Below are 144,179 nucleotides of genomic sequence, written 5' to 3'. Positions count from 1 at the left end.
GATTGCTTAACTAATAAAAATGAATGGAGAAAATTCCTGGCAATCTTAAAATCTCGATTCGTAAAGACTGGTGAGATTTAGCTTTGCACAAACGAATGCACTCTGTAAGCTACGAAGTCAAAATTTAAAAATACTGTCATTTGAATGTGCACGATACTTTTTGCCGATGGCAGTTAGCACAAACACACCTAGGACTTTCCAATTCAAATTCCGGTTCGTTAAAATCATACCGGTATGTTTTGTGCTCGCTTGTTAGTTAACTTTTTGCTAGTTCCAGCTAACTAAAGCCCGCCGACGTCCGGCATTAGAGATGACGCACGGTTATATCGGTATATTTATTTAGATGCAAACGGGAGAATCTCACATCAGAAGACCGCTTTTCCGCTGCAACATACCCGTTTTAAAATTAATCCAGCTTCGTACCTGTAACAAAAACAACGTCAAAGGTTAGAAACAAACCTCGATGAGAGTTAAAATTTAATGACGCAGCTTATACTTTTGTTGGTTGATCATTAACATAATTCGAGCTTGTAGGTATGATGTGACCCGGGCATATGTGAGAGATAATGGTATTTGGAGTGTTGCGAAATGAGCAGGGGCATCGCCGCCCACCAGAGGGCGCTTTGTGCGGCCCAGGAAGAGAACGAGATAACAGGTGAGGACACCGGCGCGGAATTGATGCCGTTATTTGAAAAACGCCCTGATAAGTCCCCCCAGGACCCAAATAAAGGTCGAATTTTCAGCGGCGGATAAAGGTTTCAAAAATGTTCACCTTCATTTAAAGTTACGGTAAACGGGAGCGTTGATTAGAATTCTTTTTGGGGTTCCGTATCTGGGTGGAGGATTTGATTGAGCCTGAGATATTGTAGCCTAGCGACTACGGCGTAGCTTTATCGGTCGCCTAGTTACCATCTACTCAAGACTCTACCTCTCAGACTACTCTACCTACAGGTATAAGCAGTCAAGAAGGTACTAGGTAAATGTTTTATTAAAGCATTCAAAGGCCTTGTCTCAAATTATTGAAATAATAAAATTTAAAGTTAAAGGCCAATTGGAAATTGAACTTCAGAATTTATGGATATAATTATGACTTGAAGTGACCTCCGATGCTATTTCACGAGTAATTTAAATTGTGTCTAACTTACAAAACGTGTTCAAGATAGGTATTTGTACCTATTTACGATTATTTTAAAGGTACTAATGGCAATCACGCATAATACTCTATCAGCCAAAAATAAGCATCCATAAAACACCCAGTCAAGTCTTTCCCTTAATTATACGGAACCCCTGTCCTTGAAGAAAAGTCATCATTCAAAGATTCGCTTAATGCTTATCGGAGATGGAAATAATTCTGGTGTCCTTTTCTTACTTATTCAAAAAAGATCAATGTTAGCAATTCGGATTCAATGTTTGTTGAAATTGTATTTAAACTTTATAGGATAGTGAACCTCGGTTACTAGATATTTATAGAAGTTTAAATGCGTTTGTTGCTTGAATCCAAGTCGAAAATAGCAAAGGGCAAAGTGTTTGCTTAATTTAAATATTTACTTGTGTCGCCGATTTTAATTTTATTCATTAGTTTATTTAAATCGACAAAGTTACCATAAATACTACCTTCAAAACCTACTTAACGTCTAGTTATTTAACTTTCGATATATTCAAGAACTGTCCCCGTAATAGGTAGTTTAAAGCAATATTGGTATCTTTCAAAGTTTGACCTTTTCGGAATTACAATAGTTTATTTTATTAACACAGCAGCGTAAAGTTAACTTAAGCTTTAATACCGAGGGAATAAGAGCGCTAGATGTAGAATATATTGTAATAACAATTTTACTGCTTCGATTTTATGATTGTATTAAAGTTAAGTGCATTTAAGTCCACACTGTGCGGACAGTAAAGACGATGATAAATACTGGCTAGTTAAGTGAATAGTGGATACGTAAACCGTGAATGCAGTGAGGAGCAATGGCGGGCAATTTGGTATCATTGTGCAGGTATTGTGGAGGTTCATTTAGCTGGTTGCAGCGGATATTATTATACAAATATGGTCAACGTCCCGACTATAACTCTAAATGTTCTGTGAGCAGGTAATTTCAAAGTAAAATGACCAATAACGGCACGTAAGGGTCACAACATTGAATTTATTGGACGTTAGGGAATGTTGATTAAAATACGGACATTCGAAAGAGTTTAACATTACTGTGTTATGATACTAGGAAATAACTAGAAATTTTTTGAAACAAGTAAAAGTGGTCATTATCATTACGTACCTACTTATTCGTATTTTGTTTCTCGTTGAACATGACGATGGCAGTGCCTAAAGTTATGAACACTCAAAGAGCTTCTTAAGAACATTAAAAAAATTGATGTTATTGTTGGCAAAGATTTAGTACCAATTAAATTAATAATAAAATTATGGTAGGTTTTTCTACTTATTAACACTTTGATGGGTTTCAAAAGTTAAAGCTCTTAAAAAGTGACATTCCAAAACTAATAATTTGCTTTTTACCATATAAGATTAACAGCAACATAACGGTGCATTTACCAAAAAAGTTTTGTTAGCCGACGCTAAATTCGAAAATGGAATATCCAAAAGAAGCTGCGCGTACCTAATTGGGTATGTGGTGTATGTTACGAAAATGCACCGCGCTCAATGCAAGCGCCGACGCAGTGTCCCGCCGTGCGTGGGCCGGGGTCGAGTGCAGTCATACTGTGGCAATTAACTACTGGATGTGGCTATAATTATGGAAATCTCATCATTGTACATAACTGATAAAAGTTGCCGAAAACTCGAATTAAACCCAATTTGTCGCCCTAGAAGCCTGCGATTAGTTTAATTTTAATATTTTGGACTATGAGTATTAGACTTGTTTTTCTTTCAGTCTTCTTTATTATGGAGCTTAGATATAAAAGCACATATTTCGTAATTATTCATGTGCACTGAAAAGACGTGATTGTTATGAAAACTTTACAGCTTTTACAAAAGACTTGAAAACTGTAACTTTGAACTTACTGCAAACATTTTTGTCAATCAATTTTTGTTATTTAAACAATATCAAAATTTACCAAAAATCGGGAAATTTTTCAAATACGAGTACGTGTTCTATTGCCACCTCCAGTAATCCGGAGGCTTCTAAGGCCGCTATCGTCGCCCACGCAGTCACGACACGCAGTTGTCGCGGCGCAGACGACAAATGACGCGCCCTTCCCAGAACAAACTACCGGACTTATCTGATACAGGCACTTCGTGACGAGCGCACAGCCATTCAAGCACTAAGCTTGAAATTGTTGAGGATGCATGCGCAAGGTTAGATTCGCAATTTAAAATTCGAATGTTTTTGTTTTTCGAAGCTTAATCGTTTGTTTTTTATTTTTCGAATCTTCTTTTGTTTTATTGATTCTACACAGGGCATTGTTTTGTTTAAATTCTGTCAGTTTAGACAATGCAATTATGTATGCGCATAATGAATATCGTTTGAACGCCTACATGGTTAAAATAGTTCGACTTTCTTGACCCAGAACTTGACTCTTGCAGGACGTCTGGTTTGATGCCAGGATAAATACTTAAGAAAGGAAATACCAACATTATGTGCTTCAGTTTATTCAGATTTTTCCAGTAGTTTTAAGACACTTATATTTTCTTAATCTGTTTTTTCAGTATTTTCACCACCCACAAGAGAAAAAGGTCGTCTGAGGGCGTAGTGTGAGTTTGCATCAAACGCGCTCACTAGTGAGCGCGTCAAAAAATGACATTAAATGTAAGTATGACGGATTGTACAGCGCCCCAAGCGGGAAACGTTCAAAAACTAAAAATTTCATACATTTTTTTATGTAAACTCACACTCATCAGCCCACTGTACTTTTAAATTGAGTGATTACCTATCTAACATTGTAATTTAAATCTTATATTGAAATCCTCACTCAATACAAAGTAAGGAAACACGCGGTTGTCCATGTTTCCATTGTAAATGTATCAGTATTTATGCACGAATCTGAATCAATGCAGAAACACGATTCAAACTACACACTGCACAGCTCAATTGCAGATGAGAGTTATCGTCGTGATGATGTGCAAGCAGATAGTTTCATATCCTGTGGGCGGGCGGGTGCCAAAAACTGCAGGTGCACCGGCAGCCGGCTAATCGACTCGGCACGCGCGGCTTCGAACTCGAGCTTGTTCGATATTGGATCGACAACATTCTTCTTTTGCTGCGCTATGAATCGTTTTGGGTCGGTAGTAGGTTTTTTTACTCTCAAAACAGTGAGNAACAGTGATGATTCTCAAACCAATTTGCGTTTGGAATACATTTGGCATGATTATCTGCTGATTGTTGATGTCTGAGAATCGACCAAGAAGCATATTAGAATACTTAAACAGAGACAATTAGTAGATAAGTTATTAGTTGAGTAGGTCCAAAATAACGAATTACTTATGCTAATCTTTCGAACTTGTGATCGCAGTCTGATACCGACGCTGTTTGGCTATTGTCGCCATTTATAAACAACATGTTGTTGAGGTCAATCTCCTAGAACTTAAACACTGTCGTTAAATGGCGTCTCTATCAGTTTCTTGCATACAACGCTTCGGGTAACGAATTTTAAGATCTAATTCCGCTGTGTATGACTACATATAAATAGCCATCTAATAAAGTTCCACGTAATTAGAAAAGTTTCTTTAACAGTTTGAACAGCGATCTTTAAAATTTCAATGATGGATGTAACAATCGTAAAATAGATTAATTTCTACCGCAGGTAGGTATTTATATTTAGAATTTCAAGTTACCCTTACAAAGCACCTCTTGCAGCTGTATTTAATTACGCCGTTAATGTATCGTGCTTATCTTTAGCCGCACATGGCCACATTACACTCGGCACTTAAAAGTGCCGATTCACCCTTTATGCCGGTAGAACCTTATTGTTGTGGTGGAGAGTACGCAATAGATTCCCTCCGTATTTCATTTATCAAAGCATGGTGCAAGTATTCTTACACGCTTCAGATTATTAGCGTTATTTATTATCTAAGTGATTTGAGAAAATACGAATTTAAAATCCAGCGTTTAAGCGAACAAAGTTGATGGTTTGTGATTTAAATTGATCAAGATGTTTGGTAATTGAATTTCTAAACTCTCACGATGAAGACATGCTTGTTTATAACAAGTCAACGACCGGGACGGCGATAATCATATTCCATCATAGAAAACTTTGGTGAAAATATAAAAGCGAAAATAAACAAAATGACCAAACGAAGCGGGGTTCCATGGTGGCATAAACAGGATTGGAAGGGCGCAATTTGGCCGGCATTCAGAGCCGCGGCTCTGTAAAAGCGCGCCGTATCTAATTATCGTGGCGTGACGCGGCCGTACCATCGGCTCGCAAATATTGTACATTCGCCTTTATTAGTGCTATTCAAACGTGCACTTTTTTGCTATTTTATGAGTCGTGCACCTGTGCATGTGATATCGCAAAGGTTTATTTTTCAGAACATTGAATTTTATCTTGAATTTTCGTGCAGAGCGCCGTGTTAGGTGTAAGTAAACTCTCACCAAACGTTCTCAAACGTTATTTGAAAATAACTTAGTCAATTTAGATTTAAATGAATAAAGAACTTAACAAGCCTTGTTATTAAAGTAATTCCATTTGAATGGCTTTTAGTTTACTAACTTCATTAAAATCTGATCAGTTACTGCTAGGGCGGGTGAAGTGTACTTACCAAATTCGCTCAATGTATAACAACCCATAGCGGGTACGCGGCTCTATTTAGGAATTTTATTAGATTAGTATCCGAATTTGGAATCAAACTCGATCGCCCTTGTAGTTGGGCACTCGGCGCGGGAGTAACTGAATTACGGGCGACGTTTTTAAAGCTTTTTGCAGTGCTCGCTCGCTGCTAATCAAGGTAACGCTGCGTGTCAGCCGCCACCTCGGCCTCCGCTGACCACACTGGGCCGCGATTAGATTAAAACTGATAAAAGAGCCGATGCAAAGTGCAAAGGCATTCTGTGAAACGTAAAATCGACACTTTTGTGCTGGAATGAGCAATTTAGAGCAGCCAAATCAGAGAGAATAGCGAGAACGAATGAGAACCGAAAAGAGTCAATCCTGCTGTTAGTCTGTCTGAATTATTGACGAAACGTTGGATAAGTTACAACTTTGATAAAAACTGTGTACAAACTAATGAAAGCTGAAAGTAGTTGTAGTTAATAATCATATCATTATTATGACGTAGAAAATAATTTTAGTATGCTCGTAGTTCGGTAGAGTTTTTATAAAATTTATGAAATTAGCTCCAGTGTTTAAAGCTTTATTTATCTTAATGTTCAAATACTTCATAATATTAGCCTCGCACCTTATTAACAAGGTATTCAAACTTACTCATGCAAATTTTAATTCACCACGTCAAAAATATTAGCTATAAAGACATCGAAGATCAAAGGCTCAACCCTTCCACACAGAACGCCCCAAATTATTCAGATCAATTATATCCATGGAAATACTTTAGCCGCCGAGCGTTTCAATCAATCACTCTTCACCAATTTAGTGTGAGCGTCATTTGGCAAATTCGATTGGAGCCACATCGCGCGGTGCCGTATAAAACAAACGACGGCTGCCATTGACGGTTGTGACAGAGCCGTCATGGTCCATCCGGCCAGCCCCGCTTAATTAATTTCCTAAACTAAATTTAAATAGTTAGGTGCTCTATTACTAGCACAGCGTCGACACTCGTCCAGCTAAATTAAATAGAGCATTATTCATATTCAAGAATATAACGCAAAGGGCCCTCGCCGTGACGTGTGTCATAAGTTCTGCACCCATTTATATCTCGCTTTTTGGAGTCGCTCCGCTCCTTTGATTTAATCAGAAAGTGAGTAATCAGGATGGTACACGTGGGCGAGGGGTGCTTATTATTTGTTGGATGCATTGAAAGTTTTAATATGTTTTTACTTCACTACCCACATGATTGAGCAGCTATGTAATTAGGGATTTTCTCATCATTAAACTTTTGTAAAGTTCAAATCCAGCAGCTTTCATTTGGTTTTGATCTTGCATACCTACTATTGCTTCTAAAATTCAGATAATTAATTTGAGTCTAATTAAGTCTGTGGTCTTGTCGATGGAACATTCGGTGGCAATTCAAGTGTAACAGTTAACTGCAAAATGAGCTTTTACACCGCTAGATATAAAGGCGGTCCGACGGTCAACATGTATCGGCCGATGTGCACTCGAGGTTGAGCTTCGAGTCAAAGTAGTTTTGTCTCAAAACACTGTGTGCCAAGGTAATTTTGTCACTGGGGAAAGTGCAAGCTTGTTGTGTAAATAGGGCGTTTTATGCGAGAGCACGGTAAGCGCATTTTCCAATACATGCTCAAGTAATTTAATGTAACCAAGTCAGTTATTGGAAACTATTACAACTACTTCCCTTTTCTCAGTACCAAATTATTTGATATTTAAAATATTTTCTCACAATATCACCTCAATTATTTTTTTAATATGTCCGAGAGATATAAAACTGTAAAACATTACTTTTTTCTGCACGTACGATACATCTGACACAGTATATTATTTATTTATTGATAGATTTATTGATCTTAAACTTATGCACAGAAGACCGAAATGTACTAATAACCCTTCAACACATATCAAAACAAGAGCATATTCCCAGGTGAAATGCTATCGCGAATGCAGCAGCCCTAACCAAGTACGTCGCGTTTGAAACACGCGCCAACGCCTTGCCTTTATACGGTATCGATACCTACATCACTAGGCATCAGACGGGGTTAATGAAATGTACAGACGAAGGCATATTAAGCTATAAGAGCGATTTTTCAACAAATATGTAAGGACTCCTAGCTCTTTCCATCCCGTTTTTTTTGCAGAAACTGATTTTTGCTGTTCAGTATTGTTTTAATACTGACGCCCCTATTCACAAACATTACTATGAGGTCTCGCAGTGCGCGTGGACGCACAGGGTGACACATCAACCAACCACAGCTCTGTTCAACGCTGTGCGTTCGATTTCCTGCTATACTTAAGCAAGCATCGTTTGTGTCACATCCCATCCAATAAACCGATCCGTTTGAATTTCAAAAACACACTTGTGTGTTCACCTCTTGCTGCATTACTGGATCCCGCAAAACTGAATTGCCGTGGAAAAGGGCCCAGTCTATCAAGCTGCCGGCTATGTACGTATGTACCTTACTCGTATATTCTACTATGGATCTTTAGATGTCTGGATGTTAATATGTTTGTAACTCTTTCACGCAAAGTACAGTATTATTGATTATAACCCAGAATAACATATAGGCTATAATGTACGACGATCTGTGACAAACTAAATTTCTTGCGGGTGAAGCCGCGGGCAAAAGCTTAATACATTTATAATACATAGTATTATGTATCTTTCGTAAACACAAACTTATTAACCCTTAAACAGCGTGATGCCGGATGATTTGCCTAGCGAGCAAAAACTTTAGGAATCGCTCTTCAGGAGAATTAATTTGGAAAGTTTTCTAATTTAATTAGCTTGGCTATAGAGGGTAGATTAGTTTGATACAATAATGGCAATAATATTGAGGTTGTTTCAGCTGCTTACAATACCGCTGTTTTGTAGGTATTTTAATTAAAAATCGAGACGAAAAGACTCTGGGGCTGATTAGAAATTATTTCAAAAGGTACAATAAATTACATAAACGATACGCTCTTCTACGTTATCTATTGATGAGTACAATTTGTTAAGAATTTACCTGAATAATTTTACAAAATAAAATATTATTAAGTAAGCTAATTTTAATTACATTTATTCACAAACCTTATTATCATTTTTTTTTTCAACTGAAAAAAGGTAAAATATTATGAATTTCATTCACACTTGAAGCGTTAATTTTTTCATGATAAATATTCATCGTTAAGTATCTGTATAACATTTGGTAGTATTTCGTAACAATAATCTCAACTTTATTTTTTTTATATTGAGTCGTTTAGAGCAGTTACCAACTTACGTATACTTAGGTAAGTAGTTAGGTAGGTAGGTACCTAATAACAAAATTTACTTTCCACATTATAAATGAGTAAAAATGTGAAAATACTCACCCTTTGCTTTCATTGTTCTGTGAATTAGATATAGTCTCACTTTTAAATAATAAATGTCACCCGACATTGAACTCGGCAGCGCAGTCGCTCGAGTAAAAACGTAGTAAGTAATTTCATTTGGCTGGTTCGAATGAAAGAAACCTTTGAATTTTACAGACATCAATCGCTCCCTACCCGCGGGCCCGAAACCTTATTTCCAAATAAATTAAAAGAATACTTACTTGTCCTGATTTACCTTTACTGTTTATCCTATTCAGACTTTCCAAGAAAATAATAAGTTTTTCAGGTTAGCTTATTTTAGTTCACGTAAATTGTTAACTTTCCAAGTTTTAGGAATCGTCTATCTTCTTCTTAAACAGTTTATATCGGTAATTCTTAGTATAATAATCGCGAATTTGGGTTTCGCTAAGTTGGAAAGATGGAACTCTTATAAAAATCACTTAACGATGCAATCGGTTGCACAAGTAAAATTGAGTAGGTACCTACTCGTACATATTTAATGAATCTTAAATTAGGTGGAAACAAGACGCCGTTCTTGTGTCACTTTGATATTTATTAAGGTAAATAATATAATGTTATGTTTACAGACTCTAGAGGTACGATTAGGTATAACGAAATACTAAACATATCTATCTTATTCAATATTCAGGAATTCAATATTATAGAGAAATCATGAGATATCTATACAGTGTGTCCGGGCNTTTAGAGCCAGGAGAAGGACATAGGATACTTTTTATCCCGTTCGAAATAAAAAAAAGTCTGCTTATTTATTGCCATTAAGGCGGAACAAAGTTCGCCGGGTCAGCTAGTGATAAATAAGTGCGGAACCCTAGTAACCCGTTTTGCTAGTTTTTAGTTCAACAATATCTTTATGAAATCGAAACTTAGTAAACAAGTAACAAACTTTACAGTCGGAATTCTTGGAAGCTCCTATTCAATAAATTTCGGGAAACCCTCAAGATTGAGCCACTAGCAGACTTCAGGCATAACATATTGTATAAATATTGACTTTAATATGCTAAAGCAAATTATTTTAGTTGGTAGGTTCTACAATTACTAATTTATTATCAAGTTGATATCTAGCGACAATATTTAAATAATTTAGGCCCATATTCAACGAAATCGAGTAAGGATAGTAGATCTATAAAACAACGTGTATGGGAAATACAACATTTCAAAAATTTGAACGCCTAGCTTTCTTAAAGCTCAAGACTTTCGAAGCTTATTTGTTGCTCACTGCAGCATACTAGGCGTTGAAACGTTCATATGGAATCATAATGTAGGTACGTTTCTGGTGTAATTTAATTGTTTATGGTATTATATTTGTAACTTTATTAATACAAAAAAGTAATTAAGTAGGCAAGACTTTGGTACGTCATAATTTAAACTTAACATTTCAGTGTTATATGCCGTTATATACTTTACACATCAAAATTTTTGAAAGTAGAAAAAGATTTTTACAGTTTTCTTTACGAACATTAGCCAAAAGCTGGCACGTGTAGAACCTATTACAAGTACATAAACAATTTGCTTGTCTTTATTTTGGTATGGCAGAAAAAATATCATTTTGAAATTCTGTAGCCTTTTAAAAACCGTCTAAGATGTTTTAAATCAGGTCAAGTTAAGTTATGACACAAATAAATAAACGTTACGGCGGAGTTTAGAACCTCGGACGTAGGCAATCGGCGATTGGTTCAATAGGCCGGGAACTGGGTCGCAAGCAATTTAAAGTTTTTCCCGAATAAATACGCCAAGTCAAAAATGCTCGCTCGCATGCCTTCGACTCTACATGACTGTACAAATTGAAATAAAGTAGGGCGATTGTTTTCAGGCTAGAATAAATTATGGCCAACTAGCCGCGGTCCGAATCTTACAATTCATGTTACGGACGCCAATGTAAGTAGGTACTGTTTCTACGTAGCATTTAACTATTTATAAAAACTTATGTAAAACGAGTACGACTAAATATTTTTTGTTTGAAATCCATCATAATTAATTTGATTTTCTGTAAGTTCGAGTAGGTAACCTATTTTGTACCCTGTCCCCGCAGGGTAGTAAGCAATTTCATGCATTTTTCCCCCATAAAAAAAGATAGTTGAACCGTTGAACTTAACTAACAACTCAATGACTGAGATGTTTTGTTTAAGCTAGACACTAGACTGAGTGAAGGACCAATATTCTTGGTATTTGAAGATTTCAAAATGCTGGTGCGTAGCAGGAATTTCTGAATGTTTGATAATCTATGGCAAACAAAATAAAGCTGTAGCGCTCGGCGGAGTCCTCGAAGTAAACAAATTGGATCTCTTGACTCGGGCTTATCTAAAGTCGATCGCTCTAATATTATAGATTAAATAACTTCCAATAACGACTCCATCCGAAATCGGCTAACTATTTATCGATTTAAAAATTTCATGCTCTAAATAATATGATACTCATATTTCATCTCGTTTTAAAATTGCCTTTTTGCCTTTGCCTTTGTCAGCAGTTATTCATTTGGAAGAAATTAGTCTCGAAACAACACCGTAGAATTATCTAAATCCTATAGGTACATAAACACGTTTCACTAAACAATATCAGGGATTTTCAACATACTTTCGGGATTTTGCGTCAACTCTATCAACAAAATTCTTATAGCGCCAACGAAAAAGTATGACTTCAAAAATTCGTTACCTACCTAAAATAATATAAAAAACATGAGTAATAAACTTAAAAGGTTTTTGAAACATAACAATATTATTTTAAGTACGCCACTAGTGTAAATTATTTCTGTTTTAAATATATTTTTTTAAAGTCAACAGCGAGGGTGAGAGGGCGTTGTTAAAATGCCCTTTGAAGTCAGCGAATTTTCTGACGGCCACCTAACGAAATTGTTCTTTTAGCCTTCATAAATGTGAGCGTACTTTTGCACAGTTTTTTATAGCGTGAAAGTGAGTCAAAGCGTGACAAAAAGCGTTTTTACGATAGATGACGTAATTGAAAATGGCCTGCGTATTCCAAAATTCAATTTGGGGAGCTCACTAGGTATATTGATATGTCAAAAACACTTAATAGATGCGACATTTTAGTTTCATTTGAATGTAAAATGTGAAAATGTCCTTTTTAAATCGTCTCTTACAAATCAAATAACTTGTGTTTCTGATAATAGGTTACTAAAGTTTGCCTTTGAAGTTCATTTTCGCTTAAAATACACGTTAAGGGCCTCATTAAACTACAACAAGTAATTCTAGAACATCGAAAAATATACCTATTAAAAGCCGCGAAAGTTTAATGAAGTATAATTAATATAATTATACACCAACTGAACATTTAATTTTGCCTTCATTTTAAAGTTTACCTACATACATGAATATTCTGAGCTCAAGTTACATCTATCATGAATCAAACAATATTATTATTCAGTCTTTGATCACAACTTAATTTACGAAGGAATTACAAATTTTTATCTACAAGTAATTTCAAAGCATCCCCCAATTTTCCAGCGAGGTAATCTTGAAAACATAAAGATTATGTATAAAACTAATTACCCTATCTCATAATTGCCTTGTTTTGACGTCACCCTTTGAGGGCCCGACGCTTATTTCCCGAGTCTTCTAAAGATATTAATAACCATCTAAGTCGTTGTCTGTCGTCTCCTATACCGCAAGCAGTGATGTTAATGACTTGCCGTTTTGAATCGAGATGGTTATGACGTGCCGGTACTCAAAATCGAAGTCTTCAACTTGATAGCAAAATAATCGAAGGCGATAGGTACCTACTCGAGGTATTCGACTCGACATTAGTCAGGATGACGTTGGATTTGGGACTGAATTAGCGCTGAAATTGAAGCCTTACTAATACTAANAATTGAAGTACCTACTCGTAAAATACTTTTCTTTTGCGCTGCAAAGTTTTAAGTAACTTTAATATTGTGAAAGGTCTATCATCTGACAGGCTAATATTATTTTCCTTGATAAAATACTCATGTCAGATTTTTCAGGCATTTCAGACTTGTTCGTTCATATGAAGCTCTAGAAAATGCAAACTACTTATAGGAGATCATCGTAAGTATCGATTTAGTACTCGATTTACAGTATAACTGGGCGGCTCATCGCCAACCACAAACCGCGGCGGCTTCCCCCCGCCACCCTCTACGTTTTTCGCTAATACCCCTTCGAAGATGATAAGATGATGGCTTTACAAGCAAGCAGTAACCACCCCGTCCAATTACCAGAAACAAAACAGTCATTGCAGATTGCTAAGATGTCTTAAGAATACCGATGTAGATTACGTTATTTGAGATTATTACCCCTCAGAGTAAATTTCATTTAAGTGCTTTTACCTGTTAGTCCAGTCAATAAAGCATTATAGATGGAAAACTGTAGAACACAATTTCTGACTTCAGGACTTTATTTAGACTAGTTAGGAGGTGAACAAAGCAAAAGTCCCCGCCCTTAGCCCTTGAGCCGGCGGGGAGAGGGGGGTTTAAAGGTGCCACTTTTCGGTTTTTCGCTTAATCCTCGGAAACTATGCGTCCTAGTGACATGACTACTTTGAACCAAAAAAAGCATATTCAATTTGCTACAGGTGAGATTGACAAGTTTTTCTATAAATTGTATAGTTTTCGCGGCATCTGCTCTAGAAGGTCTGTAATATTGGAAATTTTATTTTTGTCTTACATGTGCCCATCAGGAGAAAATCGACTAAATCAACATTGAGCAATCATTCTAGACATGCGGGAGCATGTTAAGCCTAGTTCCTGCGAGGGGACTACACCGTGCGTATATTTAGACGAATCACTTTGAGCCACTTTTGACTCCTCATCACTCAAAAACTACTGTGCATTAACACTTCAAATTTGGCTCATGTGTTGAGACTTGCAAGATATACATCAGTTTCAAATTTCATAAATATGCCTCAAACGGTTCTTTGGATATTGACGTCCAAAAATCTACATGTCTGACCTATAGACCAAATTCTAACCACTTCCAGATGACCTCGAAGGTTCAAATTTGGCATCCAGAAAGGTCGTTATGTAAATACAAAGGAACAAATAAAAAACCAGTAAATTTTAACATNCTACTTATAAAGTGAATAAAACGTAAAACAATAAATTAAAATACATAATCCTCTATTATTTTTTGCAATCTAATTATGAAACTTTCATCTGTAGAAAGACTCATAAAATACATTAAATAAATAAATAAATTAATTAATAAATTAAATATATAAACTTATTTTGAAATACAAACTACAAAAATATAATAACTAAACAACTATTTGTAAATATGAATTTTGGTACACTGTCTCCTACACTACACAACTCCAATGCTCACTGTTAACTTGCCAACTTGGGCGAACCAAACACTATCCCGCACAGTTTTCTACGAGTACCCGAACAGTAAAAATAAAAAAAAATCTCGTATTCTTTTACAATCTTATTTATTTAGTAGGTGGATACTTACTCACTACACCTAGTCACACCTACCTAGTCCTGACTGAGTAAATGATAGTTAGTTTGAGGGCCATTATTTCTGTGTCAACGGAGTTGCAGATCTGATGTTTACTTATTCGAAATAATGTTAATAATTATTTATGTACCTACATTATTTTTTGTTTGTGGGCTTTGCGCATGCTTCGTCACAAGACAATTGTTGTAAATTATTATAATCTCATGTAAGTGAACTACCCTGTTCTTATGAGAATAAAGATTCTTTAAACCGAAGTATTTGCTTAAAATGTGGTTATTAGCTACTGAAAGAGAAAATAATAAATTCAAATCATAAAATATGTATTCCCAACCTTTACGACAACAGTATCCAAATGCTCCTTAATTACCGACATAAAACGTTTCGCGTGCGAATTTCTAAAGTAAATTTTATAGCGGGAAATTAGCAATGTTTCTCTAATCTTTAGAGCTCTAGAATCTAGGGGTGTGTTAAAGGAAACCATAATTAGAGTCGACAAGTAAGCGGGACGCGGCGGCGCTCGAGGCGGGCGCGGGAGCGGAGCGGAGTGGAGGAGCGGAGCGGAGCGAGCGAGCGAAAGCTTCTCAATTGTCAGTCGCCCTGTAATTTCAGCGACGCCGTGCACCGGGCGTTTGCCAACTAATTTGTCATCCGAATATCAAATTACGCATGAAATGGCCCGTAACAGTAGACTTGCGCTCCAATATCGGTGTTTTAAAACAAAATTTAATTCACCGTCTGGTTGCAATAGCGTACGTAATTGCAGCTGCCGGCCGCTGACAACTAATTGGTAAGTAAATCTAGCGGAATCGAGCTATCGTTAATTTATTTGGATAATTTTAATAGCGCTGCTCTGATGTCAGATTAAAATTATTCAGATAAACTATTTTGCTAGAATTTATAAACTAAACCCATGTTTATGAACGAAGCGTACCATTTGGGTAGCAAATACAGTAACATACTCTGTTCTTAATTCATACTGTAGCCGTAGGCCATTGTATTATTAAGGGCTTTCAAGGAAACTTCCGTAACTTTAAACATACCTACTACACGCATGTAACTCACCGGACGGAAAATTACTGTGACGTTTATTTAGGTGAAGGAAAATAGTGAATTAAGTCATATGCCGGCATAATTTTCCGGCCCCCACTATTATTGTGCCAGTATTTGGACAAGCGTAGATCCATTACAGAGGGGCTGAGACGCAGGGTACAGATTTTACGGCGAGCTAAGTGAGCGCCATTTTGTGCGGAGCGCACGTGTCTACGCGTCGCTAGGGGTGGCGCAAGGATGCGGCCACACTGTTGCAGTTTCAGGCGCCCTTAGAACGCAATTTACGATGAGTTTTTCATACATTTAAATTGCATATTTAAAGTGCTCAATTTTTATCTCCACCTTAACCATGATCACGAAGGATTAGAGAAAAGAGGTACTCTATTTTGAAAACAGCTTTTTTAAATAGTTACTTAAAGTCCCATCTTTCGTTTGTTTAATAAGTAGGTATTTAAATTATAGTCCTATTTCACGTTATAGCATTAATTNCGGAGGCGAAAGCAGGATAATTATAGTTACATAATAATCATACGTATATTTTATGAAGGATTAAAGTTTTAATTCGCTCTCTTTAAAGAAAACACTTCAAAAGTATATTAAGGAAATAATACATTCCATTTAAATATTCACTATCATATTCTTGGAATTGGACTCGTACCTACTCGTAACGCAAACGAAAATATATTCATCTTTTCGTCGAAAGCATCAAATTACCACTTCAACGTTACGTAGCTCAGCACACATCATATGTAGGTAAATATGATTAATGTTACGTAAATAACATCGAAACTGTATCGCGAATGGAATCATTCGCATGGATATCGCTACATCCACGCGGGCGAAATCTTGTGTTCGTTAATGTTTTATCAACTTTCGTCAATACGTTCGACTTCGGCCGATTCGCAGATAAAAATAGGATCGGCACGAATAAACTCCGCCTTATAAGGCCGTATTCGGTTGCCGGGGGGACTCCTAGGGCTATGGGTTTTTCCGTCACACAATGAAAAGGCATAAGACGTAACGACATCTAATTAATAACCTCTATCATATCTCTATTGCTGGGCTATACGTGTACTGTGGGGAGAGCGGGGCTTAGCGTAAGAGGATTGGTTATGGACGCATGATTTGTTCCAGAGATCGTTAACGAGCGATTTTTGCCATAACTCCCCGTAATTAGACCCGCCGTAATAATGTCAATTAAACTTGACGGAGTGTAGCGATGGACCGATTTTTGATTGCAATTAAATTTTGTTTAGTACGGACGTCTGGAATTTGAAATTTAGCCGATTATAGCTTTCATTATTTGGAAATGAACTGTCAGAATAGGAGAGATTTGGCGTCTGTAGTTTTTTTTTTAATTTTTGATTTAGAGAAGAAAGAAAAACGATTGGTACTTATCCGATTTTCATATTCTAAATATAAAAAATAAAAATTGTAAAAAAGCTGCTCCAGGTTTTCCTTTACTTCATAATTTATTAGGTAAAAACTAAACACGCACCATTGTTCAGTGTAGGCACACTGAAAAAAGTTATCAGCCTCAAGTAAGTATTCTTTAGATTTCAAATCTCAGATACCCTAAATAAACAGGACAGTTTTTCATAATTTTTCTGGCAGAAAGATTATAGATGGATATAAATGGAACTGGTGACACTTGATTTATTATACCTAAAAGGCTTAGTAGGTTTAGGCTCATTACTTATTCAATCTTGCGTGAAAATAGGTCGACTAGAAGTTACGTCCGATAGAGATATCGAGCTATTATTAGGTATTACGGTTATTTTCGTATTTGGTTTATGAATATGTTTTCAATAAGGTTCCTTTAGTAATATGGTTTAGATTGAAAGGGGTGTAAGTTTTTATGAGAGCTTCAGCATTTACCGTTTATGAAGTGCTCTATGTAGGTGCGGTTTTCTACTCTACATGTTCTGCTCATAACTTCTTCATGTAATTAATCTACTGGTTTATTCATCAACGTCTTTTATTCTGTTTCTGAAAATTAAGGAGGTCTTAGCATTTCTTTATTGATCGAATTTGTTGTTTTACTGTTTTAATTAGACTATATGAAATCAAGTCAGTCGTCTAATTATTTATACCAAACACATTCCGGTAAACATATACAAACACCTCGCAGACCATAACACAGCACGTAGGGTACAAATGGCTGATAATTAGTGACAGAGGGAAACATCACCGTTCATCAATATGCTTGACGTGTCGCATGTTAATTGGATAGTGCGGACAATGGCCGCCGATGCCGAACGCCGCGTTATTACGACATATTGTTCCGATTCAAACAATTCATACACTTTCTCCACAATAGAAGCTGGACGTTTTCATACCTATAGACATCTATAGGTACCTACCATGAGCCAATACACACCTATAACGCAACTATTGTGGCAATCAAAGCCACTGTTTCCAAACCATTTAGTAGTTTGCCAAGAGAGAACTGTCCGCAGCCCAACGCATATCATTTACTACCAAATTCATTGCTCGTTAAAAGATTCACGATAACTTCACGCACGCATTCTCAAACTCAAAGCGAGCCCGCGATAAAAGCAATTAATACTTTAACAACATCCACTCCCCCGCTATCTGATTTAGCAACGCAATAAAACTCGCTTTTGCGTTCCATTTGCACAATAACAGATTAATAATCACATTATTGCTTACTCCGGTGATGCGCGACTTGGCGAGAGCAATTTTTTGCGGAGTTCTACAAAACAATCCGAGTTATTTATAAAGTTTTCCATCTCGGTACAAATTTGTTTTTAGCTTTTATGACAGACAATTTGTCAGGGGTAGCTGTGCGCGAGTCAAAGATAATTTATCTGACTCAACCGCTTTATTTATTACAACGCGTTCGCGTCTCCGTTGAGCCCTTAAAGTTGTTGGTTAATGGAGGCTCTTAAGGCAGGCCGTCAGTCAGATCGACGGAGGGAGGGTTGACCACGCTAGCCGCGCCGCCCATCTTGTCTCAGCTTTTTTTCGCCATCCTTTAGCAAGCGACGGGCACCTAATGGGAAACGAATGGTCAACACGCCTGACGTATTATTATCTCACTAGGTAAATAAAGTACCCCCGAGGAACTCTTTGGAGGAGGTAGTGGAGGAGGTAGAGCATAGATGCAGCTTTCAGGTTTTGTTCTAGCTTCAGTTCTTAGAAAGGTATGTAATCTTCTACTTTTTCCACCGTTTTGGTTGTAACAGCTAAAGTCACTAATGAGGTGTCTTTATGTGTGTAACATGACATAAAGTAAATAAAAATTAATAAAGTAAAGCGGTGCAGCTATATTTTATATGAAATTTCCAGCTTTCAGCATATTGCCGACTCGATTCACTGTTCCGTACACGGGCACACGTTAGCATTCCGATTGAACCAAATCTGATACCTATGATAAAAAAATCATTCACCGTATAGTGGCGTATTAGGTAGGACGCTTTACAAAAGCTCTGCTCTGCTGCTTTACAAAAGAAAACATCTTTTAACAATAGTACACAAGTTTACAAGTGGTAGGGTTTAATCTAACTTCAATGAATTTCGTAATTATGTCTTGGAGTTAGCAGGCAAAATGTTCGCCACAGATCAAAGCTTACGAACCTAAAACCGTGAAAATGTAAGGTTTAATTCTAACATTTCTGTTCCTTTAACGAAACTTATTTTCTGTACGTAATGCTCCTGGGGGCCATTAGTATTAAATCCAGCAGACGCTACCCACGTTATATGAGTCAGACATGTAATATTACATTCCTTATTTTTTATTTACCATCAGATGAACCTGCTTAAGAAGGGTTTCTAATGTCACCCACAACTTTGAGTGGTAATTATGAAGCCTTGCTCTAATGTATTTTACGTGGAATATTAAAAATAACACAAAGGCTTTTGACTGAGGAGACATTTTGGGATTTTAATTTCAGAGAATTTGAGGTCTGATTTATAGTCTTGAGTTAATGATATATATTATTTTACCATAAATTAAAATTCCAGCTAGAGCGAAAATACTTTCTTGTACAATATAATATAGGTACCTAAAGATTTTAGGCAAGAAAACTGTTAAAAATATTATATACCTTTACGTATTGCTTACCACTATTGTGACCTAACATCAAATCAGTAATAAACCTATTCAAAGCGATACATCTACCATGACTGTGTTTGAATGATCGACTCATTACACTAAATGTCCCCAGTGTGATTCAAACATACCTTTACCTACAACCACAGCTGGCACAACCACCAGGCGGTTGTCATTTTGATTCCCCGCTCATATAAATCGAATAGCTCGACTCCAGGAATTTTAGCAAATCTAATTAGTATAAATGAACGCACATACTACGTGTTTATTTACATTACGAGCCGTATCGTAATGTTTGCTTACGCCTACAATTCCGAGCAAGCGTAAAGGTTATCCTGTCGAGTTTGAGGTGTTTATAGGTTAAAAAACAAAGTAAATTAAATTAGTAACAGTGGGAATCCATTCTACGAAGGTGGGGGGCGAATTATGATTGATGATAGGATACGATTCGTTTCCACATAACACATCGTGGAAGGGGTTATTTTATTGCCTCTCGTTGTTAGGTCAATGACTAATGAACGCCGTGACTGGTCTGTTTTAAAGTAGTTGTTTTATTAGAGGGTTTTAATGATAAGCAAACTAATTTGACCGGTTGCTGCATGATATTGCAATGACTGTAGTCGAGTTAATTGGAAAAGCATGTTGATTTTCTATTATGTGGATATTTTTAATGCAAATTACAAGTAGTATCATAATGTATGAATACCTAAGTCAATACATAATTATGCTTTGTTCTATTGTGTGAATTATAACAGCTGGGGTACCTAGTAAAGTTTATTTCAGACGTAAGTAACTAAAGGTTGAAATAATTTTCAACATTTTATCTCAAGGTTGGGTTTTCATAAGGTAGAAATCGATCCCATACCGACTTCATTGGTGACGGCTTTAGCCAGACATTTTGATGATATCAGTTCAAAAACAACAAGCAACAAGGAATTCAGTCTTTAATTGAACTGACCACTTCAAAATCACTGAAGCAAATTGTACCTGAAATATAATTTTATATTCCTATTGCCACTTCTTATCTCCAATAAATACCGTCCATTTTCCTCTTGGATTTTCCTTCATTTAAAATCAGAACTAATTGTACCATTTATCACGGAGAAAAAGGAAAAAGTCGGAATGTCTGCTAACTACACTTTACAAATCGAGTGTTCACACTCGGCGATACATAATTTAGGTTCAATTTAAAAGCTAACGCGTTCGGAAATGGCGGTCTTGTATCGTGAATAAGCAAAATTGTGCTCGGCTCGTAGGGCCGAACCCCTATAATGTATTAATGACCCACTCTGTTGCATGTTCCACCCGTGAGGCCATAAGACACGGTATGAAATGCTCGTTAATATTTTGCTTATATCATCCTAGAGGTGTAGCCAATATTTGTTTATAGTTATTTAATTTCGTAGCCTCATCATTTTGCGTAATTAATTTTTATATTAATTTATTACACTGCATCTAACTACAGAAATCAATCGATCAATGTATTCAATGTATCAGAAAACCATACCACTTTTTACAGAGGCATAACACGCGCCATTGTTGTGTACTGTAATTATAAAGGGTTAATACAAAAACAGTTTAATTATAAACCTTACAAAACGAATAATTTAACCCACTACAAGTAATTTGAAGTAAATTAATTACCGCAAACTTAATTATTGTTACAAAATCACGTGCAATAAGCATGGAGGCTCTACACTTTGAAACTGTTTCAGCGACTCGGCGACTATAAATGAGCGCAGCTAATTTGACGCCAGAGAAATAATAGTGTCAACTTTTTTCCCACAAAAACTGCGGAGTGGTTTTGGCGGTAAATAGATCCAGCAAAAACATTTTTCATGTCCCAGAGGAGCGCAGTGGGCGGCTTATAACGCGCACGCGAATATAGAGCAGAAATAATTATTTATGCATGTTTAAAGCTGCTTTAGCTGTAGTTCTATAACTTGACGGCTGAGACCTGGATACTAACCACAGTGTTGATTATTCGTCTAAAATAGATAATTTTAGCAGATGCTCCAGTTTTTGGGCAGCAGGTTAAGTGTTTGTTTAGTTTCTAAAAACGATCTCGGGTTATAAAAATGATGATTTGATTGTTTAAATTGGCTATTGAGGACATAATTTTGGTATATGACGTTATCATAACGTAAGAATCATCTTATAATTTTAGCGTTTCCAAAATTACTTTGACTAATTTTAATTCCAATTCATGACAACCTAAACACTGTAGACTATAGTTTTTTTTCAGTAATTTTAATTTCCCCAAATAGGCTTTTGTAGACCCAATTTGTTAACCTGTTGGAGGCGTTAGGCCGGTTTGGCTGCAGACTGGGGAGATAGCCGCAGTTCGGTCAGTCACAGCACGTGCTGGCACCTAATGTATTCGAATAACGTCGGAGGCTTGTGGACGCTGTGTCCTGACAGCAATGTAGGAATGGACAGTGGTCAAAACTTGCACTAGAAATAGCACTTTCTATGTTGAAATCAAATTGTTTGTGGCATTTCTAACTGAAAAATTTAATGCACAATAACAATGCGCCTTCGGCCGTATTTATGTTGGCTAATGTTTTTTAACCTAAACTATCAGGCCTAGTATTTCTACCCATACAGGTAAAGTTATAATCCCTGAGATTACGAGAAGACATGTGGTGTATATTCCTTTTCATTTCATATCTGCGAAATAAAGGTGCTATTGCTGACTTTATCTTCCACATTATTATTATCCGAGATTTGTGAAACCAAAAGTTGTATAAATGTGTCAGATAAGTTTTCAATAGACAATCAGGGAGTTTATCAGCAACAGATGAAACAAAATTTTAAAGATAAATGAGTTAAACTAACTTGGTTCTTCTGCCCTCTTCTGTGTTGTGTACGGTACTGCCGTCTAACTACGTAGTGCGACGTACGTTAATTACGTAAAATGTGACGTCACATGGGAGGCGGCTCGCCTTGCACAGGTGCAGTTAAGCGTGTGCAGTCTGAATCACGGCTGTTTAGCAATAATCATCTTTCACTTTTATGAAATAAATGTTATTTTGACATATCTTCTGTTTTACGTCATTAAATAAATTAACGTAGTTATGAATTACTGGAAGACAGTTGAACAGATGAAATGAATTACGTTTTTGTCAGAATATGACAATAATATTAATATTGTTTGATATTTAGCTATTTAATCCTAAACTGTATGTTTCTCATTTTAATTGGTATTAATATAACTTACCTAAAACTGAAATGGTCATAAAATTTTAATGTAGGTTCTAGGTACTTACTTTTATCTACATTAAGTGTGGGAGGGAGTAGCACATTATGGGACAAGAAAAAAGAATTTAGAGTTTCAGCTCCATTGAACGTAGACCAGGTGATGGGTGAAACGAAGTGACAAGTTTATAAAGTCAAGGAAAATCCGCTATTAATATGTTAGATGTATCAATATTTAATTTATATTAACTGAAAACAGGACAGCATTTGTTTTAGTGGGTTTTGTTAGTAAATTAACTTTCATCCCAGCGTTATCTCTCTGTGGTACATACACGGAATAAGGTATAAGAAATATTACACATCTCATGGCTAGTGGCATATATATTTTTTCCGATTTTATGTGATTTTTAAGCAATCACTTTATAAATTATACGATTTTTAAGAAAATTTTAAAAGCCAGACTTAGTTTCTCTGACCTCCTGGTCTAACAGAGTACAGTTTTCAAGCCGCACTGAACACCGCCTAATGCATTTACAATGTCCCCTAAGCCTTAGTAATGAGCTTGTTAATTAGAAGTTTTTGGCTTGTGTTTTTCATTAATGTTACTTAGCCCAAGATTGGGGCAGATTGGAGTGAATGTTTAAGTTGTTTTGTTTTAGTTCAATTTTCTAATGAACGACTGAAATACTGAATTGAAAAACAACTGTAAGAAACTAGTTTCTTGTTCATGAAAACTCGTAACATGAAGTTACGCTTCATCNAAGCGTAAATAAGTAGTATTTAGCTGATTAATACTCGTAGTACATAAATTCATTAACATAGTGTCAGGAATGAAAGTGCGCACTTTGAACAAATATCGGGTTCAATCTTGTGATCATATTGATTTAGCTGAATGCAAGCATCATGTAATATTATTATATTCAACATCTAAAATTAACCTTGTAAGGTTTGCGTTGCAGAGTATGTGTCAAATTATAATTAGTTTACTGTGGTCATTTGGACTTAGTAGTAAAATTCTTCCAGTTCATTGATATGAAACTTAAAGCATTGATAAAGTAGACGCTAGTATCTGTCGAGTGATGATAAAGTAAACCGTGATTAATTACCTCCGCAGCTCCTTAAACTAGTGCACAGGCGGGGGAATAATTAAAAAGTTTCTAATGAAGATTACAAAAAGTAAGCCACTAATTCCCCTCGTCTGTGGCTAAATAAAACCAAGTAAGCGGAACTAGGATTAAAAATGTAAATTAGTGTACATTCTCAATTCTAAAGTTTAAAGTATTTTCCTGCGGATAAGTTTAAATTAATGTGGACCGTCACAGGCACTTTTGCTAAAGCACGCGGTCGAGGGTTCGTAAATTTTTTATTAGCTGCGAGATTCTGTTTTCAAAGAATTCAAGGGTTGGGCCTATTATGTTAAATTACACATTAGTGGACTTTATTGAATTTGACACGTCAGAATTTGTCTGCGGGCCCCGCCGCCATTCAATACGCCATCATCGGAATGCGCGGCATCCGCGATCCTTCTGATGAGAGCTAAGATTAATTTCGGGGGGCTTGAAAGCTCAAAGGAAATTTTAGAATATAAGTGCATTAATAAAGGTTTCAGCCTCTCGGCAGGGCACTCTTTTATCGCAAAAATTTCTTTATTAAATTTGTGGGCTTTTATGTGCATATTCGGGGACTTTATTACGTGAAAGCTTCCGCACACAGTGTTGCGTTCCGGTTGGCGTTTCATAACCTTGTTAATAAAAGTCACAAAATTAGTTTAGTCGTACACAACTGGCACTGTTTGTAGATTGAATCGTTGCTTTTAGCCATCATTGGGATGCGTAGATTTTAAAAATGTATTATTAGCATGCAAAAAAGTTTGCAAAAATAAAATTTCTGATGCATAGCTTTTGAAATGTACTAGTTCGTTCCGCTATAGTTTTGTATATTTTTGTGGAATTCAGTTATTTTAATTGATATTCGTTTTTGTTGCTGTGTTTTGATTTAGTGGATAATATTATTATACACTAGCTTTCCACCCGCGGCTTCGCCCGCGTGGAATTTTTCGGTTTTTTTTATACCTATGACATTCAGCAATAATGTAGCTTTCTATTGGTGAAATTTTTTTTCAAATCGGTTCAGTAGATCCCGAGATTACCCCTTACAATTTAACAAATATACAAACACACAAACTTCACCTCTAATATAAAAAAAATATAGCCTATATGTTATTCTGGGTTATAAACAATAATACTGTAAAGTTTCATCAAAATCTGTTCAGTAGTTTTTGCGTGAAAGAGTAACAAACATGTTAACATCCAGGCATCCATACAAACTTTCGCATTTATAATATTAGTAAGAAGTAAGATTTATATAGTCCCGGTATTCGATAATATAAATGTATAATATACTAACCCTATGCAAAATAGTAGAGTAAAATCCTCGTCAAAGTTTTCTTGCGTCTTAGGCAAGTGGGAGCAACGACCATGGTACAGGGTACTAACTATCACTAAGGGAAAGAAAATTAAACCATTTTCTCGAGAGCTGAATTCATGAATTGGCAAAATCGATCGAAATTAAATACTGCTTTGTGAACATAGTTTTTGTGACGTAGTGTTAACTTACCTGTGATGACTTGAGCTGGAGTGGCCGGTGGTGGAGCTGGACATGGGCGAGCGCGCTGGGTAGGTGCCTGCGCCGCCTTCTGACATCACGAATTCTGCAACAACCAACAAAATTATGTTTAATTGGCGATTATCACCTGGATGTCATTTAAAATATGACAGTCGTCATCGACTGCGTCGGAGCTTTTCGCTCACTTTCGAATTAACTTGGAAATATGTGAATCACGTAGAAAATATAAGAAGCAAGTGCTGAAACATTACCTATATATTTTTGTATTGCTTTAAGAACTAATTAATAGGTGATTGTAATGCAGTATGGTATTAATTATTATTTCAAGAATAGACAGTCACAAATTCAGGTAGGTACTTGCTATGAACGCTTCAAGCCTATTTTAAAAATTGATGCAACACGTATAATCTTCACAAAGTATTAGTAGTTTCTATCCCAAACCATAACAAACAACGTGAGTTTAAAAACAGGGCCTGGCGCCCAATGTCCAGCGGGCGACCAACTATCAATCCTTCTGTCAGCCATCGACAGCGTTTGTTTGCGCTCACATTTTGTCTCAGCGTTCCTCTTCGCTATATTTGCGCCAGCCCGCCGCCGATCAATCTGCCCACTGTGCTGTGAGTATGATGGATAGTGGGCCAAAACCTAGAGGATTGTGCTCTTCTGTGAAAATTTTTGGATGGTCTAATACGAAAGTTACATTTAGTAGTTCATGTCCAATTAGTTTTGCCTTGAGTTATAATAATACTTAAAGGAATAATATATTTTATTTTAAATTGGAAAACTATTTCAGAGAACAAAACATAATTGAATGTTACTTCTAGTAGTGTTGATTTTCTTAGCTAATATATAACTATCACTCAGTCAGTATTTAGAAATTCCAATAATAAATTAATAGATGAACTTAGGAAATAATTGAATAGCTAAACATTTTGCAAAAAATGTTATCGTGTTTAAAATGTTGTTACTATAAGACTCAAATTGTTATTATAAGTTTTGAAGTAAATAGAAATAAAATATTTTAAGCTTGATTTACCTCAAATTAATTTTAAAAACGACTGGCTAGTAGTTCTCAGCATAAATCAGTAGACAATGTAGCGTAAAACGATCCTGCTTGCTATCGACCCATGTCCACTGCGCCCATAAGTTGGTGGAGCTGACCACGTCCTCACCGTGACAAGACACCATATATTTTATTGACCGCCATTCTTTACGCGAAGAGAGCCTTTTTATTTCCGATGTCGTCATTGCTCCTAATGAATTATTTATTTCAGTTGCTGTTGCCCTAGACTGATGTTTATTTGAAGCGCTGAAATGCCGTGTCGAGATTTGTTGCTGTAAAAATGCCGTTATGTGACAACACTTCGGTGATTGTTATGCAGCTTTAATACGTTTTGTAATGTGAAAATAAGGGGTGCATATAAAATAGTGTGTCACAGAGGCTTTCCAATAATGCTGAGTGGCACAGTACACTATTATCTACTATTTACACTGGTAAAAAAATCACCAGAGTCCAATTGAATTTGATCCTTATAAAATAATGTAGAGTCAAAAGCAAATCGCTTAAAATACCGTAGGAATATTCCGGAATGTGATACCTACCTATCTGTTCCGTTGAAGCAAAGTTAGATAATCATATTCCGTGATCCAAAAGTTGAGAGTGATTGTAATGTTGCGCGATGGTTTAATTTGTGACAAATGTTCCCGAGCGGGGTGTGCCACCACGGCAAAGACTATCACGTAAAGCGATTTCGATGTATTCGACCCTATTTGTCTCTTTTCTTCACCCAGTGACTTTAGTNACTTTAACACGAGTGAGAGAGACAGGTAGAGACGGAGTTATGCAAATCCAGAGTAGTTCGAGAATAGACCTCCAGGACCCAGCCCTTGCTACTCGACCGTCCAAATTCCGTAAATTATAACTTCCCGTATTCCGTTTTGTTTATCATCTTGCAAATGTATCGCAGGTCTTCCGCTTGTGTAATATGTAAATACGCAACTGAGGAGGAAGGAACGAAAACAAATCTGGAGGTTCCTCTTTATTTATTAAGAAATGTTTTGTTATTAGCTTTTACTTCTCTGAATTGTAATTGGGAAAGCGTTTGAACAGGCTTAGATTAATTAAACGGGTATGTGATATGGCATGATTTCTTTTGTACAGAAATATCCGATATAATTACTTCAGAGGATTACAAATGTGCCTAGTAACACGTTGGTTACATTACCTACCTGCGTACCTGTATCATATTTTCATATAAACGAGCTCTTTTGATGAGTGTAATGGTTGTTCATATAAAAGAAGAATTATGTTTAATCAGAAACACGAGCTCATGTTGAGAATACCCTTAACCTAGTACCACGTTAATTATGGTAATGAAAATTATTTTCGTACAAGTACTTACTCAAAGATTTATTTTCATACATTTCTAGTAAATAATGATTATAAGAAAAAGATCTCAAATCCCCGAGATTTTGGGTAATATACCCGACATCTCAACCGTGCGGCCTATTATTTCATTTGAGACTGGTAGCCTATTTTACCCGTAATCCTGGGAGAATTTGTGCCGGGGCATTTAAAATGGGAAAACTTACGTTACACTATCTCATCTCGGAAATTTTATAATCGACGGTAAATGAAAATTGATCGTCGCTAACTAAGATAAGTTTCCAAAGTTCTGACGGAATGAAAGTGGAGCCGGCGACGGCGACGCGCGACGCTGCTAACAAAATTGTTTCTCGCTGATTTAGTTCGCGCTAAGTAATTATGGTGCTGATGAGGAAAATAGCGTGTACTACGCTGAAATATTATTGGCTTTAGATGACCTTTTATACGGTAAAACAAAAGGAACTATTGTTAAAGCAAATAGATCTTCTAGAACTTCTTCAAAAAATATTTTCAACATTACTGATTTTTTATTAAAGTAAAAGGGCCCTGAGCTACTTTGTTGTGAGAAAAAGTGTTATCTAAGTAATAAATAAAAATATTCAGTTACACGAATAATAAAATTAATGCATTTTGATTTATCTTGTAAAATAAGTCGTGTCTAATATTAAAAGCAGTTCAGAAATGTTTTCCACAATTAACCTACGCAACATAAACACGAGAAAGTGACGCTAAATAATAAATTAGACACAAAGTTTGCGAAAACTTGGCACAATCTTCAAAGGCCCGTAAACGAGATCAAGTAATTTAAGCCGAAATAAGCAAAATTACTCTGGCATTGTCGGCTTCTCAACAGCGTTACGGAAAACTGTTCCCGCAAGTACTTCCTCAAAATTAAATTTAATATTGTAACATGATTAACCGTTGTTACGATAAAAACTGAGATGTTAGAATGAAGTTTTTGTATAATTTGTATGGAAATCCCGTAGTGCTTTGGGGCAAAGCTGATGTCCGTCCTTTCTTTGGTATTCAGGGCGTGGGGCAAGAGGAAAATTAAGGTAGGCCGCAACGGACATGTGGACTTTGATTCCATGCCGATTTTGTGCGTAAAAAAGCGGCCTCCTCATATGGTATTCATAAAGGCCCTTCGCGCAAGACACTTTACGGAGAAGCATTTTGTGGGGCATTTGTACATGTACATTTGTGTACGTTTTGTTTCTTAATGGATTTGAAAGGACAGTTAATTATTTATTTATATGAGTTTCTAGAATAAATGAAAAACATCTTTTCTTACCCTATGAGGACACAGTTCCGGGAAGGACATTAAACTTTATTATTCACATGATTATGATAATAGATCTACAAAAGGCATGTTTGACTTACGATACAGGAAAGTTGTTAAAAAATATATAAAAGAGGAAATTTTGGTACAACGTAATCGTTGAAGCACGACCGCGTCTTGTGTGAGCACAATTTGTGCACCATAAATATTAAGCCATTAAATTACTTGCAATAAAAGTCAAAACACGAGATTGATGATGCTGAATTATTGCGTATAACACTAAGAATTTAATCTTAACTTAAATGAAGGTGATTCTCTTATAACTTTCCAACACAGTTGCTAATAACGAAACTTGCGGTAATAGCGAGGAGACGAAGGGAGGGCGGCTTAGGGCTTGGGAAATTTCGAGACAATTCACTGGGAAATCTACCTTTGTGGAACTTCCAACGTATTATGTTCGAGCCTCGTGGAAGTCAGAATAAAAAATAATAGTTCAGCATTGAGAGGCTTAAGACTAATTTAACTTCAAAGGCTGTTTTGATATTTTAGAAAATAAAGGTAGCGATACCATTTACTAAAATTCTAACTAGGTACCTAGGTACCTAATATTCGATGAGGGCTACTACCTACCTACCTAACTACTGTATCTAGGGACAGGTTCCAAACCCTATACAACAGATCAGTATTCATACCCGAAGGCTGTTCAAGTAAACTTCAATTTCAAAAGGATTCGGTTTTAAATAAATCTAATAACAAACAGTTCAGATGTAGTCAACACATACAGCTTCGAACATGTTCAAATAAAGCTAGAAAGTTCTACCTAGAGAATTACAGTGCGCACTTCACCGACCTACGTCCTCGCGACCGTCCCCACATCCAATGATTATAAAGTCTGATATCGTTATAAATATTTAACTCGACAGTAATGCCGGTATCGATAGAGCCGTAATAAATGGAACACTCCCAGATTTATAGATACACATAACGCACACTTAGAGTAAGAGCAGGCTTTCAGCGCACCGCCGTGAACATATCGAATGTTTATGAGATCATTAAACATATTTTTATGACGACACCGCGGTGTCCTATATTATTACGAAGGGTGAGTTAGCGGAGACGTTTCATTGGTCAGTAATTCACGGAAGTGAACCTTGGACGGAATTGACAACGTTGGGTAAGGCCGTGGGCATCAACGCGCGGAGCTTAAAGCGGAGCGAGTAGCGGGCTGCTCGGACATTTTGCTAGTTTTCAAATAGGTACGTTTTTGTGTGCGTAACAGCTAAAAAACTTGCAGCGCGAGATGCACTCTACGCTTTATACTATTCTAAAAATAAATCTTCAATCACGACCTTTTTAATAATAAATCTAGACTTGGACCTTTTTGCAGACATTATCTGTATCAATTTTATACTCATACTTTGATTCTTAGCATGGGCACTGATATTAACTTTTGTGAATTTTGGCTGTTATTTAGACATCAATAAGCACCAAAACCAGCCCATAAGCATGAAAACAAATTGTTAGTACCTACATAATATAACGTTTTCATTAATTTTCTGACATATTCATTAACTTTTCATTACCCGCTTGCGCTCCGCTCCACGCTCTCCGCTAAGCTCCGCTTCCTCACAAACGCTGTGTAATAAACCATTTATGGTGCGTTACTGCAACGCAACAGAGTGAACGCGGTTCGGTGTAATAAACGAAATTTTATACGCTATTATTTTTTTCCATTATTGACGGAAAGCGAGGTTGAATGACTGAGCAGTAACTTCAATGCGCTGCTCGGAATTGATTCACTTTCGTGCAATTTACATCGTAAATTTTCGTGAATTTAAATTGTTTGGAGATTCGAATGTGAGACTACATACAAAAGAAAATTTGGACAGAAAGGCAATAAGGAAATTCTATTATTTGAGCTATACTTATTAGTAGGTTGTAGTGTTGACAAGTGCGCTGTTATTTAAAAAAAAATGTTATACTTAAATAGAATCGCTATTATATTTCTCCAATCAAGTGTCTCACAGAAATAACCAATGGGACTAAAACGCCATTACTACATGTCTTGACCTACGTAGGCATATTATAACGAAGCATAGGTGCATAGTAAATTATTTACACGTAACTCATACTATAAGTTCCAGGTCCTCGCAAACAGTAACACAGTTTGATGAAGTCGACTACTTACTTGTACTTACCTAACTTTCTTACACTTTAATAAGCCGTAAAGAAAATCATAGCATGTACGAATATACTCATACACATCCATAAGTAAGTAACTTTGAACACTTATCTGCCCATTTCGTAGAAAAACATTTACCTTAAGTAATCTAAAATAACGCTACCTAAAACATCTAGTGCTAACCTACTTTTTGATGTTCCTTCTTGTGAAAAAACAATTTTATCCCGAGAACTTGGAAGTGTCTGTAGAAACAAGCCAAATTAAGTTAGCTTACTTTGCAAACAGCTAGAAAAGGTTTATTGGAAAGTTCTGTGCAACGTTGAAAAATTAATAACTTATTAACATAATAACCCGGTTTCGTTGCGATAAGACTTCTTAGTGCTCTCCTGTTGAAAATGCAAACGGTTGTTTTTGTTACTTAATTTTTAGATACCCCCTGTTGAGTTATCAATTTATATACGAACGATAAATCATATAAAATATGTACCTTTAACGAGTACGTTGACACCGTATCGTTCAACAGAATCTAAATAGCATCACGTTAAAACTGTTCACAGAAAAACACAATTGAAACACATTTTACTCGTGTTCAAGCTTTAAAGGTAAACGAATTTGCTAAAGGATAATTACAGTAAACAAATCACACGCAGTAGCTGACAAAATGCCGAGTCAATTCGCTAAATTACAGTGGGTTTAACTTCAAAGGAATGGTTTTATTTATCCCATCTTTACGTTTTGTGCCAATATAACATCTAAGGCTGAGTTGCACCACCTAACTTTGACCGTAACTATAACGATAACCGGTGTTTTTTGTATGGAGTTTGACAGATTTTTGATGTTCGTCAAAGTTAAAGTAAGATGGTGCAACCCAGCCTAAGTATTTTCATCAGCGTTAGCTGAAAATACTAGTTAGTGTTCAGTTAAGGCTATTTTATTAAGCTAAAAATAATTCGACGCTTCTTAAATTGAAATGGTCCACATCCAGCGCGACCGTATACGTTACTACTGTATGATAAACCTTAATAAAAGTACTATGTCATCAACATAATAAACTACATGTTATGTAATAGGTTACACGTTATATTTGACTGCAGAAACCACATATCAAAAATCCCAGCATAATGACGACAGAATCTGATAAGAAGCTGTTTCAATTCGCCAAATTACAGTGTAATTGAACCGAATTTCGGTTGGGGAGAGCTCGTAGGGAGCAATGCGGGGCTTATTCAATTCGTTCGCGAGTTCATTCTGACAGTCAGTTAAGTAGATAGTTGAGATTTAGCCAGGGAGCATCCAGCGCCGTTAATGTGTGCTCACAAAGTAGTCCGACTCAAGAATTGGCCGCTTAAGTACCTACGTGGAAACTTACTACCCATTAGTTACTTGCGAACACATTAGAGTTTAACTTTTGTTTCTCTTCGAGTAACTAATAGCGAACGACCCGGCATAAGTAGGTATGAGGCTGTGTTTGCCCTGAAATATATTAGTGTTAAGCGGGTATACGGATTGTTTTTGATAATTTTAGTGTTTAGTCTGGAAGTGTTATTTCTGTAGTCTAGAAATTTAGCAGTTTGTCTCCTTCGACCCGGAGATGTTAAACTGATTTCATTTCAAATTGGTGATTCACAAAGTGAAAAATTACTTTGCGTTTCTTCATAATTACCCACTTACTTACTTTACATTGAAGGCTTGGGAAAAGGAAGAACATCGTGGCATGTCAATGATGGCTTATAAATTCTGGCACTAGACTGATTACAGCCCAATCTAAAAGAAAAAACAAACCTATTTTACGGGGTCTATCTAACTCTAACTTCATCATCTCATTCATTATTTGTTTAGTTAAAACACCACCATCATTCATTTCAGCTTTTACTGAGAGAACTTTCCTCGACTTTTCTTTTAATTCAAGATATAGTGTCACGATTCCTGAGGGGATCGAGCTACTCAATATGGCGGTGACCGATACAGGTGCTCTGACAACAACCAAAACGTTTCAGCTAAACAACTCTGAAGACTTCGATCCCGCACTTTACTCGATTGGATCGAGACTGCGACCGCGGCCGCAGCCACCGAACGACAGTAAACATTCAACTGTTTTGATTTATTGTATTTATACTGGGTATTTTTTTAAATCGATGCCCTCTCATAATGTAATATAGAAGACCTCCTTCTCTTTTGAGTTTTTCCTTTTTTGTTTTATGTGGTTTGCAATAAGTGTTTTCTCTATCTATTTTACCTAAGTCTTAAAAATGCGATAGCAATATGTAGATTCCTTTACAGAGGATTTATTACTTATGTAAAAGAAATTACGTAATCGCTAATATTGGGGTAATCATAGCAACGCCATTCGTGAGCAGCAATACTAATATCAATAAGACGTTAAGCTCTTCAGCACAGGCTGGAACTAATTAGGTAGGGCTGTTAAAGCTATCATATTTAACGTCCTTTATCCTAATATGTGTATATTCAGGAATCTTTTTTATTGTACAAACACTGTTTTCTATCAGGAAGCCTTCAGCAAAAAAGCGGCTATTCACCAAAACATGGCACCCTTAAGTATATTTATGGAATGTACGCTGCCATATTTTCCTAAGAATAAGATACTGATCCTATGCATATCTGATTCGATCTTCATTCGTATGTTTGCGTAAAATCTCCTCTGTAAAGGAATCTACATAATCAGAGCGCGACGCTGCCGAAATATGAGACCAACTGTTGTGTATTTGGGTTCACGTCCTTTGTACAATATTTTCAAATAATTTTGCGTAATAGTCGTGTTGTTTGCCAAACATTCGCTTCAGACAAATCTTTGACGTGTCAGCGTTGGAGAGCATTTGATCCTTTAGGAAGTCGTGTTAGGTAGAAAATATTTCAGTTTTATGAATTCACTTTCGAGATTGGGTTATTTGAAACAAGGACAATGGTGCTGTTATAAATAGTAACGTCTTCTATTTGTTTAATTTTTTTCTCAGTACACCTAGACTAAAACGAGTTTGCTATCTACGGTATCCCCGAAACCAATTCAGAAATTAAACCAAGGTCTTTATAGGCCAAAGCCACTTCAGTCATCGAACAGTGTTCTGATTGGAAACTGATATTGATAACCTAACTTTTGTAATACTGCGTAGATTCAAAAGCTCGCAAAGTTCTAATAATTTCGCTACAGACGATTACAGCCACTCGAAATACGGCACTGAAAGGGATTCCTCTTGAAAATATATTAATTTTGGAATCGTTCGAATCGTATCGCTAGAGACCAATACTCTGACGCAATAAAACGTATGAAACAAGTATTATTCGCATGATCACATCGCCTAATAAGTTGGATCCCGCAGCGTGCTCAATGTGGCGAAAACTAATAGGAACGTTTCGCTTCGCCCCGTCACTACGCTTCTCCGAGCATTCTGAACGTCTGCTCTATTATATTACGTCTACTATCATATAATATTCGCACCTTGTTATTGTATTAAACGAACAAAATTCAACTTTACAGTAACAGTTTGTAAATTCTATTTTCAGGTCAACACTGATACTGTAAACGATTTACAGCTCAAAAACTTTTTAAAATAATATTGAAACTTTTTAAAGTACATTGCAGTCCAAACCCGCCAACCCTCCGTTAAGAGACTTTTGGACTTTTGACATGTCAATGAGTCGTCGTTGTGATTGTTTTTAAATAAAGCAGCCACCAAAGGACCAAGTTGTGTTAAGGACTCTACCTTAACACAACTTGGTCCACAAGATAGTGTAAGAGAAGATTAATTTACAATTAAATGGATGTTACTAAAACCTATGTAGTCTAGTTAGAGGTGGTATTTAATAATAAATAAAGCCGGGAAATGACGTGCCGTTACCGCGGCTTTCGGCGGGTGCGCGTGACGTGACGTGACGAGCGCGGTCACTCCATGATTACTGTTGCGGCCGCGACGGGGGGATAATCTAATTGTTTACTGTCACTTATGTACAATAAAGTTATTATTATTATTATTATGTACAACCTGAACTTATTAATCCATATTCTATTCATAATTTCATTTAACTGATAATCTTTAACAGCACCGACACTAGATTTAAAGGTGTATTTTTTTAACGTAAACTAATAAAGAATGGATTTTTTTAATGTCTCCCCTCAGTAGGATAAAAAAGAGGGTGCGATACGAATCCACTGTTTTAAAGTTAAGACATTTCAAAAAAATTGGTAGAAATTGAAAATCTGGATAATTCTCTCAAGAAACTACTTTCTTTCCTACCTAATAGTCTTTATTACCTACGTAAGTAAGATCTTTAAATTCTTGTCATATTTTGCTTTCAGTATGCAAATTCACGAATTTCAGATGTCAATCTGAAAGGGAACAATACTGCTAAATGCTTTCAAATCCTGCAATCTCTTTGGGCTCACAAATTGTTTATTGATATGGCAGTCTACTCTCCAGGGTTTGAATAATTTACCGTTTCTTTTATTAATGATAGGACACTTAAAACGTCTCCTTGTTCCTGGCTTGAATACAAAATGTCCATTTCCGTCCACGCGATGTTCGCATTAAGGGTGCTCGTCAAACGTTCGCTGCAGCCCACTTATTGACAGTTCCGAATGGTACCCCACGCTATGTTTATCGACTGGCTAGTTTCTGGTGTTTCCATAATTGCTCCCCCAGGTACAACAAACGTTTATTAATTTTTATGTTACCTTAATAAAAAAATAGATTACATAGGTACCTATATATTTTAATTTCATATAAAGTGTGATACACAATATTCATATTAAAGAGTTTTTCTTCTGATCTTATAAATAATTTACTTTGATATTTTCCAGACACTCTGTTAATAATCGAATAGAGTAGTACATTTAAAACAAGTCTACACATCTGTACATTCTCATGAAAAGTAATAGTATTCAATTAAAGCTTTTATTGATTCACCAGTTTTTTGTGAAAAAGTTCCCCATTATCGTATACATGTCCCAGTTTGTTACCAAGAAACATTTTTAGTTTTTCTTTGACACCAAAGACAGGGTGTGGCTCCACCACAATTCAGGCTAATAACAGTTTTTGTGACACTAAACACGAAAAAAGCTTTCCCCATTTAACGGAGCGTAAATGTGTACTCCATGTTACCACCGCCCTTAAGCAGACATTATTAGAGGGGTGTCACAAGACGAACGTAAAATTTTGTAGCGATTTTTTCCTTAATACCTTTAAGCTATATGCTCTGCAGGTCACGTTGACATCGTAACCGGTAATAACGCCGGCAGTGTTAGTAGACTACGGAGCATTTTGTCTCGGCACTATTGATTTATACTTCTTGCCTACAGGAAAACATTTTGGGGTGAGTATGTGGGTTTAGTCTTGTATATTTTTTAAACGGTAAAGGTACAAACTGGCAAGCATTCGAGTTTTAGCTTTCTTATTTTAAAAGAAATAAATCTATTGGTCGATTGATCTTCGTGTTCTTAAAGTATAGTTTCAGCGCGTTTTACATACAATTTGAGGTGTGCGCTATTTTCTCGCAGTAAAATCAAAAGTGCGTATGTCAGCGTCTTAATTCGCGTTATATTAGGAACAAACTTATTAGCACGTCTATATTCCAACAAAACACGCGTCTAGGTCAAAACTTTTAAGTGCGTACACGCTTACGAAAACGACCTTGTACGTCTCAAAGAAACGCTAATCTGAAAGAACCCTATTTTTCTGATTTGAAATAATCTGAGAACTGTTTTCAAAGCGAAACGCAATGAAATACGACAGCGACTATTAAACTTACGCCATCAACACTGTCAAAAAAAATTGTAAATTAATGCTAAAACGCCAATCGTCGGAACGACAGACCTTCCTCAAAAGTAGCCTTTAGAATCGTTGCACGTTTAATAGGCGGCTGGACCCGGGTGGCAGAAGGTTCTTTTTAATCGTAATTAGCAATATTTTGCGCACGGCACAAAGGGTGTCGCGGGTCGGCGCCGACAAAGCCGCCGGCGCCCGTACGCACTACAAAGGGCTTACGGTTTAGATGTCGCCGTCCTGAAAATTTGTTTCATTAAGCGGACCAGCCTAAAATTTCTTTTCCTCGCACACCAAAGCGGAATTCCGGTAACCAAATTTTAATGTCAAATATTCCGCAGCTATCCGTTTACCGAATTTCTTTTCTATAACAACAACAAAGTGTAAAATTTTTGGGTATCGCATGACCACGGTTTTATTTTTCTCAAAGGGTTTTGTTTTACGGTTACTGCCGACTGAGAAGCGAACGGATTAAAATAGGGACAAATATTCCTATGGATTCCGCTCCGATTTCCCTACTCACATACGATTGTAGAGCGCGAAGTTTCGCCGCAAACTCAACAATCATTGTTTGAAAACTTCCCGTGTTCAATCTTGTGCATACACGGTAACGACTTCAGGCAACCGGAGCATACATACATGCCCTTTGATCTCGTTGGTATTAATTTTCTATTCTGATAGGAGAAGAACTACGTAAATAGGTAACAAAGGCCTTGGACAATAACCACCTGTGCGTAGGATAAAGGATGCGGATTAGCGCCATCAAAAGCATATGAAGTGTTGTTCTTGGTATAACAGCGTAAATAAAAAGCTGTTCTCTGCGAACAAAGAGGTACGTGAGGCAAATTATTTATGTATTGCCGCGGTCGGTCTAATTACGTGAGGCTTTTGTTCTTGTAACCCCTTGGTCACTCCGCCATACGTTCTGGCGGAGCGGGCTGAAAACAATAATGATCTCGCAAGAATCTTACCGCTTCGTTAACTTTGCTGGCATTATTATCATTTATTAGGGTGGAATAATTTGGTAACTCTAATTTTGACGATGAAGTCATTGACACAATTTTAATATTTTTCTCCTGAGTTTTTATTTATTAGCTACACCATAATTTCTAATGCGACAGCCCTTATTGATCCGTACTTGTCAAACGACATCCCTTTCATGAAATTGAAAGGAGTCCAGTACATTTTTGTATACTGTAAGTAGAATGATGACCGGAGTTTCGGAAACAAAATTAATGGAACGTATTTGATTGCTAACTAGGTACTATTTTTATGTTGTCCTTATTAGGTACTCTAGGCTTCTGACTTTTACCTACCTACTTATATTTTTAAAATATTTACAAAGCATAAATCTTAAGTAATAAGTAACTGGCATAAGGAATCATCCTTACACCTGGAGTAATATGCGTGCACATAATAATGTGTGTAACGTACCTATGCAAAGTTGAGCGGCATTATTCGAACTAATGTAAGTAAGTAGATAAGTTGGGAGCTCTTTTTAATGTGTTTGAAAACATCGATCGTTTTATGTATAAAGCGAAACATAATGCGAGTGATTTGTCTGTTTATAATTGATTTTTACACTTTGAGCGAAAGTAATTCCTTCAATTTATGTAACACACACTACACAATATTATTAAGGTTCGAGTCCCACCCAGGGCACTTGAATGTTTTTATACATTTACTTTAATGCATAAAAATAAAAACACCATTAAGTTTTATTTTCGAACTCAACATAATTTTTAGCAGCAGATTCTGAGCTATAAGTAAACAAACTGCTTTTTCCTTTTCTTCACCAAATTAAATCCGTGCAACACGATCCATTTTTCCGTCTCAAGTTACCTACGTGTACCAGCTCTATGCAGAAATACATAACTGAAATAACAACAGTAGGTTTAACTCGTTTATGCTATGTTGTTCCTTTTAAGTGAACATCGATAGCAAATAGAATGATAGAATAACGGAAAAGAAACTGAAAAACTAACTCTAGGTTAAGTAGGCATAGTCACTTCATAAAAAGTTTCGTTTTCTTGAAATAATCGAAAGAGTTGATATTAGAAACGCAGTCAACTAGTTCACAGATGTTTAGATCATCTATTTAGTGTTATTTAAATAAAATAAGATTTGGATTTATAAATTTATTCATGATGCTCATAAGACAAGCCAAATCTTTGATTTGTCTTTGATATAATGTCTTTTAAAAAAAGGTCGAACTTCTGCAGTGAAAACTAAATGGCCTGGTGATGACGATATCCTAGCTATCACCTAGCTATGGGCTCACTAGTGATGTAGAAGTAATTTTTATAATAGTTTATGTCTGGCAATTAGAGCTTAATTGATGCAGACACAGGTGAAGAAATAACAATGGAGAACTAGTAACCCTACTAAACTTCAGGTATACTGTGGAAATACCATCACCCTCTTACGATAAGAGCAGGGGAGGAACTGCGCAATCAGAGCCGAGAAGAAGTGCCATATGATATTCACGCGTAATAAATATTAGAAGAGGTCCAGTGATTGCGAGGTATACAGGTGCGAGCGAGGATGCTGTAAACCTCCCTTATTTTTGACGATAACATTGCTTTTGTGAATCTGTTATTAGATATTGAATACGTTAGTCCGTTGCCATACAAGTTTGGCCGGGTTATTCATAAAGAATTAAACCTGTTAGAGCTAATAAAATGCTACGTCAATTTTGATTTCACTGAAATGTAACAATGTATTAGTTTTTATTAGTAAGCCCTGAATTTAGTTGCCAGTTAAGGAGCTCTAGCTTTATGTAAAAACAAAATAACTAAGTTAATTTATCATTATGTAACACGAACATAAAATCATATTGTGAATACATTTAAGGTAGTGTTTGCAAACGTTCGTAATACATTGTAGAGATTAAATAAGTTACAGAGAATATGTATAGTCCGTCATTTAACAAAATGCCAGATGTAAAGATTTCCCTGCACGTACTTTCAGCTGAAAAATAAAGCTAGGTACGCATTCTAGCAGTTGTAACCGGTGCACATGTTAGCATACAAAAAGACCATAAATCTTTGAACGAAAATGGTTTAACCATGCCACTGTTAGTTTGGTAAAATGTTGTGATTGAAACATGCCTGAGTGAAAAAGATGACCTACTAGTAGTCTTAACTTTAAACAGGTAGGTACCTAACCTAATTAATAATTTAAAATTCGGTATCGGTTGATGGATGAGGACGAATAAAAAAACTAAAAGTTCCCGCTTCTATGTCGCGTACCAAGAAAATAATTTGATTATGTTATTTGTATCTAAAAACGAATTTTACTTTGATGATTTTATTAATACTTGTGTTTATGTTATTGAAACACATTAAAGAATACTCGAACAACAACAAGAGCTTTAAGTGCTTATAAAACTTTAAATATTATGAACGTTACGCTCTATCACATGCTCAAGGTGCAAGCGCAAGTCGCTAGAGCGAACGTTAAGCGAAAGAGTGAATGTCGAGCGACGGACAAGCGTAGCGTGAGCGATTGTCGCCGAGTGATGTGCGTAGATCCACGCGCCAGGATGCGCGGTGGCGCTCCCCCCACCGCGTATCGATTGCCCCAGTTGAGAGCGGAGCGGAAGTAATGATAGAGCGGGATGCAACCACTGCCCGATCCGATGCCCAACCTAACAGTAGTGCACTACACAAATATTGTTTCAGATAATGTTTAATCTCCTCCTTACTTTCGCTTTTCCGCGTTCTTTCAGACGCGCTGAAATTTTACTATTTTCGCTTTCAATTCACATTCGGTGGAACTCCGCATCCGTAATAACTGCTATTGTTATATTAATGAAAGGCCATTCAAAAGTTGAACCAGCTAGCAATACTCTAGCCTCTCCAGATAAATTAGGCGAAAGTTTGAACCATCAAAGTAAACAACTTCACAAAGTCGAGCGTGGAAGTGACATCCTGCTTATATCTATCTGAACGGATCCCGTAATAGCTTCCTCAATCTCGGCGTCAAAGTTCTCATAAGGCGCTTCTTAACTAAGGCGTTAAGGAAGATAGTTAGTGAGAGGCCTTCGCTAGGGTCTTAAAACTTGCCCGAACTTGCGTAACTCGATCTCCACGATCCGACGTCGGGCGTCAATTCGGCGATAACTCACAATACGTTATTAGCATAATAATTATAACTGGTCGTGAACTAGGACTCGAGGTCCCGCCGACCGAGGTAGAGGGCCAGCCGATCAGCTGTTGTTTAGACGCGTAGCTCGAGACGGATCCGAAAGGAAGAGCATGTAAACAAATAAAATTACTTTCACTAACATTTGTTTAGAAGGAGTAGAGTTTTATTTTATTCACCGCTAAATATGGTTTTGTTTTTCTGTACTAACCATATTTTTCAATCAGGCCAATTTTGTCACGTTAAAAAATGTCACTGTACTTTTTCGTTAAGTGTCATTCATGGAACTAGCTTTACCTATGCATCTAGCAGCTATCTTGCAAGAGTAAAGACAGTATTTACGTTTTCCAACAGTAGATTGATGTGTTGATGTCCCCATAAAACAAAATAAATCACTAACCATATACGGTTTATAGGTAAGCACATAAAGCTTTGGGACACAAAAAAGTAATTCACCAAAAGGTAATTTCCGTCAAACATTAAAAAGTGTAAGCGGCTTTCACGCAGTAACGTATGAGCGAACGCGCCGCGATGTCCATCATAAAGCCGAGTTCATAAGGCTTGACGTTTCGGAGTCCGTCATCGTTTTATTGATTTTGCGATAAAACGCCGACAAGCGCGTCTTCCCGCGCGGTAAACGCGGCTGAATCTGAGCCACGCTCACATCCAATGATAATAAACTGTAAAAAGAGTCGCCATTTTAACGTCCAGTTTATGGGCACTTCCTGGGTCCGTATAAGTTCAGGATGCGCGCAGATATATTGCGCTGTAAAGCCGCGCTGCCAATCGCTCTCCCTCTTTGTAGTCAACTCAATGCCAGCGTGAAAGCGATTCACCTCTGCTACAATCGCATTCAGCACTTTAATCTTTATTCCAACACAAACAAAATCTAAAACGCAGTAACAAATACTCAAGCAATATAATCTAAGATTCCGTTTAAGGAATCGTTCTTCTCAGATAGGTACGTGTTATCAAAACGTTAACTCGATTAATTAACGATCTGCCTGAGTAAATTGTTACAGTTTTAAACATTAAACAGATCTAATGTCGTAAAACGAAGTCTCCTATTCAAAGAGATCACTCTATAAATAAACTTGAGAATCCAATTAAGAAATGAGCGGGGAACGGATTTATTCAAGTCTCATTTTATTATCGTGCATGACTATAAAACGGGACAATTCAACTGTATTGCGTGTTAGTGACGACTTCAAAAAGTTGCTGAAGCCAAGTTCTTTGACACCCGGTTTATGCCGCGAATACTCGTACTTTTGTTTGCTTATACTCCGAAATGCTGGTGCCATATTTATTATGAAACATTTGCAAACATGCATTTAATTTATTTATTTATTTAAAATCTTTATTGCACACATAAAAATACAGTGGTACAACAGGCGAGCTTAATGCCATGTGGCATTCTCTTCCAGCTAACCAGAAAATTAAACAAAACAGAGAATTTAATATAAAAGTTTTGCGCTAACTACCTAGCACAATCTTGAAAAAATTCAACTCTTACAAATATTAATTCGCAAAATTCACAATTAACGATAATCTCAATACAGTCTACGGCAAGAGTATATCATTGCTTCTACTATTGATTCGAGAAAATATTTCGTTATCTTTCACAATTTTCATCACGTACTTTTAATTTTCATTAGCTGATATGAACACCGTTACGGCAGACGTTCACTTTTACTGGCCGTAAAACATCTATAGAATTAGATAAAGTATTTACTGTGAAATATGCTTCGTCCTATGCCTTTATCCAAGGTGATCCGCAAGAAAACCCTTCGTTTCATTCTTATAAGGTCGACATTTCCTCTTGCCATTAAAATTTTACGAGTGAACTGGCGAAATGAATGCCGGAATTAGGTTAAGGAGTACCCTGGGCCCGGATCGCGTGACGAGCGCCCTCTATTCATTGCTAATTTAATACTAAAACAATTACAAATCATTTTTCTTCCCGCTGCAAATTGAACGTGTTTGGTTAACGCACCCAGACGGAAAAAGCTCTTTGGAATAGATTTCAATTGTTCCGATAAGGTTTCGTCTATTCGATACGAAAGCGGTTGTATTTGTAAAAGGAAAATGAAATCTTACAACTTAAAACGTGTAAAATGAAAGTGGATTTACAGTGGAGTGGAAGCACGACAAAAGGGTGCAGTGGTAAAATTATGTGATTATTAAATAAATATGGTATGGTATGATATGGTATGGTATATGGTAGCAAGGCAAAGCAAGGAATTTAAAGATTCTTAAATCAGTACCTCTAGTACGAAAAACTTTCGAGTTCGTTTCGTTGCGTATTCAAAGTGTCATCGAAAAATTTTGTATGAAAAATTAAACAGCGCCCCCTAGGGCGGCTATAATATAGAGGGCGCTGTTTAATTTTTCATACAAAATTTTTCGATGACACTTTGAATACGCAACGAAACGAACTCGAAAGTTTTTCGTACTAGAGGTACAGGTTACTGTACATTCTATTTATTTAAAAACTACCGGACCCGGCGAACTTCATACTGTCCAGTCAATTTATGTGTGACACAAGGTCTCAATTACATGAAATGTCGGAGTACATACCTATTTTATTTAAACATTACATTATTGTAGTTTTCATACCTAATCAATTAGAAAATATTCTATAGATATTCCTCATTAACGATAATGTCGGATTATAATGGTGGCCTATTCAATGCAAAGTACAAACAATCAGATCTTTCCCCTATACATAGATTAGTGTAGATAGTACCTAACACTTAAGAATTTAGTAATCCTTGTGTTTGAAGTTTAATAGAAGGACGAATCGAAGTTCTAGGTGTACCTAGTTATGGATCGAGTAAATTAAGTTCTTGAGCAGAAGTTTGAAATTAGGTTTGCGTCTTCGATGAGCACTGATTGCTTCTCTTGTTGCTTTGGTCATTTCATCGAAGCGAGCTGCGAATAATACCGAAATTGCCCGAACTTTGATTGATGAAGGGTTTATGCAGTTCAACTGAATCTATTGATTAAGGTATTCCATTTGATCTTCGGAATCTGGTAATTAAAACAGGTGTAAGGTCGAATAAAAGTTATCAAAGTAGCTTTTCAAAATTTTCACAATGCCATTGTCACACTTGGCAAGCTATTTAGCTATAAAGCCATTTTGTAACAAACATGAATAGTCTGGTGAGCTGTCGATTGGGCATATTAGCAAAATGTATGGAAACTACTTTCGATGTTTGTTCTATTAAAATCAGATGAAAAGTAGCGAACACGCATCAACGTTCGCGTTATGAAAATAAACGTATTGTTTCCCGCGAAAAGACAACACTGCGGTGTAGTAACAGCCAATACATTATTATTCAGCGTATATCTCGTCTTAATAAGAAAACGTGTATCTAACGGTGTTTGATATTCGCATCATCTGTGTATGTGGGTGCGTAATGGCGTCGAATCACAATATCTCGTTATAAGCGGATGAAACAAAGAAACGGTACGTGCGTGGAATGCTAGCGGCGGCTGAAAAACGACGCAGGTCGAAGGTGTGTCGTGGAGTAATGCTCGGACCTCATTCTTTTGGTTTGGGGAAATACATTAGTTCCCACTAAACTTTTGTTTGAACTTCAGAATCGTATTAGTTGTGAGCCGAATATGAAATTTTAAGTTGTTCCTGTACAATTCCAAACATAACTTTTATAATTTACTAGTGGCCACCCGCGACTACGCACGCGACCATCCTGTTTTACCACCTTAGGGGATGAATTTTGCAAAATCCCGTCTTAGTGAGCACCCAAGTTCTAAAAGGAGGAACCCCCATGCAAAATTTGAGATTTCTAGTACTTGCATTTTCTGAGATTTAGTGATGAGTGAGCGAGTCAGTCAATTAGTGACATATTCAAGATNAGTGGCCACCCGCGACTACGCACGCGACCATCCTGTTTTACCACCTTAGGGGATGAATTTTGCAAAATCCCGTCTTAGTGAGCACCCAAGTTCTAAAAGGAGGAACCCCCATGCAAAATTTGAGATTTCTAGTACTTGCATTTTCTGAGATTTAGTGATGAGTGAGCGAGTCAGTCAATTAGTGACATATTCAAGATCAATCAAGATATATTTCAGGAGGAAATTATGAGATGACAGCATCATCATGCATTGGTAAGGTTTCTCATCTCATATTAGCCATATAACTCCTGGGTTTACTGCTTTAGAATCAATAAGCTTCTTAGCTTTTTAAAATTGACAATGGTAATATATTTTCTGGGCCGAATTGTGGTTAGCCCGAAATATTTGGTATTGATTTTAGCTGAAACTAAAGAGAAGCTATTAGTTTAAGTTTAAAATACTACTTAATCACTTATACCAAAAAATACTTTACATCTAATTGCTATAATAGTAACCTACTTAGTATGTATATTTAACCATTATCTTCTTGACTTTCAAAAACAGACGTGATGAAGTTACTTTCAGACAAAAAAAAATAAGTGTCTAGACTAGACTGAGCTAAGTCTTCAAACAAGACATCTATCAGCTGAAAACTTTATACTTCGACATTGTGTAATGTTTCTTCAGTTAGTGTTTCAAGACATTTTTTGATAAATGTTCCAATTTCACGAGGAACTGATAGTTTTTAAGAATTGTAAGTTCGCTGGCACGTCTATAAAAAAAAATAAAGGTATAAACCAATTAAACTGAAACCCTGATAATTTATAGGTTCTCTGAATGTCTTATGTCTTCTGTTGTTGCTGTACTTACTTTTTCTAATAAATAAATAAATAATTACAGCGACACCCAAAATTATGACTAAATCTTAAATCAGTAATGTATGTTACCTAAGTACTTATACAATCTACGGTTAAGTTTACCTAACAATAATAACTTTGTAATACATTTACTCGACCTTACACCTTGTTTTAATACCAGATTCCGAAGATCAAAGTTCTAGATAAATCATTTATATACTGTGGTATAGCGGAAAACCTTTCATGGTATGCCGCTATATTAATGTCACTAAAGTCATGAAACACACATTTCTGTATAAAGTGTGTACCTATAAGTATTGTATGTCATAATGTTTTTTTTTTCTTTTTTATTTCTGTCTTACCATAACATGTCATATTGTCCTGAGGGTACTATTTTATCCTACTTTTGGTACTTTCTGTTTGTAATGTGTGTTTCTGTTATGCAAATAAACGTTTTATCTATCTATCTATCTATCTAAAAACGATTCGGGATAAAAAATCGAAATTTTTAAGTCGTGTTTGTTTAGGTAATATAAATTATGTAGCGTCATTCTAACAAAGTAAGTTAGTATTACCTTTAATCCACAGTCGATTTTTCAAGTGAAAAATCGTGTTCTAGATATACTTAGGATAATAAAATAAAATTCAATAACACTGAAGTATTTTGAATATTCGAGACGAGCCTCTAAGTCGGCTTCAACCGCAAGCGCGCTCGCGCTCTTTTAAGGTTTGGTATACACGGATCAAAAAAAAATCAAAATCTAAATCAAAATTATCTTTATTTGTTTATACTAATTAAATTAGTTCTTGCAAATCGTCAAATGCTCTTAAGGAGCCTATACATGTCTCATTCTTTTTTTGCCCTACCAGCGCTTCGAGACAAACATTTGGCAAGTGCTGAGAAGAAGCGCCGCAACAAACTCAGTCACCACTGTCTGCCGGTTTAAAAATAAAAAAGTAGGAAGTTACATACATTCAGAAGCAAGTTACTTACCACGCGCTCCCGTTGATAGAAGGTGGCCTTTAAGACGCCCATCTAGCACGAGACCGCGTGGCAGTTTTGAATAAATTTCTTTAGTGCCGTGCTAATTTCTAGGTTAATTGTTGCGTTTTGATACATATATTTTATGTCAGGTATATCTTTCCTTGACCAGTCCCCGAAGGCAGCGCCTGTTCACAGACATGACGTGTGAACCAGCCATCGCTTCACTCGACCATATTATAGGGAATGTAACGACCCGCCTCACACGCCACTACCCCAGAGACATTTTAGTGAGCATGACAAGTCTAAGATATCCTTCTGGCTAAGTGCCAGATATAAAACTATTTAGGAGACAAGGCAAGAAAACTCTAGAGAGAAAAGTCTTACTTAGAAATAAATTTGTTGTAATATTAGTTCAAAGTTGTGCCTTCGCGAGTTACCTGGAAATCGGGCTTTCGAAATTCGCTGTTTTCGTAGGCAAAAATCCAATTTGAACGAGATTTTGTCAATAGACATTCCGTAAAAACGTATGATAATTACGATGATATAAGTCAAAAGAAGCTATAACAATAAATTATATGACTAAAATCATTTCGAAATCTGCCAAATTCTCGATTTCTGCATGAAAAATGTGACAACGCTCTTAAGGTTTGGTATACACGGATCAATTTTAATAACGTGTGGTAGGTATAACTACTTAGTGATAAAGATAGAGTGCTTACATATTTTTTATGTTATAATATGTTACTTTTAGTCACATACACAATATGATGTATAATATGGAGAAAAAAAAGAACAGCTTGTCATGTAAGATAATTTAATTTTTGATAGATGACCTGATAGGTAGATACTGAAAAGTTCACTAGAAAGTACCTATATTTTCCGTTAGACAAGTTCTTTCTTAGAATTGAATAGAAATGTGAAACAAAATATTATGGGTTAAAATAATGAAATAGTTTAGGTTAGGCAAGCTCGTGTAGATCAAGCCCTAAGATTCACCGCGAGCGAAGCACTGCAAGTGCTACTTACGCTGCTCACATTCTTAATACTCGCGTAAGACGATCGTACGATTGTAACATATAAGCTACCTTAACTATGCCTAATGGGGCTTGTTTTATTAAGGCTAATAATACGACGATGTAAAGTTAAGTCACTGCTAAACACTGCATGATATACCTACATATGTTGGTATATGCTATAGGTGTATTTAATTTGATACCATTATACATAAATTATTAAGATAATATTATTAAATGCGGTAAGCGGTGATTCAAGGCAAAACGCTGCACGTGTCCTACGCTGCGTAACAATCCTAGCTTAATTAATGACATCACGACTTAAGCTTAAAAATGGAAGAATTTGAGAATTATCCTTCAATTGGTGACGTGACGTCAAATTGACGTCGCACAGGAGAAAACGTTACATATTATTCAAACGGCTTGTTCCCTGCCTCCGCACCCCTCAGTAGCTGCTTCTTTCTTAGTTTGGCGTCCGCCGTGACTGAAATCGGATGTTGCACGCGCTTAATTAGTGAGATAGAGGGTATCAAACGTCAATTTGACGTCACGTCACCATTAGTGTCAGTGATTTATTTCATAATTTGTTTCATTTAGTGGTTAAAAATGAATCCAAATGACGAGGATTTCAAACGTGTTGTATCGGGATTATTAGAAGAAAATGTGAGTGACATCAGCGATACGGAAAATCGATTTTTACACGACACTCACTGATTAGAATCGGATCACAATACTGCGAGTGAACTATGCGACATAGAAAATCAAGATCCAGCACTATATGTCCAACTAAGAAGATAAAAAGAACATCATACCTCTGCAAAAAGTGCAAGAAACCCGCATGTTTTGATACGCTTAGAAAAAATTTTGTGCTGTTTGTTACCATAATTAATCCTATTTTTTTTTCTATGGGACAAAATACTGAAAATGATTGATTCTTATTTGTTACTTATTGTTTTTTAAGAAGAAAGTAATTTTTGTTAAATTCCTTTGTTTTTTTTTTAATTCTATTATATATGAAAATGACTGCCATGTTTCTAAGCGTTATTTAATTAAAATTTTCAATATTTATTGCGACCAGTGTGTTTTATTTACGAAAACAAACTCATATTCTTATAAATAATGTAATTTATTACATTGCTTATGCTGTAAGTCTCCTGAATTTCGGCTTTTTAGTATTACGTCAAAATGACGTCACCTCACCAATACTGTGACCCATATTCACGTCACCAGTTGAAGGTTAATGAAATACTTATGTTATTAATTGACTGTTATTGTTACGAAAAAATATAATTTACTAAATTTTTAATCAAGTATTTTGATTATATTTGGAAAGCATTTTTATAATAACAAGAAGCTAAGTTCCATCTTTTCGGTATGCAAGACTTGCGTAATTAAAAAAGCAAGATTAAAACTGCTCATTTTCAAGAGTAACAAAAATGTCTTTAAAAATATTACCCAAGAAAAGTAATTAAGTTGTTACATGAGGTTGCCGGTACGGATCCGGTGTGTACGGGAGTTACGCAACGCTCGTTACACAACCCAGATAAGCAAGGGTGAAATCCTATCTTATTTGCGCCCTCGGATTAAAATTAAATTTTATAATGCCTCAGCAAATCGCGCCACACCGCCGAGTGTTCCCCGCTCATTGTCTAAAACCTTAATTTAATTTCATGTGACTCCGTAAATATTAACTTCGTTAAATATGTATAGGTACACATTAATAAACACTCGTGATTCGTTTTGATCTCCGCGCTTGAACGTAAAACGGTAAGAGTATTCAAATCCATTTAGGTGTTCCCTTGCATTTTCCAATTTCGCCACAATGTTTAATTCACATTTTCAATTTTCGCGGAGGAAACTCGGTGGAGTGCTGTTTTGTAACGGAAAGATAGCCTAGATAAATCAAAGGTAGATAATGAAGTTACGTTAAACGTATTATTATTGAAAGCAAAGTTAGTGCCGCTCTCACATTAGTTGCAAAGTTCAGCCGGCTGCTACTTTGAGCGGACTATAAAATAGGCACTGAGCTCTTGTACTTACGTGTACGGCTTTTTATGTTATCAAAAGGAAGCTTTTCATGGCCATTTGATATTTATCCCTAATTATTTTTTGTACTCACATCAATCGACACATCAATAACACTTAACATCAATCGTAAATTAAATTCGGAAAAATCTTTTAAACATAGCAACTGATAAATTCTCAATAAGGCACGTTTAAACATCAAACAATATTTTTTTCATGTGAATATTCTATATGCAATGACATGGAATGTGGCGCCAGATTCCTTCGATATCGGATTTTCTTATATTGTTGGCTGATTCATGAAATATTTTCAAAGGAAAATTATCTGAGGCACATCCCGGATCGGATGTGATACAATGTGATTGCCTTATTTCCCTCTTCTTTCGGTCTTTACATATTATTATCGCATCGACATCCGACTTGGAAGGATTTTCCCTACATGTTTCCCTCTGGCGGTGTGTGACGTCGTCGAGAAATTACGCATAATGATGTTTTGATTGTTGTTTTTAAACATGTCGTTCGTTCGTAATTCTTGCTTTTAGGCGGTAGGTATATTATTACATGATATTTTTATGGAGCATTTTTCAGGCAAAATTATTTTAATAGCCTTTTAATGTTTCAAGAGGTTGCAGTATAAGCGTATTTCTAATTACCAAACTTTTTCCTAAGTTTTTATTTCTAAAACAAACGTGAGCTGAGATTAATCTATCTGTTAATTCGGCCGTTTTATTCTCATAAGGAACCTTATATTTTTTAAATATCCAGGAAAAGAAAACTAAATACTTACTCCTAATCCGCTACTTTGTCACCGAGTTTGAAGGAGTAAAATAGAATTCCCACTTACATTCCTGGGAAAACACTGAAAGGCTGTTTCCGCATTGAACGGTACACGGAAATGTACTACCGCCGGTAATAAAATGCGAGAGCCCGAACCAAACCGGTTTACCCACGTAATGTGCCGGGATGCACCTCCGCAGACTCTTGAGGTCCGTACAAAACAACACTCAAAACTAGACTTAGTATCAAGCAAAGACGAGGCGTTTGATTGGTTGAATTTCCACATCTAAACCGATCACAGGTCAGTCTCTTTCAATCTTTGAATGAGATTGAATCAAGTTTTTTGTTATTCTCGAGATATGAGCCTAAGAGCTGTCGCACTCTAACGCCCGTATTCACAAACGATGCTTGCTTAAGTTAAGCAGCAAATCGAACGCACAGCGTTGAATAGAGCTCTGTGATTGGCTCGTGTGTCACCCAGTGCGTCCACAAGCACTGTAAGACCTCTTAGTAATGTTTGTGAATACGGGCGTAAGTTCAGTCATACAGAACCAAAAGAAACGATAGGTAAGGCTCGGCCGAAAATTTTCGTATCGGCCAGCTGAGCTTTCAAGGTAAGTAATTAACTCTAGAAAATATTTATTGTGAAATACATATTTTAACCACTCTTTCTTGTGGAGACGACTCTAGTAGCCTAATGTGCGGTGAACCTAAGAGAACATAGTTTCTAACTTCTATGTCTCAATGTCATAAAAGTTGTTTCCGCAACGCTTTTTGTTCCAGGAAAAAATAAATCAATATTTCAATTACTTCTAGTTACGTTTAGCGCTTTCATTTTTATTGTGGTTTTGAATCCAGTGACAGTATTATTACGTAAAAAAATAAAACAATGGACTAGATTCACACAGTAATTGACAATAACTGAAAATTGATTTTTGAAAATAAACTGGGTGAACTAATAACTGCCTTCTGAAATAAACTTTTACAGACAGCACATCAAGCTAAGCACTATGAAGTTTTGATATAATGATGATGATACTAAGGCTGAGTTGCACCACCTAACTTTGACCGTAACTACAACGATAACCGGTGTTTTTGTATGGAGTTTGACAGATTTTTAACGTTTGTCAAAGTTAAAGTAAGATGGTGTAACCCAGCCTAAGTATTATTTAAATAATAGTTTGTAGTCTGTGCTACCGACTGTACAATCATTTATCTGCTGTTGTTTACATTTACTTTGCTTCAGACTCGTAACAAAACCACTACTTGAATTTTAATATTCCCGAGTGAAAAGTTAATAACTTTTGTTATTTTCAAGCGTTTTGAAACATTTTCCAGACTCCGTTATCCTTCTTTAAAATAACAAAAAAATTATAGACGCTTTGTGGAAATTATACCGCGCCCGCGTGGCTATCAAAGGGAATTTACAACAAAGAAATTGAAGTTGTCGGAATGTTTTTACGTCTATTATATTCCCGGTGGGTAGTTATTACTGGTAGTTACAGGAATAGAAGATAAAAGCGGAGATCACGCGATTCATTTCTCTAATTGCGCGACGCTGTATTTCCCCGGTTTCATCTCAAATTATGAAATGAAACACCATGAGTTAATTGGCAAAGGATTTGAAGATGACTAGAGAAACTAAGAAGTGTCTGAATAGTTTTCATATTCATATTTTCAACTATCGAATTCCTTGCAAATGTTTTGCTATAATAAGGCTGAGTTGCGCCATTTTACTTTGACTTTAACAAACGTCAAAAATCTTTCAATCTTCATTCAAAATACATCGGTTATCGTTACAGTCACGGTTAAACTTTGGTGGTGCAACTCAGCCTAATTTTTTTGCTGCCACATTAACAAAACTGACTCATTTTTTGACGCTGACGTTATAATGCAATATAATGTTTATTTGCTTAATACCTCTTTCAGAAACCTCCCTTAATTAAATGATAAAGAACATTATGTCAACCACATAAATGTCATCGTGTTTACTTTCTTGTTAAGGCCCTATTCTTTCAGGGCAAACACACTAGGGCGAGCCCTATAAGTGTCCATTAGCGGGGCGAGTAACTCACGTAACCCTATACGTTTGACTTTCGGTAGCTGGAGATAATGGGTGATAGAGGTTCTATTTTAGTAAGCATAATCTTCACTGCGGAGATAATAATTCTGAATGTTGAATAGATTATTACGAGAGCAATTTAGGATTTACCTATCTGTGTAGGTATCTTCTTACTTAGGCTAAATATGTATATCTACAATACGATTTTCAAACAAACAATAGTACCAATTTATCAACTGTCTGGGCTAGAATTAAACCAACCACTAAACTTCCTTTTTGTTCGATAATATAATTGTTACATAAACACTAAAACCTTGCCGAGTGAAATTTTAATCAAACAATTTTACTCGTAGAATTCAAAGTTTACTATTACTGAGTAACCTTTAATACCTAAGTCTGACACTGACGACTGAAGAAAAAGTGAGTGACTAATCAAACAATCAGAAAATATAGTCTTCAATTCGATCTAATCATAAAATTTGCTCTCTGATAAATATTTCGCTATTTGAAATTATTAGTAACATGAGCATCATTTTTCTCGACAGCTAATGAAGGCATTTCAGGGCGAAATCTATCAAACACGCTACAATAAGTTTTGCTGAAGGCTGAAAGGATACTTCAGAATATTCGCTGCTTTATTCACTAAGCTGTGCTTTTCAGTTGGTTTCCAAACCCCAAAACGATGGCTTAACTCGTAATGGAAATGTCTAACGAATTTTAGTTATAGCCACTGGTGTGTAATAATTTGAGGACATATTATTATTTTTTTTAATAATAATATTTAGTTTATAGTGCGCTGGTAATTAATTAGAGGCATTTTAAAGACATTAATAAATATCTGCAGTCTTTATTGAAAAGGTTTAGATAGCTTCCACGAATTTCTTCATTGGTAAAAACATTAATTTATTTGTAAAACCAATTTAGTGCTTAATTTTAAGTAATGACTTTGGGAATCCTCTTTACGGCATTTTCAAAATTACCTAAAGCATTTTCGAGGAATCCTGAAATTATAATTGTAATAAACAGAATAAAATTGAAATGTTATTAACTTATTTTTTCTCGTAGCTTTGTGATAGGACGCTTTACTACTTAGTTTTGCGTCTAGACATTAATTTTGAAACATAATTCGATGTACCTACAACCTACATACCTATTTAGATTTTTTATACCAAAGGTATTTCGAATTCGGTATTTAATATTAATGAAACATGCTAGTATTTGAAAGAACACTAGCTATAAATAACTTGATAAAAATATATAACTATATAAAGCAAAATAGAACTAAATGTTGTTCTAGTTTAAGTAAGCAGTAACTTTTATGATTTTATAGATAAGTTACTAGTCAAAATACCAAAGTGTTTTGGTAACATTTTGTACCTCAATGATAAGACTCGTATTTAAGAGCGTTTACGCCGTTTGACGCAAAAACAGTANGAAAGGAATGACGCACGCCAGCCCACACAGCAGGAACGCGAGGAAAATGGTCCACTTGCGGCCGAAGCGCTCGAGCGCCATCATGAGCAGCAGCGACGCCACGACCTCCATGCCCATGTTCAGCGCGAAGTTGACGTGCTTGTCGCCCGCCAGCGCCACCGAGTTGATGGTGAGCCCGTAGTACACGAAGGCCACCGCCACCCAGCACCACGCGCACGCCGCGAAGCGCAGCATCAGAACGCGCGAGCGTAAAAGCCGGAGCCAAGCGTTCGTCTTCACGGACTCTTTTTGTTTTTCAGTCTCTGTCTCTAGTAGAGCTTTCATCACATCTTCGGATACTGTGACCTTTGGATGATATAATAAATGATTTTAATTTAATGTAAGGCCACAGAATAAGTAATAGTACAGGTACAGAAGGATTACTCCGCAAGACGATTTAAATAAATGCGAGTTTTGCTACGACGCGTTACAGTGGAATTCAGCTCGCACAGCACTACGTACCTACAATTTTATTCACCTACAAGTTTTGTCTCTTTCTATCGCGTGCCTCTGAACTCTTCTTACGCTGTTAGGGTTGCTACGGATTAGCAAGCTGAAGTGGCAATGGGCAGGGCACATAGTACGCAGAACTGATGGCCGATGGGACAGAATGGTTCTGGAATGGAGGCCGCGTACCGGAAAACGTAGCGTGGGACTTCCACCTACAAGGTGGACCGACGACATCGTAAAGGTAGCAGGGAAGCGCTGGACGCAGGCCGCTTCCAATCGATCAACATGGAAAGCATTGGGGGAGGCCTATGTTCAGCAGTGGACGTCCTATGGCTGAAATGGTGGTGGTGGTGGTGGTACATATACTGAAAATGTATCATTAGAAATCAACCACGGGGGCTAAGGAGATAAAAGGTGGGTTGGAAGTTTATATTATGAAAGTCCTATGTGTTTAAAGTAAGAGAGTTGAAATTTAAAATGTATGCGCTATAGATGCTAAGAGCGGATTTTACGAAACTCCACCCCTAATGGAGTAAAATGAAGTCCACGCGTACGAAGTCGCGGGCGGCCGCTAGTTGTTACATAAACACTAAAACCTTGCCGAGTGAAATTTTAATCAAACAATTTTACTCGTAGAATTCAAAGTTTACTATTACTGAGTAACCTTTAATACCTAAGTCTGACATTGACGACTGAAGAAAAAGTGAGTGACTAATCAGAGAATCAGAAAATATAGTCTTCAATTCGATCTAATCATAAAATTTGCTCTCTGATAAATATTTCGCTATTTGAAATTATTAGTAACATGAGCATCATTTTTCTCGACAGCTAATGAAGGCATTTCAGGGCGAAATCTATCAAACACGCTACAATAAGTTTTGCTGAAGGCTGAAAGGATACTTCAGAATATTCGCTGCTTTATTCACTAAGCTGTGCTTTTCAGTTGGTTTCCAAACCCCAAAACGATGGCTTAACTCGTAATGGAAATGTCTAACGAATTTTAGTTATAGCCACTGGTGTGCAAATTATTAAATTTGAGGACATATTATTATTTGAATAATAATATTTAGTTTATAGTGCGCTGGTAATTAATTAGAGGCATTTTAAAGACATTAATAAATATCTGCAGTCTTTATTGAAAAGGTTTAGATAGCTTCCACGAATTTCTTCATTGGTAAAAACATTAATTTATTTGTAAAACCAATTTAGTGCTTAATTTTAAGTAATGACTTTGGGAATCCTCTTTACGGCATTTTCAAAATTACCTAAATCATTTTCGAGGAATCCTGAAATTATAATTGTAATAAACAGAATAAAATTGAAATGTTATTAACTTATTTTCTCTCGTAGCTTTGTGATTGGACGCTTTACTACTTAGTTTTGCGTCTAGACATTAATTTTGAAACATAATTCGATGTACCTACAACCTACATACCTATTTAGATTTTTTATACCAAAGGTATTTCGAATTCGGTATTTAATATTAATGAAACATGCTAGTATTTGAAAGAACACTAGCTATAAATAACTTGATAAAAATATATAACTATATAAAGCAAAATAGAACTAAATGTTATTCTAGTTTAAGTAAGCAGTAACTTTTATGATTTTATAGATAAGTTACTAGTCAAAATACCAAAGTGTTTTGGTAACATTTTGTACCTCAATATGATAAGACTCGTATTTAATGTGGTTCTACTCTGTAAGTAACGAAAGTTATCAATATTAAAACACATTTGTGTGAATTTCTCCTAATTAACTAATATCAATTAACTAAGACCCCTTTATGGATGATGAGCAAAAAGCTTAACCGTTGATTACCGTGTAGACACAATACCTACATGACAACTGCCTATCGAGAAGCGAGTGATGTGACTAAGCTTATAGTGATTTCAGGACCGCGAGTGTCCGAATACTGATAGGTATACGATTATAGCGCCTTAAAATATTATTTTAAACAGTAGTTATAGAGGTTTTGAGACCCCCCAAAGGAATATAGAATTTTAAATACTACCTACAATCCTTTGAAAACTATTTTTAATTTCTATATTGCGTTATTTTAGATTAGGCAGTATTCTGAAACTGAAAAAATATATTACCTATCACATGTTTCCGACAAGTTTAAACAGATTAAATAAACTATACACAACCACCCTTAGTTGTAACGTATCGATTTCTTAAATAATCGTATCAGCACATCACTACCTACAGCGCGGTAGAGAAGCGTGCCAATTACGAGGCGACACCGGAGCGGCGACGACGCCCGCGGGACTGGACGCGGTTTTTTTATCAACACTTAATTAGGAACACAGAAAAACGAGGATGTTGATGTATCACATGTAATAGGATAGCTCTTGTTCTTGTTGCCAATTAAATTATGGGCCGCTTGACCATCGTTCGACTTTTGTTTCTTTACAGTGGGCGAAAATTCGGGCGGTTTTTCAGTAGGTAGTATTTTTTATTAGTTAGTAGCTTGAACACGTATTGGTGGCCCATTTCTAAACTGTGAGACAATGAAATTTTTGTAAAAACATGTTTACTTGCCCTACATACCTAACCATCACCGTCATGCGCGGCAGATGGTCACGGCACTCGTTACAGCATTACCAAACTATACTACCGCAGTATCTATGTAAAAAATAATCGCATCAATTTGCCTGCACGTGAAACTTTTTAATAGAGCTGTTCACAAAACAGTTAACAGGCGTCAAACTTCATTCGTGGGCTCCGCTATCGGATATGCATTATAAAGGGTGCGATCAATTTGCTTTTCCAGACGGTTTGCAACAAATTACCGCTGCCGTGTACGATGGATTATGTAAAACGAGTCCCATTTGTATGTAAACTAATGGTGGGTGTCGGAGGGGCAGGACACGCCGGCGGCCATCGTCGTTTTATTTCAGCTCACCTATCTTTAGTGCTAGGTGCTCCCCGTGACTATTCGCTACATTGTATACGAGATAAACCTCCCAGCGTTTTATTGTGACTGCTATTCTGTTTTACTATCACATTCGTCACATTAGCGAAATTCTAAGGTTCGTTTTATGTTCCAGTTTACCTACGTTCCAAAACAGTATTTCTTAGCTTTTTTGCAGACCTACTTTCCGGTTAATATGCAGTTTCAGCCAAACTCACATCATACCTAATTTATTTTCTCTGACTGTGCAAGCAGCGTCTCTGGGCGACTTTGGCCGTATTCGAGCTACTTTACAAAATATTTTGAATAAGTAGCAAGCGTGTTTTTTTTATTAAAAACTTATTAGTTACTAAACCTTGACCGGAGAGGCAAATGTTGTTTTTCAAATTGCTTAAATGTACAATGTACAGTCGCGGAATGAAAAGGTTCGTCACCTTAGTGTCGGTTTTCGCTTGCACTAGGTACTGTAAGAGTCAAACCTGCCAACATAACCGTGCAAGAAACAGTGCTGCTAACATTTAAATAAATATGACGTTTGTTAACGAATAAGCCCCCCTAGACAAAACGCACTTTTTGATCGAATCGAAAATCGAATCCGTCAAAACTCCATACAAAAAAGGGGCTTTTCGACCACTTTTCGACTGGTTTGCGATTATAATTTGCACTTTGTCTAGACCCCAAGGTTTTGCTTGTTTATTTTTCGATCCCATCAATGAAATGTTACAAAATGTAGTTTTTTTTATTTAATAGATAATGGCAGGTTGAACCAACAAGAAGGTTTTAGTTTTTCAATCATAATAATCTTCTTGACAAGTTAAATCGTCAAACAACTTTGATCTGAATAATTTTGAACTTTACTGACGAACAGTTAAAGATTATTTTCTCTAACTCGAGATTATTCTGTAAAATAGTTTCAAAAGGTAATATGTGCTCGCGATTCGTTGAGGGAATCAATTTGAAAACTGACGAACCTTTTCATTCCGCGACTGTACACACAGCACAATCTGTAGTTCTAAAAAATGAACAATCAAATAGCGTCAGATGAAACTAAAACTTGCAAATAAAACCTGCCTTTATAAATTCAAATAATGTTTTTTATTTTATTTCAGACAACACACAGCCAATGTAACAACGATAGAAACGTTAAATTCATTTGTTTTTGTATGCTTTTACTAAAACAATTTAAAAATGGATTTCATGCTAAAGCTCTATCATGGCTTCGGAATGCGTATAAACGACAAAGCGAAAGTAAAGAGAGGAATAAAACGTTTTAGCAGAACAGAGAGAGCTAGCGAAAGAAGAATTACCAGAAAACATCGCATATAGAATATTGAAGCATTAATATTCGGGTATGGCAAAGGCATTGAAATGCAAATGCCTAAAACGGAACGCAGGAACAAGCGACTAACGAACATGAAGCGCGAGAGACGACGCGATTTGTCTGCTCAGCCGATGCACGGAGCTACGAAGTGTTGGTTGACTGCGCGCCAGACGAACGCTGTCTGCAAAATTCTAATATCTTCGTAATATCGTAATTTTTTGTGCAACGGGTGAAGCTTTTAATCATTAAAAATAGTTTACTTCTGTTTGCCAAAATACTTCACATTTATATTTTTGTCTTAAATTAATAGCAAAAGACGGTAATAATCAAGACTACAAAAACAGTTTCCTGGAAAATTTGTTCATGGCGAATTTTCCTTTTCTACGAACCATGCGACATTGATACCTATTAGGTGCAGCCGTAACAAAGAAATTTCGTAGCTAAAATATACCTACCATTTTCCGATGGCACAATATTGAGTAANTATTAGTGTAGATTATTACTAGTAAGTACGTACTTGCAAATAATTGGGCGATTTCACGGAAAACGGGTGAATTGTGTTGTGTTACCCGATAGCCCGAAAATGTACTCAAAAAATCAAAATCAAAATTATCTTTATTTGTTTAGACTAATTAAATTAGTTCTTGCAAATCGTCAAATGCTCTTAAGGAGCCTATACATGTCTCATTCTTTTTTTGTTTTTTTACTGCTGGTGATATAGTATTGTGTACTTCACAAAATATGACTATATTGTTATGGTTCCCTTTTAATCACGTTTCACGTGAATTGTTCAATGTTGCTGTTTATTCTCCACAACTCATTTAATAGATTGAAAGCGAACGAGAGATTATAGTCGACTTAACGGTTTATCAATAGTTTAATGAGAACAATTAATTAAATAAAGTTGACATTATTTTCGTGTGAATTTTATTTAAATGAATGGCACCCCCACTGTCATACAATTTTAATTCTAAACGGCTAGTCTAGTAGTTAACATAGACTCGAGTGAAAATAAGTAGTTGGTTTATTCCAAACTATTTACGTAGGTACTGCCAACTCGCAATGCTAATGCCGCCACTGAGCACACCGTAAAATTACACAGCAGTTCTGCTGTGTGTAATGTGACTGAATGTTAACTCTGCCATCAAATCAGCTATTCAATTCTAGAAACCTTTTGTGGTGCACTCGCGCGAAAATGCGAGTTGTGATTTGTAGTTGAACGTTTTCGTAGCCGGCGCCCGCGACGCCTGCAAGTGGCGATATTTCAGCCGGGCGTTGTTTGCGAAAACTTTATTCACGTCAACATGCCCTTGTCTGTCAACTACAACGCTATTGCACATTCCACACCTATGATATTTCAAAGATGCAACGTTTTGCTTGAGGTCTCGTCTCGTAAATTGAATATACGAAATGCGGAGCTGCCTTATCTTGTCTAACTAATGGTCGAGTATGTTGCTTCTGAAGGGCGAATATTAAGCAATTTGTGGTTCGTTCTTTAGAAAATATTCTACACAAGAATCTAATAATTCAACCGAAATAATTTCAGACGTAGTTCCAAAATAGTCATGCTAGAATTTGCCTAAATAAAAGCTCGCGAGAAAATTCATTGCATTCAGCACACTCCGCACTCAAAAAGTTCTGCCGTATGAATATGATGTGTTGAAATCTACTTATTATTATTAGTATAAGATCCCGCTATACAAGGACCTTTACCGAGATGCTTATTTGATGAAACATATTTTATATTCAATTTAACATGTCAATAATTATATTGCTTAAGGGTTGCCTAATAAATTTCAATCCAGGATATGATTAATTAATCATTAAAAAAAGTTTTTTTTTAAATATTTCATCGGTTTGATTATTAAACAAACTCCATACCAATCGAAAGTATGAAGCCCATAGAATATGCAAACGTTAGGTTGCNAAAACTTTTTTCAATGATTAATTAATCATATCCTGGACTGAAATTTATTAGGCAACCCTTAAGCAATATAATTATTGACATGTTAAATTGAATATAAAATATGTGTCATCAAATAAGCATCTCGGTGAAGGTCCTTGTATAGCGGGATCTTAGACTATATGTTGTCAAACGTTCTCCTCTCGCAAAGTTGCCATGCAAATATTGATTCGTCTCAGTTGAAAATTTATAGACACGATATTATCGGCGCGCCGTGCGCCACGCGTCGCCTGGCTCGCTCTACAGCGCCTCACTATTTTACATATAAATGGACGTCGCTCCATAATCCGTCTAACACAATGGCTTTAATTTGTTCCGTGGCTGTGTGCGTACGCAAATGAAACCTGAAATTGGTGCGAAGGTTCGCCGCCTGCACCGTTCGGGGACCACCACTTACAACGTGAGAATGGGCGTCGCATGGGGTGAATACATTCAATCTTAATTTTGCGTTTCAAAAGAATCTCTCGAGCAGAAGCGCTCATTGCGATCGGCGTAGTTATTAAAAAGCTCGTGCGTGAGAAAAGTTTAATAAAAGTCGTAGGTAGATAATACGTGCAAACAACTAGCTCCGCTTCAGTAAAAAATATAGGTAAGTACGATATGTACTCCACGGCTGTACGCAATAAGAAATTTTATATTAAATTTTCAATTGCTTATAAATTGAGTGCGCCTCTGAAAATTCTAATCAGATTTTTGTAGTCGTAAGTAGCTAAGAAATAAATAAAATTGAAGAGTCTTTTTGCTCAATGTCTATGAAAGTAAAGAAAATCTTCTTTCTTTATCCACAACGAGGAAGCTCTTGGCCTGTATCTCACCTGATGGTAAGTGACGATCAGGCCGAAGGTGGAAGCGAGCTTCACCCGGAATCCTCAACCACGGAGGAACTGGCTATCTTACCTCTAACTGCCGGAACACAACAATGCTGTTAACATTGTTGTTATGGCGACAGACTTAGGTAAGATGGTGGTAGCTAGCCAGGCGGACTTAGTATAAGCCCTACCACCAACCAAACCGAACAGAAAAATCTGCCCCCACTGGGAATCGAACCCGGGACCTCTGCGTCTGAAGCAGGTGGTGAAATATTTTGTACGGTACCTAAAGAAAAGACGTTTCCAATGATAACCTGAAACTGAACAAAATCCGTTCTAGTCCAAAGTCCACGTAGATAAAGCCTCATGCAGAACCTAGTTACTAATATACACTGCTATAACAAGTCCGAGCACAAACAACAAATCCAGTGCCAAAACTAGAGCCCGTATCAAACGCCGATATCGAAATGTGGACGCCGCAAGCCCTGCATTGTTATGTTTGATTTGAACAGAGAAGTTAAATTAGTACCCGCGAAGCGCGTCGGGGGCACCACCTGCGCTGACAGCCGCGTAATAGTCCGGAACCGGCGAATTAATTTACAAAACTCTGACCTGTCTCCGGCAAACTAGTTTTTGATGCCGGTAGTTCGCTCTCAACTCTCGCTAACCCAAATACGCTAGTTTGGGAATAAATTTTCATGAAAATTGCTCCTGAATGCTCATTTACATACGCGTAATGTAACTCGGAAACACCGATTCGAATAATTACGTACTGTTCACTCTACTTTGCCAGAATGAGATAATACAATTTTCTTTTATTTGTACGGTTGGGAATTCAGCTGGTTTGAAATTGGACTTTAAACTTATTACTTCTAATATTGCAGCATATGTTTATATTACCTCTTTAATAAAATTTGCTTTCTAGACGACTCAGTAACATTTGGTAGAGATTTGCTTATCGGACTAAATTATTTTTTTTCTTCTTCTTCTTTCTTTGCCTCACCAAATTGGTCCTCACAAAATATCGCATTTATAATATTAGTATAGATTGAATTCATATTCAATTTTGCGCACTGAAAACGCACTGCAACATCAATCATTTTGTTTTGAAACGCACTGCAACATTCCATCAGCCTGCCTTTAACCAAAAGTCAAACCAAAAAGGTCGGTTGACAGGTCGTAGTTAGAAAAACTCATTCCAAGTCCCGCGCACCGCTTTTGAGCGGTTTTTGACGACGAGTGCCGCTGACGGCCGCGGCGTCACCACGCGTGTATCATTTAACTCGGCATTGCCAAACTTTTCCAGTTAAGTGAACAACGTTTTTGTAATATCAAGCAGATCTACATCTTTAGTAGTAAAAAGTATTTTAATTTAATATTTTACAGTGAAAGTGGTTGCTTTCTACTTTTGTAACCATAGGTTACCAAACAAAAAAATTTCATAAATGCTTTTTCCATCTCAAATTTCGCTATGAAAATATGATGCGAAGTTTAAACAAAACCAACTAAGTTATTTAAGAATACAAAAATATTTCACAAAAGCAAAAACCCTTCTGGAAAAGAGCAAACATTTTCTTCAAAACGTTAACATTCAAGTCGTGTGTGTGAAGCAAACACTAGCCGCACGACCCCGAGTAACCTCTGGCACCACGAAGCAAAATCCATTTTCTATCCAATTAAAACTCATAAATCTCATCCCAAGCAGGTATGGCGGATAAACATCAGCATATTCCTAATAGGAGCGACCTCGCCGACAACTTTGACTAGCCGCCACCCAGTGGGGATGACATCTCTTTGAAGATAAAGACGAAAGATAATTTTGCAATTTTCGTGCCAAGAGGTTAGCGATATGTACCTGCCTGTCATGTCCCACAAATTAACTTTGCGACTAAACAAATCAACTTTCCTGTTTGTGGTGACGAAATTTTGTAGGCATCTCGTTGACAGGAGACAATTTCCAATTAGCAACTTTAATGGGCGTTCGATTAAGCGGGCAGAGGAGGCTTTTGTTTTTGTTGTTTAATTTTTCAGACCATTAAATAATTTGGAAGTACATATTAAAGCTTTTTCATTCTTATTTATTTTGTGTTCCCGTTTATCAAAAGAAGTTTATGATTAGAGTAATAGGTATATTTTTTTACTTATATGCAAATTGTCTCTTGAAGTTTTCGTTTGTGTACATTCATTTTTAACCGACTTCAAAAAATGTAGGAGGTTCTCAATTCAAGTGTATGTTTTTTACGTAACTATAACCGAAGAATCTTCTAGTAGTTAAATTAAACGATTTTGCGCAAAAATGTGTACCTAGTCAACTGTATGTACTCGTACTTTTTGCTCGTAGCTACAATGGTTACTTAATAAATGCTTAATCTCAAAAGTCTTATATTCTTGTTACAGACTTCTACAAAACATAATCACAACAAAACTCATTAGCCGACGTAATCACAGAACTCGTACAAATACACAATTCTAAACACTGGTTGTGATGTGACGTGTGCCATAGTTCGTCAACCGAACGTCACAAGCGATGAAAGCGCCCGGCTTAGCTATAATCCCCGACCCTAAATGAGGGGTGCACCCACGCTGCTCAATGAGCTAAGTACGTACGTTTAACCCACTTGAGATATATTTTTTGGCAATATTTTCACGTGTGCCGCTGACCGTTGTGTTAAAAAAATCAATGGGAACACAGGGGTGCGTTCGGAGTGCTCCCTTTGACCGGTTTTTACCATATTTGATAGCAAATTATACTTCTTAAAGCTGTGCCGTTCAAAAGCTCCTTTATTTACAACAGAAAGTACGATAGATGTTTATAAAATATGTAAATGGCTACTATTAAAATATAAATAATCAAAATTATTTTCAAAAAAGTACTACGTAATGATGACACGTATCACATCATTTGCATATTACATTTTACACAATAATAAAATGGGGTTGACTTTCACAATTTTTTTCGGCAGCGCTATTATTAATGTGTGTATCGAAAACGAACCCTATCCATTATACACTTATATACCTACCTACATATGTTCTTCCTTCGCGCACGAAAATAAGCACCTCGCGAGATGGTGCGTCAAACGTGACGACCCTAAAGATAAATTTGTCACTATGATTATGTCAAACACAAAAATAATCCCGTCATCTATTTGGCATGTGCCGCACCCCTGCTCGCGACTTGCAAATTCGGGGGAACGCGACATGGCAGCGAGTAACTACAAACGGCAGGAGCAGATTACAGGACCTCTATAGGTGATCAGATGTCGTCAACCGAGCGATGTTTTGAAAAACTTTTGCAAAGAGGGACGATGGTTGCCATGGTTAATAATACCCCCGCGGTATAATACCGCCAACATGTCGGCGTCTGGGAATTTTCCCAAAGTCGCACAACGCGTTAGCAACAGGTCTCCTGTTCATAGGAAAGCTCTTTATATGATTTCTTATGCTTACAGCGTCTTGAGCATGAAAAGTCAAAAGCAATACTTTAAAAGGTAAAAACGTTTTGAATTAAGTTGGCACGCGACCGCGAGAGAAGCACAGGGCTCTTAAAATTAAGCTCGATTATCGTACGAAAACATGTATGTTAATGTAAAGACGGAGGTTATAAATATTCATTCCGGGAGTTTCATGACTAGAAGGACTAGAAGGAATAATATTGGTTCTGAATAGACTCGATCAACACGAACGATATCTTTGATAATTCTGTTTGTGCCTGTATATACAGGCACAAGGAAATATCTACATGCACATTGGGTATTCTATAATTTCCATTATGATCTTTTGACTTTTGACATATCACAGAACGGGATTTGTCTTAGACGATATTATTAACCTTTAACCGACGAGGTGCGGTCTCACAGACCGCTCCGGTTTTTGAAATTTCTGGATTGCAATGTTCTACTTACTCCCGTGTCCCGAGCGTCTCAGTACCTTCGAGTTTAGTTGCCCAAACGCCATTACAGGTAGTGGTTACATCGACGAGGGCAGTTTTAATAAGATAATTCGATTTAAAGTTCAACAGCGGTCTGTGGGACCGCACGTCGCAGACTACGTGACATTTTTGTGCCATACTGAAATTGGCGTTTTTGTTTTAGACGACTAATTTTTCGTATAAATGATGGATCCTGGGCCACCACAACCTAGGAAAAGACATTTCCTAATGATATATTGATATTTGAACATAATATTATGTAAAAGATGGTAGTCTGTAAAAAAATACCGCGAAACGGGTGGTAAAGCAAACAGTGATCTAGGCTCTGACATGCCAAAAAGACGTGCATTTTAGTCCACCTAAATTGAAAACGAAATTATCTCACAGGTGTTACCTATGCATTCCGAAAATGCTTGTCATGCGGTAAAAAAAATGTCCTGATTTTGCCTGATGTTTACCCTACGTCAATTTTTTTTGTGCATGTAATTTACGTGTCATTTATTTTTATTTTATTCATTATGTTCACTTTATTTAGGAAGGAGTATAGTTTTTCTTGCTTTGATTAAAATTTACAAGTTATATAGGTATTATTGAGCTCTAGTGTAATTTCAATGAAATTAAGGGTCAAAAAAGTTTAAGCCATATTTAAATAAAAAATATACATTGATTCCTCGCAAATTATACGTATGTTTATTTGTAATACTATAATGTTCTCAAAAAATATAAAACCAATATACTTTTATACAAAAAAAGATAACTTTTTGAGTATAGTATATATAATAAACAGTATAGCGGTCCCACAGACCGCACGTCGCAGACGGCGTGACAAAAAAATCACGTCGTCGGTTAAAGGTTAAGAAACCTAGTTTAATATAGTAACTACAACTAGGCAAATAAGAGTCTATTATTATCTATCTACCAAGTTGTTATGAGCGCCTTTTAATCAAGATATTAAGCGTTTGCCTCGTTATTTTATCTCGTAATTGTACCCCAATGAAATTCATTGCAAACTTACTACGTCGAAACATGGGCTGATAAATATAAATAATATTGGTTAAGAAATTTAATTTCATATCGTCTGAAATGTTTTCTTTTCTTCCAATATATGTCGAGTATGCAGGTACGACTAAATATTTTATTCAGTACATATGCCCTTTCCAGGGCACTTTACTATTAAAACTATCATGGAAATCATTAGGCGCAGCCTATGTTTCAACTTCAGCTGGTAACGTATTATGGCAGAAATGATGATTATGACGTACGACTCTCACTTGAATTTCAGTTTCATAAAAAATCTCGGTTGACACTGCCAACTACAATGTAGCTTAAATGATGTTTGATGCTCGTTTGTGTCGCTCGAACGTTATCAGTTAATCTTTAATGAAAAAATCTGCATCCGACAATCCTTTATGAGCCTCCCGCAGAGGCATTTAATAAGGCAGCACATGCAAAAGTAATTAAAAGCGACGTTGGCGTCTCTTCTCGCAAACAGTATAAAACGTGCCTGCAAAGAGGGCTGGCGATTCGAAGTTACGTTTTAATCAAACAGTGACCACGCCCGGTGTCATGCCGGCTATTTATGAGTTGTAAAGGGGATCCTTGTAGGCGAAGGGCTAGAGACTATCAACGCCCGAAGCCCAAAAATCTGTCAATGTCTCCATACAAAAAGCACCAGTTATCGTCATAAACCCCGTCGTCATCAAAACATTTTATTACACAACACAGCTTTTCATTGTTTTTAGAAAGATATAAGTGCGAATAGTTATTGTTAATGTGAAAAATATCAGAAAGCCCTTTAAATTTTTTTCTTTGGAATTTGTCCAGAAAAAACCATAAAATTCCCAATTAGACCAAGAATCTAACCCTCCCTGGCTCTAGGACTACAGGGCTCACTTTGTGTGACTATGGTAATGGTGTGGATGTGGCGTGACGCACCTGACATGTGTCGGCTCGAAAATGAACTCGGTCCATGTAGGGCTGCTTGTCGGCACGTACCTACCAATATAGGTAACCGATAATATAGACGACAGTGCCGATACGGTCAACCTTAGAAAACTAGATTTTCGTTACACATTTATCATGGTAACTAATAGTTACCTGCTAATAAAAACGTAAGTGGATACAATAATATTAGTCTGTAAAATGAAATACTGTACTAGAGGCGTTAAGAATTGGCAATAGTTATTCTATCATTAACCGAAACCCTTATTTTTAAAAGTTCTTGAATTTCATCAATCATGGAAACAATAATCATCTCTTGTTAGGGAACGAGTCGATCTAAGCAGCAAATAAACCTAGATGACACTAAAGACGAAAAGTACTAAAAACAAAAGGAGATAGGCGCGATCGAGCAATTTTTGAAATCCGTGAAATAATAGCACGTGAGCCGTGAACACGCTTCAAGCACGTGCCATAAAAGGGAAGTGCGGCATTTGCATCTATCGCTCTCATACGTCCCAGCGAGCCATTTCATTTGCAATAGAGGCAATTTTGTGATGGTGGCACGTCATTACAGTCCGAATATGACATAATAGGGCGCTGCTACGTGTCAGAGGGGATAGAATTAAGCCAAAAGACAAGGAAAACTACGCATTTGTCGGTAAATAAATTGTCCCTTTATTAAGCTTCTTTTGGCCTGCTTGATCGAATAATTGTGCCATAATATTTCTAATTGCTATTGTGGGGCCAAATTCTTATGAAAGTAATACGCTGGCCTTGTTCCCATTGTTATATTAGCTTACTACAAATATTGTTATTGCTACCAAGTATATGTTTTGTATCCGTTATTTATAGCACATAGTACCTAGCAGCCTTGCCGTATCGAGCTAGTTAGGAACGTGTAATGTTCAAGGATATTTATTTCAATAGGTAGGTCTCTCTGTTCGTAGAAATAATCCACAAATAAAACTTGACTAACTTGTGGAGGGCAGTTGTGAACAAGTTAAAATAAACATCTTAAATTGTTTAGCGTTAAGTTAATTAACTTGGAAATACTCAACTTCTTAGTTTTTAGGTAAGTCTAATAAACTAAGAAGTTGAGTATAACTTAATCAACATAAAGACCTGCCATTCCACCGTGGCAATTCCACCAAACCATAGCAAATCTATCGAAGAATTTATGCGTGAAGAAGGTAATAGCGCGTCTCATTGCTTTTTCACTTGGTTACTCAAATGTAGATGGATGAGTCCGGCGCCTCCGCAGCGTAGACAATCGGCAGCCATCGCTCAGTGTCGACGCTAATTGAAAATTCCCGTCAGCCTCATTTAAATCTCCATCGACAAAAGGAGGCGCCACTCAAAATCGCCTCCAACTATAATTCGATTGTCTCCACCTTCATCACAAATCGGACAACTATAAACTTTACGAGTTTCGTGACTAATTTAGCAAACGCCCCGACCTCTATAAAGGTACCCCCCTAAATCAAGTCATTTTATATCTTAGGGATAAATTCTAGAAAACTCGTAGTAAAATAAATTCGTAGCACCAATTAAGGGGCCTTTATGCCTAAATACCCTTTAGAGTGGGTTCGCGGAAAGAAGAGGGCGCGAGCGGACGAAATCCTCGATAACAGGGCGCAAAGAGTGGAAAATTATAAAACGTTAGAGCCCAGACACCATCTTAAGTGGGTATAAATGATAATCTTTCAATTCCGAAACAATGCATTCAGCATTCTTTTCGAATCGTTTGTTAAAATATTGTGTGTAGGGTTCGAAAACAATACGTAATTGGGAGATTTAAAGTGTGCCAAGATTTAATTGAGACTGTGTCTAATTAACCATTATGACGTGATTCCGTATGAAATAATACCTTGGCTTGGCTTGAATGAACGCGTACCTACTGACATGAATATAATTTGACATTGCAATGATGCATCTGGTGCACTGAAACGCAACAAGTAACGGTCAACATATTTTCAACATGCAACGTCCTATACAATATGACCCTTATGCGTTGTTGAACAGCGTTGTCAAACAGTTGCAGCATCAGCAGCTAAGTAAATACATCGATTTACAAGTTGCGTACAATGTGATATCATAACATTATTGGCATCGTAACAGCGTAAGTAAACTCTATATGCAAATTTTACAAAATAATCGTTTCTCAATAACGTACACGTAAGAACACTTTTACGATATGGCATTTTCTAACAAAATCTAGAATTAAAGCAACGATTCGAGTTTCAGTAACGTTGCGGTATCACCATAAAGGCAGTTATGGCAAAGCAAACATGCAGTGGCACTTTCTGATCTGAATTAGCGTAAAAAGCATTTTGGAATCTTTTCGGGCTCCATTAAACGCAAAAAAAAATTGTGAGCGTATCCTAATTTTTATTCATTCCATAGCGAAATCAACATTAGTAGAAAACGTAGGTGTGGGTGACGACGACCCGTATTAAAATATTTTAAGCAGGCTATGAATATGCAAAGACACGGCGCGCGCGGCGGGGACCGATTTGCACGTTTTTGGACCACGCGCTAATTGCGAATGTGAACGAACACTTATGGCAAATGTAATTGCTTTCACTGATACGAGATACGTCGTGTTTGCAGTTTGATTTTACTTTGTAATAGGTTTTACGAGCCGCCACAACGGAAATTAATTCAATTTTGTCATACGAAAAGCGCTACCTTAGCTGTGTCGTGTGTAGGTACTTTATTTGAAGTGTATATAGGATTTCGGTGATTCAGCGTGAAACATGCTTTATCTACCTAGATATACATATATTATGTTGACAAAACACGCGTATTATGAACATTATGTTAGGTTCTTTTGTAAATCAGATCCTGTACCCGACTGAACCTACACTGATCTCCTTTGGTGTACAATCTTAGTCCTGCTACATTAAACCGTATTGATTTTTCATGGCGTGAATTATGACTTTAAGTATCCTCAAACAATACTTAAATCATCGTAGCCTACGAATTTTAATAAGTGATCCAATTTGGAAATTCCAAATCTCAAAACCAATTATTACGAGCTGAATAATTAGAAACGTCTAATTATTCAGCTCGTAATAATTGTTTCTAATCGCAAAACTAGTTTTCAATAGACAGCCATTGTGCCTGACACACCACAGTGTGGTTGCCCGATTATTATGAGCCTGTTCATGTCATTATTAATGACAGGTTTGTTATTTCAGAAATTATCGGCACGTTAATAATTACTGCGCTGTAAAGGCTAATCCTTAATCATTAGCATAGTTTGATTATCACCTCAAGTCACGAGTTTTCCATTTTCATGACTCACTTTTTTGTTTACTTTCAATGGAAAGTCTGTTTTCAGGTTTCAGTGGAGTTACGTTTTCATTCATTGTTGCTTAATGAAAATTAATAAATATTAATCACATCTACGAGAAACTACTACTACTTAACATTTAAGCCAAATTGAATTCATTCAGAGCGCTTAAGTAAATTACTTATCACTTAGACATGTTAATAGAAACTAGATTTAAGCGAAATACTACTTCTGTATTTACTAATCAGAGACTAATAAAACCTTTTCCATGTAAGATCTTAATTAGGCTATGAGACTGAATTGAAAGGGATATATTTAAATGGAAGAGCTGAGGAAAACTCGAGTTCGAACACGCTTACCTTCCTCAAACAAAAAAGTTTGAGGAAATCAATAAATCATGCTGATCTTTGTACTTTCCGATAAAAATTCTATTCCAAGCATTCCAAGTCTATCAATTAAGCTCGCTTATAAAGATGGGGGCTTATCCGTTGAACTTGCAGAATTAATAAGATCCAGCCGAAGTGCGATACGCTGTAACTTCGCCGGTATCGGCCGTTTCGAGTGTGATTAAGGGTGGATTGAGACGAGCAGCGGACGTATCTATTCAATTAATGCCGGTCTGCAGCCAGGTTAGTGAGGCCTTTAATTTATATTGCATCTCAGCAAATTGCCTCTATTTACACGTACTTCCAACGAATTGTTTGCGATTGTAGCCTGCAATTTCAAACAACCACTAATATCGTAAAATTTACACTTAATATCGGTTTAACACATCCAAATAAGCGGCTATAAAATAGGACATTTTGGAGCGTGTATAAACACGATCTTTGGCCGCCCATCTCATTACCTCATTCGAATATAATGTAAAATCAGCCTTTGTACAATTTCTCTCTACATTTAAATTTGCATGTGGGATCGTTAAAGCCTTCTATGTAAATGCTCTCATAAAAAGTCAAAAGAACCAAGAATTATAATTTAAAAGAGTAATAGATAATACACAGGTACAGTATACGTAAATTACAGTAAGCAATTACTTGTACTCGTCTTGACTTGTTGCGTATGAAAATTGAAAGGTTGGAAAATCTTCCTCGTCACCATTTCGCCCCACCCATAACAATTTCCCCGGCATAAATACCGGAACCATTGAACGCTTTTAAAAAATAATATTAAATACCTAAAATATAGCACGAAATTTGAGTAGGAGAAGCAATCTCGGCAAATGGGTAGCGCTTAGCAGGCCATTTCGCCATTTGGATGCATTTCCGCGTGGAAATTACTATCATTTGTTGGGAGAGGGACGAATACCGCTAAACCGGTCACCGGGCTATTCATTAATAAAATATAAAGAACATTTGAATAAATTATTTTTATTTAAAGAAAAAAACGTCGGCATTTCTGCTTGCTTTCAGATTCATGACTCTTATAGACAAATAAATTAAAACTTTTTTGTTATCAGATCTTGAACAGATCTCTTTGTTCAAAACCTTTGCTCATCTCGGAATCGATCAAATAGATAAAGCAGATTTTGTAACAAAACCTGTTTTATTCATATCGTTTAAGAGACGTCTGCGATTGTATAAAATTTTGCCGAGCAGCGAATCTCGCCGGGAATGTCTATAAATCTGACCATAAAAATAAATCCCGACAATCAAATCGCGAACAGCGAAAAAAGTACGGTTGTTTGTTGCTATCTCAGGGAGCATACATGAAAATGGCTGAGAACTATTCCGGATAAAAAGGTTCTCAGACCATGAATATAAATATGTACGGGTGTGGCCCGATGTCGCTTAACTGTCTCCCAGGGTTGCCAACTAACCGATCTGCGAGCTGTTTATTTGAACCGCCGTTATTGCCCCATTCCGGGGGATTTACCAATCCTTACATTCTAATACTTATTGAATGTGTCACGCATTCACTGACATACTTTCGGTTCGCGTTACGCATTTCGGATACGGTCCCCGTGATCCATCTCAGATTACGCAGCGTTTTATCGAATTAGAAATTGCGTTACTTCAGGGTACGCAAATCCGATTTTAATAATATAATTTAGACATCAAAATAGCTATATTTAAATACATGTACATATAGGTATTTGATATTTGTATTTAAACAACAAAATATATGAGTAATGAATTTATATGATTACACGCCTTACGGCTATTTGTCGTATGGTCTAGAGCGGAAAATATTAGTACGCTTAGTGTGCAAATAAAATTAATATTGAGCTTATTAAAGCTTATTATTTGAACAAAACTCTAATTTTAAGTAGACTAATCATTTGAATTAACTAGTAAATTTGTTCTTACAGCCCTATCCAAAAAGGTACAGCAAGAGTAGGTACGATACAAAGGTTATAAAAATTCAAGAAGCCGGAAATGAACCCGCCTTGCGTTCCACGTCTATCTGCTGTAGTGGGAGATACGGACGCGGACATACTGAAACCTAGCTAAGCACCACTATTGATGCTGAAGGTAGATGTAGAAATGAAACTCATAGATATGATGTAAGTAATGTTGCATTAAAATGTGACTGAGTAATATGTGTGATTGATTGAGATATGATTGTGAGACTATTAAGCTCGTGCACCTCACTCTACAAGCTGAAAATATTATAAGAATAAGAAGAGGTGTATTAAAAGGAAATGCCATATTAAAAGATATAAATTAGGATTTTAGCATCACTTATCATCATCTCAAACTTATTTTTTAAAACTTGAATGCTAGTTGGACTTATTTAAAAATAACAATTCAGAATATCACTGCTAGTTGCACCTTGTATAGTCTGAAACAGTTGTTACAACACTAACAACTCACACGATTGAAGAAAAACAGTTACGAAGTAAATAGTAAACAGAATTATGACCACAACGAGCCTACCTAAGTATACGAGATTAGATATACGAGTAGATGTCGCCAGAGACCAACCGCCCAAAGTTTCAATAACCCGCCATCAGAACTGCCGTAGTTTTGATTAATCAAGTGTTACTTTTTGATACAACAATCCCAATGCTCGGTGACGCAGAAAGAGGTGTTTGCTAGATTTATTACCTCCCATTTCGATTTGTTTACTCAGTTGTTCAGATCCAATTACTTGGCACTGTTTCTGTACTTAATTAAAGGGACGCTTGATTACTCGCCCGCTGTGGGGCTTTGTATAATTGCTATTGTTTAGCAAATGAAGACAAATGAAACTTTAATTTAATGACAGTGTCTCATTCAGACGCACGGGAGAAGAAGTCCTGCTGAATAAGCTCAATTTAAGTTTAAATTAGGTGGAGCCTTCGTGCCGCCGAGCTCGCCGCGGACAGCGAGGTGTAATGATTTGTGACAGATGTCGTGTAGGGAAGCTACCCTAGTGTGGGTCCAACTAGTTATTAAACAATACGCATACCTAATATAACAATATCAAAGTTTAAACTCAAACAAACAGAACGAAATTGAAATCCTGACACTGTTAATTTAAGCTGGCATAACACGTCTGATTGTATTCCTTGAAAATAAATCAATTCATGCTAACACGTACGCACTGTATTATTCTTGGGAGCCTCGAATTCTTAATTAACAATTATTTTAACACGCAAAATTCTATTCAAATGCTGTTAAAATAGTTCTCTAACTCTGTTCTTGTGCCTAACATTAATTGACGACCGAAAATAGTTTGAGAAGACGTTTTAATTATGCAGCATCCCTTATTTGTTTGGGCTTGTCTCAAGGTTTGCTCCCCTAGGTACGTAATTCGATCGCGGCGCGCCGATGAGAGTGGTATACTTTTAATTGGCTCTAACTGCGTTTTCCTGCAAGCATTATTGAATTACCGTAGAACAGCGCTCCCGGTGGCAGAGAAACAAAAAGTAGGCTCTATCAAGTAAAGTCTATTAAAACAGCCGACCTTTATAGGTATACTACTGTAAATGTGTTTTGGGACAGTTTTATAGCCGACCGAGTAAATCGTAGTAGTAGGGTAACGTATCGTATTCTCAAACTATATTTATTTTGATACATGCATTTTAAAAAGTTAGTTCTTAAAAATTCCCAATTCATTGCTTAACCTAAAAACGTCAGAGAAGTTCAAAGTTAAGTTACTTAGACACGCTCCTTACGCTCGCGACATACTCGACTACATTACGTAGTGCGCGCTCGACGTTATTTTTTGAGTCGAGATAAACTTGTTAGGCTAACTAGATGCTGACATGTACGTAGTTTATAGCTGTCGGACTGGGGCTCAGCTTAGCGCAAGCGGGAGCGGACGCTGGGTTATTAGGCTCGGTGTAAACGATGCAAATCATAACTTTACACGATCACAATCTACACAACAGAATAGAATTTAAGTAATTTGGTATTAATATAAAGGTGTTGAGTTTGTTAAAACATCATGAAGGTCGATACCTGTCTTAATCGTCAATATAGCGTTGCTATAAGTGTATGTAAACAAAAAAGTAAGCTACGTAACATAACTCGCAAAATGCAGACTGTCTTTTATAGCAAGATCTTTTAACTTCTTTTTCCTAAAGAAATGAAGATTAGCATTTTTCATGTACACCTTTAATAATTTGATAGTGTGAAAGGAACTAAAATATTCGTCTATTAACAACCTACCACAACTTCACAAGTCACAGCAAAGCCTAAAAAATAGTGTATCCGTTAGGTTACTAAAGAGTCTTGTTACGATTTGCAAAAAAGCAAACGTCCACATTGAAGGTTTCCGTTCGATTTCCTGTTTCAAAATTCACCCCGAAACACTCCTTGTAAATTCCGTGTGTTCTCCACCTTACCGGTTCGAGCGAGAGCGGAAACGCGTTTATCGGCAACGGTCATTGTGTTAGTGGATCCGCTCAGGCGGGCTCCCAGTAATTACATCAGGGAATACGGCTGCACGGCCACTGGTAGGTGTTTTTACCCTCCCACGCTACGAAATATTTGTGAGAGGGTAATAAAACTCGCTAACATTGTAAAGGTGTGAACTTATTATCCTTCCACACTTGTTTTTGTGATCCTGAATTTATGTGTAGTATAAACTAAGAGGCGAATAATAAAAAATGAAATTAGTGGGGCGCGGACAGGCAGTTTTCCGGGATCCGGGCAACACATAATTCAGCGCAAGATTAAATGGGTCTTGAACTCCGGCGGAAGGCCAGTGCTTCATTAGACAGGCGAAGGCCTGTTTAGTTGGACCGCTCTTTTATAAACATCATTAACACGACTCTACTATCTATGTAGATATTTTTATAGTCAAAGGGCTCAACTCTACTATGTAAATATTTTTATAGCCAAAGGACTGAAATATTATGAACATCTATACTAATATTATAAAGCTGAAGAGTTTGTTTGTTTGTTTGTTTACTTGAACGCGCTAATCTCAGGAACTACCGGTCCGATTTGAAAAATTATTTCAGTGTTAGATAGTCCATTTATCGAGGAGGGCTATAGACTATATACCATCACGCTACGAGTAATAGGTGCAGAGCAAAAATGATTTTCACCCGTACGAAGTCGCGGGCACTACTAATAATAAAATAAAAACTTAACTGTCTAACCTATGATATGTTTTTAAGTAGACGATTTATTATTTATTATCATACTAGAACAGTTTTAATTCGCAAATAAGTTTATATCCGTGCGACAAAATTAGAATATTTATAGTATGGATCATTTAAATTACTTTTATGAATTTAGTGATGCTCAACTAATAAAAGGTGGTTTAGATTATTAAGTTAACCAACTTAGGTGTCGCAAGAACCTACCTAACCAAATTGCTATCCGTTGATAAACTCGTACATCTTTTTAAGTCATATTGGTGTTTCGTGTTATAAAATTGAGCTTTCAATCCTCTTCAAAATGAGCCTGCTACGTTCTTTCCAATCACTGCCCACATTAGCACAATTGACACGTATTACGGCCGATGAAATTGAAAAGGAAATCGTCCGTCAATATAGCAAGTTGCGACAAACAGACAGGTCTATATTCAGCGCGGCTCGCCATGGCGGCCATGGTTGATGGGCCCGCCGTCTCCGGTCCGGCTCACATAATCAATGCCGGGGTTTGCAATGCCGGACCACTGTGCAACTAAATTACCCCCACTTTATATATAAACGCACGGACTGATGCTGTATACTAGGGCCCATAAAGTTAAAGACTGTGGTAAAGGATAGGTGCAAGTCTGCAAAAAATCATTGGCTTTATCAACGCACCTATTTTGTCTCTTTTTTCTTCTATTTTATTATTTTTCTAATGGTATTTCGTAATGGTTTCAGAATGAAAACTTTATTTAATCTCAAACGTAGAGTCGTGACATTGATTTTTGAATTTCACTGTTCAGGTACCTATCGATCACAGGACAAGAATGTCTATGCTGAAATGCAGTCAAACGTTGCATTTTGATTTTTAATACGCACCATAGACGCTTTTATTATAGTATAAGTAACTTTTTTGTTGAATTGGGCTAAAGCTACGATTTATTTTGCGAAACAGTGCCATTATGGAGCAATAAGCACATACAATTTTCCTAACACAGCATTTTCAAATGTCAAGTGTTTGGCACTTACACTAATTTTGATCATAGTGTAGTCACAATTTAAAGAATACACTTTCCGCTGGAGCTTATGCGATTGTACGTTCTTATTACAGGTAAATAGAGGTGCGTATTGTGTGTACGTTTTAATTAACGTTTGTAAGGGTAATTGGATCAGTATTGATGGCGAATCAAAAATAAATTATGAGGCAGTGTAAATTACTTCATTGTATCTTCAGTGTCGAAATTTTATGATAGAATTTGTAGTAGACTGATATGTTTGAACGAAAGGTGAGTGACGTAAATAGAAAATATTTTGATAGTTGCATAAATCTACTAAATCTAGTTATTTTGTAGAGTACTCATTACGTACTTGTTAAATTGCGGTATGATTCAGATCGCAAGCATGTAACTTTTTTTTAAACTTCACCTGACCAACCTACCTGAAGAAGGTAAAACTTGTTAGTAAAAAAACCTAGATATTTTAAAACAGACATTTTAACAATCTTTTAGATTTTAGTGCCATTATTTCTCAAGTCAAAATGAAATCCTCTTTGAAGTCTCTGATATTCATTGCATTGCATTGATGATCAATGCAGTTAAACTTACACCTTTTCAGGTTCATCAACTGATCTGTAACTTCTTGGGATGATAAAACTTAAAGGTATTCGAATGCAATCGAGACAAAACTTGAATAAAATTTTCCCTACGAACTGGCACATCAGTGTCACCGAGCTATGCCTCTACACGAAAGATATTCAGACTGTATAATGGACAAGGACGAACTTTGCTCATCGAAGTTTCCGACCGTCGACTAATAGCACTTGAAAATGATCCCGACATTATATGTGACGTCAGCCACATAAATTCGTTGTACGTAACTTGTGCGGGTCTTCGTGTGCGCTACGTATTCAAAATTTTCCTTCATGATGCCGTTCTATAAATACTTAGTTGCATAAATAAGAAAATTGTAGTGAGCGAGGTAAAAGACAAGGCACAGAAAGAGAAAACTACAAAAATAAATCAACAAAAGACGCATTCAATCTTTTAATTGTAAATTATCTATAAAATAAAATTTTAAAAAACTTATGAACATTAATAAACTTATTTCCGAGTCCTAAAAAGCTTTACGAAATCGTACAATTTCATACACGGTGTGATTAAAATGGAATGAGAATTGGGACTTTAGGACTCGTACAAGTCTAAAATAAGTTTCATATAGTAAATTAACTTATGAAAATAATGTACAATAAACACAGACGTTCTTAAACTTTGCATAATTACCTTAATAAACTCGTGGCTGAGTAAGTACGATATAAATTGTAAGCAATTTGTTTCACAAACTATCGAAGTCGCACCAAAATACGATAATAACTGAGTGCAAATTCACAAAAGCCTGAGTCACCACTATTGCCAGTGTTTGAAGCTATCCTGTGCGAAGCCCATTGATTTATTTAGTTAATTAATATTCGAGGCACATCGTTTAATATTTTAGGGTTGAGATATAATTGGATGCGCGGCGGCTGCGTCTGAATGCAGCCTAGAGTCTTGGCGTCCTGCCACGACTTGCATAATTTAATGTTCAACTAATAGATATGTATGTGTCAAAGACCTTTTTGCAGTAAATCTGCTATTGAATACAAAGTAGCTTACTCACTGAACTCGAGCGCACGTCACTATTACGTACCTGAAAAAAGAAAATTATGAATATTAGTATAATAACATGATTTATACTACTTTTCCATAAAGGTATACTTTTATGATCTCGTATTTGTGCATCAAATATTATTGCTACTTGGTCCATGTCGGAAAACATAAACCTACTTTGCGTCCGTAGGGGAAGCATTTTTAAAATTCATTCCCCTTGTCAATATTTACTTGTATGGGTTTTATTGTTCCTCGAATTTTGAAATGAAGTTCTACAAAGTACACATAAATAAACATAGTTATGCCCAAATAGCCAATTTATTACATATAAACATCTATCTGGGAGGTATAAACGAGTTTGACAGCTTAATTTTAAACTTTATTTTAATACCGACAAGGATGCTTGTGCAGCAATGCTCGTGACATCCGAGTTAATCGCTAAGTATTGCGATATTAATTGGCTGTCGATTGGACCGAACGTGGATTGTACTCGTCCGAAGATTGTTTCAATGACTTCCAGATAGCAAAATGTGTGCCAGTGAATTCAACACAAATGAAAATTTAATTAACACTGGATGTGGCGTGAGTTTTCCACTTCTATGGTTGGAGCTTCAATTTAATTCGCCGGCCCATCGAAACGATATCTGAGTAATGGATATTTTAATTGTTTATGCAAATATCAGAGCCTACATCGTCACCTTTCGCCGCTTTTGTACCTGCATTTTTCGCGATCCCCAGTCGATTCAATAAAATTCTTATTCCATCTACTACAGGTAATAATTCTATTTCAAAAAGATGACTTCTTATGACTGCAGAGTAACAGGCAAACTGAATTGATTTCAATATTCTCTCTACACTTCGCCTTAGATATTTTTCGTCCCTGTTCTACATTTTACATAAACTAATTTCCTTGGCAATATTGGTCTTGCGACAGTTCTGTAGGCACGGCCGCCTCCCTCAAAAAGAAACTCCTCGACTGGGGCCTTCGACGACCAAATCAAATCACTCGACCTTATCGATCTCTTCGAGAAAAGTTACAACTAAATTTGTTTGCGTACTACTATTTAGGTGTACGTAGGTAGGTAGGTAGTTTGCTGTCGCGGCCCTCGCGGATATTTTTAGTGTGCAAACTATGTGTACGGCCATGATACCGGTTTAATCCAATAGCGCTGCTGATTTAACGCAATCGCTGAGGTTGCATCCCCTCTAGGGCCGCAGGGCTCGCCCTCCGATGAAGGGGAAACGCTAATATGAGGATATGAGAATTTACTGTTTAATCCAGCTGCAGGCCAATTTGTTAATATTGCCATTCAATCCACTTAAAACCTTGCTGGTATGTAAATGTTCATACGCAGTACAATTTTAAACGGCTGCATTTGTATGTAGATCTATATTGAATACTCTAAATAAATTGAAAACGCTTCCCGCAGGGTTGCGATAGACGTGCGGGTCGCCGGCATATAAATAATTTAAAACGGTAAACGCAATGCGATGGGATTGCAACGACACACAAAATCATACGTATTGTTTGATTGTCATTCTCACTGAGCAAAACAAATGAATGTGGTTAATTAATTATATCGAATACGGGACGCGGGAAATAATCACTCTACAGATTTTATAACCTTTGCACGGCTTCATTTGAAATGGTTTTATGTTAAATGGGAAACCAAAAGGATAATGTTTCATTTAATACCCTTTGGCTGAATTTTGTGATGACAAACAAATCTCTGACTCAGCAATATAACATTAATGAGTTGGGAACCATTTAAATTTACAAAATATTAATGCAGGTATTAATTAAACTATATTATTATTATGTTTTTCCTATTGATGGAGTACGTGATTTTGTGTTTCACTACAAATACCTTGACACAGAAGTGAAAATAACTACAGCTATAAATTATTATGTAACTTCATTTAATAAATCATAATAATCCTGCCTCTGTTCACATCTTTTTGTGCATTTCAAAGGTAAAAACTGTAATGGCAAGGAAGGGGACAACGGTTGCAGGCCGTTTGATGTGGCTACGCAGCCCTACGGTGGGCCCTTTATCAATTACCGCTAAACAAGAAAAATGACTAGCCGTAAGCCTACACGAGCTAATTAAAGCAAGTAGGTAAATTTCGGAAAAAGCCACCGGTGTCCCTCCCCCCTCTTATTCATCCCACCGAAACAGGTGGTTAAACTTTTAGGTAATTTCATTAAGAGCGGCGTATATTTTGATCAACACGAGGAATTTCCTCTTGTTAAAACCAGAGTCCAGAGGCTTCCACTGTGATTAATTTTATGATTCATCCCAATTTCACTAATTTTTCCGCGATGGGATGTTTCTATTTTTTCCTTTGTCGGCTTATAAGCAATCCGTAGCCGAATTTTACAAAATATTGCCACAGCAGTATTGCTGTATTATTTCTCAGAGTTTCTTAACCCGGATTTGGACTCCTTTCGCTTTTGGGGTCGGGGTTGGCATGACAGTGGAAGTAACAGAAACTGTCTGTTGATAATAAATAAAACTACTGATGTTTGAAGGGGGGTCTAACAAATCACATCAAAAATATTTATCTCTATAGGGAGACATTGTTGAAGTTTCCTTGCAGGCATAACTCTGACTAACAAATTGTTTTTAATAGATATTTTAAAAGTACCCTGAAAACAATTTGCTGTAATAGCGTTTCCAATAAACTTGTAATACGATCACTAATGCAATTAAAAAATGTGACGACCACCAAAACGTCCATTACATCGCTCACAGTGTAATCTTTTAACCTTCAGTATTTGAAAACATCAATAAATCATTCACGCTAGATTAAATAGTAGTTGACCTCACCCTCCAAGGAGTAAACACCATTACTAGTCCAGGGGTGTTCATAGAAGCCGTTCGCACTTGTCGACTTCCATCCGCTTTAAGGCGCATAGTCAAGATTTATTCAGGGGTGCATTTTTTATTATACTGACAGGATATTTAAATCGTGAGACTGTTGATGAGGAAAATCCACGAGGTTTCGTATTACTGAGGGTTGGGACACCAAAATAACTTTGCCATAGATTATTCAAAACGTGAACGATACCTCCCTGGAACAAAATCAACCTGATTTTGATGCTATGTAGATATTCATCTATTTACAATTAATGAATGTAACTCGATCTTCGAATGATACAATTATTAGGTTGAGTTATATCTTACTTTAACTTTGACAAACGTCAAAAATCTGTCAAACTCCACACTAAAAGCACCGGTTATTGCTATTGTTACGCTTAAAATAAGGTGGTGTAACTCAGCCTTAGTAAAATTATCGAGTACTTTGCTCATGTTTTATTTAGCCAGGCAGGATAGGTTAGTTAATTGGCAAAAGTATCTTATATCACCTTGTTTGAATTTATGTTAGTTTAATACGATCCACAAAACTACACCTACTTATTTGTATTTTCCTCACGAATTAATATGTCTTGCATGGCATATTTTGCGTAACCTAGCCGTCAGCGTCAGCAGGTAATACCAACGCTACGGGATGTTACGTGATAATATGTTTGGAGCAAAAAAGGCGCGTCCTGACAAAGATGGAAGAGAGATGCGGCGCCTACACGTGAACCGCGCATTCGCCTACTTTGCATCATAATAGAGTTTCCCACAAAGTAAAACAAAATCTCCTCGTCACATTAATATTCAGCGATAGGGCTCAACGCATCGGCGACGGATTGACGTTTAACATGCAAATTGCAATATGAAAATCTAGCAAAACTGTATNCAGACAGACAGACAGACAGACAGACAGACAGACAGACAGACAGACAGACAGACAGAGTTACTTTCGCATTTATAATATTAGTTGGGATTTGTCTAATGCCCGGTTTCACCATCAATCCCTAATTTTTAAGTGACTCCTTTGAAAACAAAATTCCTGTCATGTGTTACCATAGGGGTCGCTTAAAAATTAAGAATTGATGGTGAAAACGGGCATAAGTGTCATCGAGTGACCGCTGGTGGATTTGCCATTTACCTGACGTACCCCTTTATTACTAAACGTTTAATATCAGATGAATAGTTACGCACCAATTTCTTTCATTCAGTCATCAGTAATTGAACTTTCGGAAAAACATACGATCGTGCGACTTAATTTTGTGGTAGTAATAATTATTAATTTATGCAATGAAATAACAATAAAAGTATTCCATTCGGATAATCACTGTTTTCATAATAAAATAAAACTATAACACTTATCCGAAAACAACAATAACCACATAAAATCAATATTTACATAGGCCGCCTCTCGTGCCAAAAAATGCAGTCAACTTTAAGTCCGAGTAAACGAGCACTGACAGGTCCCAACACTAAATGAGCGGCACTGTGTGCGAGTAAATATCTCTCACGAGCGATCGCTGCCGATTGCGGCCGCAAAAACAAGTTTACAAGGGCATGAGATTTTTTCAAAGTTACTCTCACGTACGTGTATCGTCGTGTGTAAAGGGGTATGCCACTAAATATTTTGGTCATTATTAATTCAGGACACAGTTGTTTGAATTGGTGGCTAGAATATAATTTAAATGTTAAACGAATTTGTGCCACTAACGCTAAATTAGACGGGGGTGCTCGCCGCTGGGAATTTAATCGGCCAGGTGGACCTGCTGGCCGCATGCATTTATTCATTTCACTGTCCGTTTATTTATTTGCGTGTTTACGTGTTACTTAATTATGTAAAATTTTGGATTGTTTTTTACAGATAGCAAAGCCTACTCGTAGTGATTATCATGATAACTTTATTTTTGTGTTTCGTTGTCATTCTAAGTTAAATACATCTATTAGATATTTTTCTTTAACTTGGTGCGTTTGAAAAAACTGGTTTTAAAATAATGTTAAGTGTAGGTAGATACTCCCGACACACACATAGTAGGTCAATCCACTTAAAGCAATTTGCAATCGCAATCTCATTTAAAAGTTTTGACTCAGCTGCATGACTGCAGTACGGGACTATTCCCACCTCTCGTTCCCACTACTGCAACTCCTGTGTAGCCAGGATCTACAGCTTGACCGCCACAAAAGCCCAACCATTGAAGGTCAAGTTTGTCCCGGGGGAAAGTTAAACTGCCATCGGACCCGCAACGAAATTAATCAGAAGAACATAGGAGGAGTTCGAAATTAAGGTTCGACTTCCCTCCATTGCAAAGCAGATGACATGTGACAAACAAAGGTTTAAAACTGCATGACTGCAGTAGGTATTAATTCAGATAATTTTGTAGGTACATTTTCCAGGAACAGACCGTTACTTGGCTAATCCGCAGGTCCAAGTGCTTTTCATTCCCACGTCAGCTTGTAGCCGAGGCCGAGTCCGTCGGTCTCAGCCTCGGCTTATTTTTCCTCAGTTAAGCTAAGCCACAAGGCGACAGATTTCAGGAGTAGTATTTTCAGGATTCCACACCCAAAGCTTCTCAGTACAGAATATTTTATATTTTACGTAAACTTCTAGATAGATATACTAATAATAATATGAAACAAGTTAGAAGATTATTTTGGAAGACTTATTGGGAGTTAGTACATTATTTCAAAAGACAATCTATTTACTTAAATGTACTTTTTCGGTTAAGTATTTCATTATTTATCAGTATTGTTGTTTATCTTAAGCACGAGTCCTCCTTGCGTAGACATACTTGTAGAGTTAAAAATTCAGTCAAAAGCTACCAGTAAAAGTACATTTTAGATATTCACAACAAACTTCCTTTAAACGGCAAATAAACCTTACAAAATTACTACATAATCAGATAGACTCTATATCTATCTATCTGATAGAGAAATAAAAATTTATCTCAGTCGAATTACTAATGTCTCAATACCCACCAGATGCGGCTCCAAACAAAAAATCGGTTGTTCAAAAAGGGGTATACCATGACAGGATGCTTAATTGTCTGCAGCAAAAGTGCAGACCGATGGGGCGAGAGACAAGACGTCTCAGCTGAGAGCGAACAGTGATGGATGCCGCGGATAAATCAGCGCGCTGGATGACCAGATGTACCCCACATAACGAATTACAGGTCATTCCGCTCTTTCAACTAACACAACCTGCAGTATGCGATAAGGTAGGGTGCAGAGCGACCCCCAGGCATGTTTGGGGTTTGTATAAAATATTGTCAGGTGCAGGTAAATACTTTTTATATTTATATTCAGGACTAGTTGTATAAGTGTAGAAGTTTCCCGGAAGAAAGCCCTGAAAGGGACCTGTATATGTTAATAAAATCGTATTTTAAATGCCGTCTGATTATTAACAATTATTCGTATACAGAAAGAACAACGTACGAGTAAATGTTACTTTCAATTACTCGTATTTTAAAAGAGATTGTCAGCATATATATTATTCGCATGTAACCATCAAAATAAAAAAAATAATTGCTGTCTAACTTTATCCCACCAAAAACATTCTGTAAAAAACTAGCCAAGTCTCGATGGAGCTGCTTGTTTATCTCTAAAAAGTAATGAAATCTAGACAAAGTCGTGCCAAGTCTATGGTTCTTTACTGCGATTTCTTTATTATTATCGTTAATGTTGTGTGACTTGGCCGTTGAAGGGTACAAAACCAGGTGCTCCATGACACCATTGCACCAATCTGTTGCCAGAACCGCTACCCATTGACGATGGAAAATTGCCATTGGAAAACGTTGATTTAATAAGCAGTCAATCGTGGGCTTAATAAAGCTGCGTATTTTAATAATACTTATGCATGATTATTGATTATCTTAATAAAGATTGTTCAACGGCCAAGTCACACAACATTAACGAAAATAATAAAGAAATCGCAGTAAAGAACCATAGACTTGGCACGACTTTGTCTAGATTTCATTACTTTTTAGAGATAAACAAGCAGCTCCATCGAGACTTGGCTAGTTTTTTACAGAATGTTTTTGGTGGGATTTAAATGCGAAACTTTGCTTTCGCTTAACTTCGGAACTAAATTACCTACAGACTTGAAATTTTGGATTTTAGGTATGTGATTATAGCTGACTAGATGACGAAAATTTCTGCGTTCTGGTCTTATCCAGAGGTTCTCAAATAGGGACCTGAAAATGCGGCGAAATGGTTCCAGTAAAGGATGGTACGGCAGTGTTTGCTTCGCGCTCGACTTGGCGGGGGCACTGCCGTGCCCCCAGATGACAGACGAGTGAGCTACCAAATCTATCACAATAAATTACATTAGTTTATGGCCCCTTTGTATGAAGGAGCATAACGCTGATCATAGCTTAAGGGTTTTTTAATTAGAGTGCTTGAGTTATTTTGTTACGATTGAACTTAAAATTCATTTTTTTAATAAGTACTATGCCTATTTTCGCTCTACAAATTACTATAACGAAAACTAAAAATACTTTAATAAAAAGAATGAACAAAAATCAACATACCTACATAATATTGTTGATAGCGCCACAACAAATAATCCACGTTAATCTGCTAAAACCACATGTGTTAACCACCTAAATTCACGCGCCAAATAATGGAATTTTGCAAAAACATTTCCAAATGTAAACAACATGCACTAATAGAATACTAACTGTGATAACTGTCGGCAATTAACAAATGTGTTTTATTAATACCATTAATCTGCATGTCGCCGGTAACCGGGGTAAGGAAATACCCCTCGGGGTGTACCCCAAAGTTAATTTAGTAAACCAAAACAGAGACGTTCCCACTCAGTGAATAATAAGACACATCCCCAGTGACGAAATCACGCAGCGGGTAGAGCTCTCCGAATATTATATCGATATGACAGATATTATACTGACTCCCATAGTCTGGCTTGGGAGATCTTGATAACCGAACAAAGACACCGTTCTGTTGTAACAATAGGGATTTGGGCTGGAGAACTATCAAATTATATTATTTTATCCTTCAATGCGATACAGAAACAAAAGGTTCAGTCTATTTGTGGCGTGTAGTGATCGAGGCAGTGTGCTCTTATATGACTTATTATTAAAATTATACCACTGTTTTATTAAACAGTAATTCATAAACCGTAGTACTTATATGTCAAGTCAAAGAGATATGATTTAAGAAGAAGTACTTATATCGTCTAAACCGAACTCATTATGAGAAAACTCAGTCAACTAAAGTTTTTTTCTTGAACAAGACGTAGGTACTAGGTAACAATCTACAACAATCTGTTTTAATCCTATTTCAACATCTAATTTTCATGCTTCAGTTAACTTTTCACCTATTCGTATTTTGATTACTATTTGATTACACTATTTTTCATTTGAAAAATTAGTTTTCAGCATCACAGTTGAAACGCACAAAAAATAAAATTCACAGACGTACAAAAACCGCATGGAATGATACGTTCAATTCCGCTATAATTACAATTTCAACTAAAAAACCGTCAAAATATTTCGATGAGTGAAATATTTTACAAAATAGAAAGCGAATTCAACGACTCCGTGCAAATATACGAGTAAAACGGGAAATGATTCATTCCGAATTTCGACATATGCTCGAATAGAACGATCGGCTGCGAGTGACGTTTTTTAATTACCTCCAACCGCGTCGTCGGTCCGACTCCATATTGAATTTATATAGTGAGGCATAAATAAGTTGAGGCTACATCGGCCCTCGTCCTATAACTATACATAACACAAACAGTAATTTAATATTCACCCAAGCGTCCAAGAACTAACTCAATTTCAGTTTTGTACCAGTAGGCACTGAAACAAACAAATAAGGGAAATTAAGTTTAAAGTATCAAGGATATAAACAACCGAAATAGAATTCATGGAAAACTGTCATTGCCTAGTTTGAAACTGCAAAATGAAGAGCTAAATGGCTTCCAATCGTACCTATGATCTATACCATCGAGAAGCGAACTAGAAAATAACTAGATTTGAAAAAAAGACGGGTATTTTAATTACCCCAATCTTGATCGAATCTCTGCGCGGGCTTGATTGAATTTCCGGACGAGGCTATCTCTCCCGTATTTGCGGAGTGTTGCGACGCCTCCCTTCCCGGCTCACTGGCCTGTGACGTCACACCGTCGATTACATTTTTTTTTATTATCAGCCACGGTAAACAGCCGCTATAAAATTCTCGCCAGTCGCCTTTTTGTTGCACACCCATGTTGTAAAAACATAATAGAGCCACTGGCAAAATAAACTTTTATTTAAGGCTCCATTCTACGTTATATCAAACCGATGTCTATCATTTTTATGGTTCAGACAATTTGTTATTATTTTCAAGTATATTGAAGTTTGCTCTTTTTTTTTTCTTTTATCTGAAAATGCTTAATTTTAAACTACATTTCAGTTAACATTTACATAATAATTTAGTTCACCAGTACGTAACATTATTTGCACTAGAAGTGATATTTTCATTTAACTTATCATAAAATAAATGCGGCAATCCTTCAACGTAACTGCGAAATAATATGAATTTGTTGATTGATCCAATTGTCACCGGCCTGCCGAAATTGCCTCCAATCAAATTGCGATGTATCAGCTGAAATAAATCACGGCATACGTGAAATATATACGTCTACGATTGAGACGCTTCAAGCAGTGGGTAATCGCACTAGAACCCCAAAGGTTATATGATTGATGTGACGGGTAATAAGGCCCACAAGTATTGCAATTTGTTTACCCTCATCGCTTTAATATACCTACGGACGCACAAAGACAGGTTTTCGTATCGTATTTTATACCGATCAACAATACGAACCCCGACGTTCGACGATAATTGGAGAAAAAGTCCCTGAGGAGCCAATTTTGCTGGCGATGTAGAGCGCGGGTCCGCTGTATACGTATAATATACATAATATAAGTTGATAAATAAATTATAACGATCCATCACTCTCCGCTTTCCACGTTTATAATATTACATGTTTTGGATAAGGGACTGTTAGCTTAGCGCTTAGTTAAAGCGCTCATAAACATTTTACCCGGTTCCTTTTTGGCTTAAATTGTTATTGCTGGAGCTGGTCAAAATCAGTCATCGCGAAGTTGGGGATTATTCAAAAGTTTCTAATTTCATAATCCTAATTAAATTATGAACCTACTACGAGGCGATATAAATAGGTAGGAATCTGTCTTTGTCATTCGTATTTCACAGTTAATTTAGTTATTGTTTTTAAGCGTTGATTGACCGCAGCCTAATCAAATTATTGTCATTTGGTGTACAGATGCACAGTGTAATCTCCATCAATATTACAAATCTTGCTTCTCGGTAGCGACATTTTTGTCAACATCTTACGCTACTTGGAATCATATTAGGATCAATACAAATTCATATCAAACTCTGTTGGTACAAATAAATAATAATATTATCATGTAAACGACTCCGTGTACAATTGAAGAACCTGTAGTGAATAAAACGCCTTAACCCGCCAATATACAGGGTATCTGCCCCCACAACTGTCGGAGCACTCAATGAAGTGTGCAAAAGTGTCAATTAGGTTCTCTCTGCTACTATAAAAATACAAGAACAGGCAATAGTGCTCCCTCCCTCGCAACGAGCAGGTATTTGAGGCGGAGCAATAACATTAAGCTGCGGCCTCACCGGAAGAGATCTTGAGAATTTTGACAAACGTCTTTGTATTTTTGGTGTACCTATATCACTGCGGTTTTGCTCGCTAGTGACATTTTTATTAACGTCTCTGTTTCAAAATGAATTATAATACGACCTTATTTTAAAATAACTAGAGGTTGTGTACTCGTAGAAGTTGAAACAGTTTAGATAGTCATGTAGGTAATCATGGGATGAAAACATTGTTTTTGGGACGACTTTTATAACTAAACGAATAAAGTCTAAATTCTTCTGACTCATGCATGACACATAACAAACTACAACGAAATTAATAAGGAAGAACATCAAGCATAGAGCGATATTAAATTATGCACTTGAACTAGTATTTATCCCTGCTGTCGCTACATGTAAAACCCCGACCTTACAATCTGTTTATAGCATCAAAATGGCAAAGTTTCTATTTCAAGCAGTAGTATGTAGGTGTAATTCGCTTCAGGATAAATTTTCAAAGTTTTGTCAAAGGGACGAAATAAATATCTTGCGTGAATTTCTGTAAAGTTATTTCCCATTTTAAGTAAAAAAATAAAATGGCAGAGGGCCATCCAAATATGAATACAGTATTAACCAAATATTAATTCGATACACGCTTCTGTAACCTAGTTGTGGAAATTTAAACTCTCTCGACCCAGGAGCCTTTGGTTTGAATCCTTGTTCACTCCACTTTGTATTCCAGTTTTCCAGGAATTTGTACCAGGTTGTACGAAAATAGAGGATTCTGTGCTTCCAAGGAAGAAATATAATTTGTATTGAAACTAAGAGACAACCTAAAAGCGATATCGAACAGAGCAGCTTGACAACATTACGGCCAAGTAATAAGAACATGTTCACATAAAAAGTACATCATTCTTAGATGTTTTTTCAACACCCTACGAAGAAATGATTCATGTGCTCCATCTGCTCGTTTGCCTCCTGTCACATAAAAAAAACATGTACACATAAAAGTACATCATTCTTAGTTGTATTTTCAAATTAAAACCAATAGACAACCTAAAAGCGATATCGAACAGAGCAGCTTGACAACATTACGGCCAAGTAATAAGGACATGTACACATAAAAAGTACATAATTCTTAGTTGTATTTTCAAATTGATCAATACCCTAAGTTGGGCGATCCGCACGGCACGTGTCGGCCGTAAACCCACTTCGGGCGCGACGACAGAGGAATGGCGCAGTAAAAAGTGGTCAGCTGTTAAGAGTCCTGGCAGACTGCAGATTTATTAGCGAATTATAATATGGTCGGTTGGGCTCTTCGTAGACTTCGTAGTCACACGCAGCACATTCGAGTCAGTGGTGTGGTAAGTGTGAAGACCATATCAATAGTTGGGCGATTGCTTTCGTACCATTCATTGAACGGCCGTCGAATAATTAACTTGAATCATCACAAAAAGTATCAGAAGTGTAAGGATCACTGGTAGAATATTTTCCAACATTGGGAAATAAGAATATGCTGAATTTATTTTTTAGTTTTTGAATCAGATTAAATTGATTTATGATTAAGATGCCTCGAGATATGATGCGCACTACCATATTAAACCACACACAAAAGTATTTCATACATCAAGAATAACTCGATCAATCTTTGACGATAAACAATAATTTACTGTCTGCAGGGAACCTAACTCCTCCCGTTTTTATCAACCTAATACAGGTGCCCAAAATAAACAGCCTTTATCACCTTCCGGACTCGACCACACCAACGGCTCAGGGCTATCACATCCGACACCCAATTCACGATCCATTAACCATAACAAACTTAAAACATGAATCCTTAAGATCAACTTTGCAAACAAATCTTGTTAAGGCGATTCCGATTCGAAACCACCTAAGACGAATTTGTGAGCCACAACTACTAAAGCCACCGCATAATATGAGACTTGTGATAACATAATATTAAACGTAAACCGCCCTCGTAAGATAACATTGAGATATCAAGAATTTTCATCGCCGTCGTCTTGCAGCCGCTCCTGCAATATAACCGTGACATCCTTGAGAAAGAGACAACGTTTTACTCTTATACCCCGTGACCTTGGTTAGAAAGAAACGACTGAAACTTTCGCTGCGCGTCTATAATTTCTAAAGGTTTTATTGCATTCCCCGCAAGCTCAGACGCTTAAACTTTATTGCTCTGGGATTAAAGTAATATTTGCAGGAGCTAAATGATGTCGAGGCAATTTCGTGATATTAAAAGCTGTCTATGTGGAGTCGCAGGCTCAGGTCAATAGTTCGGTGTTCCCGGCAGTTTGCGTGGTATAATCGTACGGCGAACTTTCTATCGTTCACATTCTTGGTCGCAGACGTGCGATAACAGCGCGTTCCTTTTAAACTATTCGCCGTAACTGCATAGTTTGGCGCCTCGCTAGTGGCTTAGGGTATTTAGAAAAGTGGCCTGATATTGTTAGTAAATAAGCCTAATGCAAGTTCTAGGTACTTATAGCGTAATGAATAGACATTAAAACACAATTCAGCATTACAAGCCGTGACTTCGTTACCTACATTACAGACGTCCGTTTAAGTTAAATATCAGAACTAGTATGATCGACTTCGAGCAAATGTTATCTTTCAAACTAAAACATCATATCAGAAAATACATGCATGAAATCACCGAAACGCGGCATATTGTGATAGGCGACGTCCCCCGTCTATTTACGTATGCATATGACGTGACAGGGTATCAATGCATTGAAGGAGTTCACAGTCGAGCAACTGGCGACATCGCATCGAGATAGACGCGAGGAGCGCAGCTGAAAGCGATCCCTGAAATGCACTCGCCTTTGGTGGCTACGAATGTGCACGGTTTTGCTACGACGCAAGAACTACGTGTATTTTATTCAAAAGCATTTTCAATGTGTACATGAGAGTTCGATAAACACACACATGCATGCCTCGTGAGAACTTCGCAGCCCTACGATAAAAAGAAGACAGTTTTTCAATGCATGTTCGAAGTTTCAGCGCGACAATTGTTTCATTTCGCAAAATGCTTTTTCATTCCACTGCAGTTGTTATAATATATTAAAATTTATAAAACAAACTCAACTTTTCAGCATAAATGATTACTTGTACAGTCAAAGACGTACGGAAGGGTAACTATCGATCCGCTCACACCCTCCAGATATGATTAGGAGCTAATTGAATCCGGGGCGAGATCCTCACAGTTTAGTTTTCTAATTTACGACTTTCCTTTGCTCGGGAGAGTAAAGGGTTGAATTTAATTATCTCCACGTAGACGGCCCCCAACTAAAACTTGTAAAAAATGAAATCGCATCTCACTCCATTCGAGAGCTTCGTTAACCTTTCGGCACTCATGATTCTCACCCTATAATATGATAAAGTTGCAGTTCTTGTGTAGACAGAACCCGACCGTAATTACAAGTTCATAGAACTTTCTATTCATTATTACAAATTGTTACTTGATACAGCAAAAATACGCAGCGTTCATCAACATCACGATGTTTATTTCTTCTTAACTAAATATTGCCTTAGGGATCCTAAAAGTCTCGACTCTCTACTAATGAAAATCTATTTAGTGGCAGCGAAAGTACTGCTACTGGTCTTTTTCTTTTATTTCTGAGCTGTTTCTTTCATCACATTGTCATACTAGATCGTTTATAAGGTGTAAGAATTTCTTTATTTACAGTCGGTTATTCGAAATGCTTATTTCAGGGCAAAAAATTTACGGTCTTTTATTTTAAATTTTTCTCCGTGTTTACATGATAGTAACAAAAATGAAAATTCTCACATTGTTGACATAATAACTTTAAACCCAAGCCTATGACTACTACGAGTAGTCGATAGTCGAAATGATAAAATAAAATTTTAACAACCTACTCCACAGTCGTCTGTAGTCAGTGTCCGCACCCGCCCTTAGTTTTATTGCTCTGTTAATCGGGTGATATTTTTTGCATGGAATTTGCTGATAATCACTTTCAACTTCAACTTTGTATTCCGGCGGCGCCCCACTCTTCCCCTGTTGCGAATTTGATAATGAAAGGGCCCCACTTGTGTGCTGCAGAGATAATGTAAATAAGTATGCAAATTATACACCAAGTTCCATTCAAATGAACCTTTGCGGCTCTTTAAAGTTTTGCTCAAAGCCAACGCGATGTGTGATATGCCGCAAAGATTTCCGCCCTACACGTACGCTATAGAACGAAATTTGAATATTTTGAAATAAGTAAATGATGCACAAACAAACGCGGATTCATGTCGGAAAAGTTTGCGTCGAACCTTGTTTATGACGTTACGAGTTCGAAGTAAGAGAAACAGGGGCTAACAACATTTGGCGAACTTCGTTAAGTACCTGAAAAATGCAATGGGAGCGCCGAGAATGTATTCGCTACTTTGGAGGGTATTATTGGGTCATTCTGCTCGGGGTTGGTGGGGAATGTGTAAAATATTTTCGTTGTAAGTGAAAGTCGCGCGTGATAGCGCTGTGACGTCGCGCCCCCATCAATCATTTATCCGCGAGTCGCTCGCGACGATACCGAGAAAAGCTCTAAAGCAACGCCACTTTGATAATGTATCACGTTTAAAACCAACTTTAAAAGGCTTCTGCTTTTATTGTTAAGTGAATATAAGCGTACGAAAATAGATTGATACCTACCCGGTTCCGGTGAATTGCGTTTTTTTCTCACAGAACCGTTAAACAACTAACGGAGTATACGAATTATAATCGACGATATTTTATGAAGACATTTCAGCGACACGTTATTATTTTTGGGGAATCGATTTCATCAAACCACTTGGGTGGCAGTTTAACGCGTTGCCGTTACCTTCGTCGTTATTTCCCACAACCGGCGGGTATTATTTTCCAATAAGCGCCATCCAATTTGCGCAGGTTCCAAACGACACCCAGCAGTACAGCGTATGAGACCGCCGTTTGGAGGTCATAGGGGGACGAGGTTCGAGCCTTTCGCATGCCACCGTTCTAAATTGGGTTATCAATCAGTGTTACGTTACTATCTCCAATATGTTTGTGTTCTTCTTACAGTACACTGATATAATAAATTCATGTTGTTATTAAAAGCTTGCGGGTTCAAATCACTCATGAGGCGGAATTTAGTGTGATGAGTACTAGGTAGCACCTACCTAACTGGATTCTTAGAACGTTTTATGTGTCTTATGTGTTTAGTCACGATAGTAAAAGTTCCAATTAGAACAAGGATTTACAATTTTTTTAAATTATCTTACTCCATTCGAAAGCAAGTCAAGCAAACTAAGCCGTATACAAACTTTACGACTAGAGCCGTCACTAATAGTTGCAATTCGAAACAATAAGGGAAAAAGAAATGCTAAAGGAGGTCCGTGTCTAAAAAAACCTAAAACGATAAGAAAGTAGGTACTTGTTGTAGTAATCTAAAGTAACTCAAGTGTAAAAGTAACATGCATTTCCTATTTTCGCTAACAAACGAGTGTCTATATGTAGGACTAGATACACCTCCCATGGCGCGGTGTTTTCTTGCAACATAGGGATGTGCTGATCTTAGTACAATCTTTCCGAGAGTCGGATCGAGAACATGAACGTTTTTGTATTAATACCAGACAAAATCTAAACTGTACAATATCTTACTTAATCGGTAATATTATTTATGGTAGAGTCACCTAATCAATTGACATCGTCTCAATTTAAAAGCCTTAAACAATTTTTTACGGTAAATTATAAAATATTTGCATTATATTAAATATTTTCTCTTATGTTGTACCTAAATATTCCTCTTATTTCAATAAAATCGAAGTGAGGCCATAGAAACTGGATCTGGATGAAATGCAAACATCTCACATCCCTATAACAACCTCGGCGAGCGGGACAGCGCTCCTAATGGACCAATATATCAAACAGGATTAAGTATAAATGAGAACCGCAACCGCCTGATACTTTGTTGTACGACATGACTCGAATAGATACCGCGGAATTGATTTTTATCACTTTAAAATCGATTACAGAGATCAAAGTTATTGGTTTTAAATGTTAAGTTATGTAATAAATTAAATAGGTAGGTACTTATACTTACTCTAAAATTTTGTGTTGTAGTAGTCCCATAATCAGACAAGAAACTTTAACATTTTCATTATTTTTGGTAAGGTCCAAAAACAATGACAATTTTAAAGTTAAACAACAAGGTAATAAAGTTTAAAATAATGTGGTAACTTTATTACCTGGGTTGTTCCTTTCAAAAAATGGTTTGTATCAGATATTTGTATCAGGCCTGTTTTATGAATCGAAGCCCGAGACTTGATTCAAAGTTAAGTATCTATAACATTATTTATCTTTCTATGTTTTCAACTGCCGTTTATTTTGTACACGCAAAATCTTATGCAAATACCCCAGAACCGCGAATAATTTCAGCGGATAGAGGAAACAAAACTGCATAAATAATAAATAGAGCTCGGAAGCCCACTGCTATTTGGGGCGAGAGTGGGAGACTACGCTCACACAAGTTTTACCGCAAACATGCGTGAGTCTGTGCTTAAAACCTCTTGCACGCTGTTTATACTTGAAATAGATTAATTATTAACATATACAACAACATTATATCAAGTATGTATCATTCTATCTATACAATAGAAAAAGTCCATAAAAGCTTTAATTTGTAGATTTTAAATAAAACTAAACTTGAAAACTTAAATTGCTGTCCTAGAACAATGTTAGAGTTCGTAGATATTTAAAAAAAGTTTCATTGGAACATTGATACAAACACTGTTGGTGAGACTACCCCTTCTAAAAGCTCTGCATATTTTAATAGATGTTCAAAAATGGCTTCTATTTATTCTTCATTAATTTAGAATATGCATTTATGTAAAAAAAAAACCTATTGTAATGAAGTGTCTATCGTGTCTAATTATATCCAATTCAAAGAGCAAAAACAAAATGGAGTTGCGAAAGTCTACGAAATCACATATTGGGGTGAGAGGAGTCGGCCCGTGCGCAAACTGAGCGTTATTCCAGGCGAGAGCGCGCGTTTGCGAAACGATTTGTACACAGCGCCATGTTTGTGGACAAAAACTTGCCGATACACATTGTCTATGGAGCTGTAACTAAATGTTACACGAGTGTTGAGTGGAATAACACTGATAAATTTTAGCAAGGTATTTAATACTGTGTTTCAATAGATAGTAAAATAAGAAATGCACTCACTGGTCAAAAGAGCACCTCCACATACATTTAATTGCTGCGTTATATCTTATATTTAACAAATCTTTCGATTAGCGATGCATTCTGCAAGTTTTTGAAACCAAATTCCTGTTTATAACATATACCTCAACTTATTATCTTCAACGACTAAAAACGCGAGTAAACTCAGAAAGTAAATTGGCTGAGTCATAATGAGCTGTTCGGAGTTATAAGTATTATAATGCACGATTAAAGCAGCCAGCGGATCCCGCNCATTAACACATCGTCGAAGATAAACTTAAGTTTAGCCGGCTAATCTTAAGTTTATGTTCACACCTGTCTTAAGCCGTAACAGATACATTATTAACAAAACATGGCCCTGACTCATCAAGAATTGAAAAATTTCAAAGCGATAAAAGTTTCACCTTGTGGATTTGAAATCGCTAAGCTCCCATAATTAAATAATCTGAAAACAAATTGAAAGAAGCATAAGGGTAGTGGAATAGGCTTGCATAAATAATAATGCGCTGTATGATGACAAAAGTAGTGCTAGGGATTATAAAAAGTTACTATATTGGGGGGAGAAAAAGCAAACAACGGCCCGTACCTACTTTCGTGACTGCGTCTTTCAAAATCGCTAGGTCTTTTCAAAATTTATCGTCTTGGAATATTTCATCTCATTTCATTGACTTGAGTTGAATTCGCCTAAGTGTGCGTCTATTATTACTATCTAATTCAAACAGCGAAAACAAAATGGAGTCGCGAAATTCTACGAAGTCACATATTGGGGTGAGAGGAGTCGGCCCGTGCGCAAACTGAGCGTTATTCCAGGCGAGAGCGCGCGTTTGCGAAACGATTTGTACACAGCGCCATGTTTGTGGACAAAAACTTGCCGATACACATTGTCTATGGAGCTGTGACTAAATGTAACACGAGTATTGAGTAGGAATAACATAACACTGCTAAATTTTAGCAAGGTATACTTAATACTGTGTTTCAATAGATAGTAAAATAAGAAATGCACTCACTGGTCAAAAAAGCACCTCCATATACATTTAATTGCTGCGTTATCTTATATTTAACAAATCTTTCGATTAGCGATGCATTCTGCAAGTTTTTGAAACCAAATTCCTGTTTATAACATATACCTCAACTTAATTATCTTCAACGACTAAAAACGCGAGTAAACTCAGAAAGTAAATTGGCTGAGTCATAATGAGCTGTTCGGAGTTATAAGTATTATAATGCACGATTAAAGCAGCCAGCGGATCCCGGTGGCGACAGTGGACATTTTCCAGGCGCCCGTCCTCCCAGTTCTTCCTTGATTAAAACTCGGAATAATAAACGGCGAAACAATTTCGCCCGCCCCTCTCGGGGCAGGCAAATATTGAAGTGCGAATGACGCGGCCGTCCGTCTGATTATAGACGTCTGGTCCCTAGACAATGGCTATAGTTGCACTGTGGAGCATTATGTTGCATTTATTAAAAGTTATTGAATACGAGTAAAAGAGCCTTGCTAGGTGATAACTTGCAAACTTGAAAACGAATCTTTTTAAACATTTTTGCTTGTGTTTTCTCTCAGTAAATAATGTAAATATTTAAGTGCAAATGACGCGGCCGTCCGTCTGATTATAGACGTCAGTACGGCTAGCACGAAAAACTTTCGAGTTCAAATCGTTTGCGTACTCGAATCGCCATCAAAAGATTTAGTAAGAAAACTACAACAGCGCCCTTGTGAACGTGTCGTAAAGTGAACTTAGTATGAGATGTGGTTGCACGAAACTTATTTTGAGAATCAAAATTGTCACGGTATCGTTTAATTCGAAGATTGATTATCAAATTTTATCGAGTACGCAAACGATTCGAAGACGAAAGTTGTTCATGCTAGAGGTACTGGTCCCTAGAAAATGGCTATAGTTGCACTGAAGCATGTTGCATTAAAAGTTATTGAATAGGAGCGCTTTTGCCATAGCTAGGTGATAACTTGCAAACTGTTTTTTTTTTAAGATTCTTGGTCGTTGTCACTCGCTCGGTGGTATGTAAATATTTCTGTGCGAATGATGACGGGCGCGTCTATCTGATTATATACATTTGCTTCAGTCAATGGATTTTGCAATGTGAATTTCAGCATGAAGCTGATTTTATAAAAGTTTTACAGCATTTCTTTGTTTGAAATTTACTACTTATTTTGCCTGAGCAATTTAATACCAAGAGCCTGAGATACTATGTGTGATGAATTTAAAATTGGCAAATTATTTTTACTGTTGACCTTTTCTTTTATTAATAAATCTTTTTGAAAATGTGAATGAATGACATTAAGTTCTACAAAGACTAAGCTACTATTGTATTTGTTTTCAAAGAGATTGTCTCGTGGTATTTTACCAATTTAGATTATGCTAATACTAAATAGCCTAGATTCAAGCACCACTAAATATTATTTAAATGTGTCGCATGTAAAACAGTTTTGGCAGATATTTTAATATGTTTGACTATATTAGACAAGGGTCGACGTATTTATAATAGAGCCGCCAGCATTACAAATGTTTAAAATCAACACACCCGTCGCATTTTTGAGAAAGTTGCCATCATTGATATTCAACTCAAATATGATTGTCGCGAGTCGATTTTTTTCACCGAGGGAGAAAGTTTCGAATAATCCTGATCCATCGTTACATAAAACTTGTAAGTTGTTCGCGTCTCAACGGATAATCGAGTTTATACTTGGAGGTCCGCCATCAATCATTTATGCTCGCGCCGTGCTACGCGGGGAAACTTTTAACTGTTCAGTCTCGGCCGAACAAGCGAGGACGGACTTGAAACTACGATATGTTCAAGGGTATTGCTGTGTGCATGATTATTATATTGTTTTTAAAGTACCTACTGCTTACATAATACACAATTTGTTTTTATAGATCAATACCGCCGTTAATAAATAGTACGTACGGTTTTAAAAAATGTAAAAGAGATAAGTAAATTTTTATCGTGTATGCTCTTGCCTCTACCTTTTTACATACTTACTAGTTTATGCAGTTGCTAGTGTTGCTACCATTAAATAAAATGTAATATTTATTTGCATATTATGAATAACATCGATTAAACTGTGTTAGTTACATTTTACACCTCTCCTTTCAACATTGATTTATTATAGAAGCATAAGCTTTCATTTCAAAAGACATATACACACCACCACTTTTTGTAAGGAAACGTAATATTATACCTAAACATTCAATAAAATCTGTACCTATTAATGAAATACGACGAAGGAAGGAAAACTTTTTTAGTCCGACAACAAATCTATTGTCAACCGAATAAACCAGTCACCGCACATCGCAAATAACACAAAAGGAGCCGCCCGATCTGGATGGAGGAGACTTGTATGAGTGTTTTATGAGCACTCCAGTAGTTCCGGGATGTTTAAAACTCCGAGTATCACGATCGAGTCCCACTTCAAACATGACAATGTACGATTTGCAAATAATACTCGCACGGTCGTACCCTAGCGTACGGAGTTATTTGCGTCTATTTTTCTTGAGTGGGGTAGTTTAGTGGCTTTGCTATTTTTAGTACTGAACTTATTGTAAGGTCAAGATCCTTTACGAGTAAGTAGACTCTTAAACTTAATTTATTTCAATATGAGCCACATTTGCTGCTGAGTACGGCTCGAGAAATAATGAGGCATGACGTCATGGAAGAGCCCTTCTGGGGATTATTTATTTTTACAACTTATTTGAGTTATCTTCTAGGAAACTGCCATAACGTGGGTTGCGTACTTCATAAAATGATAAATGATCAGTACCTGCAAAAAAGATGGTCTCATTATTAAATCTAAACACTCAATATTACCTGATAAACAAGGGTTTTCAGCAATTAATATTATAATTGTGAAATTAGCACTTACGTATACTCGCACTTGGTGGAGAAATTGTAGATAAATTACCAGTTAGTTACTTTTTCATGTCTACACAACAATTTTGATGGATATGTTTAAAGATACATTTTATACAATTTAGGAATCGTTTCAAATAAGAAATTTCGTCTCTTCGACTACATCCAATCATAACTAAACACAGCGATATTAAATTTAATTCTTCTAAATTACGTTCAGTCTGTTCATAAAAAATGTTTACTGTTGGCGATATCGTTCTAAAAGTCCTTTAAATGAAACAGAGGAGCGCCGAAAGAGAATGCCTGAAGTTATATTAATTTTACCGCGATGTTAAAAGAAGTAATAACGTTTTTATTTCCCCATCAGACGAGGAAGTCGGCGTTCTATAGCTAGGCAAGTTAGTACGGAGGAACCCCTTACAATGAAATGGTGAATTGAATAATTTTAAAAACGTTCACTTTCGTTAAAGATTCGTAATGCTATCGAATAAAGTTGGATGGAATAACAAGCTTGTATAAAGTAGTTACAATTGTAAGGTTTTGAATAGAATACGTACGTATACGTAACACACGCCCGTATTCACAAACATTACTATGAGGTCTCACAGTGCGCGTGGACGCAGAGGGTGACACACGAACAAATCACAGAGCTCTATTCTCTAGATTTGCTGCTTTACTTAAGCAAGCATCGTTTGTGAATACGGGCGTGAGTCTATACCTTAGGCTTACTAAATAATAAATATAAATAATTATATAAATACCTGATATCAAACTTGATAAGAGTCTAAAACTACGTAGGTACCTTTAACCTACATTAAAATATATCTATGTAAAAATGACCGTCATTAATTAACTATCCAATCACAAAATCTCTTCTTAAGAGCTGTAAATAACAATGTAAAAACAATACGGCGTCGTAAAAATTAAATTAAGGCTGCTGTTGAGGTTCCATCTGAGGCAAGAGGCTGCGGCTTGAGACGCAAGTTCGTAGCGAATATTGCAACCGCGCTGTTGTGGCTACTTACAAGTATTATTACATTGCCGCGTAATTGTTATGAAGCTAAGAAAGAAAGAGTTTCGTTGTATCAATTATCTAAAAAAACCTACACTAAAAAGTAGAAAAATAATTACTAATTTCCTACTTATTTATTAGGACGAATTAATATTTATGTAGGTATACCATGATTGATACTTTTGGAGTCGGTGCCAAGATTATGAAACATGTAAAGTTTGCCTGCACCGACTCCAAAAAGTATCAATCATGGTATACCTACATTTCTACATAAATATTAATTCGTCCTAATAAATAAGTAGGAAATTAGTAATTATTTTTCTACTTTTTAGTGTAGGTTTTTTGGAGTCGGTTTTATTTTTTTTAATAAAATTTTACTTATTTCTTGCTTTTTAGTTAACTAATTATTACCTTGATGTTACCACTGAAGGTAGGCAGTACATTGACACCATAATTCTTCATGTCTAGTGTAAATAATATTCCATACAAAATACAAGTTACCATATAGGAAACCTANTTTTTTTGGTCCCATACTGAAAGTTAATCTCTATTTAATGGACTATAAGCCAATATAGGTCTCATTAGTGGTGGACATTTGGACCACTTTTGGTCATTGTCCTTTTAAAAGTTTCCTTTAAGTCTGAGAGACGGGCTTGAGACGTAACTTGCGTTGCAAATATTGCAACCAAGACCGCGCTGCGGCTACCTATTTAGGTATATTCCATTGCCGCGTAATTGTTATACTTGAAGAACTGAGAAAGATCAAGTTATATGCCAGAACAGTGCAGTATACATCGAAGTGTAATACCACCACTTAATGATATCCATTTCTAGAGGGATCTCATTTAATGCGTGAGATGAAAGTTTTCTTTACAAAGACATATTTTCAATGTAGTTATTTAAATAATTATCTATTAATGAAAAGTCGCCCAATTTTAACTGAAAATAATATACTGAAATATTTAAATACAAGCTCTACACGTGTAGCGGGAATTATTAGTGACAACCTTAACAAAAAGCTGATGAATTTTCTCTAAATAAACGTTAAATCACATCATTTTCTAATTAAACCATAACTGTAAGAATATAAATACCGAACCCGAGCTCTACACAACGCTGTTACGTCTTCCCACGTAATTGGTTTGTACCTAATTAGCAAGACCAACAACGGTCGCTGCATCGTAACAACTTTTTAGCGCGCATCTAAAACTACGGCAAAATAAACAGATGTTAATTTGATACGGCAAAAAGTCCGCTATATAGGACCTACCAGCAGGACAAATTAGAGGGAATGGAATATAGTTTACTTTAAGTTAAACTTATTACGGTCCCCAGGAAACAAGCTCTCGGAGGCTCGCTGAGCGCGGGTCAAGTGCCCAATTTGTCACCCGCGCAAACTTCCTACTACCCCGGTCGGCCTGTTCGATTCCATTAAACTTTCAAGACCTTTTGAAGCTATTTTCTTGTTTGAATCAAGATTTGCCTAATTTGTTCCCATGCCTCCACTCGGACTGACGGAGACTTATCATCTATTAACTTGGCTGACAGTTTGTTATTACTGGTATTTTCAGACGACCTAGATTTAAGGAAGATCTTAGTTATTTATTCTGTAATCAGTTCAATTTTCAGAATTTTCTTCGCTGCTTAAGAACACAAAATGTATTACTTTCGTCGTTGGACACAAATGAAGGACAAATCCAAATAGTACTCTCCCCGGGACACTTACACTGCGCTATCAAAAAAATTAAATTACGGAAAGAGTTTCTCTGTAAGTGCGCGCCATTTCAGCAGGGCGCGGTTGGCGGGTGAGGCGCACCACATCAAAGGACTTATCCTGCGTCGGGCTTTCGTCCAAATCAAATTTACAAGCTTTCTTCTTTCGCTAAAACGTCGAAAGGCTCCCGTGTCTGACCCCAGTTCATATCTGACCGAGATATTAACAAGTTAAACAAAAGACTGGCGGATTAAGCTAATCAGAACTGGAGAGTGTAAACAAGAAAAAGTTCAAAGAGAGTTAGAGGGAATTAAAGTTGGAGTTCTTTATACACGCGCCTCGGGCATAGCGAGATCAAGTGGCTAATTTGTCAACGGGAGGCAAGTTGGTCCCGGCTCGCGCGGACGCTGCAATTCGATTAAAAACTTGCGCCGAAGTAGACACACAAGGCCCGCCTACTTAACGCAACTCGCTTGTACATTACAGCGGAAATTTCATTAGGGAACTCATCGGGCGGCCTGAAACATGCAGGGAATTGCACCCATCGACCAGCACCAATGACGTTCTCGGACGGAAATGAAAATAAAAGGTTGTCCTAAAACGTTCGATTACCTACAGATAGTTTCATTAGCATCTCTTTTAAAATTTACTTGAATTTATTACATAATTGGTAGTTAGTACGAGAGACCACACTTTAAATTCATGCACTATTAATAGATGGAACTTCAACAGTGCTCTATCAAGTAAACCTATCATATAAGTACATATTAGATGCTATAGTCCTAAACGAAAAATAATTGAGAATTAACCTCCCACTTGTTACTCCATTTTGTTGCATGTATCTATTAAATTGCGTAGATTAAGTAGTTGTAAGCTATTTGCATGCCAGTTGTGGTGATTTGTGCGAACTATTTTTATATGGACATCTGCTGCTATTACGAAACAATTTAATATCGTAACATTTTTAGCAAATAGGTATTTAATATTACGTAGTAGGTATTTATTTTATTATGTGATATTACCAACAAAAATGTTACAACCCACACGACAGAACTAACTTATTAATATCTCTTTATTATGCTCATTTTCTAAAAAGGACCGTCTGCCCTTTTCTCACCTTGATATAAAAAACTCCACTAAAATGTTTTTACTAAAGTAATATTTGAAATATCCTTCAATGTCTTTCTAATTTGTTTTCTCAGTCTTTATGTGGTGTATAATTTTGTATAAACATGTTAAATTCAGTTTCATAAAGTAGATTATACTGTATGCAGCTGTGGAATAAGTAATATTTGTTATTCTTCTTTTCCAATAGAAAACTAATGGAAAACTTTTAAACCGTCTTAGCGCTCCTGCACACGACGCCGCCACCGCGCCGCCGCCGCGCTGCCGCCGCGCCGCTGGCGAAATTATGCTTTGATGGCGCGGTGGCGGCGAGGCAGCGGGCTTTACTCGGTGCGTATGAACAGTGTAGGGGCGCGGCGAGGGCGCGGCGGGCGGCGCGGTGGCGGCGTCGTGTGCAGGAGCGCTTAGGCTAGCTGATATAGGTACTCAAAGAAAACGATTAATATACGTAGGTAATATTTTTAAACAAGATAAACATTAATAACACACACGATTACAAAATTAACACGTATTTGTGACATGAAGTCATACAAGAATAATCATGAGCGTCACGATTGCGACAATATTTGTTGTGGCTTCTTCTTTTTCTCCAGTTTACTGTCAGTCATTACTTTGTGAAGTCGTATCGTAATAAAATTATTTTCCTCGTTGTAAAGGACAGCTGTTAGGTCAGCGTCAAAGCCTTGATCAAAACCAAGCTTTATTTGGCCCAAAAATATACTCTGACAGTTACCAAACCGTAATAATAACAAACTAAACACAAAAGGTATAAAAAAAGTATAAAAAATATAGACAAATTATAAAAAAGGTTGGTCCAGCTCTGTATTACAGGATAGAGGTTACTGAGTTTCTTCCGTCACTTCTTCTCTGCGCCAGCCCATATGTTGTCCCGAAGTAGTGGTAGGGCAAGCTATATTTGGGACGTGTATAAGCGCCCTGGAAAGGGCCNTTGGGACGTGTATACGCGCCCTGGAAAGGGACTACGCTACGTACTGAATAAATATTGGATTTGATATTGGTTCCCAACACTTGTAAAAAAAAACTTACCTTCAGACAGATACAGGCGGTCAGGCTCGGAGGGCTGGTCGCACGGCACAGGCCGGTGTCGTAGAGTGACGTGCAGCGAGGGACCTCTGGGAGGTACTTCGGGAGGAGCCGGCTCTGGCGGGGACTCGCACTCGCGTTCGCTGGTCTGACCACCGTTGTTGGGCGCGCCTAGAAATAAGGTTCAAATTAGCTCTACTTTGTTTTCAGCGTTTATGATATTATGTTTTGACACTACACTAGAATTTTTTCTTATGAATTTTGTAGTCCTATTTACGTAAGTAAGTATATAACTAGATAATGGAGTAGATTTTATTGCTCTTACTTAATTTTAATCAAATAACAGTCGACATCAAAAATATTGTACAATAAAAGAGCTCAATTTTTTTTATTAAAGACAAATCTTACAGAATCTGCCATCTTATTGGTATTGACTAATATAAACAAAATGAACTATCCCGTCTATTACATACGAGCAAAAATAAAAAATGGTATGCGTTTTCCAACTGAAAAGAAAATTCAATTTCCACCTACGATATCTATTCTCCTATAAAAGTATTTTAACCAAACCAAAACTCACCCTCAACGTTGTCGCTATCGCGAATACAGTCGAGGAATTATGTTCGCTAACCCCACAAAGATATCTTAGCATTCGTAATAAACACAATTCCTCTCTATACGCCACGTGCGTCTCGGGAACTATGCCAGGCATCCTTATCAAAGGCATGCACCCACCTCGGTATAGCAGTAGGTATACAGAATACCTACTACAATAACTAGACTGGAATGTGTGTAATCCCTCATTCATTCCGTACATTTCGGGCAGGGAATTAACAATGCAATGACTGGGCTGACCAGGCCGTCGTCTAATGAGGAAAAGGTGGATAACGCTTCTGGAGGAGCTATGTAGTTATGACATCGGAATGTAGAGGTAGGTTTATTTTTTGGACATACAGTCAGCGTCAGATAGTTTGTGACACCCAAAGTGGCCAAAAAGTTGATAACACAACTTTATTTAATTATTGTAACAAAAAAGTGTTGCGACTTGCGAACTTTTCGGCTACTTCGGGTGTCACAAACTATTTTTGACGCTGATGTTTTTTTTTACTTTCGTATGCAAAAATATAAACCCAATTACTCTATGAATTCCACTGAACCTTTGTGAGAAATATAAAATTGATTTCTGTTTTATTTGAGTGAACACCAATGAATTTTGCTACTTCAATTTGCAGAGTGAATTAAAAATGCCACAGCCTGCCACAGCATTGTTCCCAAAAAGTTTACGCATTACTGACAGGAATATATTCAAAGTTAACAAACTGTAAATTATACAAACATACATTCATAATGTTTCAATACCTACTAATATCTTAAATGAAAAGCGTCAGTTTATTGGCTGGCTGTTTTAACTCATAAAACTCATTTATTTTTGCAAGTAGGCTATTATAAAGCACTTTTAAGTACATAACCAAAAGTAGCTTTCTTTCTTTTCTTCGTTTCAACCAAAAGACGTCCACTGTTGGACAAATGGCAATTCCATAACGACCGCCCTTAATGCTGTCTACATCGAGGTGCTTTATTCTATTATTTGTATTATATTCTAAGTATAATAATTACCATTATTGAGGCAATGGCGAGCGTTTCGCGCGTTGTTGTCGAGCGTGAAGTCGTCCGCTCGCCGGCGACGCGAGAGTGTGCCCCCTGCTTCGTTGGTAAACATCTCCTCGCCTATACAAAATTATATCAATTAACCATACATATTTCACAAACATAATTTATAATTTTTTGTTATTATTCAATAAGCTGGAATATCCACAAAAGACGACCGACGCGACGATTCCCTATTATTAAAAAATAATGTATTTCATAGCCCAAATCATCATAATCATCAGATCATTTTCATCGTACCTATGCTATGGGTCAGACTTTACGAGCTGCCATAGGCATCTGACAGATCAACCAAGCCACGTTAAGGAAACATAATTCAGAAAATCAGATTATTAAAAGATAATATTAGGTATCAGAAATAAGTCTGTGAATCATACAAAATGAATGTCCATTTTCTTTCGCGTTGCGTCACTGTTAGAACCGAGAGTAAACTACTAATAGAAGCGAATAGGTAATAAATAATAGGATCTGTCTCTATTAACTGTACTAAATAAAGTCTTAGAATACAGATAGAATCCATTGTTATCTAATCACATTTTCAATTAAGCCCACAATGGTAGTATGTAGTTACTTTTGTATGAAGTTGGCTGTATAGGTCGCTCAACGTAAGTTGAGGCGAAATTTAGGTATACTCACACTGATGTAATATTTGAATACAGAACACAAACAACACATTCAAGTTCAAATATCGAATACACTAACTACTTCGCTATTGTTAGATGTCTGCAAGACAGAAAGCACTTGTCAATCCGCCTACGCAAGTAGTCAGCTCAGACAGCGTAGCTGTATACAGACAGATACAAAATCTTTGCTTGTGTTGATGGCCTCAAGTCTCGTTGCGCGACCTATACCTACCTAATATAAGGTAACTGCGCGATAAATCCAGAGGTATTGACAGAGAGGTCCCGGAGGAGGTGTCCAATCGATTGAGAAGCTTAATTATCTTCACGGTACGTGAATAAGGGTATTGTACACATATGAATACTATTACAGCATATTGAACTACCTACATATTCAATAGATCGATGAGTATTGTTTATTGTAAGCGATTCAGTAGGTATATTGTGAGCTAAATACCAATTCTGTGTCTTGTGGTTTACGCTTAATTGCTATTAATTTTAATTCAACACGTCGTGTTGATGATTTCCGATTTCTGAATAAACAAGTCATTGATAAACGAACTATTTTTAAGCCTGAATGTAAAGTATGGTTTTTAAGTCAAATTTATTTTCGGTTTAAAACTTCTATCCCTAGGTAGTAATATAATTTGAATTGCACGGTATCCTTCTAAAATGTTTTTGAAATCAGTTCATGCATAATTACCGGAATTTTGAAGTAACAAACATAAAAAAACAAACGGTTGAATTGATAACATACTTTTTAAAATCAGTAAATTGCACACTAATAGTCATGCCAAATTAAATAAGTATATGGTTCGAAGGCAATAAATACATTTTTTATTATTATTTTATTATTATTATCTTATTCCCAGATGTCCCACGGACCTTTGGAGTTCCTGTTCCTCCTGAAGTACCTCCGGTTGGTGCTCTCAAGAGGGAAGGGCGAGGCCTGCCGCTGCGGACTGCTGACGTAGCGCGGAGGTTCCTCTCCTCCTTGCGACCCGTATATGCGGCGTTGTTCATCTGTGTGCGAGAAAGAAACATACATTAAACAGGGTGACTTTGCAATCAGTATCCACACTTTTAGCAGCGACTCAGAATCAGTAACTTAATCGATTTACATAAAGATTTTTTTTTTAATATTTCATTACGAGTATTTTTATCCACTGCGCGCGGTTTCAAAATTGGTACACGTGGATAATTTGCTCCTTACATTGAAAAATACGTACACACAGTTAACTGAAAAGCCTAATAGACATAATGGTACGCGAAAATTTTACATTGCAAATTACATTTTCAATAATTTTTTTTCACGAAAAATACCACGATTAAATATAATTAAGATTAAGTTGTATTGTTAAATTATTCTAAGAGCTTGATCACCTTGAGTGGAAAAAGCTTCGACTACGGTATCATCACTTAAACTAATTTATTGTTCTAAGCAATAAGTATTATTGTGGATGTAAAGTATACAATATAGAGTCTGAACGGTTTAAATATGTAATTTAAATGGTATCATTACTTTTAATAGCAATGTGAAAACTAGTATTTTTTTATTCACTTGGTAATAAATAAATTGCTTTCGATTGAGAGTCGCAGGCGGTAGCTGATGTGTGCTACGAAATCCGTAGCATGCTACGAGTGAATAGAATATTATTATTCATCTTAGCAATGAAACGAAACAAAAATGTATGAAAACTTGCTTGTAGCTCTATTTTCATAATTTTAACTGTTTTTTCATCTATGTTCTTGTGCAATGAAAACTCCGAATGAAATATTTGCTCAAAGCATTTTTGCTTTAGTATCTGAAATTAGCATTTTTCGAATGAAACAACTTTGAAACACGGCGAACTTTATTCATCAATTTTTGTTTGCAACGCTTATGAAAACAAAATACTAAAGTGACTTATTGAGCGACGGTCATGTCTGAATTCCAGCACTTTGGCCAAACAGGTCAGTATAAAAGTTGCGGTTGAAAAGTTGGGGATTTATGAGGCGGTTTGTTTGGATAGGTAATTCTAAACAATAACAAACAAAATGTATAGGAGCCCCGAGGTCTTTGGGTTTGTAAATGCGAGTGGGAGCAAGTTGCGGGCCCGCCGGCGCTCGCCAAGTAGTCGGGCCAAACAAACTGAGCAAACGAAACAGCGCACTTAAAACAATTCCCGGGTAACACAATGGTATAATTTTTGAATTCATAATGCTACCCGATCCGTCCTGGAGTAATGATAGCAGTCGAGTGTGGATTAAGACTAATGCGTCTGCTTTTGATACGAGAAAGTTTCAACGTTTACTCTGAACATTCACATTATTTTTATTGTAATATGACTCGTCGTGGCTGGATTGCAAAATCTATTTTGGAAACCAACTGAAGTCCAATAACTATGATTATTAAGATTTCAGAAACTTTAATCCATCAAAGACATTACAGAGATTAAGGACATCAATAATCTCCAGTTTCAGCAAAATTAAAGTTTTCTGGTCTGTTTCACAGTTTATGAATAAGTTTTACCAAAAACTTTAGAAGTTCTACGAATCGGCATTTCAATAAATATTAAAAGGTGCAAAGACATAAAAACTGCTAGATTAAACAACTTAATTTTCTTGATTTTTCATTAAGGCCCAGTATCTCTACATCTTACTACGAAAACATTGGGTTAATGAAAGCAAATAATCGTAACAAGATCGAGCAAAAAGCACCTACTTACAGTCGAGAACAATGGTTACGTAATTATTGTATCACTTAACTGCTATTATTCAGAACTCCACTTAAGAACAAAATTTCCAATCAGTTAACCATTGTGGGCGCTTCCTGGGCCTACTCGTATAAATAGAAACATTTCAAAGGCCCCTGATTAATGTTTCTTATACGGCCAAAGTACACAAACAGTTTAGGCGTTCCGAGTTTACTGAAATAATATTAAAGGGCTAGAATGTACATTAATGAAAGTTAAGTCGCTCGCTCTGGTGTGTAGCCGACGGCTGTATGAAACTAAACACCTTGTTTCGGTTTACTCAGCGATTCTACAAACTCAATTAGTATTACAACCTCAGAAAGGCACTTTACGTGAAATGGCATAAAGTAAACACGGAATATGGACAGCGCTAAAAGCCCCTTAACCGCATATAATTTTATTATTTAGGTAATAGCGTCCCGCCCTCCGACGTCACTTGTGACTTTTCTTTATGGCCGACCTCTCCCTTTGCTATAAAATTATATTTTTGGCTACATATAAATTGTGCTTCTTGAGCCTACTAACTAAAAGGCCATGTAAGTATACCATGTAGGTATGTAAGAAAAATAAAATTCTACGTGACATTAATCTAGCAGCAAAACATTTACGTAAGTTCAGGCTTTGTAATATTAATATGAATATCATGTAATTTACTGTTGTTCTTAGTTCTAATGTTACACACAATAAAGTAATATGAAACATGCCTTGAGTATCAAAATAAGCTTACAGAAAACTTTAAAAAATGTCATAAATATCAACTTACTGCGCTTCATGTTTCGTATGTTATGTCTATAAAGAAAGTTCTGTTTATTTTAATAAACTGTTCAGATTTGTGGTCATTCTTCCCCTACCAAAACAAGCCACTCAAAAATGTATCCCTATTATCACAATTCATCAAGCAATCGATCTGCTGGATATTACACAGACAATGAAACTTCATTCAAAAGCAGTAGGTATTAAGGAGAATTGTTTCAAGATCCTCCACCAATTTATAACGGTCGCTGTAACGGTGGCGTTTATGAAATACAATTTGCTTGAAGGTATTTATTTACAGGTGCGGTGCGAGAGCTGTCGGGCAATAAATATGGCGAATGAAGAGCAACTGTTCGCCTTCGTTAGATCATTAGATATGCCGGTGGTTTGTAAGCGGCCATGCTTCCCGCTTCCCGTCATTTATGAGCAATGGTATCGACACTGGATGCCGAAGCAACTGTTAGTTTAATTAGAATGCTAGCAGTTGGTATGAGTGGGGCTTCCACTGAAACCAACTTTAGTTAGCACTATCGGTAAGTATTACAATTTTTTTTTTTTATTTTTTTTTTGTTTTTTTTTTTTTAAAAAGATTATTAGTAATTTGTTATTACACAAATTACTAATACTCCCGTTAGCCCCTCGTACTAAGCTAAATATGCTTGTGTCACGAGTGAGCTCACCACAATAGTCGAGCGGCGGCGGGGACCGAACCCGCGTTCCCCGGATCACGAGTCGGCCAGTCCGACCCCTTCACCGTTCGGCTATCGTGGCTATGTTATAAATTTGATTTCAGTCAAGAATTAATCGTAAGTAATTTAGTTTTTAGGGTTCCGTAGTCGTAATTGCTTGCTTCTGAAGTATATTGTGGTAACGAAGGACAAATACGGAACCCTACACTGCGCGTGTCACGACACCCACTTGGCCGGTTTTTAGTTATTGTTTAAAAATAAAAGATTTGTGATCTTAGGTATCCTGTTCTAAAGATAATCCTAAAAATCGCAAAATATATGCACTGGTTTCATAATCTCTACCAGAATTTCAAACCAATATTTTTGTGGCCAATATTAGGCAAGTTGGACTGTTTTTTTCTTATCATAGATCGCATGAATATTTTACCTCTCACTCTACCAGATTTGGGCAATATCCAACCTTATCCTGGTGAGTTGTGGTCTAAAATGCAACAGCAACTGGCCCGGTCCACCGGCGCGATGCCTCCCTTTAGTAAACAACTCAAGATTGAATATGAAAATTTAATCGACTAATTTAATCGAAGAGAGATACCACGCGCCGTCGACGGCTGAGTTATTAGAGACGTATTTGTGTATTATGACGGCAAATATGAATATCTGAATCATTTTGCTGCTATCTAACTGCTTTATTTACAGTTGTTCTGTTCGTTAGGTAATCTTCAAGATGTATATGCAAGACGATTCTGAAAAGAAGATGTATTCGTTTGATTAAAATGTTTAAGAAAATGCAAAAACCATCCAGTTGTAAATTCAAGTGCGCTCTCGGTAAGGCGTCTGCATTATTGATTCTTGTAAGTATATAGAGCGGTGTTTTATACAAATCCTGGAATAAATTGAGCTGAGACCTAGCATTCATTTGCAAAGCGCCAAACTTTGACAAGTTAGGTTGCATTTAAATGGCAGGCGCCGGGGCGCGGGCCCGGCCGTCACCGCCCTCGGCTAAATTTGCATTTTTCAAAGTCTTTTGTGCCTCGAGGTTGAACCTGGCTGCATTTCCGCTGCACCCATACATAGAGAGCAGGTACGCGCTGCCTCCTCCGACTGAATATTTTTACAGCACAATAGCAAAAATATGCACAAAGGTAATCAGACTTTAAAACTTTCACCTCGCATAATAGCATGAAACATCGAAAACGGCGCGGCGACAGTCGAAATCGTCTGCGGATTTTCGGGCTCAATCCTCCGAGGGATCGTATTTAAAAAATATTTGGTGAATAATGACTTTCTTTGGGGAAAAAACCTAATAGGTACCGTTGGCCCAGCGATGAAAATGACCTGAATTAAATTTTCACATTCAATCGTCGGCTGTTTACCCCTGAGAGCGATCGCAGCCGCCCGCGCCCCCTCCGCCTTCCTCATCATATCTATTTTTGTTTCCCAGCGAAATAATCATATACGGACCGAGTTTATTACGTATGAATGAGTGGAACAACTTCATGAAAGTGGAATTTTCATCCGACTGTACCTTGGTCTAGACGAATTTAGACAGATACAAGCTTTCGTGAGCAAGCAACATCAGTTTAATAGCAAACTACGTTAAAGCAGTTTTATTACACTACACTGTGTTCTACGTGCCTAAAATTAGCCTTTACGTTTCACTTTCCCCGTCGTAAATAACACGAAACTTGTTATGGAATTTAATGGTGTAAAGAGGAGATTTATTTGCTTACACGCTTGTGTGAATATTTTAATTTTGACGTTAAGTTAGTCTTAACCTTGTTTGGTAGTTGGACATTAACTTGGTTTCATTGCTTAGAATTACGAGCGAGTGAAAAATGGTTTGTAGTCTTTGATATGAAGTATTAGATTATTATATATTTTATGCTGTCTGATTCAATTTACAGCTAACAATGAAACAAAAAACAAACTCTAGCGAAAACGGAACTCTCATTAAAGTATCAAGCGTTTAAATGCCTCAACACCCGAAACCAGCTCAGGAGAAACATTTGTTTACTTCCGACCAATTTGTTGAAACGATGTCATTAAGTCATGCCAGATAATACTATATCGCACAGAAACCACTTAAAGCTATTTCCCAGGATTGCGTGATAGCAACACTTAATTTACAAGCTCCATTTAATTTGAACTATTTTGAGGTTCAGACTGGAATTTAAATATCCAAAGATAAGGAGCTCACGCGAGTGCGCGGAGCGGCTCGGCTAAATTACGCTCTTAACGAACAAATGCTAAAGGAGATATTTTGACTGAATTTTTCCTCAAGGAATTTGAGGAATTCCTTAACTTTCCGCATGCGCGTACGGAAAAGTTATCCACTAGTGTTGTACGTTATTATTTGTGTTATTTGCACAACACATATTGAAATTATTGAAAAACATTATTTTTAAGTAAACATTGCAAATTCCAGATTTCTTGAGATTGAGATAATTTGATTGACATTCAAGTGCTATACATGCGATGCGAGTGTAGTAGGAGTTACCTCTCTCTCTCTCTTTGTCTCAATGAATTAATCACAACTCACTTATACCTAACTCTAGTTTTCGTTTATTTTCATAAATCCAAATTGCATTGTCGTGAATAATAAAAGTAACCTCTTACTAAAATATTATGCAGTGTTCGACTTGAACACCTATTATCTCTAACAAGGTAAAATAAAAGAAGGTACCCCCCTGTCTAGTTGTCGTCGCGTTGTCTGGCCAGTGTCTTGCCCATTACCTTAGTTTTGAAATCGGAATAATGCCCAATATTTTTGCCGTCTGTATTTTTACAAGCAGATAGGTATAGTTATACATATTTTTTCGTATTTTTCTACCTGCTATAAAGTCAATATAACAGGGTCATTCTATATTATTTACTAACTCTAAGAATGGATTTATATAAAACAAACATTATGTACCCTTGTCATCGTAATAGTGAATTAGGGAAAATTTCAATGCTTAAAATTCAACAGTTTGAATAAATTAACAAGCTTATAGGTTCCGTTATCTACTTTTTTACCACACCCTCCTTTTTCACAAATGCCACCATTTGCATAGTTCTTAGCGTGGATGTTTATTTAGATATACAAATTTTTAGAGCAGTCCGCATGCGGCGAGCGCAGAGCAAAGTGCAGAGATTAGACACGGCCCCCATCAATTACGGGTAATCCCCGGCACGTGCGTGCTTCGTTCGCAAACCTATGGGGATTATTGAAATTTTCTCTGCCACACTCCTGTGACAGCTCAAATTCAAAAGCCAGTTCACGCATTGCAAGAGACAGCTCCACTGCTATCGAATACCTTACAGGATTGCAAATTTTAAGGTCTTTAACGATATTAGTAACTAACAGTGTAAACAATAAAATTCTTACGTCAAGAGAGAATACGATTCAAACAGGATCCAGTGATATTTGGAGCTATTTCACGACATATTTATTAAATTTTGAGGTTCAATACACGTTGTTGCTAAGACCAACTTAACTTATACTTACGATTACATGAAAATATAAACCATTTTTGTATGACTGGCTGTTATATTTATGCTATTGCTGTATCTCTATCAATGCCAAAAATATCACTTTGATAATTAAATGAAATATTACGTAGAAATATCATTGACATTATCAAAATTATACCTACCGTGTAGTTGTTGAAAAACTTGTATTTAATATCTTTAAAAGTATTAAACCGGGTAACATGGAGAGCATTGGGGGAGGCCTATGTTCAGCAGTGGACGTCCTATGGCTGAGATGATGATGATGATAATAATGAAAAGTATTAAAGAGCACATACCAACCCTAATTCACTTATCATTCGAAAATGATATAGGTGAATAAGTAAAGCCAATCTCTCAGGCAACGGATGGAAATAATAAAGCATCACTATAATAGATCTTGAGTTAATTTTATGGGTAGCACGCTTCCAAAACCTTCCACTTCATTACATTTGATGTTATTACACCCGCAGGGGCGCGNAATGCTCGCATATAACACAGCCGTACATTCGACAACACATTATTCACCATTCGAATTATTGTTTGGATATAAATCTCGTATACCGGATTCAGTATACGATGACAGCTCTAACACCACGTATCCAGAATACGTTAAAATGCTTCAACATCGGTTAAAACACACCCGAGATAAAGCCATAGAGTTCATTAACAGATCAAAAAACATTTCGAAAACTTATTATGATTCCCGTACTCGCCCAGTACAATACAAAGTAGGCCAGTACGTCATGTTAAAAAATCATTTGAGAATGCGTAAGGCATTGTCCCCTGTATGGAAAGGCCCATACAAAGTTGTCAAGGTACATGGCAACCATACCTTATCGCTATCGATAAACAGACGCCACGTAAGACATCATTTCGACGAAGTCAAACCTGTCGAAAACCAAGACAACTAAATATTACTTAATTGNGGGGCGCGAAACTTACCTGAAGAACTTAATTAAAATCATCCAACTATACTGCAAATAAAGTTCATGTTCGAATATATATTTTACCTTCATCATGACCGTAGGACCGCCTCAATAACACGTGAGTGATAATTAAATATGCATAGTCTGCCCTGTCCGTGGTTTAATACCTATAGATGAAAACCTACGAGGCAAATTTTAACCCTATTTATATGAGAACAAGAGTGGCGTTTATGCCTGAAAATCTTATTTGGAACACATGACAAATCCTGACGCTGTCCGCTATGCGATCTTGTGAAATATTCAATCAACCCTGCTGGGTAACTAAACAGAATAACCAATTAGTGAGCTGTGAACATTATTCATTACTTTATGTGGGTGTATGGATCTCATTTAAATGTCACATACTGTTACTGAGAGATTGAGTGGAAATTTTTACTTCATTTGGCAAGCCCAATTCCAACTTTTATTGACTACTTACGGCAGAATATTTCATGTTATTTTACATGCATCAAAGAGTATTTTAATAAACAACTTACATCGTATTATTCTGTGTTTATGTAAACACAATAATAATCCCAGAAACAACCATTTATTTATTTTGGAATAAGAAGTAATCTTTAATTCAATTGAACGCATGGATTTGTTCATACCATGAAATTGAGGAAAACGTAGAGTGCAGTACGAAGGTACAAATGGAATTACTTTTTCTACCAATAAATCAGCATTCGGATTAAAGTTAATAAATAGGACAGGAAAACTCTTTTGAACAACATTTATTTTGTTTTGAATCAAAAGGCTTAGTTGTGAAACAAACCACAATACTGTCAACGTTATTAAGATATTAATGGGATTAACATTATTTCCATGTAGGTACAAGAAAAAATAATCCATTAAAGCAACTGAAGTGTACAATTAACTTAAAAGTTGACTGAATTAATCGTGGTACATAATATCGTAACTTCGCGCACCACCGTGATTAACTTTAGGATTCTATGTAATTACTTACCTTAATTAAAATACTTAGAAGACTCATTAATTGTATTAACATAGGGTTTTGCGAATAAAACATAACGCGATGTTAATGACCCGTTAAAGTTACCTGCTGCCACAGTTGCGGTCGGAGTCAGCGGCGAGCGGCTTGTTAAAGAGGGTAAACGAGCAGGCTTGTCTATAATGCCCTCTCGCGGCCTCCCGGAGAACAAAACGACAAAGCGGAGGACGGCAACATTTGTACAGAAAACGGCCGTAGGGCAAGCGACCCACCCTTTGTTTTCTTACAGCGCCGCCCGCTGCGCCACCGTCGGTGAAAACTTATTCGACCTTAAGATAATAGATCTCCGCGACCAATTTACATTCTGTTCTTTGTTGTAATTTCAATGTGAATTGCTAAATATGTTTATTAAACTCAACTACCACATAAAGAGCCGAAACTGAAAACGGTTCTGTATGCATTTGCATAGTTTAAAACTTGTTATCAAACCTTGAAGTTAATTTTAAAAGAATGCTGGGATTTTTCTTTACTGAAGCACTCGTAACGGTAGCGAGCAAGCAGCTGCTGCTGTAGGGCTGACACACATCCAAGCCTTGTTTATTTTTTTTTACATATAGGCATATTATTATTATTATTTAATTAAATATGGAATAAATATAGCACTCAGTCTGCAGTGTTAAAATACGGATGTATTTCAATTTCGGTAACGGACCTTCAAACAAAATTATTGTGTTAATGCTATATAAGGTGTTATTTTTTATACTGATCATACTTTACCAACGCATCTAATAAAATCATACAAATACAACCCAAGTGTTTTTAAAAAAAAATTCAGGCTAGTTTTCGAGTAAAACGACAAAGAATGTTTCGAAAAAAATAAAAAATAAATCATCCTTTGAGCGCGGTGAGTANTTTTATTTTAAGGTTGGAATTTAACAATATTAAATTCGATATGAATTACGACGTAGAAATGTACCCGCACTAAATCGCAAAGATATAATAGCAACCCTGAGTCGGTGCGACGAAACGCACACCACAGGAATTTCTAAATCTTCATAAGATAATGGATCGCCCCGCGAAAGAAAAGGACCTCTCCGGCTTGGAACTTTGTTGAATTCCTGACTCGTAATTAATAAAATTACTTTTTGGGAGCTTTCCTCGACTTCAAAGAATTTTAACATAAAAGAAAAAAGTTAAGTGGATGAATTATTTTTGAATGATAAAGGGAATAATTCTGGATATTTATACACTTAAGGCAACGATATTTTAGGGAAGGCACGTCTTTTTAATATATGTTTTATTTTCAATATGATATTATGAAGTTAATTACGCCGCTGTTTGCCGACGTTTTTGCATAGCAAAAGCATTGTGAAAACGATGGATATAAAACTACCTTGATGGGAAGCAATAAAGCTCAGCATGATTTATTAAACTCTAACCTCGGTGTACAGTCGTGTTTTTTTCTTGTTGTACCTATTTTCCTACAATTATATCAGTTATTGCACTAGACTTGAAGCTGGGAGCTCGGAGCTACAGTAAATTGCATTTAACTTGAACTATCAAGACAGTATTTGCCGTGCAATTGAACTCTACGAGATTTATACGATTCCTCTCGACGCATATTCTCAAGACCATTCTTTAATTCTTATTCTCTCAATATTTACTTTAAAAATCTCATCTTGATGAAGACTTATCTATTTTGAACTTAAAGTAATATTTGTAGGCAAAACTAAGGCACCGATTTCAAGCTTTTCAAATTTAAATGTATAATTTTAAAAGACAGAATAGGTAGATAAATTATTAAACTCTATCATGATACCAAACGAATAGTGAATACCTATTATGAACATGAAATTATATTTTTAAAGATACATATTATGTAATAAAAGTTCCACACAACGTTTCGGTGTAGGTAAAATAAATTCTTATAGCCCCACCTGAGGGTGAGGTTTTTGCCATCACCCAAACCACGGCAAGTGAACCCGAAACCGGTCAAAAGTCGCCGCCCAAAATACGCAATAAGGTCACATCAAAGTGGCCAGCGGAATTTTCCAGTAAACTATGCATTTTGTAGTGAAAGGCCTTATCTGTAGTGACGTAGTGATAAGAGCCCGCATGTCGTGCCGCCGTTCGCACATACAGGGTGACTTTGCAAATTATAGGTAGTATCCAAATTTCAGGGGAGACTCAGAATCAGTAACTTAATCGACTTACTTACGTAAAGAAAACTTTTTTCATATTTAATAAAAAAAAATATCCCCTGTGCGCGGTTTCATAATTGGCACACGTGTACACTTTGTTTATAGAAAAANAGTCTCTATACGACACACAGTTAACTGCAAAGCTTAATAGACATAATAGTACGCGAAAATAAAGTTTAACCTTTGAAACTTAAGAAGTATTTAGATTTTCAATATTTTTTCGAAATATACCACGATTAAAAATAATTCAAGACAAAGTTGTATTGTCAAATTGTTCTATAGAGTTTGTTAAAAAAATTGGCACCTGTTTTCAAAGTCACCCTGTAGAGCCAAGCGCCGTAACTAGTCTAATTTTCAGACATAAAACCGCTTTGATGATGGCCGACGACGTTTGATTAGATATGGACCAGGATTGGCCTGCCATAAACTTAGATAGCGCCCCTTTAAATAGCTGAAGCGAAGTCTTTAGTGCCTTAGCTGAAACCTTATGTGGGTACGACTTAATTAAAATGTATTTTGACGGAATTCATTGAGTTCTGAGCACCACAATTGAACTATTTTAATGGAAAAAATTTGAGAACTTGGGATTAGAAACATAATAATCTTTCTTCATTTGAATTTATTTATTTATTTATTTATTTATTTATAGGTACAACAACAGAATACAATCTCAAACATTTTTATAGAATAACATTAGTTTTTTGCATTCAAATTGAATTCCTATAAATGTTGCACACAACGTTTACATAGAATAGATACAATTAAAAGAAAGGGGTATCGATGCAGATATTGAATTGGTGATATCTTATCAAATAAAAGAATTGGTGATATCTTATCAAATAATAATACTCATTCCTGGTTTTTTGTTAACTTATTATGATAAACAAATAAATTGGGACAATATTGTACTTTTAACATTTTACCTGCCCTCCCCTTACATTCGTTATTGCTTTTCTGTTTTTATAACAGCCGGAAAGGAACTACACCGATTTTATTGATCAAAAACTAAATTGGAACGTGTTTTTGTGAAAGCAATAACGCAAACATTTCCATCAATCCATTCGCGAGTTTCCTGAATAGATTGAAATTCTTGCTTACAATATGAACACTCCTTTTCCCGTAGCGTTCGTTCTAAAAACGCAAATAATTATTAATCGTCTGTGAGCTATTTGTGTGGTTTTATGGTGAATTTCCGCGGCTTTAGCCGGCTTCACGACTCAATAATGTGTCATTATCGCCAAAGGCGCGTCTCGACGCCCATCGGGGCACAAAACGTGTGTCATGCATTGACTTACGCTGTCACGTGGGACACATTTATCATAATATTTTTCAGAATTCGCCCTGAAATGGGACGTAACACAGTTACTAGCCTTACTTATTGCAATATCAACTGATAAAAAAAAGATCTCAACTAAAACTCCTCAAAAAATAAATTTATATAAACCATTCACTATCTTACAGATTACAAGCCTAATGCTTAATCGACAAACAGTAGCTCTTACAGATAATTCCAAACCACGATCCCCATTTCTAAAGGAGCTTAGCCAAATGGATCGTCGAAAAATGTACTAAACAATTTAATAACCGTCGAAGAAAACGACAGAATGAAAGCGAGGCGATTGCGTTTCAGTATTTTTGTGCCTACAACAAAGGCTTCGCGCAACTTAATTGAATAAACCTAACTGCTTGTGATTCAGGGGAGGTAATATCAGGTGCCCGTGCCGCTTTTGAAAAACAATAACCGGAGAACACAGAGTGGAAGCCTTTATACAAAAGAATCGCTCCAATGAAGTTGCACACCGCAGAATTTCCATGCAATAACGGGCCATAGACTTCGCGGAATCTTGCGCGGTGGAGATATTGCGTACTTACTGGGCTTGCCTCTAATAACACCGCCGATACCGTTTGTGTAAGGAGAAAAATACGGAATGAAATGGATACTACCAAGCCTTACGGTTTCCAATCTCGGCTAACATTACGAGCTTATTCCTCGCTTTAATATTCGTCTTCTTTGCAGGATAAGGATTAAAAACAACAAAGGATTGATGAGGTTTTGATTGTGGAAAACGATTTAGTTTGATTTTTCTTTCATTAGCAGGTAAATAATTAGCTGCTATTATGCTGTTCATTGAATCGCAAAGCTGTGAGTGGAGCGCGGTTTCTGTGTGCATATGTAAAAATAAATACGCCGCAAAGTCATTAAAGCCCATTATCCGTGGTATTACTTTCATTTCAATCATATCATTATAATAATTAGCGAGCCAAAAAAAAATAGTATACACGCACAAATAATATCTTGGAACAAAATGCCAATAGTTCAATATTTACAAGCATTAAAAAATCATCCTAAAACGTAGAACATCACGCACAAAAACAGCGTGTCCATGAATGCTTTGCTACAATTGCTAAGCAGCAGCGCTTAACACGTGCATGAACGCTCACTAAAAGGCCGCAAAGCACTAGACAACTTTGGCATCGTTATAGCATCAGTAGCGCTTCAAATGAAATCTGCTCAACCACGGCATCGAGAGACATCGATCACGCGACCGTAACGCGGTTACCGGCTGTCTGCTGCATTATAGGACTTGCTACACTGGATGCGTTCTGCGGGCAGCGGTCAGGTCAAAGTGAACGCAGCCCGCATAAATTTTTTTGTACTCATCTGCAATCAGTCAGTAGCAAAACTATTATCTGAGGAAGTGATTGTATTTTGTTGAAGGTAAATTTCATCTGCAATCACTCCCAAAGTATAAGCTGATTTTTTGTAGTTTTAACATGTCCAAGGAGCTCCCCAGCAGGACACTCCTCATTCACCATCTGTCACCTAGTATACCGTGGCCTTTCAGTCGTTTAGTGTAGTTGATGGTTGCTAACGCGGTAGCCAACTCATTTGTCCGCATCATACATGATGCTGGTTGCGTTCACTTTAACCTGACCTCTGAACGCAGCGCGTATCCAGTATGGCAAATCCTAAGCGCTGTGCGAACCATAACGCAGCGCTAATCACATTAGCGGCCATTCCAAAGGTAATGCCGGTAACAACCCCAAAAAGCCACCATTAACGGCTCTGGCGCACTCCTGAAGCCCGGCTGCAGTGTAATAAATTATTCACAGTATGAGATTCTCATAGGACGGACCGGCTATCGGAATGCGAATGTATTAATTATAGCGAGTGGAGATTGGAAAGCTTTGGCGGTTGTTTTGGAAATATGCATACGAAGCTTCGCGGTTGAACCCTTTTATCGACTGAAATCTTTTGAAATTCACTTAAAGCAATCAATTATATTAAGAGAACGTTTTAAACACTTAATTACGTGTAACTTTAGTTACTGTTATACAACTAAAAAGCATTTTATTGGATTATAATTTATTTATACCCAAGATACGCACCTGAAATGGTAACTCGAGAATGACAATTTCATGTAGGTATATCATTAAAAACAAATCTATTTAATTTTGTCCTATCGTCTAAAATGATTTGAATTTGACAAAAGATCTAAATAAAGGCAGATATAAAGGTTCAATCTATAAATAATGAATGTGCCACCTACGCCAGAGCCCCAGCTATGAATAACACACAAACAACAAGCACTTACAATTAGCAAAACGGTGAAATGAACAGGCTCGTATGAACGCCGCCCGATCGGGCGAACAAGCACTTCAAATGCGGTACCACACAAATTCACTTACGACTGCGTTATTCCTAAGCAAACAGACTGATGCAGTTTTAGCAACAAAATGGTTCATAAAATCATTACAATAAGAGTTAACTTATTTAATATGAACTTAAATTATATTTTGCTTCAAAGCGAAACTATTATGTGAGGAAGTAATTGCATTTTGTTGAAAGTAAATCTCATTAGACTCGCCCGTTGTAAACAAGATGTTGACTGTGTTCGTCAATTAAAAAATGCTTTAATGAAGCATTTTTCAGGTCGATCTAGGAAACAGTACACTAAAGTTAATGCTGTTTGATAAAATTATTTTATGCTAACCTAACTTGGATCAAAACGTCTTTTCGTCTGTCAAGTTCAAATAAACTAAAAACTTTAGACCTTAATTAAAGGTCAAAGACGACGGATGGATGCTTTCGACGAAATTTTTAGAAATATTGAAAGTGAGTACAAAGTGACAGAACGTGGTAACGCCCAACGGGAGCTTTCAAACAAACCACACTCGATACATTTGAACTGCCCGAGCTAATATAGCATAGCTGTATGCACTCCGTGCCATTTTATGGTATCAGTCAATTAGCGATGTTAACTCGACGCAAAACACGCGGGACAAACTTACATGTGATGTTTACGGGTCTACACGTGACAAACGGCACGTAACACGCACGTGAAAGTTTTTAATTAACCAGAATAAAACAAAAGCTTTGGCCGACTTTGTGAGGTAAAATTTAAATTAGTCATTTTAATACGTAACAAAGGACAGCCTATTAGGGTAAACGTTGGAATATTACGAATGAAAAATTATTCTATCCATCTATTGTTTTCAGATTCATATTCAATGGCCAGTTGTGTAAACTTAAAATCTTGTAGCCTACAAGTCTGGATAAAATTATGGATACTTTCGACGAGATTCCAAAAGAACCCACGAGTTTGAATATACTGGGTGGTTATAATACGGATATGAATTACTTCCAACCCATTTAATATCCTAAAAAGACAAGTCCATCCCCTCGTAACTAGGGATTTCATATCTTTTGCGCACATTTGACAACTACATACAGTTAGTTACCTATACAATAGATGTGTGGTTGAGACCGTAGGCTTATAACACTTAGTTATGAAATATTGTTTGTTCTCTCATCAATACTTCACTCCCATAAGTGGCTGTCTTTCCATATGAGAAAAATGGCCCTGGTGCATTCATTATCATAATGTATTTTAAAAATACTAGACAGTTAACCGAAGAGTAAAGAGTAGCCATTTTGACGGTAGGAACCTTTAAACGAAAAATCCGCGCGGGAACTAGTTGTACCTTCTCAATCAGCTTAGAGCTACGAGCTAAGCTGCAAGTGCTCATGAACCCGCCGTAAGCTCTCTGTATGCATCTCCATTGGAACTTAATTCGTGCCTGGGTTTATTTTTAGATAGGCTACTTACTCTACTAGCGTATTTCGTGCATAGATTTTATTGGAATAAGTGTTATTATACATATTATAAAATTTTAATTCATGATTTTTTTTTAAATTTCACTGAAAAAAAAATTAAAAGCTTTTCTTCAAGCACTATCAGTTTTTCAATGATTCGTAGGTATTTTTGTAATATGATACTTCATAGCTTCTTTACCTTCTGCGACGGCTTCACTCACACGAATTTCAGTTATTCGAAAGTTGATTGTATCGCGCATCGAATGTAACAAAGGTACCTACATAAGTAATTATGCACTTAGATAGTAGTTGTTATGATATCAACATGAATACTAATAGGTAGGTGGGATTTCAGTTTTTAATAAGGCTGCATACTAATGCAATAGTCAAAATTGATTAAATTTCCATAATAATATAATTCCGTGTACAACATACCTATAATCATCCAACTGTCTTAGTCCAATAAATCGTTTATCGTCACAGCGGGAATTTAATAAAATCTTTTATTCAATAATGGCTGATGCCTCGCCTACTTGAGCTTTGAGGATTGAGGATTGCTTATTGATTAGATACTACAACTCGTCACACCCGGCGTTGCACGGGTTTCATTTTAGTTGAGGAGACATTTTTTGAATCAATAAAGTATTCTTATTTCTTTGACCAATGTCCTATTAGACAACTTGTGTAGAAATCCTTCTACAAACAAAAGTAAGAATGTACAGCTTTTTTGTTTATTTAATCTCGAATTCAGTTTAATTAACACCACATCAGCTTTCAGGCTTAAAATTTAGGGGATAGATAATAAAAAGCATAAGGGAGATCTAAGATCATCTCTACAATAATATTATGATGTGGATTGTGGCTTCTCAATACACAGATTGTGTTTAAATCAACACAATATTATCAAACAGCTATCCATGCAACATACAAACGGACGAAATTCAATATTTGTCATAATGTTAAATTGAATAAGTAATAAACCGTTAGATTCTTAAGCGTCTTCTCGGATTTCAAATATCATCATGTCGACGCAATAAATATTTTGCTTGATTTTATGAAACCACTTAAGGATGATAATAAAATACCTACGGGTTAAATATAAATACCCGATGCCCTCCATGTTCAGTGGGTGGATAAGATGAANAAGATGAGCGAATAAAGAGTTGACAAGATTATGTATTGGAATATTATTAAAGACATTCTGTATCTGGCAACTTCATGAAATTGTTTTCCAGAATTAAACCTTAATATCCACTATCATATTATTTTCCAGTCTACTTACAACTCTAGATATGATAGAGGGACTATTGATATTCAATACATAAGACTAGCTATCACATTCCACTGATCCTACATAATTACCACTGACTTGCCTCTAATGGAAATCAAACAAGAATCTGGCGTTGTAGTAGCCAAGTCCTAACTCGAACCACCAGGCCATACCGTCCATTGTTATCAGTTTTATAATGATACTTAACTATTGTTATCGTTATGACTGTAAGTTTGTAGTTAGTGGGCAAGATAAGACGCGAGCGAGCATCTAGGCTGGTAGTACGCACTTACCTTTACGGTTATTCCTAATAAAAGTCCCGTGCCGCACAGTAAACTTTTAGATGATCTTGCTGCATATCATGGGATTTGAAATTGCCGGCTCCCCTTTAAAAGGTAGCATTATGGCTTATACTTAGGCATATTATTATGAACTTCTCAACCTAGAAGGACCAACACTAGGAACTAATTTTGGTGCCTAGTTAGACCTAGATTTTATGAAGCGCCGTTCTACTTATGTATGTAAATAATTATTTGTGTGAATTGATACCTTAAGTTTAATTTGTTTGAGCTATTTACCCTTAATATGAGCCGTTTAATCTAATTTGTTAAGTACCTGAAAGAAGTCTTAGATGAGTGACTCTTAAAATAATGTTAATGTAGGATACATTAATATAATGGTTTTGTATCATATAAGCATTACCATATCCTAATAAGTTCATACGAATTATGGTCCTAGCTGTAGATATGTGGTCAAAGTGCTCCAGCCCAAGTAGAAACTACGGCCAATTTAACCCAAAGCGAGTCAGGCCGTACGTTCTCATCGCAGCGACAGACGAATTCTGGCCTAAGCCTGAAATAGGCCTTCCAAATCATGAACGTAAAAGTAGGCTTTGCTTCCGGTCTACTGAAATTGCGCTGGACGTAGTTTATTTAAGAATATTTTTATATTGATAAAACTTAATTTAGGTTTAACAAAAAAAATATGGAACAAAATGCCAAAACTACATATTTGATATTTAAAACCTTTCATCCTTTTTTGATCAAATTGCTTTACAAATACCTAATCTAATATTTCCTCTCAATAGAGAGTCAATAATAATATAATCTATTTTGAAGACAATAGTCTTCAAAATAGAAAATCTGAATTTAAATAAAAGGTAATTACGGCCACATCTATCCTTTGACAAAAATACAGTACCTAGGGTGGGTAATTCCCATGGCACCCACCATTGTATCTCTAAAACAAAAAATACTTATTTCTTCCTAACATTACAAGTTACGTATTAGATTCAAGAAACCTTTTATTGCATCTACAGAAAAGGCAACAATTATTATGTAACCTCAGATGAAAAAGCGATCTCTACTCCGTTATTAATAAACCTCATGAGATTGTGATGAAACTGAACATCTTAACTGAAACTGAATCTATCTATCTCTATCTTAATAGAAGTTATTCAGAACATCTTTAAAATTATGCACGAGTGGTCTATGACTTCATCAACTCCTCGCGCAGAAGGTCGAAGCCGAAGGCTTTACGTGTAAAGTTTTCCTCATAAGCTCACCACAGGGTGCTCCCCTATCAATTGCCGTGATCCCCCCTCCCCGCAGCCCACTAATGATCCCACTTGTTAGGGCTCGGCAGACCTTCGCCCGTGTCGCTGAATGAATAACAAATTCGGAGTTGATCCCGCCACGCCAGCCTGTGTGGGCTCATCAGTCAAATATGAAAAACCCTATGTTTTGCCCAACATAACATGTTTTCGGACTAAAAACATTTTTAGTAATGTTGATTTCTTGTTTTCGCGACATCTTAACTTATTTTTTCATAGCTTAGAAATAACACTTTTACAATTTCGATAAATTACACAAACACCAGATACCTAGGTAGATATGTTGATAAAAATAAAATGATGCGTTGTAGTGCGATGATGGATTACTTACGGAATGAAATCAAGGCACTTTTTGTGCTCTACTAAATAGGTTTGACTTTGTTACTATGAACTAAGTATCGGAATTATGTTGCCGCTATTACCTAGAATACACACACATGCGATTAGGTAAGTATCTAAACTTGTAAGCAAATAACACCCACAAACTTTGCCAAGCTTGCATTGCTACATTGTGCTCGTAGCACGCTGTATCGCTAACATGCGAATACCTAGAACGTGCGAGTAAAACTAGGCGTAGTAGAGATCCGATCTCAGATAGCTGGCAGTTTTGATACGGTGGGGAATTTTCCTAGGCAACTATTAAGAGAAGCTGACTTGAAGTCGAACAAAAGTTAAAACATTTTGGTAAAGCGAATAAAGTAAATACTGTAAAGGTAAACGAGAAAGTACTTATGTTTTTTGTCCTCGTGACATTGGCTCTTGAACAAATATCATCACACGTTGACGACTAGTGCTGTGCTTGTGTAGAAATAATATTTCGAAACCGATTCGATGTAACCGTATAATATACATCTGTTTCGTAGCAAATATAGCAAAGCGATTATGAATTCATAGCTATAACTGAACAGCCTCTTACGTGTATATCTTTAATGATCAGTGGTTGTCACATCTAGTTAAGCTCTGTCGGAAACATACATACTGTTTAATTGCTATTTTCGTTAGCAAAAATGGTATTTCTATGGACCGAAAAATAGGATACAACTGTAGTCACTTTTTATGTTATTTTTTTCACGAGCGGTAGCGGCTAAAGGTGAGTATACTAGAGCATTTACTTGTAACAGATCAACGAGCCGCTCTATGAAATATTACAGTGTATCATCTGTTACGACATGCCATACATTTTACTTGTATTGTACCATTCGTAAGAACGTTACATTACATAGAAATGCTCGATAAAATGCTCAAGTCTATACTCACCTTACAGCGAGCGCTAATGGCGAACGCTGGCAACGCAATCTCGTCACGCCAGATAAAATTTTCAGCTAGCCTGCTTATCTAATACTCACCATCAAACTGTTGGGTGGCTTGAGCGAGCAGCGGCGCGAACACGCGGTCGGCGAGCGGCGGCGGCTGGGGCGGTCGGTCGTCGTCGCTGCTGCTGTAGCGGTCGCCGCCCCACTAAAGCGAACGCTACTGGCAAACACCGGCAACTACGTCACGCCAGCAACTACGTCACGCCAGATAAAATGCTCAGCTAGCCTGCCTATCTAAGACTCACCATCAAACTGTTGGGTGGCTTGAGCGAGCAGCGACGCGAACACGCGGTCGGCGAGCGGCGGCGGCTGGGGCGGTCGGTCGTCGTCGCTGCTGCTGTAGCGGTCGCCGCCCCACTCGAGCGAGCGTTGTCGGCGAACGCTCGCGCCGCTCGGCACTCCGCCCGACAAGCCGCTTAGCGAGCCCGCCTTAGCGCGCCTCCCCGCCCGCTCCATCCTCGTGGCGCTCATGGCATACTGTCACTGCATCTGGAATTAAAAACAAATGTTATTAGGAAGGCTCAGTGCCATTGATTGATTTAGAGTTCTAACTTGTAACATCTGAATTTTCTCATAGTTTTATTTTATACAAAAAACAGTCGCTCAAACTTCACAATATAACTGAACAACTCCTTATTCAGTGACTTTCGGTTTAGTAAACTGAAACGCGTGTACTTAAATTTCAATTTAGGTTTTAATTAATAATTTGATAAAGTTAACTTATCATCCGCTTTCTATAATAATACGAATACACTCTGACTTCCATTTTTCACTTGCTTTACCTACTTACAACGATTTTCTTCAATTACTTATCATTAGGTATTCTATACCTATTTCTTTTTTTTTTTTTTGTTGAAATGCTATCGGTTTGCACTTACTATCGGAGCTAATGGGTTACTCCGAGAGCAAGGCAGTGTTTATCTTTCCGGGCTATTTAGTGTTAATTATTAATTATTGAATTCTTTGAGATGGCTTACTATATAATGGATGAATGTGTGAAAGCTGTTGCTGGTTTCGTGTTTTTTAATGATTTCTATAAGACTATATGGGTTCAGATTTTGTGCGTGAGAGATGGATTCATGATCTAGGCGTTTAGACGCAAATCGTGGGCATTGTGTTATACTATACCTATTAGTATCACGAACTAGGTCGAAAAACTTCCATTCCGTCCTAGTATTTCGTTTAAGTTAAAATGAGCGAANTGAGCGAGGAACATTGCAGCACCAAAACCTTTTAAAAACTTACCAAGTTTACATTCAAAATGGGGGTTTATAGCAACAGGCCAGCAAAATGAAATAAGAACCCTAGCACCGCTGTAAACATTAATAAACATTCAGTTTCCTGCAGACGGAAACGTTTATATACTTAATGCCGAATCAAGCACGACCGAGTGAAACTTAAGCCCCTTGCTCGAAACAAAGAATCGACACGATATTTTATCGAAACGGTAACGACACGTCGTGAGCGGAAAAGAACAACTGTAATAAAGAGCCTACAAGTTGTTTGGTCGGGGCAACATAAATAGGAAGCGGCGCCCGTGCGTGTTGGACGCCTAATCCGCGGGATCGCGCCTCCCGCCCAGCGGTCTTTGGACAACCCGTTTGACGTATTTTTCCTATTGACTCAATAACTTCAATTTTCAATTTCCGCTCCCTGGACACAAGTCGTAATAATCGTAGCCCTTCTACAATCGTGCCTTCCGGACGCAACTAGGTATCAAGTCTCGCAATTAATATTACAATATTAAAGTACGGTAACAATCGTTAAATGTTTGCTGCACTCATTTCTCATTTCGTATCGGCAGAATAAACAGAAGCGGTTTCATTAGAGATTTGCCGACATTCCATAGAGATCAGACTGTTTAGACAATATTGGTTTTTTAATAAAAATTCTTCGACGAAGTATTTATGGCAGACTTTTTTAGTAGTCTGACGAGCGTTTTTATTAGTCGAGCTCGTGGTTAATTGCAAAAATGTTAAATAACACTTATTTTCAGTGCTTTATGTACTCTTTCAGCGAAGCAAAGTTACCAACTCTTTTCCTTCAACTACTCTAAACTTTTCTTTCTTCCAGCCTTTGAACGTAACTAGGAATCTACTGTTTTTGTAACTCTTTACCTTATATCGGTTACTTGGTATCTTTTAATGAGTTTAATCTGTGTTTTTTAGTTTCTGTCTACGTATTATAAAAAAATGGTAAAAATGTGCTGTCGACATCAACGTATACGTAGCTTCTTAATGCAGTGGTAATAGAGGCGTTTTTGCAACAAAACTGTATAGTTCGATGTACTGTTATTTGTGCATGTGCATGCAAAGTTTTGACTCATTTGCTTTACTTTCTCTTATTTTGATTCTTGATGATGATAACCTGTTGGCTTGAAGATCTGTCAAAAATACTTGCTCAAATTAAGAAAGGGAAATCTGTTAAAAATACTTGTAATCTAACCTCTAATCTGCCGTGTCTACAAGTCTGCCCTTCCTAGTGCTAGCCCGGCGTCGGCTAATAGCGCCTGATGGACCGGCAGGCGTATAAAGTAGGCTACGCTGTGTCGCGTCGATAAACACGCACTTCCCTACACGTTCGTCTGTTTCCGCTTTATCCAATATTTACCCTCATTATGCGTCGAAATGCTTTATTAAAGTTCGCGACGTGTTATTAAATTTATGGAATATTTAACGCGGTGGCTGATACTTATTTGTTTTTCGCGGCGGTAATCACGGTTGACTTGTTTTATGAAGGAATAACTTTTAGCGAGTTAAACACTTTCATTGGATCGTCGGGAACATCTGTCTAGCTTTTTTAATTGCTGTGAGGAAAAGCTATAAAAGTGTGTACCAACTATTCATGGTTGTACTTACTAAGCGGTACCTACTTACCCACGAGTAGGTTCTAGTAAAACACGTTTTAAGACCTCATTCATTCCTTGTTGGATTGATGACGATGTTCTTAGATTAATGTAAACTTTTTGAGGCCATAAATAATTACCATAGGTAATTTAAAAATTTGCATATTTTTTTAAAAAACTCTTCAAGTGCTGAACAGTCGAAAACTTGCGCTGTCATTTTAATACATTTTGTTCTTGGTAAAATATTCGAGGCATAACTATCTNCGACTGATAAAGCCTAAGCCACGACCAGTGCCAATCCAGCTCCAAAACCCCACGAATTTTCAGCTCGAGTGGCAGAATAGATTGCAACCTACGAGACTAGGGAAATTTTAGCTGTTTCAGAACTATTCTTATCTGTTTTTAAGATTTTGCTTAGTATCGATGTATAAATAGCCATCCAAGTCCTCACGCTGATACAAAGTGCATTATAAAGACAATTTTTTTTTTGTAATAAATCGAAAGTATGTATTTGCGAGGACCAAATTGAATATACCTACCAACATGAATAAGGAAGATAGCAGAACCATTTTGGTAAATGCCTAAGCTGCTAGGAGAGATTAAGAAGCACTACTAGTAATAGGCTGAAGATCGAGATTATTCCGACACTGTAGCGAAGAAATCCTAGACTTTAGCTTGAGCGAGATTAGAATGCCCTATTAAAAACAACAAGGTATGTACCAGGAGATAATGAAATCACAACTGAGCTTATGAAATCAGATGGAATGCTAGTACTAAAGTTCCCTTAAATACCACCATGTTTATTGGCCGATAAACCAAAAAATAAGACATGGTGGTGGTGGTAGAGACTGGAATAGAATGGACGTTGGCGAAGGTCCAGAGTCAGGTGAGGCCTCCTGCTTCGGGCTTCACCGCTTTTCCTGAAATATGACACTCTCGCTATCCAACATCCAGTCTCCCAGACAACCTCATTTTCGAAAAGACGTTCGTAATACTACGTACATATTTAATGCCGCGTCAAATTATGCAGAAGACTGAGGACTATAATCAGTCATTATTATTGGCCTTTTTGTACATATTTCGATTCGGTCAAGACCTGGGCTGTGCTACAGTCTCTTTAATGGCGTCAAATTGATTGTCGATACATGCAACTTCTGAAGTATTTGTATGAAAACTTCATCATATCAGCCCTCCCCCAAGATCAGAACTCGAAACTTATCTGATTGCTACGAGGGTTCAGAGAGACACCATAATCTCTTAAAGTCTTCACTACCTCCCACTTAGAGGTTTTCAAGCTTCGGAGCTAGACCGAGCTCAGTATCAAGATACGGCGAGTACATCACACAACTTCGACTCACTGACGTAGTTGACTCATTGTAGTTATGGCTGAGACCTTAGTAGACCTAGGTACAATGTTCCAGAGCCAATAAGGCCTATTCTGGCAATAGATTCGCCACCGGAGCCACCGAAATTGCGCCACCGAAATTAAAAATTTGTTACAAAATTCAAATTATAATGAAAACTATAATTCTGATCAATAATTTCTGTATGCAGATACAACAAAACACCAAACTTTAATCATGTTAAAGAATTATTTAGCATCTAAGTAAGTAGCTTTCACTCATACACTTGACAGCGAAATTGAAAAATTTTGTATTCCTGTGCCGCTGATACAAATATTTACGGGTCTGCTGGAAAAACAATACCACAAGTCGCAAGTCTTTATAGCCCGATCAGGAGGACACAGCTGAGTGATGCAGGGAAGAAGAACTCTACGTCTCTCAAACCTTCTTTGGAGAAGTAAGAGAGTGTCGAAATTGAGCCACTGTAATTGCTTTTTTTCGTGGGACAGTTTTGAAAGGCTATTTAAGACACTTAAAATATGAAGTATCACATTTCTTTTATATCATTTGGAAGTCTTATTTAATATATTTTATGGCTATACTATTCTTAAATTACTAAAGTCCCCGAGAAAGAAGGAATAACACAATTTATGAGTAGAAATAGAGTTAGGACGCGCCACCGCAATTAGATTTTGGGTCTTTGAAAATTTTTTTAGCACATAAAATAACTACATATTGTCCTGAAGACTTTGCTATCGTGTAAAACGCTGTTTAAACTATATACAGAAAAAAAATCAACGCTCTAGTTACATTTCTCCCATCGATTCTCAGCTCCGCCGCGTAAAAAACGTGTTTGGGATATTCACCCATCTAATATTTTTGAGTTACTTGGAATTGTCATCACTAATCTCAAGTAAATAAATTGAAATCATTTCCAAGTAACCAACTTCAATTAAACTATACATAGAATACCTACTAGAATCTGCTTACGCTTTAGTCACATTTCTTGAAAAAGCAATTCAAACTTAAATTATACTTATTTAAGCTATTACTTAGTCAAGCTATAAAAATTACTTCTGCGAAACTCAGAATTTTACTGGTAAAAATATTTAAACGTCATTGGTTAATCCTAAATTAGGTATAAGATAGAGTATTGACTTCGGTACTTATTTGGGCAAGACTTTGAAATGATACATAAATTATCGGAACAGCAATTTACTTGTGATTTTTTCTCGGTAACAGTTAATAAAAAAATTTAATTAAATAAATATTTAAAAAGCAACAGGTGACATACAGCAACGCAAGGACCAAGAAACTTCACCACTAATTAATTGATAGCCAATTTCACAATCCCGCAATCAATGCAAAACGTTAACAGGAACTGCATTCGCTGTAATTCGTCGAACCGCTGCTCAGTATGACAAAACTCGATTTATAGAAGCAATCGAATTGATTCTTGGAACACTCCGGACGTATTTCCCAGTTTGAAATTACTTTCAGCTGCGGTCAGTGGAGCTCTGTGTAAAAATCAGCGGTTGCAACTCTGCAGCGATTCCACACACGCGTGATGTCTGTCCGACCTATTCCATACGTGATGGGACTGCTCGATTACACCGACTGTTCTTACTCGTGCGCCTTTTTGATCACGATTTCAAATAAATTGCGTTCTCTTCTTCGACTAATTTCAATAAGTGATCTATTTTTGATATAAAGTCGTCTATATCTAAGGTTAATCTAACACTCGTTAAAGAGCCAACTATTGTATTGACTTTTTTATCCTATTAACTCAACTTTTACTACAGACGAAATTCTACTTGTACTTAAGTACTGTTTACTTATGAGTAGACTAGGTAACTTGCAAACTTAATAAGCCGGTAACTGAGATACGCTTATATTGCTTCTTATAGCTTTCGAAACAGTTTTTAAAGTTAATAACTTTTTTTAAATATAACTTTAATATTGTTTAGTTATTTAGGAGGAATTTGTTTATTTGTTCTCCATCAACAAGGTTACATTGTAGCATTCACAAGAAAAGTTTACAAAAACGACGTTTGTTTAANTTGTTAAATGCAAACTTAATTAAGGATGAACACAACATGCATTAGAGAATGAATAACATAAAAACGGATTATCTTCAACAATCTACTTTATAAAATAAAACCTAAAACATCTGCGAGTTCTTTTAACAAAATAACATTCACACTATGTGAGAGTCGCATGAATTTTAATAAGCTTCAGTGCATTGCATATGCGAATGTGCCAACTCGGGGGTATAAATGCAGTTTTAATACGGCATCGAACGCCGTAATTCTCATGCTTGTCTTGCGCCCACCGCCCTGACGCTTATTCCATACGTGACGGGAACTACAATCCTTCGCGTCCTGTCCTAATACCTTCGTATCCTATTATTGTATTCGACATCGAAAAATAGTGATGGTATTGCACTCAATCGATCATTCTTTGAACCTAGCAAGATGCTGTATTTTGGCAGAAATAACCATATAGGTACCTTACATACATGGTACACACTAATGAAAATAAATAGTAAAAAATATATGTTTTTAACTATACACAGGTTAATAAAGACAAAAACACTCATCGTAGTCTTATTTTAAAAGGATGCCAACGATTTCAATTTCACCCTTTACATGGTGAGTACCTACGCAAAATATAAAAGTTTATTGAAGTAACTGTAACTAAATGGATAATGGGTCCTAAAAACTTTGTAGAGAGGTCTATTAAGCATTGTGTCCAAACTTAATTTTAGACCGTACCGTCAGAACTACTTCTCTTTATTACGGTTTAATTTAAAACCATAAAAACGTCGTAACCGAACAATACACCTAATGTCTTAGAAGGTAATACCTACTTCAGCATAAACATAATATAAATGATTATATGAAAGCGTTAAGTCATGCACGTAAATAATGGTTTGATGACATATTACTCGTACGTTAAGGACTCTACATACCAAGCCCGGCGGCTGGATGTCGGCGGCTTTATTTCAAAAACTAAGACACCATCTTATTTTAACCGTAAAAATAACAATAACCGGTGCTTTTTTACGGAGTTTGACATATTTTTGACGTTTGTCAAAGTTGAAGTAAGGTGGTACAACTCAGCCTTAGTATCAAGTCGACGACTTGTACTTTCCATGGCTTTTGACAACATGTCAAAAGTCGACGACTCATGTCGACAGGTTGGCGGGTTTGGTGTGTAGACTGCATTAGGTGTGGGTATAATTTATACAGTGTCTGTTGAATAACATTAGATAACTCAAGCAGTGTATTGACAATGATACGGAATTAGCGAATAATTAATTTATGACGTCCATACAGTTATGGACAATAGAGCATGCGATACTGCAATTAGTTTCATTAGGGATAATACTAATTCGACGTATTCCGAATAGATGATACATGAAATGCTTGGATAAAAGACTTGAAATTCGTTCATATTTTATTTTGACCAACTTCATCATCTTCATCTTTTGTTTTGATCAAGGATAATAAACTGATAATTACATTAAAATTTTAACTGTTGTGTTTCTGACATGGATAAACCGCTTAGTCACTTGGTTTTATAAATCAATTACCTATTCTTTTATTTGTCGTGTGTTACTTNGCGTTGGTTTGTCCGAACCTTAAGAGGCACAAAAATACGCAATTACCGAGGCGTAGTATCAAATTAAAATCAACTAAAAAGTTTAATTATTGTTACTACTCATTATACCTATTTCTTTCAACTTTATTGCTCTACAATTATGAAGGCAACGCATTCTCCTATTTAAATGTGTTGTCCCAAAATGGTTGTAGGGCAGCTACATAAGTAGGTACCTACTTACTAATAAAAAGTTTGAATTTGAATTAAACGAAAACCCCAAAATTTCGACTATGAAATAACTACTCGAGAGCAAGTTACGCTAATACCAGCGCTCTAGGTGAAACGAGTCCTGAAGATTAACACAATCCAATAAGTGTCGCACACAGTGCCCGTGGGACGTACAGGACGCTATTGGATTAACGAACTGAATATTCTAACTAGCCGTCACTTCATATCAACGCTGATATGCGTCCACTCCAGCTATGTATTTAAACGGCCATTTACATAAAATCGAGTTGAGTCATTTACACTAAACAGGGGAAAATCTACTTTAAGTCCATTTGAAGAGATCTAATTTGCCATTCTCGAAAGCGCAAATTGAGACTTAATTGTCAAAAAATATTGAGACTTAATATGAGTGATTTTAAAGAAATATAAAACTTTGTGGATAAATTGATCACAACTGATCCAAATATGTACTTGCAAAAGAAAACTTAACGTCACTTTAGATTTCTTTAGGATAGATCAAGTACCGCCCTTAGGGTGAATTCGACCAAACAAGAGTAAATATAAATCTCAGAATGAATTCGACATTTTGACATAATTTCCCATACTGAAATTGTCAATGTGACAGTTATACCAGGAGTTATTCTCGGATAAAAGTTTGGGCCTTAGTGTTTTAAGATTAACTAATCGATGAATTGAAAATTAAAAAAAAAAAACAAAGTAGGTACGTAGTAGTCGAGTGACTAGAAAATATTCAAAGATTCATACCCCATAATATGGGTCACCATCTCATATGATCCAGCTGTACCTATAAGATTTAATAATGCAGTGCCCACATGAAAGTGTTATTGGCAACCCGTATCCAATAAAGGTCCAGTACCAACTAATCAAATCGGTCATACATCTTTAATATATCATTTCATAGGCAATTTCATAATATGTTGCCGAATCTAATCTGCATGACTATTGAATATCACGGGTGCCGTAATTGGATAGATGCGGATGGTTATACAGCGGTGTATGCCGTCCACTAATGTAATCCGGTGAGCAGCTAATCTGATATCGAGACGGGGCAGGCACGAGTCGACGCGAGTTAATTGGGTTGCGTTTAATCCCACAATGCAACTTTAGACTCATTTCCGCTGTCCAATAAAGCTGCTCACGCTTTATATCATCTGAACGCTTAGCTGCAGGAGTTAGTGAGATTAGAGAAAACTGCTTGGACAGAGTGGGGTCTAGACTAGCGCTTTTGGCAGGTGGACGTTAAGTTAGTTATTGGGGAAACTTTGCGTACTGCTGGCCAGTTCGTTTATTGGGTATCTTTGAGGTAGTTGTTTATAAGTTCATAGGTACTTGTCGCAGAACTAAAGTATGATGAATTGATGATCTCAAATGGAGACCATGTCTTGGCATACGTGTTTTGTAGCACTCTTCAAGAAACTTTTTTGCTTTTTTAGCTTTATTAAAAACTTTCGTTTATCTGTGTAGGTATGTCGCAGATACCTCTCTTTATACTTACATCAAAATCTTAGTAACATTACACAGAAAATTTGTATATGCCCTATTTTATGAAAGTTATTAAGGAAAAACGAAACGAATCTTGTTTGTCGTACTCGTGCCTATTAGCAAAAACTCTTATCATTTTCTCGGAAAAGTACACACAATAAAAAAGCAACGTATTAGCAACCGCGCGAACATCGATTAAAATACTTAATGGGATGTTTTTCCTTTCCAGTATTTAGCAATTTCACGCTGAGTAAATGCAATAATCTACGCCACAGTAGATAATTCAATTCCCGCGTAAATACATGGCCCGTTACCGAATTTCCTTTGAGAGTCGAAGCGTGCACCCTAGAGCCGCGAGCCGGCACGTCTCTCTGAACTTTGGAATTCCAATTTTGAAAAGTTTCCCAACAAGGGCCGATATTGACAGCCAGTGTCAGAGGCCCACACGGCGGCCGTCCTCTCTGGGTCAACTCAACGTGACGTTTTATAAAACGTTCGCGAAATAATATTAAATGCCCAAGCAAAGTCAGTACATTGACAGTAGGTTCTTTCTATGATTGATCTAGACATAATTTTTTCATCTCCCAAAATCTCCTTCTTTCTTGACTTGTTAACACACAAGTGAAGGTTTTTCACAAAAAAAACGAAAACATCCAAGTTAGTTTCTTTATGTGCCAAAAAATCTGACCCACAATTTTTAACATTTAAATAATACAGTAGACTTTCTGAAATAACATTTAGGTAGGTACTTCACTATTACACAAAAAAGGGTCAAAATTGTTCCTATCCGAATAAAAAATCTAACTACTAAGTACTCCAGTTTCAAAGACCCATTTGTTAAGTGACGAAAATTAGAATTTAAATTGAAGAAAAATAACGAACCGTGATAAAATGACTTGCGGGCTCTACCCGAGGATATCTTAAAGCTGCCAAACATTTCGCCTTTGAAATATTTTAGGCTTTCTCGAACACATAAGAAAAGCGATTTTCATGAATGACTTTTTATAAGTAATAAAATATTGGGGAGGTGACACAATACTACATCTATTGATAAATAAATTACTTATTCCTTAGATCACACTAAATAAATATCGTATTCATATTTCTTACCTACTTAGTTACCTAGTACTTCATAATAAATGCAAACTTAATTACTCCACTTATACTTAGTAACACTGAAGTAAAATGTAGTTTAGTTATAAAATAATAGGTTAGTAGGTATACTTATGTTTAATTTCATGTTCTTATACAGGGTGTTAGGTAAATGGGTATATGAGCCGACACTAGCCCATGGTAACACGGTCATATAAATGGTATGGTAGCGTCAGAAAATTGATATCTTCATTTTAATTATTAAAATTTTCATACAAATCGGATTTCATAAAAAATATTTTGTATGAAAATTAAATAAATTAAAATGATGATATCGAATTTCTGAATTCACCATACCATTTATATGCCCATGTTAACATGGGCTAGTGTCGGCTCATATACCCATTTACCTAACACCCTGTATAAGTAGGTAGGTACTTATTATTTCTTAAAGTAGTACTTAAGTATATCAAATATTCAAATTAAACGCCTCCTCACGCAGCGTGAACGTCGCCTTACAGTTAAAGTGGATAAACGACTTTTCGACGAAAAAATAAAGAAGAAAACGCCGGACAAAAAGTGTCTTGTAATGAAGAAGGAGGCTTCGTGATTGTGTGCCAACTGCGGGATAACTACGCCCATGATTCATTACTGGGGAGAGGAAGGACTTAAATTAAACAATGTCTTAGTACACACAACCCCTGAGTTTACGGGAAATTGGAGCTGTGGATGGCTGTTGGGGTTCTAAATAAATCATTGGCCGGTACAAAGAAGCCGATGTTTCCCTTTTTAAAATATTCCAATAAATAAAAATCATACACACAGATTCTTACACGAGGGAGGCTCAGGATTGACTTATATTTTTGTGTTCGTGATTGAGGCACAGAATTTGTATGGAAGAAAATTTTGGGGCAAGCCACGGAAATTCAGAAAAGATAAAAAAAGTATTATACATTTCACTACCAATACTCGTATACCATTCCAAATGCAAAGGTTTCCAACACAAAACACCATGTTGAAGGTTTTGTTGAAACCACCCCGAAAAGCGCCATCTGACGACAGTTAGTCGAACTTCCCGTTAGCCGTGGCTGCGAGCAGCGCCATCTAACGATAGAACAATGAACTACCAAGTTATCTAAAAGCAGCAGTGGCGCCTGACAAAAACCGGCAGGCAATGGGCTTTTCGCGCTTTGCACACGGGGTTCTGTGTCGATTTGGCGCCAGTTTAGAGGGCCGTAGAATTATGAAAATATATTTTTATCACAATACAGTATCAATCAACACAGTCAACAAACGGTTTTTTATTTTTGCCTCGAGTTGGAAAACGCGAGCTTGGAAAACAGACAATATCAACTGTTAGAATAGCATTCGCTTTATCATACGATTTTTTTACGGAAAATAACGATATTATTAATTAATTTATTAAATATCTGCCATTAGGATTTATACTCGCTTGAGGGATTCTGTGTAAATGTTTCGATATAGGTAAAAAAATATATTTTCTACTTTATAATGCGGACTTAAATTTGCATAACTTGGTTCTTATTTATGTAAGGTTCACAACATTACTTTACATATTAAAAATTTAAACCATGCGAGAAGCTTAAAAAGTAAATATTTTAGCCTGCAACACATAATAAACATCAGTTCTAAATTAATATATTTGGCAGTAAAACGAATTTAAAATTCGCCCTCGATATTTGCGCGTAAAATAAAATGTTTGTACTGACCATTAAAAAGTGATTTATTAATGCAGCATTGCAGCTAAACTATGTTAACGTTATGTCTATTTATTGACATTACGCGAGTATTCGTGCGGAAATCACAAATCTACATAGCTTAATGGAATCCACTGATAGGTACTTCCGCGAGAGTGGCGCTAAAGAATTTTCATTCTCCTCATCAGTCCACATAAGTGCGTGGGTCATTGAGCTCGTCCATGTTTTCGTAAATCAATTTACTCTATATAGGCACAAGAAGTGGATGTTCCGAGCTGATTGGCTCGAAAAGCTGTTAAATCAGACGTGAAGGCCGTAATAAAGACCGTCGGGCTTCTGGTGATGTGCTGTGCTATAGACTCGAAACTAATATTGTCGAGTAGTCGTAAATATTGTAAGAATCGTATACGTAGTTTGATGATAGGTACTAAGCATTACCTAAGTAACAGTTTTAAAATACATAACATTTACCTACTTACTTTTTGTCTCCTAAAATAGACTTGTCAATAGATTTTCATTTTGAGTGAGTTGGAAATGATTGAATGCTTTACTTAGTTATAGAGAGTGCGTGAATAAGGGATAAGGGTCATAGTGCTATTTATATTCATTTATGCTTTATAGAATAACTATCAGTGTCACAACACTTAATATTTTTCGAAATTAGGTCGTTTATATTCTGCATTCGCCATTACAGCCATAAAGCACTTTCAATGAATCCATTCATTCTGCAGAGAATGGATATCAGTAAAGCATCTCGATGCTTAATCTTAATCGAATGGTTATCTATTCGATTATTTAAGCTAGAACCAAGCAGTGGTCGTCACTAGCACCGCTCGCGATTAATTAAGATAGAGCCACGGACCTTTGGAATGGACACGCCTTCTGTTTCGTTTGCCCAACACGTTTTACGTGTATCGCCGTATCCGCGCCGCGGTCAAATAAATTATCTTATATTCCTTGTTTTTCTCCAGCGCAAGAAGATATCGTCGGGTCTCGAATTTAGATGAAAGGTCTCAGATTTCAGAAAATGTTGGACGCTTAGTAATGTCGTCGGAATATGTTACACGTGCCACCTTTGATTTTATTTCTCTACCATGTTATTTCTCTCCCGGCGACAAATAGTTATGTATTTCGAGAATCTGTTATGGATTATCGCATGTGTTCTTAATATGTAACTGGAAATAACGTGTAATGTAAACTCAATGAATACGAGTACTTTAGTACCTAAATTACGCATCAATTACTCACCCTTCCTACGCGTTCGTTTATAAAATATCAATTCATTTAATTCAGCTGAAAGGGATAACGTTACCAATTAGTTGGTACGGATTCGCGATTCGTTATTGATTAGGAACATTGTTATCGGAAAGGAATCAAATTCAATTGCAATATTTTTAGCCAATCACGCATACCTTGATCACTCTTTTACGGCGATGCGTCACGCAATCGCAAAATGAATTTGGTGGACTACCAGTGCCTATATGTGACAAATTAATTAAAAGTCCCTCGTGCTTAATTCTAACAGATACCTGAATGTAAGTAGGTGTTTTAAATTATTATTTATTATTTATTTATTTATTTATTATTCATTATTGAGCAATTACATATTTGATCCAAATAGCGTCCTAAATCCTTTTTAGGTTTGTCTAGACACTATTGTTCTCTATACAAATAAAAACAAACGTTTTAGTATAAGCATTCACAACACTTTCAGATATGTCCAACACACATGAATGTCATGGTCGTTCTTAATTTGATTTTTAATTGAATTAGTTTGGTCTAAAAATCTTTTAGTCAATTAGCCTGTAAATACCATTATCAGTAATATAAAATTTTCATTCCTTTCTTCCTTTAAAGAAATTAATGTCTATGAAACTATTCAACTAGTTGATGTGCCTATTAGGTAACAATTTTACTCCACAAGTTGTAAAAACTAACGACAATAGTTTCAAAAACTTTCATAACAATCTGGGGACATAATAGATAAACGACATGCACAGCTGCGTATTTACACTAAATACAGAATAATGGTCATGTTACTTTAAACGTTCGAGATTGGATCCCAAAATCCACTCTCATCTCTAAAAAATTACCTCTAAATTCATTTCAGTCTAAAAGAAAATACAGAGGGACGATCCCGAAAAATCACGCTTATGTAACAGGCCGTGTAACATTTCAAACGTGTTGCGTGCTAAAAGAGTGCTAAAGAGCTCCATCTTCCCGCGAAAAGATTTAGGCGAAAGAAGCTTATTTTTGGTCGGGCTGACAGCGCGATAGTGTAAGGCCCATTACAGGCAAATTATGGCCGCCATTATTGTCCGCGTGTCCCGTGCTCGCGGCCTGAGTTACGCCCGCCCCGGGTCAATGGGTTTTATATAAGAAATCCTTTCTCAACGCATCGACTATTGTTCTAAGCGTTTGTTGATCAACCAAAGAGCATATAACGCGTACTATAATAAGATTACGGTTCATTTTCCCGCTACACATTTTAATAACGTTACGGAACAAATTAACGACTACACGACTAAACTGACGTCGCTGTACGAGTTAAGCCTCGCGAGGATTCACGTACTAGGAAATTAGATATTACTCTTGCAAACTTCCGCTGATATGACATACAGATTACCTGTCCTAATAACGAGTTTACGGCCTTAGGCTGTCACGTAAAATGTATGTGCTCGCAAATAAATAGACAAGTAATCCGCGGAGAGTGGCGACTTATTAAGCGGGTTTGTGCGGCCGGCCCAACTTTGACTAAGTTCACCCATTAACAAGCTCGCTAAATCATACGCGTCAGTATAAGTTCGCCACTCGTCCCACTGAATTATTTTAATTACCATCTCAAGTTTATTACTCGGCTACAGTAAATTGGCAGATCAAATATGTACGTGTATGGAAAGTGGAAACTTGGCTTACAAGTTATGAACGAGCTACGACGCTACGGTTTATCGTAGCACTTGT

At 36.7% G+C, this 144,179-nt stretch overlaps 1 protein-coding gene across 1 annotated transcript; it reads right to left on the bottom strand.

Moving 5' to 3' along the window:
- Nucleotides 1–25,469: 25,469 nt before the first annotated feature.
- LOC114351162 (uncharacterized) lies at nucleotides 25,470–129,357 on the bottom strand. The gene is made up of 5 exons (XM_028302246.1): nucleotides 129,132–129,357; nucleotides 108,692–108,829; nucleotides 107,136–107,246; nucleotides 105,522–105,689; nucleotides 25,470–25,567 (listed from the first exon to the last, which is right to left on the bottom strand). The coding sequence occupies exons 1-5, from the start codon at nucleotides 129,355–129,357 to the stop codon at nucleotides 25,470–25,472; spliced, it is 741 nt and encodes a 246-aa protein (XP_028158047.1).
- Between the last annotated feature and the right edge of the window lie 14,822 nt (nucleotides 129,358–144,179).

This window comes from Ostrinia furnacalis, unplaced genomic scaffold (assembly GCF_004193835.3).
Source record: "Ostrinia furnacalis isolate ACB-3 unplaced genomic scaffold, ASM419383v2 OfSCF1098, whole genome shotgun sequence".
Classification (NCBI taxonomy): Eukaryota; Metazoa; Arthropoda; class Insecta; order Lepidoptera; family Crambidae; genus Ostrinia; species Ostrinia furnacalis.
This window is presented reverse-complemented; position numbering and strand designations above follow the sequence as displayed.

What these genes read in the sequence shown, in the direction of transcription:
- LOC114351162 (XM_028302246.1), bottom strand. Translation starts at nt 129,357, where the DNA reads ATGAGCGCCACGAGGATGGAGCGGGCGGGGAGGCGCGCTAAGGCGGGC. An exon ending in GAGGAACAGGAACTCCAAAG is followed by an intron (nt 107,247 to 108,691) that starts GTCCGTGGGACA and finishes AATTTTGTATAG; the next exon opens with GCGAGGAGATGTTTACCAAC. An exon ending in CCGCCTGTATCTGTCTGAAG is followed by an intron (nt 25,568 to 105,521) that starts GTAAGTTTTTTT and finishes TGGTTGTTGCAG; the next exon opens with AATTCGTGATGTCAGAAGGC.